This window comes from Podarcis muralis, chromosome 5, assembly GCF_964188315.1.
Source record: "Podarcis muralis chromosome 5, rPodMur119.hap1.1, whole genome shotgun sequence".
Lineage (NCBI taxonomy): Eukaryota > Metazoa > Chordata > Lepidosauria > Squamata > Lacertidae > Podarcis > Podarcis muralis.
Window position 1 is genome coordinate 28,249 of NC_135659.1, and position 119,150 is coordinate 147,398.

The window sequence follows — 119,150 nt, forward strand, 5'->3', positions numbered from 1 at the left end:
CCTTCCTGTGCATTTGAACTTGGCGCGCGCGCCCAACCTTCCACTTTCCGCTTGACCGTTTCTTCGCTCCCCGATGGGGGTGTGGTCACTCCTGACTCATGCCCTCCTCCCTGCTGCGAGCTGCCAGTGCTCGATCCCTGACGTCCTTCCTCTCCACTGCGCTCTGGTGGGGACGCTGGCCCCGATTTCCAACTGCTGCCCTCTGAACCCCCGCTGGTCCCTTCCTCCTGGGGTGTCCCCCTAGGCTCCCCCTTTGCTCTGGCCACTGGCGCTCCTTTCTGTGAATCTTCCGATTCACTGGAAAGACTCGGAGATCTCGGGTCGTCGTCATCACTCATCCTTTCTTCGGACTCCTCCCCCTCGCTCTCTGTTTCCTCCCTTGCCCTCGCCTCTGCTCCTGAACCCCTGACATGTGCGCTTTGTAAAGAAGTACTTCCTTTCTTTGATGTGTCCTGAATCTTCCAGCGTCCAGCTCCATGAGTTCTACCATTATGAGAGGGAGAAAAACTTTCCTCCATCCACATTCTCCAGGCCATGTCTCATTGGCCTGGAGAAATCACATCTTTGCACAATTTAATGCACAAACAGTCAAAGAACAAATAGGAAATAGGAACAAATAGGAAAACTCCCCTGCGTTTGCTAAATAACCACATCCCTCATTTGTGTTGCTGGGATAAATTTATTTAACACTCTGACGAGCTCACCTGCCAAAACACAGGAGAATATCAACAATCCAGGACAGAAAATTTTACCCATAGTGTTTTGTTTTTCCAGAATCAGCTAAAACAGAAGGGAGAGGTCACCCGTTAACCTGTAAGGGAGCAAATATTCCTTTGAGAAGTTTCTCCCGAAATGGAAGGCACATGAGACTCTGTAATTCTCTTCTTTGGGAGGTGGGTGTCGTGCAAAGTGGCCTTGGTGAGCTGGATGCGAAGGAGGCACGTCCCAGGCCTTTGAACTGTAACAAGGACAACCTGGGAGGATCTCTCACCTACTGTGCCTGCACCTCCTCACTCTCTCAATCGCTCTGCTCCCAGCCGAGAACAAAGACCAACCTCTCTTGTGGGGTTAATGTTACATATGGTGTTCCCATTATTTAGGGACTGGTGATTCGCTTCATCATTAGGGTCCAGACTGAGGTTCCCAGGGTGGCACGTGGACTCCATGGCACCCTCTTAGCACTCACCAAGGCCCCCTCTTAAAAAAGTTTCCCCAAAATCTGTTAGTTTTTACAGTGCTACAAGACCATTTGTTTTGGCAGTTGAGGGATTATTTATTTATTTATTTATTTATATTGCCCTTTATTTTACATCACTGTAAATTATTAAATAATAAAAAATAGTGTTTGTTATTTAAATCAATCCATATAGCTCATTGGGCAGAGCACAAGACTCTTAATCTCAGGGCCATCCTTTGAGCCCCATGTTCCCAGAGTTCCCTGGCAAGAAGGGAACCCTACCCCTAACAAAATCCTAACCCTAACCCAGGGGTTGGCAAGGCCATGGGCCAGATCACTCCCACAGAAATCGCATCTGTGTGTGTCTGCGGCTCTGGAAATTGCTTCTGCGCATGCCCAGACGCCGAAAATCACTGCGAAAGCTCAGTCTGTAGAGCAGGAGACTTTCCATCTCAAAGACCTGGGTTTGAGGGGCAAAAAGATTCTTCCCTTGCAGAGGGTTGGACTACAAAAAGACCTTTGCTTTCCTGCTCTCTCCCAAACTGGGAAACTCCCAATGGAAAGTGCTCTGACCTTTCTCTTTTTCTTCATAGGGGTTTTCACACCGTACAGTATCTGCTCTCTGACCGGGCTTGGTTTAAAAGCCTCCAAATATTCCTTGGATCGAGCAGTGCTAATATTTGCTCTGCTAATCTTTCCACCAAACTGGCCAGCTTCTGGATTAAACACTGGATGAAATGCAGATTACGTTCTGTATTTAAAACAAATGTCAAATCAATAAAAATTTTTCAGGAGAAATGCTAAAAATATAATTGAGAAGAGACAATTTAAGGAAAATTCACCAGAAAGTATTCCTCTTTGTTGCGGTTAGTGGCTGTGGACATGGCATAACATTACAGTACATGACTCCACCCCCCAAGAATCATGGGAACTGTAGTTTGCCCCTAAACTATAAGTCTCAGCACAACACATGACTGGCTTATCATAGAGACCACTGCATGCAAAAACTTGTGGTGCTAGAAGATCTTGCGCCTTATATTTACCCTGGGATCCCAACCACCCCTGCCCAGGACACCAGAGTCAACTCTACGGCTGCAAATATAACATTTGAAGTGTTTAAGGTGCATTATACAAATGTGACACTAGATGGCAATTGTGAGGTTATGGCAAATTCAATATATTCTTCAAAACACCTTTTTTTTTTTTAAGTGTTTTCATTTTTTAGATTCCACCACTCACACAGGTTCAACGGAGTTGCTGTCCATCTGAAGATCATAAGGCCTTTTGTGCCTATATCAATCCCTCAGTTGGTAAAATCAAAGAAGTACAAAATACTTTACAACTCTCTCTCTCTCTCTCTCTCTCTCTCTCTCCCTCTCTCTCTCTCTATATATATATATACCGTATTTTTCGCACTATAGGACGCACTTTTTCCCCTCCAAAAATGAAGGGGAAATGTGTATGCGTCCTATGGTGCGAATGCAGGCTTTTGCTGAAGCCTGGAGAGCGAGAGGGGTCCGTGCGCACTGACCCCTCTCGCTCTCCAGGCTTCAGGAAGCTATCCCAAGTCTTGCAAGCCCGGCGGGATGTCCCGCGGGCTCGCAAGGCTTGCGGGCAGCAGCCTGCACCCAAAAGCTGGGGACAGCGGGGAGGCGCAGAGCCGCCACCCCGCTATTCCCCGACCTGATCTGGAGGCTGGCGGGGGGAGAAGCAAGCCTGCTTCTCCCCCCCCAGCCCCACAAGCTCGGGGGATAGGGGGATGGCGAAGCGCCGCCATCCCGCTATTCCCCGACCTGATCTGGAGGCTGGGGGTGGGAGGAGCAAGCCTGCTTCTCCCCCCCCCCCAGCCCCACAACCTCCAGATCAGGTCGGGAAATAGCGGGATGGCGGCGCTATTTTGGAGGCTGGCGGAAGGCTTCCTCCTCCCCCAGCCCCGCAAGCTCCCAGAGCGATGCCAAAGCTGCGCGCAGCTTCGGCATGGCTCTGGGTCCCGTTCTGGGGGAGGGGGAAGCTCGGGCTTCCCCGCCCCAGCCCCGCGCCTGGCGGGGGGGGGGGGGAATAAATTTTTTTGCCTTTATTTTCCCCCCCCAAATCTAGGTGCGTCCTATGGACCGGTGCGTCCAATAGTCCGAAAAATACGGTATATCTATATATATATATAAATGTTGGAAACAAGCCTCCTTCTTCGGGAGAAGCTGGCAACTCTCCCAGGCTCCCGGCTTGGTGTCCGGTGACCTCCCTGGCTGCAATCCCCGCAGGATCCAGGCTAGGTCTCAATAGGCGACACTTCCCAGCGTGGGAAATGCACACCCCCTCCCTCCTGCTTCCCTGGCAGGGAAAAGAGATAGTCAGAAACGTCTGTTTACATCCTTTATTTCTGACTTTGCAGCACTACAGAAAACATGTCCGTTCACTTCAAAATCCAGCAAACGAGAGAGAGACTTCCTGTACATACGCAAGAGGAAGGTCTCATATTACACTCTTCACAAAGACTTTTCCAGCCTGTGAACTTCCGGGAAGCTTCTTTCCCACAGCTAGCCATATCACATGATGTCAACAAACTGGCTGTCTGCAACTGCGATAAGCTCATATTGTAACAATAAATTCCAACACACTGAGGAGCCTTTGCTGGAAGGCTGCGGGGCTATGCACTTACCTGGGAATCAAACTCACTGAACTTCAAAGAACTTCTGAGAGAATATGTATAGGATTGCACTATAAAGGCCTAAAATTTTGACCAAGACTCATGGGTTTGAGTCCCATGTTGCGTGAAAGATTCCTGCATGACCCTTGGGGTCCCTTCCAACTCTACAATTAGCGAAGTATACATCAATATAAAATAAAAATGTGCTTTTAATGAAAGGGCTTCTGCTGTGCTGTTTTTATTGCCATTATTTGGTTTTACAAGATTTTTATATGTATACACACACAGTTTTAATTCTATCAGTGTTTAATTGCTTTTTAATTGTAGATCCCCCACCCAGGTTTTAGCTTGTCTTCTTTTCATCCGTAAACTGCCTTGGGTCCCCATCAGGGGAAAAGGCAGGGTACAAATAAATGTATAATAATTATAATAATAATTTCAAACTGGGCATTTTTTGTTTTCAATATACAATGCTGGCAAGAGAGAAAGGCCACCCATAACTTAGAGTGCAGAGGTGAAACAAGCATATGATCCCCCAATGAGGGGTGTCATAGAAATTTAATAAAATTAGTTTAATCAATGTAATAATAACATTGCCTTGACCTGCTTGGCTGAAAAATCTTGCATGGCTTCTGGAAAACCCAGTGGAGGCTGTAGCTGAACTGGGGGGGGGGGCACATGCAAACACCTGGCCCATTGTCCCAGGCCTCCTTGCCACTGACATCCTTTCACCCATAATGCTGTGACCTCCAGGTGCTTGGGTCCCTTAGAAACACTGGTGAGGTGAGCTTTCATTTTCTTTTCCCACTGAGGATTGGAAAGAGTTGAAAGATTAGAAATATTTGAAAAAGATGGAGAAGAAGATCCGATACGACCATTAAAGCTAGCTGCCTCTGGTTGCTAACTTTTATTTTGGCAGATTATTATCAAATGGCCCTGGCTTCTTTTTTTAAAGTTTACAAAATAATAATAATAATAATAATAATAATAATAATAATAATCAGATGATGGGCTTATTTCCAATTGTTGTTTTGGGGGATAGAATGCACATTCACCCAAAAACCGCAGAGTTAAATGTTTGTTATCAGCCCAAATCAAGCATAGGTGTTTTGGTTCCATCTCAATAGAAAGAGGACGAACAAGCTTTAATTGTGCTATAGGTGTTCATTCACCCACAAATAGCAAAGCAAAGTGTAATAAGTCTAAACTAGGCAAAAGAGGTTGCTTTGCGTTCCAACTACATAGAAAGAAGAATCTTGGATTTCGCTTATTTCAAGTTGTGTTCTTTGGTGTTTATGCAACATTAACCCAGAAATCGCAAAAGGTATGTAATGAGACCAAAATAACAAAACACCCTCTTTTCACTTTCATATGCGTAGAAAGAAGACGAATAAGGTTTGATTTCAATTCGCATGGTGTTTTTTCGGTGTGCACCAGAATCGCCCCAAACAAAGCAAAAAGGAGTTTTGGTTTCCATCTACACAAAAAGAAGATGATAAAACTCTGTGCTTATTTCAAATTGGTGTTTTTGGGGTGTTTTTGCACATTCACCAAGAATTCGCAGAGTGAAACGTTTGTTATCAGCCCAATTCATGCATCGGTGTTTTGGTTCCATCGCAATAGAAAGTGGACGAATCAGCTTTGATTTTTCTTTCTTTGTTCATTCACCCACAAATAGAAAAGCAAAGTGTAATAAGTCTAAACTATGCAAAAGAGGTTGTTTTGCGTTCGTAGAAAGAAGAATTTTGGATTTCGCTTATTTCAAGTTGTGTTCTTTGGTGTTAATGCAACATTAACCCAGAAATCGCAAAAAGTATGTGTCAGGGGTTCAGGAGCAGAGGGACAGGAAAGGGAGGGATTGGAGACCGAGGGAGAGGAATCCGAGGGAGAGGTCAGCGATGATAGCCGTCCGAGGTCTCTAAGTCTCTCCAGCGAATCAGAGGATTCACAGAAAGGGGCTCCCGTGGTCAGAGCTAGGGGGTTGCCAGAGGGAACACCCCAGGAAGGAGGGGCCAGAGGGGACTCAGAGAGCAGCAGCTGGAAATCGGGACCAGCTTCCCCACCGGAGAGCAGTAAGGGGGAGGAGTCCCAAACATCGGCAGCAGGCAGCTTTCCGTCAGCGGAAGGACATGAGTCAGGGTTAGCCACGCCTGCATCAGAGAGCGAGGAAACGGTCAAAAGGAAGGTCAGGGGCAGCGCGCGCGCGCCAAGTTCAAATGTACAAGAGGGGGGCGCAATGAGCAGCCCGGAGAGGGAGCCGGGTCCCAAAGCCCGGCGAAGAGAGGGGGAGGAGTCCGAAGGGTCCGCTTCCGAGGCGTCCAGGAAGGAAGGCACCCAGGGGGGTAGTAGGACCCAAAGGAGGAAGGAGAAACGTAGAAGGTGGAGTAAGGCTAGAGTCTTAAACTGGTGTACAGGGGGCGGAGACTCAGACGAGGCTTCGCTGGTCTAGGGTCTAGACGTAGAGACGCACACTAGGGTTTGAAAATGGGAACTAAACTTCAATAAAGACTTTGTACAGTTCTGCTGGCTAGCGTTGGTCTTCTGTGAGCTGGGACCTCCGGGCAGTCTCTGACAGTATGTATCAGGGGCTCAGGAGCAGAGGGACAGGAAAGGGAGGAATTAGAGACCGAGGGGGAGGAATCCGAGGGAGAAGTGAGCGATGAGAGCCGCCCGAGGTCTCTAAGTCTCTCCAGCGAATCGGAGGATTCACAGAAAGGCGCTCCCGTGGTCAGAGCTAGGGGGTTGCCAGAGGGAACACCTCAGGAAGGAGGGGCCAGAGGGGACTCAGAGAGCAGCAGCTGGAAATCGGGACCAGCTTCCCCACCGGAGAGCAGTAGGGGGGAGGAGTCCCAGGCATCGGCATCAGGCAGCCTTCCGTCAGCGGAAGGACATGAGTCAGGGTTAGCCACGCCTGCATCAGAGAGCGAGGAAACGGTCAAAAGGAAGGTCGGAGGCAGCGCGCGCGCGCCAAGTTCAAATGTACAAGAGGGTGGCGCAATGAGCAGCCCGGATAGGGAGCCAGGTCCTAAAGCCCGCCGAAGGGAGGGGGAAGAATCCGAGGGGTCCGCCTCCGAAGCGTCCAGGAAGGAAGGGACCCCGGGGGGTGGTAGGACCCAGAGGCGGAAGGAGAGACGGAAAAGGTGGAGTAAGGCTAGACTCTTAAGCTGGTGTACAGGGGGCGGAGACTCAGACGGAGCTTCGCTGGTCTAGTGTCTAGACGTAGAGACGCACGCTAGGGTTTGAAAATGGATAATGTACTTTAATAAAGACTTTTGTATATTACCGCTGGCTAGCGTGGGTCCTCTGTGAGCTGGGACCTGGAGGCAGTCTCTGACAGAAACGTTTGTTATCAGCCCAATTCCTGCATAGCTGTTTTGGTTCTATCGCAATAGAAAGTGGACAAATCAGCTTTGATTTTTCTTTCTCTGTTCATTCACCCACAAATAGCAAAACAAAGTGTAATAAGTCTAAAGAAGGCAAAACAGGTTATTTTGGATTCCAACTACATAGAAAGAAGAATCTTGGATTTCGCTTATTTCAAGTTGTGTTCTTTGGTGTGAATGCAACATCGCAAAAGGTATGTAATGAGACCAAAATAACAAAATACCGTCTTTTCACTTCCATATGCGTGGAAAGAAGACGAATAAGCTATGATTGCGCTTATTTCAATTGGCATGGTGTTGTTTGGGTGTGCACCAGAATCACCCCCAACCAAAGCAAAAAGGCGTTTTGGGTTCCATCTGCATAAAAGTAGATGTTAAAGCTCTGATTGGGGTTATTTCAAATTGGTGTTTTTGGGGTTAGAATGCACATTCACCCAGAAATCCCACACTGAAATCTTTGTTATCAGCCCAATTCATGCATAGGTGTTTTTTATTTCCATCGCAATAGAAAGTGGATGAATCAGCTTTGATTTTTCTTTCTTTGTTCATTCACCCACAAATAGCAAAGTGTAATAAGTCTAAACTATGCAAAAGAGGTTGTTTTGCGTTCCAAGTACGTAGAAAGAAAGAAAGTATTTTACCTCTTTTTTTAATATAAAAATAATCTTTCTACCATTTTTTTTGTACATTACAAGCATTTCTCAAATCCTGCTAAAGTTTTTAGTAGCTTATACAATATAATTTTTTCCTATTCTTTCTTAAATTTAGTCTCTTCCTGGTTTCTGATTTTCCCAGTCAATTTCCAATTTCGCCATATCAACCATTCATCTCTGCTCAGGACTTTATCTTCTTTGCAATAGTATCCACACTGCTGTCATCGCCTACATAAATAGTCATTTCTGCTCCTTTGGAATTTCTGCACCTAAAATACCTGGTGTTATGTATTGAAGTTCTCACCCTGGCCACCTGGAGTATCGTGTATAGTATATAGTATTCACACAGATCCACATCAGTTACTTTAGGCGGGAAACCCTGGGTTGTTGTTGCTACAATGTTGACAGCCGGCTGCCTATAAAAGCAGGCCGGCTGAGCTGTTTGCTATTCTGTTCTGTTCCAGCTTACAAATAAAGAGCTGCTTTGGAGAAATTGCTGTGTTGTCTGCTATGTCTACCCACTATTTAACACCTAATAAAAGACTCTGGATTTTTCGCAAACGTTACTTTAAACATTTTTTTCAATTTATTATAAATCATTTCTCAGAATGCTTTTGTCCACCACATTTCTTTCTCTTTGCATTTCCAACAAACATTTGAAGCAGTTCTAACCCTCCATAATTTTTCCCAAGATGAAAATTGGATATTATGCCCAATATCTTGTGCCAAATATATCATTACCGATTTAACTTTTTCATCTTTGGTATGCCACTTTAGCAACAATTTATACATTTTAGAAAGTAACCACATTATTTTCCATTAAAGATTTTTCAAACCTTGAAATTTCTTTACTGAATCCAATTTTCTTATCTATTTTAAACACATCATTTAATTGATATTGCAACCAGTCTGTTACTGTCTTATATCCTCAAAACTTTTTCAATTTCAATTGTTGCTCTACTTCCATAAGCAACTCTCTATAGGTTGCCCATTCATTTTTTGCATTAGTCTTTCTCAGGGATATCGCTTCCCTGGGGAAAGCCACCATGATGTCTTCTGCTCCAACAAGTTTTTATATTTTCCCCATAAATTGCTTTTTTTACCAAATGTTTCAAAAACCATTTATGCACTTTGGTCTTCTCATACCTTAGATGTGCATCTATCTGCTATCATGACCCTCATAGTCTAGAATATCTGTATTTTTAAAAAGTTATCCATTCCTATAGCCAGTAGGGACATGACACCTCATAATATAATTTCAAATTCGGCAGAGAGAAGCCACCTCTTTCTTTACTATCTGTTAATAGTTTGTATTTAATCTTTGGTTTCTTCCCCTGCCAGATGAATTTAGATACATCTTTTTGCCATTGTTTGAAGCTCCACTGACCACAGGTATTGTTTGAAATAAAAATAACATTCTTGGCAATACTGTTGTCAGGGCTGCCCCAGGTCCCAGCTCACAAGAGACCAACGCCAAGTCCAGTTTATATACAAAGATGTTTATTGCAGTGTATTGTACGCTCCACAGCCGAGGCGCGCAGCCCCACGTCTGTTATGCTTGGACCGCTGAAGTCCCCTCTGAGTCAGTCCCTCCTCTGCACCAGTTTAAGAGGCTTGTGCTGCTCCACCTCTTCCTTTCTTTCCTTTTCCGCAGGGTCTTCCTGCCCCCTGGGGTTTCGCCCCTCCTGGATTCCCCTGACGCGGAATCCCCAGACAGCTCTTCCCCCCTCCTGCGTGCTTTGGGACCTGGCTCCTCCTCCGGGCTCCCTGTTCTTCCGCGCGCCTCCACATTTGAACTTGGCGCGCGTTCGCAACCTCTAACCTTCCTCTTGACAGTTACACTACTCCCTGCACTACTCCCCTCCCTTTCCGGGACGATGTCTTGCTCCGATCTCCCCTCCCTCTCTGCTTTCGGACCTGCTTCCCCTGTCACTCTGGAATCTCCACCCCCTTCACTGCGCTCTGGCGGAGAAGCCGGTCCCGACTCCCAGCTCCCACTTTGGGTTCCCCCGCTGGTCCCCTGCTCCTGACGAGTCCCCCCTGTGACTCCCCTTGGCCTGACCACAGGCGCCCCCTTCTGGGAATCCTCCGATTCACTTGAAAGACTCATGGAATCCCTCAAGTCATTGTCATCCTCTTCCTCGCTGTCCTGGGATTCTTCCCCCTCGCTCTCCATCTCCTCCCTCACCTGTGCCTCTGTCCCTGAACCCCTGACAACTGTACATTCATTTTCATAACTGAAATTCTTCCCCAAAGTGATAAATTCATCCTTCCCCAGACATCCGTAATTTCTTTATCTCTTTCCACGTTGTTACATACCTATCCTTAAAAATATTTATATTCTTGACTGTTAGCCATGCCTTCCCCTTTCCCCTCAATTATCAATTGTGTTGCTACTTGTAGCTCATTTTTATTTTGTTCTGTCATATTTTTCACCAGTAGGTTTGTTTTATTTTTATTTAACTTGAATCCTGCCACCTGTCCGACCTCAGATATTGTGTATATTTGGTATACTCGCCAACAGGTTTCCTACAAGGTCATCTGCAAATGATCTCCTTTTATTTGCTGTGCACCCATCTGTTATACCTTTTATTTCTTCATCAGATCTTTTGTTCCTTGCCAGGGTCTCTAATACAAATATACAATAAACAATAAAATAAACAGTAACTAAAATAAACAATAACAGTGACAGGGGTCAACCCTATCTTGTCCCTTTTGTAATTTTACATTATCCTGTGCCTCATTACATCAATACATCAAGCCCAAATAGGCTCACCACCCAAGCGGGGTGGGGGCGGGAAGTCAATCCTGGCTTTCAGAATGTAGTGATCAGACCATGGCACTTCCACAAGTGAGGACATGATCCTCACCAAAAATCATACTATACCCGCACCAAAAATCAAATCCAGCATGTGGTGAGAGCCCTAATATTGCCATGGAAGACACCAGGTCCAGAGCCTGTGAGGAGGGGGTGGCATCAGCATGGACATTGAAGTCCCCCAAAACCTCCAAGACCCAGCCTGCCACCACATCCAACAGGCCTGACAGGGTGGCTACTGGTGGTTGGTACACCAGCCAGACAGCCAAGCTCTCCTTTGTGCCCCACACTAGGCCAGCACATTCAATGCTGGAGATTGATGGTGATGGCAGAGCCCTGAAAGAGCAATCCTTCTGGATTAACAACGCTAACCCTCCCCCCCGACCCACAGTCCCCGATTGGTGGAGGATGGAGAAACCTGGTGGTGACATCTCATAAAAGGTGAATACTTCGCCTTCGTGCACCCAGGTCTCTGTCACACAAGCCAGGTCAACCCCCAGCGAGATAAGTCTCGCAAGGTGGCAGTTTTATTGCCTATGGACCTGGCATTGCACAGCACCAATGACGGAGGTGGATAATCCCTGCTCATGTCCCTTGGGATGGGGCGTAGCTTGGAAGGGGTTCGAGCATCATCGCATCTCAAAATCCTTCATAGATAATATTTACCCCCACTGCCGTACCTCCCTTGCCCTTTGACGGTGGCAATCCCAGACCCCACGCTAGCCTCCCCTGTAGAGGAATGATAACATAACATCCCTGGGCCAAGTCTCCCAAATTGAAAAGGTATGATATTGAGATGAAAAATCAGCAGGACAAACATCCCCAATAGGTAAAACCCATCCAGCCACACCCCAGGTAGCGAGGGGAGCCCCACACTGGTCCACTAACTGTCAATCCCTCTCTCCCTCATAAGGTAGCCAGGCTATTAACTCTTTCTGTGCCTTTGGGAGTATTAAAGAGGCATGTGCTGTAAAATGGAGGTCACTAGCCAGCAGAGAGCCGCTTCATGTTCAGAGACTCCGTCCGTCCTATCTCACCCTTTGGGTGAGTCATTCTTGTAAGTTTTAGGAGTATTAGGCAAAGGCCCGAGTATAGCCTGGGTGCTTGGTTTCAGCAATCTATCTGCGACATGAAGTTCTTTAGAAGTTGTTGCCATGAGAGTGTCAGAGTTGCCAGGTTCATCTTCTCCATCGCTATCGCTTGGGGAAAGATCAGGGAATTGCATAGTCGTCTTTCCTCGAGATGAAGGGCTATTGGGCATATAGTGTTCCGAGCTATAATGTCCTTATGTTTTGAATTGAGATTTTATGCTCAATTGAGATTTTATGCTCTTTATGCTCAATAATCTCCTCTTCAGTTCTTCTAATTCTTCTAATTCCAAACTCACGGGTTTATCTTCCTCCTTCGTGCAGGTATTGTTTCTTATTGGCGTTTGCTTTGGTTCTCTGCCGGGGACTGGCTGCCTCACTGTCTCATCCTTGAAAACCCTTATCAGGTAAAGAAGGTGAGACCGCCATAAAATGTTTTTCATCTCCATAAGTCGAGATGGAAGAGCTGTCAATCTAAAAGTCATAAATAGGTGTGTGATGTTTCTTATGCTGGGCAGGAAATGGAAATTTTTTAGATCTACTTTTTGGTAATGGCAGGTCACAAGCTGAGATAAGGACGTCATAATTAACCTGCGATTCATCCACTTGTACTCATTTTGATGAATCTCAAGCATTATCTGGTTCACTTGGAGGACCTGGCAAGGCTTTATTTCATCCATGACTTGTACTGATAGTTCGCTGGCATAGTTGTGTCTAATCCTCCTTTTAGCCCTTTGGGCATTTATAGAGGGAGGGCAATTATCCAAGTATTCCTCTATATTAGTTATTTTGGTGAAAATTTCATTCAGTCTTTGAAGAACTAATTAGACCATAGTTTCCGCTGACATCATATAAATCTCTTGGTAAGGGTATATATCTGGAATCTGCTGGAAACAAGTTCCTCTATTTGTCTTGTTCTAAAGACATGGGTGGGTCAGCATTTGGGATGGGGGGGATCCCTCCTACTCCTGTTTTCTGGGTGAAATCATCTCCTTCCTTCTTAGAGTGGGGGAGGGTTCCCCCAGCAACATTACTCACAATTTGCTCTGTTTCCGAGCTAGGAATGAAGGTGTTGGCTTTCTGCCGCTTCTCTGCGTTGGAGGAATTGTGAGTCCCAATTACCGTATTTTTTGCTCTATAAGACTCACTTTTTCCCACCTAAAAAGTAAGGGGAAATGTGTGTGCGTCTTATGGAGCGAATGCAGGCTGCGCAGCTATCCCAGAAGCCAGAACAGCAAGAGGGATTGCTTCTTTCACGCACAGCGATCCCTCCTGCTGTTCTGGCTTCTGAGATTCAGAATATTTTTTTTCTTGTTTTCCTCCTCCAAAAACTTGTGGTCTGGTGCGTCTTACAGAGTGAAAAATATGATATGCTGTTTTGGCTCTTAATGCCTCGTTTTTTCCTTCTAGCAGGCATAATTAGCAGCGGGGTGAGCTCCCGTTGCTCGGTCCCTGCTCCTGCCAACCTAGCAGTTTGAAAGCATGTCAAAGTGCAAGTAAGATAAATAGGTACTGCTCCAGCGGGAAGGTAAATGGTGTTTCAGTGCGCTGCTCTAGTTTGCCAAATGTGGCTTAGTCATGCTGGCCACATGACCCGGAAGCTGTACGCCGGCTCCCTCGGCCAATAAAGCGAGAGGAGTGCGCAATCTCAGAGTCGGCCATGACTGGACCTTATGTTCAATGGATGAAAGCTGTGTGTTAGTTGCAAAGACTGCAGTCTACCTTCTTTAGTGTTCCTTCTTACGCTAAATCGAATTGAGCCATAAAACAGTAGATAATAAAACATTAAAACAGTAGATAATAAAACATTAAAACAATAAACCATTAGGCTAAAAGCAAAGAAAACAAAATGACAACTAAAAATATAAACATAGGGCCAGAAGATGGCTAAAACCTAATTAAAAGCTTAATTGAAGGCAGGAGGTTCTGGCTAGGCTGCTACCTCCGTCGCCATTTTGGCTCACAAATGTTTGTTTGCTGCTGCTGCTGTTTTTATTGTTGATGTTGCTGCTGTGCACGTGTCCTAGGGGTCCTAGGAGGCCATTTTGGATGAAGGCAGAGTGACCGGAAAGAGGCGCCACCAGAGGAGAGGCAAATGAAGACATGCCACCACCGCCATATTGGTTGAGGGCAGTTGGGCCTAGCCTGGCCATTTTGTGGCACTGGTCTCCCTTGTGAGGTGGGCGCCTCATCTCTTGAGGGGTCCCAGGAGACGTTAGGGGTCCCTGTGGAGAAGGAAGGGTGGAGCCCCCCCCATCCCCTCAGGGAGGAGTTCCAACAGTGCCTTAGGGGCCTTGGCCTTTCTCTGGTTTGTTGCTGCTGCTGCTGCTGCTGTTATCATTATCCTCAGTATTATCCTTATTCTCCTCCTCCTTCTCTTCCTTGCAGCATTTCCCTGAGCGCTAAGCTCCTTCAGGAGCTGCCCAGGTAGACTGCCACTGGCACGGGAGGCTCCACCCGAGAGAAGAAGCGCCTAGGAGGCCAGGGTAGCCCCACAAGGTGGGCTTCTGTCCCCCTGGGCGTCTTTTGGGGTACAGGGGCCTCCGCCCTGCCAACCTTTGGCCCCCCTCACCCTGCCGGCTTGCAGATAAGGTGGGGGCGAAGGCCTGCTGGGTGCTGCTGTGAGGACGGCGCGCCTGAGGGGTGCCCTGCTGGGCTGGGGTGAGGGGGGGGCTGTGAATCCCATCCCTCTCTCTGTGCTTTTTATTTCTCTCTCTTCCCTCTTTCATTTCCCAAAGAAGTCCTGGGAATTATAGCTCTGAGCTTCCTTTCAGTGGGTTGGACTAGATGCCTCTTGATGCCCCTTCCATGTCTCCCATGCTCCCTATCTCTCTCACTGTTACTCTCCTTTTAATGGCACTTCCCCCTTTTTTTTCCTAGCTGGGCCTCCGTTTCTTAGCTGGGGAGCCTCCAGGAAGCCAAGTGCTGGCGCCTGCAACTTTGCCTGCGACTGCTGGGATTGCTCTGACAAGATCCATTGACACTAGTTTTGGCGTCACCAAAGGAATCAGGGAGATGTGCTTCAATTCCCCTCGCAGATAGTATTTAACCCATCACGGCATCTCTCAAAGCACCCTGGGAACTGTAGTTTCCTATGGGGGGAGAGAATATTCTGCACAACCTTTCCCAAGGGAACTCTGGGAGTTATAACTCTGAGAGGGTCTCTTTGGGAAACAGAACAAACTACAGTTCCCACGATGTTCCCCAAAGCACCATGGGAACTATTGCTTGCTCTGGGTGTTGAGGGTTGCGAATCCCTTGACAGATCTAGTTCCCAAGCCCATTTCTTTTTCTAGGGAACTCTGGGAACTGTAGCTCATGGGAGGAACATCACTTGGTGTCCTGAATTCTGGGAACTGTAGCTTGCTCAGGGCGCCTGATTCCTTCTCCTTCTAGGCTACCGGAATGGGCTGGAACCGCCAAGTGTCACCTTGGCCTGCGACTTTGAAGGCACCGCCTGCAGCTGGGAGGATGTCAGCATGTCTGGGTACTGGTGGTGCCCAGGGTGGGGCAGAGGCTGGGTGTGCGGCCCCGACTCCCCCTTCAACCACATTCTGGGCACCGACCAGGGTAAACTTGCTTCATTTGAAAGGCAGAGAAGCATTGCTTAGCAGTTAGAGCACCCCTTTGACCTGGCACCCCCCAACCAGGCTGGTACATGAGCACCTCGGAGCAGCGAACCAAGCCGCCTGACTCCGCTCCCTGACCATGAGTGACGCAGCCACAGCCTGTGAACTCCGCACCTGGTACAGTATGGCTGAGAAAGGTAAGCTTGGGGCACTGGTCGGAAAACCAACAGGAGCAGAGCCATGTACTTGGCCTTTTTCCCTGTGTGGAGGAAATGCCACCAGGCACAGTTGTCGTAATTCCGTACATTTCTAAGCTGCAGGACATATCGTGGTGCTATCATATAATTATTATTTATTGATTTCCAGACCACTGACCCGCCTGGTAGGGCCAGCATAATGAAATACCATTCTTATCATGAAATTTACTGATGCCCTGCTTCCCGTCCCCCTTTGGGATTCCTGGCAGCTGACTGATAAAAATGAGAGCAGTTGAGATGAGATGTCATTCTGCAATTCTCGCAGGGGTCAGGCTAGATGACCCCCGGGTCCCATCTCCTCTGTTTATATAACTATGGTTCCCACCTGCAGGGGCCAGGCTAGATGACGCCTGGTTCCTCACCCCTCCGCCCTTCCTGTGCAGGACTCAACGGAAGCTTCCCTGTGGAGCTGAGCCACGGCAACCACATTGTCCCCTGTGGCGAAGCCCTGCCTCATCCTCAGGCACCTGGCGCCCCCTGCTGGCCTACACCGGAAGAGTCCACAGTGCTTTCCAGTTAGGTCTTGGGCTCCTCGCCCTCCCCGGCCGGCTCCTTATCTGGAGCATGTCAAGAGCGCAGGTGACCTTCTCCTCGGTGGCGAGTGTGGCACTGGACAACGTGTAGTTCATGAACTGTGGCCCCCAAAGTAAAGCTTTATTTTCCGCCTCCCCAAAACCTGACCAACCAGATAGATTGCTTGGAGGCAACTCATTAACCGTCCCAACATTTCCAAGTCCCTGGAGCTGCACCCCAGGCAAGCCGTGCCTGCCAAGCAGCTGCGTGGCCCCTGCCCGCACCGAGGACTGTGGCGACAGTGGAGATGAACGGGGTTGCGGTGACCGGTCAAGGGGGCATTCGAGGCCAGGGGAACATTGGCACCACCGGAAGGGAGGGGGTTACCAGGAAACCTCCCAACCAGGCCAAAGCATTTGAGGAGGGTGCAAAGTATGCTGGCTGAAATGGGGCTTACCCTGGGGAAAATCCTGAGCGGAAGTTGCAAGTTGGTGGCCACCACTGCCTCTTGTGGCAGGGAGTTCCATAATGTGCGCTTTGTAAAGAAGTACTTCCTTTCTTTGATGTGTCCTGAATCTTCCAGCGTCCAGCTCCATGAGTTCTACCATTATGAGAGGGAGAAAAACTTTCCTCCATCCACATTCTCCAGGCCATGTCTCATTGGCCTGGAGAAATCACATCTTTGCACAATTTAATGCACAAACAGTCAAAGAACAAATAGGAAATAGGAACAAATAGGAAAACTCCCCTGTGTTTGCTAAATAACCACATCCCTCATTTGTGTTGCTGGGATAAATTTATTTAACACTCTGACGAGCTCACCTGCCAAAACACAGGAGAATATCAACAATCCAGGACAGAAAATTTTACCCATAGTGTTTTGTTTTTCCAGAATCAGCTAAAACAGAAGGGAGAGGTCACCCGTTAACCTGTAAGGGAGCAAATATTCCTTTGAGAAGTTTCTCCCGAAATGGAAGGCACATGAGACTCTGTAATTCTCTTCTTTGGGAGGTGGGTGTCGTGCAAAGTGGCCTTGGTGAGCTGGATGCGAAGGAGGCACGTCCCAGGCCTTTGAACTGTAACAAGGACAACCTGGGAGGATCTCTCACCTACTGTGCCTGCACCTCCTCACTCTCTCAATCGCTCTGCTCCCAGCCGAGAACAAAGACCAACCTCTCTTGTGGGGTTAATGTTACATATGGTGTTCCCATTATTTAGGGACTGGTGATTCGCTTCATCATTAGGGTCCAGACTGAGGTTCCCAGGGTGGCACGTGGACTCCATGGCACCCTCTTAGCACTCACCAAGGCCCCCTCTTAAAAAAGTTTCCCCAAAATCTGTTAGTTTTTACAGTGCTACAAGACCATTTGTTTTGGCAGTTGAGGGATTATTTATTTATTTATTTATTTATATTGCCCTTTATTTTACATCACTGTAAATTATTAAATAATAAAAAATAGTGTTTGTTATTTAAATCAATCCATATAGCTCATTGGGCAGAGCACAAGACTCTTAATCTCAGGGCCATCCTTTGAGCCCCATGTTCCCAGAGTTCCCTGGCAAGAAGGGAACCCTACCCCTAACAAAATCCTAACCCTAACCCAGGGGTTGGCAAGGCCATGGGCCAGATCACTCCCACAGAAATCGCATCTGTGTGTGTCTGCGGCTCTGGAAATTGCTTCTGCGCATGCCCAGACGCCGAAAATCACTGTGACAGCTCAGTCTGTAGAGCAGGAGACTTTCCATCTCAAAGACCTGGGTTTGAGGGGCAAAAAGATTCTTCCCTTGCAGAGGGTTGGACTACAAAAAGACCTTTGCTTTCCTGCTCTCTCCCAAACTGGGAAACTCCCAATGGAAAGTGCTCTGACCTTTCTCTTTTTCTTCATAGGGGTTTTCACACCGTACAGTATCTGCTCTCTGACCGGGCTTGGTTTAAAAGCCTCCAAATATTCCTTGGATCGAGCAGTGCTAATATTTGCTCTGCTAATCTTTCCACCAAACTGGCCAGCTTCTGGATTAAACACTGGATGAAATGCAGATTACGTTCTGTATTTAAAACAAATGTCAAATCAATAAAAAATTTTCAGGAGAAATGCTAAAAATATAATTGAGAAGAGACAATTTAAGGAAAATTCACCAGAAAGTATTCCTCTTTGTTGCGGTTAGTGGCTGTGGACATGGCATAACATTACAGTACATGACTCCACCCCCCAAGAATCATGGGAACTGTAGTTTGCCCCTAAACTATAAGTCTCAGCACAACACATGACTGGCTTATCATAGAGACCACTGCATGCAAAAACTTGTGGTGCTAGAAGATCTTGCGCCTTATATTTACCCTGGGATCCCAACCACCCCTGCCCAGGACACCAGAGTCAACTCTACGGCTGCAAATATAACATTTGAAGTGTTTAAGGTGCATTATACAAATGTGACACTAGATGGCAATTGTGAGGTTATGGCAAATTCAATATATTCTTCAAAACACCTTTTTTTTTTAAAGTGTTTTCATTTTTTAGATTCCACCACTCACACAGGTTCAACGGAGTTCCTGTCCATCTGAAGATCATAAGGCCTTTTGTGCCTATATCAATCCCTCAGTTGGTAAAATCAAAGAAGTACAAAATACTTTACAACTCTCTCTCTCTCACACACACTCTCTCTCTCTCTCTCTCTCTCTCTCTATATATATATATATATATATTGTCAGAGACTGCCCGCAGGTCCCAGCTCACAGAAGACCAACGCTAGCCAGCAGAACTGTACAAAGTCTTTATTGAAGTTTAGTTCCCATTTTCAAACCCTAGCGTGCGTCTCTACGTCTAGACCCTAGACCAGCGAAGCCTCGTCTGAGTCTCCGCCCCCTGTACACCAGTTTAAGACTCTAGCCTTACTCCACCTTCTACGTTTCTCCTTCCTCCTCTGGGTCCTACTACCCCCCTGGGTGCCTTCCTTCCTGGACGCCTCGGAAGCGGACCCTTCGGACTCCTCCCCCTCTCTTCGCCGGGCTTTGGGACCCGGCTCCCTCTCCGGGCTGCTCATTGCGCCCCCCTCTTGTACATTTGAACTTGGCGCGCGCGCGCTGCCCCTGACCTTCCTTTTGACCGTTTCCTCGCTCTCTGATGCAGGCGTGGCTAACCCTGACTCATGTCCTTCCGCTGACGGAAAGCTGCCTGCTGCCGATGTTTGGGACTCCTCCCCCTTACTGCTCTCCGGTGGGGAAACTGGTCCCGATTTCCAGCTGCTGCTCTCTGAGTCCCCTCTGGCCCCTCCTTCCTGGGGTGTTCCCTCTGGCAACCCCCTAGCTCTGACCACGGGAGCCCCTTTCTGTGAATCCTCTGATTCGCTGGAGAGACTTAGAGACCTCGGACGGCTATCATCGCTGACCTCTCCCTCGGATTCCTCTCCCTCGGTCTCCAATCCCTCCCTTTCCTGTCCCTCTGCTCCTGAACCCCTGACATCCATCCCCCCCTCGAAGCCCCCCCTTCCCCCCTCCCCTCCTTCCGGTGTGGGTACTGGGTGCTCCGTCGTAGCGGGGGTGCGTGCAGGATACAGTTCGTCCCCCATGTACTCGTCGACCTCGCTCTCCTCTGCCTCCATCTCTCTGTCTCCGTGCTCGAACCCCACGTTGTCCCCCAACACGTCCATGTCCGTCTCGCCCCCCTCCCCCTCTTCGGGTGGTCCCAGCCAAGGACCCCGCAGCCACTTCCTGCACCACTGCTCCTCTGGTTGATCGTCCCACCAATACGAGTGGTCTGAGGCAGACCCTGGTGGCGAACCCACCTGGGAGCTCGGGACTGGTGCCTGTTCCTCGTCCGAGGCGAACCCCTGGAATGTGCTGGCTGAAAGAGTGGGTGTGAAGAGCCAGTCGTCGAAATACTCTGCTGGCATGGGCCTGTGCGGGAAGATGGCATGAAACTCCTCTTTGAGCAGAGGCTCCTCCAAGGCATAGTCCGGTACCCAGCTGTTGGCACTGGCCGGGGTACCCTCTCTGGCTAGGAGATATTCTACTCCCTCTTCCCCCCATCTCGAGTCTAAAATCTCTGTGACCTCGTTGATGTGCCCCCTCCTAGGCGACCCCCCCTTTCTGGGCCCTTCTCTGAGCGGGTCTGGTGCTGTGTCTGGCTCCTGAAATCTATGAGGTGCTTTGTAGGGCGTGAGCACCGATCTATGGAACACCGGATGCATTCTGGAACCTTCCGGAAGAGCCAACCGGAAGGCCACTGGATTGACCTGTGCCTGGACTTGGTAAGGTCCTAGCTGCTTATGCCCTAGCTTCTTCTTCGCTAACGATCTGGTCGGCACTGCTTGCGCTGCTAACCAGACCCAGTCTCCCACCTGTATGTCTTCCCCAACTCTTCTGTGTCTGTCAGCCTGCACCTTGTATGCGTGCTTTGCTAGTTCTAACTGCCTCCTGAGTTGTTCTTGGACTTCCTGCAACTCCGACGCTAAGGCTTCCGCTGCCTGTGGCTCCCCCTCCCCCACTCTCTCTAAACCCGGGAAGGTTCTGGGATGCCTCCCGTTGTTGGCGAAGAACGGCGTCACCCCCGTCGACACGTGCTTCGTATTGTTGTAAGCGAACTCGGCGAGTGGCAGGTAGTCCACCCATGTCGTGGGCTGCTGATTGGCGTAGCATCTCAGGTACTGCTGCATGATGGCGTTGACCCTCTCCGCTTGCCCGTTGGTCTGAGGGTGTCTCGCCGACGCCAAATTGACTTTGACGTTCAGAATGCCCATCAGCTTCTGCCAGAAGTTCGAGATGAACTGTCGCCCCCGGTCGGAGAGAATAGACCGTGGCAGACCGTGGACTTTGAACACGTGGTCTATGAACAGTTTGGCGGTCTGCTCTGCCGTGGCTACCTTCGCACACGGAATGAAGTGTGCCATTTTAGTAAACATGTCCACCACCACTAGCACTGCTGTCTTTCCCCTCGAGCTGGGCAGATCCGTGACGAAGTCCAGGGCCACCCTCTCCCACGGTTCAGACAGTGTCTGCAGCGGTTCCAGCAGTCCCGCCGGCGGTTTGTGAACTGACTTGGCCCTTTGGCAGGTGTCACATCTCGAGACGTAATCCGCTACTTCCCCCCGCATCTTGGGCCACCAAAAGTCTCTGGCTACTAGTTCGACAGTCTTTTCTTTGCCAAAGTGCCCGGCGGTGGGAGCGTCGTGTAGCTGCTGCAGGACCCTTGCGCGGAGGTCGTCTCCCGGCACGTAGAGTGCTCCCTTGTGGAGGAGCAACCCATCGCGTATCTGGAACTCGTCGGCCCTCGCTGTGCCCCTGTGCACCTCCTCCATCTTGGCCTGTGCGAATGGGTCTTCCCGCAGCGCGCGACGTACGGCGTCCAGGTCCACGGTTGCCGACGCGCATGCCCACGCTTCCGGTGCGAAAATGTGCTTGGCCGCCGACGGTGCCGCCTCCTCAAGGTATTGCGGCTTTCTGGACAATGCATCCGCCATCACGTTGTTGTCGCCTGGGATGTACTCTATCTTGAAGTCGAAGTCCGCGAAGAACTCTGCCCATCTAATGTGTCTCTGGTTGAGGAACCTAGCCGTGCGCCAGTACTCCAGATTCTTGTGGTCCGTGTGGACCTGCACTGTATGTCTGGCTCCGATGAGGAAGTGCCTCCATGCCTTGAATGCTGCATGTATGGCTAGCAACTCCCTGTCCCAGATAGTGTAATTCTGCTCCAACTTGCTGAGCTTCCTCGAGTAGAAGGCGCACGGCCTCCAGTCCCCCTGCTGGTCTTGTTGCAACAGGACAGCTCCCACGGCTCTGTCTGAGGCGTCTGTCTCCACCCTCATGGGTCTGCTGGGATTCACATGCAGCAGCTGCTCTTCGGACGCGAAGAGACGCTTGAGTTTCTGAAAGGACTGCTCCGCTTGCTCCGTCCAGATGAATTTCTTCTTCTTGGAGCTGAGCGTGTCGGTGATGGCCGCTGTCTGCATGGCAAATCCCTTGATGAATTTGCGGTAAAAGTTGGCAAAGCCGACAAACCGCTGGACTTCCTTCCGATTGCGTGGGCTTTTCCAATCCAAAACTGCGCGAACCTTGGCGCTGTCCATGGCGAGCCCCTTGTCCGACAACTTGTAGCCTAGGAAATCCACCTCCGTCACGTCGAACTGGCACTTCTCCAGCTTGGCGTACAGCCTGTGCTCCTTCAGTCTCTGCAGAACCTCCCTGACATCCCTCTCGTGCGCTTCTCTCGATTCTGAAAAAATCAGGATGTCGTCCAGGAAGCATACGCACTTCTTGTAAAGGAGCCCCGCCAGCACATGATGCATAAAGGCTTGGAAAGTGTGAGAGCCATTTTGTAATCCGAAGGGCATAACTCTGTATTCGTAGGTGCCCAGTGGCGTGAACATGGCCGTCTTCCACTCGTCGCCGTCGCGCATGCGAATCAGGTTGTACGCCCCACGTAGATCCAACTTGGTGAAAACGCGTCTGTCAGGGGTTCAGGAACACCCCTCATTGGGGGATCATATGCTTGTTTCACCTCTGCACTCTAAGTTATGGGTGGCCTTTCTCTCTTGCCAGCATTGTATATTGAAAACAAAAAATGCCCAGTTTGAAATTATTATTATAATTATTATACATTTATTTGTACCCTGCCTTTTCCCCTGATGGGGACCCAAGGCAGTTTACGGATGAAAAGAAGACAAGCTAAAACCTGGGTGGGGGATCTACAATTAAAAAGCAATTAAACACTGATAGAATTAAAACTGTGTGTGTATACATATAAAAATCTTGTAAAACCAAATAATGGCAATAAAAACAGCACAGCAGAAGCCCTTTCATTAAAAGCACATTTTTATTTTATATTGATGTATACTTCGCTAATTGTAGAGTTGGAAGGGACCCCAAGGGTCATGCAGGAATCTTTCACGCAACATGGGACTCAAACCCATGAGTCTTGGTCAAAATTTTAGGCCTTTATAGTGCAATCCTATACATATTCTCTCAGAAGTTCTTTGAAGTTCAGTGAGTTTGATTCCCAGGTAAGTGCATAGCCCCGCAGCCTTCCAGCAAAGGCTCCTCAGTGTGTTGGAATTTATTGTTACAATATGAGCTTATCGCAGTTGCAGACAGCCAGTTTGTTGACATCATGTGATATGGCTAGCTGTGGGAAAGAAGCTTCCCGGAAGTTCACAGGCTGGAAAAGTCTTTGTGAAGAGTGTAATATGAGACCTTCCTCTTGCGTATGTACAGGAAGTCTCTCTCTCGTTTGCTGGATTTTGAAGTGAACGGACATGTTTTCTGTAGTGCTGCAAAGTCAGAAATAAAGGATGTAAACAGACGTTTCTGACTATCTCTTTTCCCTGCCAGGGAAGCAGGAGGGAGGGGGTGTGCATTTCCCACGCTGGGAAGTGTCGCCTATTGAGACCTAGCCTGGATCCTGCGGGGATTGCAGCCAGGGAGGTCACCGGACACCAAGCCGGGAGCCTGGGAGAGTTGCCAGCTTCTCCCGAAGAAGGAGGCTTGTTTCCAACATTTATATATATATATATATGTCAGGGGTTCAGGAGCAGAGGGACAGGAAAGGGAGGGATTGGAGACCGAGGGAGAGGAATCCGAGGGAGAGGTCAGCGATGATAGCCGTCCGAGGTCTCTAAGTCTCTCCAGCGAATCAGAGGATTCACAGAAAGGGGCTCCCGTGGTCAGAGCTAGGGGGTTGCCAGAGGGAACACCCCAGGAAGGAGGGGCCAGAGGGGACTCAGAGAGCAGCAGCTGGAAATCGGGACCAGCTTCCCCACCGGAGAGCAGTAAGGGGGAGGAGTCCCAAACATCGGCAGCAGGCAGCTTTCCGTCAGCGGAAGGACATGAGTCAGGGTTAGCCACGCCTGCATCAGAGAGCGAGGAAACGGTCAAAAGGAAGGTCAGGGGCAGCGCGCACGCCAAGTTCAAATGTACAAGAGGGGGGCGCAATGAGCAGCCCGGAGAGGGAGCCGGGTCCCAAAGCCCGGCGAAGAGAGGGGGAGGAGTCCGAAGGGTCCACTTCCGAGGCGTCCAGGAAGGAAGGCACCCAGGGGGGTAGTAGGACCCAGAGGAGGAAGGAGAAACGTAGAAGGTGGAGTAAGGCTAGAGTCTTAAACTGGTGTACAGGGGGCGGAGACTCAGACGAGGCTTCGCTGGTCTAGGGTCTAGACGTAGAGACGCACGCTAGGGTTTGAAAATGGGAACTAAACTTCAATAAAGACTTTGTACAGTTCTGCTGGCTAGCGTTGGTCTTCTGTGAGCTGGGACCTCCGGGCAGTCTCTGACAGTAAGCCTCGTCTCAAGTTTCATCGGTTTTCTTCGCCTCAAGCATCGCTGCGGGAGCGAGGCAGGGAGGGCAGGAGACTGGTGCCTTGCGAGCTCACAAAAGTCAGGGGAGATGACTACAGAACAGAAAATAGCTTCCCTGCAAGAAGCGGTGACACAACTCAGCGCTGAAATAATCGCATCCAGGAAGAGAGAGGAAGAAGCGGCAGCTGCCTGCAGAGATCTTCAAGCCAGGTTGGAAGGGCTTGTGAAGCAGGGGCTACCGGGACCCAGATCCGAGGGGATTGGGCTGGGGAAGAGAGGAGGCAGCATTGTATCTCATTTTGATGGGAATTTGCAGCAGTACCCCAATTTCCGAGCAGATGTGCTGTTTGCGCTGAAGCTGCTGGATAGAGACTTTAGAGATGAGCGGGAGAAAGTGGGGTTTATTTTGTCTCATCTGCATGGGGACGCGAAAGCATGGCTGCGCAATCTGTGGAGGGATAATGATCCAGCGCTCCAAAGCGCAGATGCATTCATTAAAGCAATGGACTCCTGTTTCTTATCCACCATAGACATTGACATTGCCCGGAAAGATATATTTGGGCTAAGACAAGGGAAAGCCAGCGTAAGGCAGTATCATTCCCGGTTTTTTGCATTGGTCAACGCGCTGAATTGGGATAAGGATTCTCCGCCAGTTAGAGACCTTTTTTTGGAGGGATTGAACCCACAAATCAAGGATGAGATGGCACGGGGAGAGAGACCCACAACCACTCAGCAAGTGGTGGAAAGAGCGTTGTCGATTGGGGTGAGGCAGGAGGAACGCCCATGGAGCAAAGAAGAAGGGCGTTGGGGACGCACACCAGCGAGAGTGCCCTCCCTCTTGCCTAGAGAGGCAGCGCGTGCGCAGTCCACGCCTCCACAGGGAGGGGGCGACGAGCAGATGGAGATTGGCGGTGCTAGGGCTCACTCAGCTACCAGAGCCTTAACACCGGGAGCAGTAAAACCGAAGCTGCCTAGAAGGAACAGGAAGTGCTATATATGTGAGAGTGAAGAGCACATGGCGAAAGAGTGTCCCCAGAGGATCCACAAGCACACTGCAGCGTCAGTGACAGTATTGGAAACAACTCAGCAGAGAGAAACACAGCAGGGAAACGACCAAGTCTGGCTGGAGACGGAGGCACTGGGGCCCAGCCAGACGAGTCAGTGAAGCAGTCCCCAGAGATTTTACAGCCCACAGATCCCCTCCCGCCCAAACCAGTGGTGCAGCTCACCGCATCGCTCCAGCTGCCCAATGGACTCACCTTAGAAGTGCCTATTACAATTGACTCTGGCAGTAATGCAGACTTTATAGGACTGGAGTTCATTCAACAACACAACGTAGCGTTACTGCCAGCCACGCTGCCCCTGAGGGTTGTCACGGTGGATGGCAGGGAACTGCTAGGGGGGCAGGTGGTGCAGCAGACGCCCCCGATGGTGATGCAAATTGGGAATCACCGGGAGGTCATCAGCTTCAATGTCACCCAACTGTCGGACACGCCTGTAGTATTAGGCATGAGTTGGCTGCACAGGCACAGCCCAGCATTGGCTTGGTACCAGCGCCAACTGACTTTTGGCTCCTCCTACTGTGCAGAACACTGCATTATACCCAGCCCAGAAGGGGAAGAGGAGGACCCGCAGTTACAGTTGGGCACGCTGCAAGCAGTACCCCACAAGTATGCGGAGTTTTTGGAGGTATTCTGCGAGAAGGAGGCGGACAAGCTACCCCCTCACAGACCCTATGATTGCAAGATTGACCTCCTGCCGGGGGCGACGCTGCCAACTGGGAAACTGTACTCCATGTCTGAGGATGAACTGCAAGAACTCAGGGAGTTCATAGATCACAATTTGAAGCGTGGGTTCATCCGGGAGTCGAAAGCGGTGGGAGGCAGTCCAGTATTCTTTGTGAAGAAGCGGGACACGCCCCAACGGAGGCTGGTGGTGGACTTCAGAATTTTAAATTCGAAAACCAAGCCCTCAGCTTTCCCCATGCCCAAGATAGACGACCTGCTCGCGACGGTGCGGAAAGGACGCGTTTTCACCAAGCTGGATCTACGTGGGGCGTACAACCTGATTCGCATGCGCGACGGCGACGAGTGGAAGACGGCCATGTTCACGCCACTGGGCACCTACGAATACAGAGTTATGCCCTTCGGATTACAAAATGGCTCTCACACTTTCCAAGCCTTTATGCATCACGTGCTGGCGGGGCTCCTTTACAAGAAGTGCGTATGCTTCCTGGACGACATCCTGATTTTTTCAGAATCGCGAGAGGTGCACGAGAGGGATGTCAGGGAAGTTCTGCAGAGACTGAAGGAGCACAGGCTGTACGCCAAGCTGGAGAAGTGCCAGTTCGACGTGACGGAGGTGGATTTCCTAGGCTACAAGTTGTCGGACAAGGGGCTCGCCATGGACAGCGCCAAGGTTCGCGCAGTTTTGGACTGGAAAAGCCCACGCAATCGGAAGGAAGTCCAGCGGTTTGTCGGCTTTGCCAACTTTTACCGCAAGTTCATCAAGGGATTTGCCATGCAGACAGCGGCCATCACCGACACGCTCAGCTCCAAGAAGAAGAAATTCATCTGGACGGAGCAAGCGGAGCAGTCCTTTCAGAAACTCAAGCGTGTCTTCGCGTCCGAAGAGCAGCTGCTGCATGTGAATCCCAGCAGACCGATGAGGGTGGAGACAGACGCCTCAGACAGAGCCGTGGGAGCTGTCCTGTTGCAACAAGACCAGCAGGGGGACTGGAGGCCGTGCGCCTTCTACTCGAGGAAGCTCAGCAAGTCGGAGCAGAATTACACTATCTGGGACAGGGAGTTGCTAGCCATACATGCAGCATTCAAGGCATGGAGGCACTTCCTCATCGGAGCCAGACATACAATGCAGGTCCACACGGACCACAAGAATCTGGAGTACTGGCGCACGGCTAGGTTCCTCAACCAGAGACACATTAGATGGGCAGAGTTCTTCGCGGACTTCGACTTCAAGATAGAGTACATCCCAGGCGACAACAACGTGATGGCGGATGCATTGTCCAGAAAGCCGCAATACCTTGAGGAGGCGGCACCGTCGGCGGCCAAGCACATTTTCGCACCGGAAGCGTGGGCATGCGCGTCGGCAACCGTGGACCTGGACGCCGTACGTCGCGCGCTGCGGGAAGACCCCTTCGCACGGGCCAAGATGGAGGAGGTGCACAGGGGCACAGCGAGGGCCGACGAGTTCCAGATACGCGATGGGTTGCTCCTCCACAAGGGAGCACTCTACGTGCCGGGAGACGACCTCCGCGCAAGGGTCCTGCAGCAGCTACACGACGCTCCCACCGCCGGGCACTTTGGCAAAGAAAAGACTGTCGAACTCGTAGCCAGAGACTTTTGGTGGCCCAAGATGCGGGGGGAAGTAGCGGATTACGTCTCGAGATGTGACACCTGCCAAAGGGCCAAGTCAGTTCACAAACCGCCGGCGGGACTGCTGGAACCGCTGCAGACACCGTCTGAACCGTGGGAGAGGGTGGCCCTGGACTTCGTCACGGATCTGCCCAGCTCGAGGGGAAAGACAGCAGTGCTAGTGGTGGTGGACATGTTTACTAAGATGGCACACTTCATTCCGTGTGCGAAGGTAGCCACGGCAGAGCAGACCGCCAAACTGTTCATAGACCACGTGTTCAAAGTCCACGGTCTGCCACGGTCTATTCTCTCCGACCGGGGGCGACAGTTCATCTCGAACTTCTGGCAGAAGCTGATGGGCATTCTGAACGTCAAAGTCAATTTGGCGTCGGCGAGACACCCACAGACCAACGGGCAAGCGGAGAGGGTCAACGCCATCATGCAGCAGTACCTGAGATGCTACGCCAATCAGCAGCCCACGACATGGGTGGACTACCTGCCACTCGCCGAGTTCGCTTACAACAATACGAAGCACGTGTCGACGGGGGTGACGCCGTTCTTCGCCAACAACGGGAGGCATCCCAGAACCTTCCCGGGTTTAGAGAGAGTGGGGGAGGGGGAGCCACAGGCAGCGGAAGCCTTAGCGTCGGAGTTGCAGGAAGTCCACGAACAACTCAGGAGGCAGTTAGAACTAGCAAAGCACGCATACAAGATGCAGGCTGACAGACACAGAAGAGTTGGGGAAGACATACAGGTGGGAGACTGGGTCTGGTTAGCAGCGCAAGCAGTGCCGACCAGATCGTTAGCGAAGAAGAAGCTAGGGCATAAGCAGCTAGGACCTTACCAAGTCCAGGCACAGGTCAATCCAGTGGCCTTCCGGTTGGCTCTTCCGGAAGGTTCCAGAATGCATCCGGTGTTCCATAGATCGGTGCTCACGCCCTACAAAGCACCTCATAGATTTCAGGAGCCAGACACAGCACCAGACCCGCTCAGAGAAGGGCCCAGAAAGGGGGGGTCGCCTAGGAGGGGGCACATCAACGAGGTCACAGAGATTTTAGACTCGAGATGGGGGGAAGAGGGAGTAGAATATCTCCTAGCCAGAGAGGGTACCCCGGCCAGTGCCAACAGCTGGGTACCGGACTATGCCTTGGAGGAGCCTCTGCTCAAAGAGGAGTTTCATGCCATCTTCCCGCACAGGCCCATGCCAGCAGAGTATTTCGACGACTGGCTCTTCACACCCACTCTTTCAGCCAGCACATTCCAGGGGTTCGCCTCGGACGAGGAACAGGCACCAGTCCCGAGCTCCCAGGTGGGTTCGCCACCAGGGTCTGCCTCAGACCACTCGTATTGGTGGGACGATCAACCAGAGGAGCAGTGGCGCAGGAAGTGGCTGCGGGGTCCTTGGCTGGGACCACCCGAAGAGGGGGAGGGGGGCGAGACGGACATGGATGTGTTGGGGGACAATGTGGGGTTCGAGCACGGAGACAGAGAGATGGAGGCAGAGGAGAGCGAGGTCGACGAGTACATGGGGGACGAACTGTATCCTGCACGCACCCCCGCTACGACGGAGCACCCAGTACCCACACCGGAAGGAGGGGAGGGGGGAAGGGGGGGCTTCGAGGGGGGGATGGATGTCAGGGGTTCAGGAGCAGAGGGACAGGAAAGGGAGGGATTGGAGACCGAGGGAGAGGAATCCGAGGGAGAGGTCAGCGATGATAGCCGTCCGAGGTCTCTAAGTCTCTCCAGCGAATCAGAGGATTCACAGAAAGGGGCTCCCGTGGTCAGAGCTAGGGGGTTGCCAGAGGGAACACCCCAGGAAGGAGGGGCCAGAGGGGACTCAGAGAGCAGCAGCTGGAAATCGGGACCAGCTTCCCCACCGGAGAGCAGTAAGGGGGAGGAGTCCCAAACATCGGCAGCAGGCAGCTTTCCGTCAGCGGAAGGACATGAGTCAGGGTTAGCCACGCCTGCATCAGAGAGCGAGGAAACGGTCAAAAGGAAGGTCAGGGGCAGCGCGCGCGCGCGCGCCAAGTTCAAATGTACAAGAGGGGGGCGCAATGAGCAGCCCGGAGAGGGAGCTGGGTCCCAAAGCCCGGCGAAGAGAGGGGGAGGAGTCCGAAGGGTCCGCTTCCGAGGCGTCCAGGAAGGAAGGCACCCAGGGGGGTAGTAGGACCCAGAGGAGGAAGGAGAAACGTAGAAGGTGGAGTAAGGCTAGAGTCTTAAACTGGTGTACAGGGGGCGGAGACTCAGACGAGGCTTCGCTGGTCTAGGGTCTAGACGTAGAGACGCACGCTAGGGTTTGAAAATGGAAACTAAACTTCAATAAAGACTTTGTACAGTTCTGCTGGCTAGCGTTGGTCTTCTGTGAGCTGGGACCTCCGGGCAGTCTCTGACAGCGTCCTTTCCGCACCGTCGCGAGCAGGTCGTCTATCTTGGGCATGGGGAAAGCTGAGGGCTTTGTTTTCGAATTCAAAATTCTGAAGTCCACCACCAGCCTCCGCTGGGGCGTGTCCCGCTTCTTCACAAAGAATACTGGGCTGCCTCCCACCGCTTTTGACTCCCGGATGAACCCACGCTTCAAATTGTGATCTATGAACTCCCTGAGTTCCTGCAGTTCATCCTCAGACATGGAGTACAGTTTCCCAGTTGGCAGACCTCGCCACGTGGTCTATGAACAGTTTGGCGGTCTGCTCTGCCGTGGCTACCTTCGCACACGGAATGAAGTGTGCCATTTTAGTAAACATGTCCACCACCACTAGCACTGCTGTCTTTCCCCTCGAGCTGGGCAGATCCGTGACGAAGTCCAGGGCCACCCTCTCCCACGGTTCAGACAGTGTCTGCAGCGGTTCCAGCAGTCCCGCCGGCGGTTTGTGAACTGACTTGGCCCTTTGGCAGGTGTCACATCTCGAGACGTAATCCGCTACTTCCCCCCGCATCTTGGGCCACCAAAAGTCTCTGGCTACTAGTTCGACAGTCTTTTCTTTGCCAAAGTGCCCGGCGGTGGGAGCGTCGTGTAGCTGCTGCAGGACCCTTGCGCGGAGGTCGTCTCCCGGCACGTAGAGTGCTCCCTTGTGGAGGAGCAACCCATCGCGTATCTGGAACTCGTCGGCCCTCGCTGTGCCCCTGTGCACCTCCTCCATCTTGGCCTGTGCGAATGGGTCTTCCCGCAGCGCGCGACGTACGGCGTCCAGGTCCACGGTTGCCGACGCGCATGCCCACGCTTCCGGTGCGAAAATGTGCTTGGCCGCCGACGGTGCCGCCTCCTCAAGGTATTGCGACCTCCGGGCAGTCTCTGACAGTAAGCCTCGTCTCAAGTTTCATCGGTTTTCTTCGCCTCAAGCATCGCTGCGGGAGCGAGGCAGGGAGGGCAGGAGACTGGTGCCTTGCGAGCTCACAAAAGTCAGGGGAGATGACTACAGAACAGAAAATAGCTTCCCTGCAAGAAGCGGTGACACAACTCAGCGCTGAAATAATCGCATCCAGGAAGAGAGAGGAAGAAGCGGCAGCTGCCTGCAGAGATCTTCAAGCCAGGTTGGAAGGGCTTGTGAAGCAGGGGCTACCGGGACCCAGATCCGAGGGGATTGGGCTGGGGAAGAGAGGAGGCAGCATTGTATCTCATTTTGATGGGAATTTGCAGCAGTACCCCAATTTCCGAGCAGATGTGCTGTTTGCGCTGAAGCTGCTGGATAGAGACTTTAGAGATGAGCGGGAGAAAGTGGGGTTTATTTTGTCTCATCTGCATGGGGACGCGAAAGCATGGCTGCGCAATCTGTGGAGGGATAATGATCCAGCGCTCCAAAGCGCAGATGCATTCATTAAAGCAATGGACTCCTGTTTCTTATCCACCATAGACATTGACATTGCCCGGAAAGATATATTTGGGCTAAGACAAGGGAAAGCCAGCGTAAGGCAGTATCATTCCCGGTTTTTTGCATTGGTCAACGCGCTGAATTGGGATAAGGATTCTCCGCCAGTTAGAGACCTTTTTTTGGAGGGATTGAACCCACAAATCAAGGATGAGATGGCACGGGGAGAGAGACCCACAACCACTCAGCAAGTGGTGGAAAGAGCGTTGTCGATTGGGGTGAGGCAGGAGGAACGCCCATGGAGCAAAGAAGAAGGGCGTTGGGGACGCACACCAGCGAGAGTGCCCTCCCTCTTGCCTAGAGAGGCAGCGCGTGCGCAGTCCACGCCTCCACAGGGAGGGGGCGACGAGCAGATGGAGATTGGCGGTGCTAGGGCTCACTCAGCTACCAGAGCCTTAACACCGGGAGCAGTAAAACCGAAGCTGCCTAGAAGGAACAGGAAGTGCTATATATGTGAGAGTGAAGAGCACATGGCGAAAGAGTGTCCCCAGAGGATCCACAAGCACACTGCAGCGTCAGTGACAGTATTGGAAACAACTCAGCAGAGAGAAACACAGCAGGGAAACGACCAAGTCTGGCTGGAGACGGAGGCACTGGGGCCCAGCCAGACGAGTCAGTGAAGCAGTCCCCAGAGATTTTACAGCCCACAGATCCCCTCCCGCCCAAACCAGTGGTGCAGCTCACCGCATCGCTCCAGCTGCCCAATGGACTCACCTTAGAAGTGCCTATTACAATTGACTCTGGCAGTAATGCAGACTTTATAGGACTGGAGTTCATTCAACAACACAACGTAGCGTTACTGCCAGCCACGCTGCCCCTGAGGGTTGTCACGGTGGATGGCAGGGAACTGCTAGGGGGGCAGGTGGTGCAGCAGACGCCCCCGATGGTGATGCAAATTGGGAATCACCGGGAGGTCATCAGCTTCAATGTCACCCAACTGTCGGACACGCCTGTAGTATTAGGCATGAGTTGGCTGCACAGGCACAGCCCAGCATTGGCTTGGTACCAGCGCCAACTGACTTTTGGCTCCTCCTACTGTGCAGAACACTGCATTATACCCAGCCCAGAAGGGGAAGAGGAGGACCCGCAGTTACAGTTGGGCACGCTGCAAGCAGTACCCCACAAGTATGCGGAGTTTTTGGAGGTATTCTGCGAGAAGGAGGCGGACAAGCTACCCCCTCACAGACCCTATGATTGCAAGATTGACCTCCTGCCGGGGGCGACGCTGCCAACTGGGAAACTGTACTCCATGTCTGAGGATGAACTGCAAGAACTCAGGGAGTTCATAGATCACAATTTGAAGCGTGGGTTCATCCGGGAGTCGAAAGCGGTGGGAGGCAGTCCAGTATTCTTTGTGAAGAAGCGGGACACGCCCCAACGGAGGCTGGTGGTGGACTTCAGAATTTTAAATTCGAAAACCAAGCCCTCAGCTTTCCCCATGCCCAAGATAGACGACCTGCTCGCGACGGTGCGGAAAGGACGCGTTTTCACCAAGCTGGATCTACGTGGGGCGTACAACCTGATTCGCATGCGCGACGGCGACGAGTGGAAGACGGCCATGTTCACGCCACTGGGCACCTACGAATACAGAGTTATGCCCTTCGGATTACAAAATGGCTCTCACACTTTCCAAGCCTTTATGCATCACGTGCTGGCGGGGCTCCTTTACAAGAAGTGCGTATGCTTCCTGGACGACATCCTGATTTTTTCAGAATCGCGAGAGGTGCACGAGAGGGATGTCAGGGAAGTTCTGCAGAGACTGAAGGAGCACAGGCTGTACGCCAAGCTGGAGAAGTGCCAGTTCGACGTGACGGAGGTGGATTTCCTAGGCTACAAGTTGTCGGACAAGGGGCTCGCCATGGACAGCGCCAAGGTTCGCGCAGTTTTGGACTGGAAAAGCCCACGCAATCGGAAGGAAGTCCAGCGGTTTGTCGGCTTTGCCAACTTTTACCGCAAGTTCATCAAGGGATTTGCCATGCAGACAGCGGCCATCACCGACACGCTCAGCTCCAAGAAGAAGAAATTCATCTGGACGGAGCAAGCGGAGCAGTCCTTTCAGAAACTCAAGCGTGTCTTCGCGTCCGAAGAGCAGCTGCTGCATGTGAATCCCAGCAGACCGATGAGGGTGGAGACAGACGCCTCAGACAGAGCCGTGGGAGCTGTCCTGTTGCAACAAGACCAGCAGGGGGACTGGAGGCCGTGCGCCTTCTACTCGAGGAAGCTCAGCAAGTCGGAGCAGAATTACACTATCTGGGACAGGGAGTTGCTAGCCATACATGCAGCATTCAAGGCATGGAGGCACTTCCTCATCGGAGCCAGACATACAATGCAGGTCCACACGGACCACAAGAATCTGGAGTACTGGCGCACGGCTAGGTTCCTCAACCAGAGACACATTAGATGGGCAGAGTTCTTCGCGGACTTCGACTTCAAGATAGAGTACATCCCAGGCGACAACAACGTGATGGCGGATGCATTGTCCAGAAAGCCGCAATACCTTGAGGAGGCGGCACCGTCGGCGGCCAAGCACATTTTCGCACCGGAAGCGTGGGCATGCGCGTCGGCAACCGTGGACCTGGACGCCGTACGTCGCGCGCTGCGGGAAGACCCCTTCGCACGGGCCAAGATGGAGGAGGTGCACAGGGGCACAGCGAGGGCCGACGAGTTCCAGATACGCGATGGGTTGCTCCTCCACAAGGGAGCACTCTACGTGCCGGGAGACGACCTCCGCGCAAGGGTCCTGCAGCAGCTACACGACGCTCCCACCGCCGGGCACTTTGGCAAAGAAAAGACTGTCGAACTCGTAGCCAGAGACTTTTGGTGGCCCAAGATGCGGGGGGAAGTAGCGGATTACGTCTCGAGATGTGACACCTGCCAAAGGGCCAAGTCAGTTCACAAACCGCCGGCGGGACTGCTGGAACCGCTGCAGACACCGTCTGAACCGTGGGAGAGGGTGGCCCTGGACTTCGTCACGGATCTGCCCAGCTCGAGGGGAAAGACAGCAGTGCTAGTGGTGGTGGACATGTTTACTAAGATGGCACACTTCATTCCGTGTGCGAAGGTAGCCACGGCAGAGCAGACCGCCAAACTGTTCATAGACCACGTGTTCAAAGTCCACGGTCTGCCACGGTCTATTCTCTCCGACCGGGGGCGACAGTTCATCTCGAACTTCTGGCAGAAGCTGATGGGCATTCTGAACGTCAAAGTCAATTTGGCGTCGGCGAGACACCCACAGACCAACGGGCAAGCGGAGAGGGTCAACGCCATCATGCAGCAGTACCTGAGATGCTACGCCAATCAGCAGCCCACGACATGGGTGGACTACCTGCCACTCGCCGAGTTCGCTTACAACAATACGAAGCACGTGTCGACGGGGGTGACGCCGTTCTTCGCCAACAACGGGAGGCATCCCAGAACCTTCCCGGGTTTAGAGAGAGTGGGGGAGGGGGAGCCACAGGCAGCGGAAGCCTTAGCGTCGGAGTTGCAGGAAGTCCACGAACAACTCAGGAGGCAGTTAGAACTAGCAAAGCACGCATACAAGATGCAGGCTGACAGACACAGAAGAGTTGGGGAAGACATACAGGTGGGAGACTGGGTCTGGTTAGCAGCGCAAGCAGTGCCGACCAGATCGTTAGCGAAGAAGAAGCTAGGGCATAAGCAGCTAGGACCTTACCAAGTCCAGGCACAGGTCAATCCAGTGGCCTTCCGGTTGGCTCTTCCGGAAGGTTCCAGAATGCATCCGGTGTTCCATAGATCGGTGCTCACGCCCTACAAAGCACCTCATAGATTTCAGGAGCCAGACACAGCACCAGACCCGCTCAGAGAAGGGCCCAGAAAGGGGGGGTCGCCTAGGAGGGGGCACATCAACGAGGTCACAGAGATTTTAGACTCGAGATGGGGGGAAGAGGGAGTAGAATATCTCCTAGCCAGAGAGGGTACCCCGGCCAGTGCCAACAGCTGGGTACCGGACTATGCCTTGGAGGAGCCTCTGCTCAAAGAGGAGTTTCATGCCATCTTCCCGCACAGGCCCATGCCAGCAGAGTATTTCGACGACTGGCTCTTCACACCCACTCTTTCAGCCAGCACATTCCAGGGGTTCGCCTCGGACGAGGAACAGGCACCAGTCCCGAGCTCCCAGGTGGGTTCGCCACCAGGGTCTGCCTCAGACCACTCGTATTGGTGGGACGATCAACCAGAGGAGCAGTGGCGCAGGAAGTGGCTGCGGGGTCCTTGGCTGGGACCACCCGAAGAGGGGGAGGGGGGCGAGACGGACATGGATGTGTTGGGGGACAATGTGGGGTTCGAGCACGGAGACAGAGAGATGGAGGCAGAGGAGAGCGAGGTCGACGAGTACATGGGGGACGAACTGTATCCTGCACGCACCCCCGCTACGACGGAGCACCCAGTACCCACACCGGAAGGAGGGGAGGGGGGAAGGGGGGGCTTCGAGGGGGGGATGGATGTCAGGGGTTCAGGAGCAGAGGGACAGGAAAGGGAGGGATTGGAGACCGAGGGAGAGGAATCCGAGGGAGAGGTCAGCGATGATAGCCGTCCGAGGTCTCTAAGTCTCTCCAGCGAATCAGAGGATTCACAGAAAGGGGCTCCCGTGGTCAGAGCTAGGGGGTTGCCAGAGGGAACACCCCAGGAAGGAGGGGCCAGAGGGGACTCAGAGAGCAGCAGCTGGAAATCGGGACCAGCTTCCCCACCGGAGAGCAGTAAGGGGGAGGAGTCCCAAACATCGGCAGCAGGCAGCTTTCCGTCAGCGGAAGGACATGAGTCAGGGTTAGCCACGCCTGCATCAGAGAGCGAGGAAACGGTCAAAAGGAAGGTCAGGGGCAGCGCGCGCGCGCGCGCCAAGTTCAAATGTACAAGAGGGGGGCGCAATGAGCAGCCCGGAGAGGGAGCTGGGTCCCAAAGCCCGGCGAAGAGAGGGGGAGGAGTCCGAAGGGTCCGCTTCCGAGGCGTCCAGGAAGGAAGGCACCCAGGGGGGTAGTAGGACCCAGAGGAGGAAGGAGAAACGTAGAAGGTGGAGTAAGGCTAGAGTCTTAAACTGGTGTACAGGGGGCGGAGACTCAGACGAGGCTTCGCTGGTCTAGGGTCTAGACGTAGAGACGCACGCTAGGGTTTGAAAATGGAAACTAAACTTCAATAAAGACTTTGTACAGTTCTGCTGGCTAGCGTTGGTCTTCTGTGAGCTGGGACCTCCGGGCAGTCTCTGACAGCGTCCTTTCCGCACCGTCGCGAGCAGGTCGTCTATCTTGGGCATGGGGAAAGCTGAGGGCTTTGTTTTCGAATTCAAAATTCTGAAGTCCACCACCAGCCTCCGCTGGGGCGTGTCCCGCTTCTTCACAAAGAATACTGGGCTGCCTCCCACCGCTTTTGACTCCCGGATGAACCCACGCTTCAAATTGTGATCTATGAACTCCCTGAGTTCCTGCAGTTCATCCTCAGACATGGAGTACAGTTTCCCAGTTGGCAGCGTCGCCCCCGGCAGGAGGTCAATCTTGCAATCATAGGGTCTGTGAGGGGGTAGCTTGTCCGCCTCCTTCTCGCAGAATACCTCCAAAAACTCCGCATACTTGAGGGGTACTGCTTGCAGCGTGCCCAACTGTAACTGCGTGTCCTCCTCTTCCCCTTCTGGGCTGGGTATAATGCAGTGTTCTGCACAGTAGGAGGATCCAAAAGTCAGTTGGCGCTGGTACCAAGCCAATGCTGGGCTGTGCCTGTGCAGCCAACTCATGCCTAATACCACAAGCGTGTCCGACAGTTGGGTGACATTGAAGCTGATGACCTCCCGGTGATTCCCAATTTGCATCACCATCGGCGGCGTCTGCTGCACCACCTGCCCCCCTAGCAGTTCCCTGCCATCCACCGTGACAACCTTCAGGGGCAGCGTGGCTGGCAGTAACGCTACGTTGTGTTGTTGAATGAACTCCAGTCCTATAAAGTCTGCATTACTGCCAGAGTCAATTGTAATAGGCACTTCTAAGGTGAGTCCATTGGGCAGCTGGAGCGATGCGGTGAGCTGCACCACTGGTTTGGGCGGGAGGGGGTCTGTGGGCTGTAAAATCTCTGGGGACTTCTTCACTGACTCGTCTGGCTGGGCCCCAGTGCCTCCTATTCCAGCCAGACTTGGTCGTTTCCCTGCTGTGGTTCTCTCTGCTGAGTTGTTTCCAATACTGTCACTGAAGCTGCAGTGTGCTTGTGGATCCTCTGGGGACACTCTTTCGCCATGTGCTCTTCACTCTCACATATATAGCACTTCCTGTTCCTTCTAGGCAGCTTCGGTTTTACTGCTCCCGGTGTTAAGGCTCTGGTAGCTGAGTGAGCCCTAGCACCGCCAATCTCCATCTGCTCGTCGCCCCCTCCCTGTGGAGGCGTGGACTGCGCACGCGCTGCCTCTCTAGGCAAGAGGGAGGGCACTCTCGCTGGTGTGCGTCCCCAACGCCCTTCTTCTTTGCTCCATGGGCGTTCCTCCTGCCTCACCCCAATCGACAGCGCTCTTTCAACCACTTGCTGAGTGGTTGTGGGTCTCTCTCCCCGTGCCATCTCATCCTTGATCTGTGGGCTTAATCCCTCCAAAAAAAGGTCTCTAACTGGCGGAGAATCCTTATCCCAATTCAGCGCGTTGACCAATGCAAAAAACCGGGAATGATACTGCCTTACGCTGGCTTTCCCTTGTCTTAGCCCAAATAAGTCTTTCCGGGCAATGTCAATGTCTATGTTAGATAAGAAACAGGAGTCCATTGCTTTAATGAATGCATCTGCGCTTTGGAGCGCTGGATCATTATCCCTCCACAGATTGCGCAGCCATGCTTTCGCGTCCCCATGCAGATGAGACAAAATAAATCCCACTTTCTCCCGCTCATCTCTAAAGTCTCTATCCAGCAGCTTCAGCGCAAACAGCACATCTGCTCGGAAATTGGGGTACTGCTGCAAATTCCCATCAAAATGAGATACAATGCTGCCTCCTCTCTTCCCCAGCCCAATCCCCTCGGATCTGGGTCCCGGTAGCCCCTGCTTCACAAGCCCTTCCAACCTGGCTTGAAGATCTCTGCAGGCAGCTGCCGCTTCTTCCTCTCTCTTCCTGGATGCGATTATTTCAGCGCTGAGTTGTGTCACCGCTTCTTGCAGGGAAGCTATTTTCTGTTCTGTAGTCATCTCCCCTGACTTTTGTGAGCTCGCAAGGCACCAGTCTCCTGCCCTCCCTGCCTCGCTCCCGCAGCGATGCTTGAGGCGAAGAAAACCGATGAAACTTGAGACGAGGCTTACTGTCAGAGACTGCCCGCAGGTCCCAGCTCACAGAAGACCAACGCTAGCCAGCAGAACTGTACAAAGTCTTTATTGAAGTTTAGTTCCCATTTTCAAACCCTAGCGTGCGTCTCTACGTCTAGACCCTAGACCAGCGAAGCCTCGTCTGAGTCTCGGCCCCTGTACACCAGTTTAAGACTCTAGCCTTACTCCACCTTCTACGTTTCTCCTTCCTCCTCTGGGTCCTACTACCCCCCTGGGTGCCTTCCTTCCTGGACGCCTCGGAAGCGGACCCTTCGGACTCCTCCCCCTCTCTTCGCCGGGCTTTGGGACCCGGCTCCCTCTCCGGGCTGCTCATTGCGCCCCCCTCTTGTACATTTGAACTTGGCGCGCGCGCGCTGCCCCTGACCTTCCTTTTGACCGTTTCCTCGCTCTCTGATGCAGGCGTGGCTAACCCTGACTCATGTCCTTCCGCTGACGGAAAGCTGCCTGCTGCCGATGTTTGGGACTCCTCCCCCTTACTGCTCTCTGGTGGGGAAACTGGTCCCGATTTCCAGCTGCTGCTCTCTGAGTCCCCTCTGGCCCCTCCTTCCTGGGGTGTTCCCTCTGGCAACCCCCTAGCTCTGACCACGGGAGCCCCTTTCTGTGAATCCTCTGATTCGCTGGAGAGACTTAGAGACCTCGGACGGCTATCATCGCTGACCTCTCCCTCGGATTCCTCTCCCTCGGTCTCCAATCCCTCCCTTTCCTGTCCCTCTGCTCCTGAACCCCTGACATATATATATATATATAAATGTTGGAAACAAGCCTCCTTCTTCGGGAGAAGCTGGCAACTCTCCCAGGCTCCCGGCTTGGTGTCCGGTGACCTCCCTGGCTGCAATCCCCGCAGGATCCAGGCTAGGTCTCAATAGGCGACACTTCCCAGCGTGGGAAATGCACACCCCCTCCCTCCTGCTTCCCTGGCAGGGAAAAGAGATAGTCAGAAACGTCTGTTTACATCCTTTATTTCTGACTTTGCAGCACTACAGAAAACATGTCCGTTCACTTCAAAATCCAGCAAACGAGAGAGAGACTTCCTGTACATACGCAAGAGGAAGGTCTCATATTACACTCTTCACAAAGACTTTTCCAGCCTGTGAACTTCCGGGAAGCTTCTTTCCCACAGCTAGCCATATCACATGATGTCAACAAACTGGCTGTCTGCAACTGCGATAAGCTCATATTGTAACAATAAATTCCAACACACTGAGGAGCCTTTGCTGGAAGGCTGCGGGGCTATGCACTTACCTGGGAATCAAACTCACTGAACTTCAAAGAACTTCTGAGAGAATATGTATAGGATTGCACTATAAAGGCCTAAAATTTTGACCAAGACTCATGGGTTTGAGTCCCATGTTGCGTGAAAGATTCCTGCATGACCCTTGGGGTCCCTTCCAACTCTACAATTAGCGAAGTATACATCAATATAAAATAAAAATGTGCTTTTAATGAAAGGGCTTCTGCTGTGCTGTTTTTATTGCCATTATTTGGTTTTACAAGATTTTTATATGTATACACACACAGTTTTAATTCTATCAGTGTTTAATTGCTTTTTAATTGTAGATCCCCCACCCAGGTTTTAGCTTGTCTTCTTTTCATCCGTAAACTGCCTTGGGTCCCCATCAGGGGAAAAGGCAGGTGTCAGGGTTGCTTCAAGATCCTAGCTCACAGAGGATCACGCTAGCCAACGGTCATTAAGTAAAAGTCTTTATTGAGTTACAGTTTCCATTCTCAAGCTGCTGCGTGCAACCCTACGTCTAGTAGCTAGATCGGCGAAGCTCCGTCTGAATCTCCGCCCCTCGTACACCAACTTAATATCCTAGCCCTGCTCCACCTTTTCCGCCTGACTGTTCTTCTCTGGGTCCCTCTGCCCCCCTGGGTCTCTTCCTTCCGGGATTCTTCGGACGCTGACCCCCCGGACTCTCCTGTCTCCTTGCGCCGGGCTTTAGGACCCGGCTCTCTTTCCGGGCTGCCTACTGCGCCTCCTTCCTGTGCATTTGAACTTGGCGCGCGCGCCCAACCTTCCACCTTCCGTCTAACCGTTTCTTCGCTCCCAGATGGAGGTGTGGCCACCCCTGACTCGTGCCCTCCCTCCTGCTGTGAGCTGCCAGCGCTTGCCCCCTGGCTCCTTTCCTCTTCCCTGCTCTCTGGCGGTGACGCTGGACCCGATCTCCAACTGCTCTCCTCTGATTCCCCTCTGGCTCTATCTCCCTGGGGTGCCCCCCTAAACTCCCCCCTTGCCTTGGCCACTGGTGCTCCTTTCTGTGAATCCTCCGACTCACTGGAGAGACTCGGAGATCTCGGGTCGTCGTCATCGCTCATCCTTTCTTCTGCCTCCTCCCCTTCGCTCTCTGTTTCCTCCCTTGCCCTTGCCTCTGCTCCTGAACCCCTGACATCCATCCCCCCCTCGAAGCCCCCCACTCCCCCTTCCCCTCCTTCCGGTGCTGGAGCTGGGTGCTGCTGCGTCAAGGAGACGAATGTCGGGTACCGTTCGGTTCCCGTAGCGGGCCTCCCTCCGAAGTCTTCCGGTTCTTCCTCCCTTCTCTCGTCGACGACGGTCACCTCTGCTTCCATCTCTGTGCCGCCGTGCTCGAAACCTGGATCGTCCCCGAAAATGTCCATGTCCGTCTCTCCCTCGCTTCCTCCAGGCGGCGTTGCTCGGCCTGGACCTTCTTGCCACTTCCTGCGCCACTGTTCCTCTGGTTTGTCGTCCCACCAATACGAGGGTTCTGAGGCAGATCCCGAGGGCGACCCCTCCGGGGAACGGACGTCTCGTATCGGGTCCTCGTCAGAGTCGAACCCCCGGAACGTGCTGCCCGAAAGCGTGGGTGTGAAAAGCCAGTCGTCGAAAAAGTCTGCTGGCATCGGTCTATGTGGGAAGAGGGCATGAAACTCGTCTTTGAGCAGAGGTTCGTCCAAGGCGTAGTCCGGCACCCAACTGTTCGCACTGGCCGGGGTGCCCTCCCTGGCGAGAAAGTATTCTACCCCTTCTTCCCCCCATCTGGAATCCAAAATCTCTGTGACTTCGTTGATGCGCTCCTTCTGTGCCACTCCTGCGTGCCCTGTTCTGTCTCTGGCCGGACTCTGCGCCGTTCCGGGTTCCTGAAACCTGTGCGGTGCCTTGTAGGGAGTGAGCACCGATCTGTGGAATACCGGATGCATTCTGGAACCCTCCGGAAGCGCCAGCCTGAAGGCCACCGGGTTGACCTGCTCTTCGACTTGATAGGGCCCCAGTTGCTTATGCCCTAGTTTCTTCTTGGCCAACGACCTGGCCGGCACTGCGTGGGCTGCTAACCAGACCCAGTCCCCCACGCGTAGCTCTTCGCCAACCCTTCTGCGTTTGTCCGCTTGTACCTTGTATGCGTGCTTGGCCAGCTCCAGGTGGCGCCTCAGCTGATCGTGGACTTCCTGCAGTTCCGACGCGAACGCATCTGCCGTCTGCGGCTCCCCTTCCCCCAGCCTTTCCAGTCCCGGGAAGGTTCTGGGGTGCCTCCCGTTGTTGGCGAAGAACGGTGTGACCCCCGTGGACACGTGCTTCGTGTTGTTGTAAGCGAACTCGGCGAGCGGCAGGTAATCCACCCACGTCGCAGGCTGTTGATTTGCATAGCACCTCAAGTACTGCTGCATGATGGCATTGACCCGCTCTGCTTGCCCGTTGGTTTGCGGGTGTCTCGCCGACGCCAGGTTGATCTTGACGTTCAGGAAGCCCATCAGTCGCTGCCAGAAATTTGAGATGAACTGCCGCCCCCGGTCGGACAGAATAGACCGTGGCAGACCGTGAACCTTGAACACGTGGTCTATGAACAGTTTGGCGGTTTGTTCCGCCGTGGCCACCTTCGCACACGGAATGAAATGTGCCATCTTGGAGAACAAGTCCACCACCACCAGCACTGCCGTCTTGCCCCTCGAGCTGGGCAGATCCGTGACAAAGTCCAGGGCCACCCTCTCCCAAGGTTCGGCCGGAGTTTGCAGCGGTTCCAACAGTCCGGCCGGCGGTCTAAGCACTGGCTTCGCCCTCTGGCAGGTGTCACACCTCGCCACGTAGTCCGCGACCTCCCTTCTCATTCCAGGCCACCAGAAATCCCTGGCTACTAGTTCCACCGTCTTCTCCTTGCCGAAGTGCCCTGCAGTGGGCGCGTCGTGCAGCTGCTGCAGCACCTTGGCGCGAAGTTCGTCTCCCGGCACGTAGATGGCCCCTTTACGGATGAGCAATCCATCTCTTAGCTGGAAACCGTCGGCCGCTGCTTTGCCCCTTTGCACCTCTGAGATCTTTGCTTGCGCGAAGGAGTCCCCTTGCAACGCTCGTCGCACCGCCTCCAGATCCACGGTTGCCGCGGCGCACGCCCACACTGTTGGTGCGAAGATGTGCATGGCGGCCGCTGGCGTTGCTTCCTCCAGATACTGTGGCTTGCGGGAGAGAGCGTCCGCCATGATGTTGGTGTCCCCCGGGACATACTCTATTCGGAAGTCGAAGTTCGCAAAGAACTCAGCCCAACGTATCTGCCTTTGGTTCAGGAACTGTGCCGTGCGCCAGTGCTCTAGGTTCTTGTGGTCCGTGCAAACTTGCACCGTGTGCTTGGCGCCGATCAGAAAGTGCCTCCACGCCTTGAACGCTGCATGAATGGCCAGCAACTCCCTGTCCCATATGGTGTAGTTCTGCTCGGACTTGCTGAGCTTCCTGGAGTAAAACGCTCCCGGTCGCCACACCCCCTGCGGGTCTTTCTGCAGCAGGACCGCCCCCACGGCTCTGTCCGAGGCGTCAGTCTCCACCCTCATCGGCTTGCTGGGGTTGACATGAAGCAGCTGCTCTTCCGACGCGAAGAGACGCTTGAGTGCCTGAAAGGACTGTTCCGCCTGCTCTGTCCAAATGAACTTCTTTTTCTTGGAGCTAAGCGTGTCAGTGATGGCCGCCGTCTGCATAGCGAAGCCCTTGATAAACTTGCGATAGAAGTTCGCAAAGCCGACAAACCGTTGGACCTCCTTCCGGTTGCGCGGGCTCTTCCAATCCAACACCGCTCGAACCTTGGCGCTGTCCATGGCGAGCCCCTTGTCAGACAGCTTGTAGCCCAGAAAATCCACCTCCGTCACGTCAAATTGGCACTTCTCCAGCTTGGCGTAGAGCCTATGGTGCTTCAGCCTGTTCAGTACTTCCTTGACGTGTTTGTCATGCTCCTGTTGCGACTCCGAAAAGATCAGGATGTCATCTAAGAAACAGACGCACGTCTTGTAGAGAAGTCCCGCCAACACGTGATGCATGAATGCTTGAAAAACGTGGGAGCCATTTTGCAATCCAAAAGGCATAACTCTATATTCGTAGGTCCCCAGTGGCGTGAACATGGCTGTTTTCCACTCGTCTCCCTCCCGCATGCGAATGAGGTTGTACGCACCTCGCAGATCCAATTTGGTGAACACTCTGCCCTTCCGCACCTTTGCGAGGAGGTCGTCAATTCGGGGCATGGGGAAGTCCGACGGCTTAGTCACACTGTTCAAGATCCTGTAATCCACTACGAGCCTCTTTTGGGGCGTATCCCGCTTCTTAACGAAGAACACCGGGCTGCCTCCCACCGCCTTGGACTCTCGGATGAAACCGCGCTCCAAATTATGATCTATGAACTCCTTGAGTTCTTGCAGCTCGTCCTCTGACATGGAATACAGTCTCCCCTTAGGCAGCGCCGCCCCTGGCAGCAGGTCAATCTTGCAGTCATATGGCCTGTGAGGGGGTAGCCTGTCTGCCTCCTTCTCGCAGAAAACTTCCAAAAATTCTGCGTACTTGTGGGGAATCGCTTGCAGCGTGCCTAGCAGTAGCTGTGACTCCTCTTCCTCTCCTTCCTGCCTGGGCACGATGCAGTGTTCAGCACAAAAGGAAGAGCCGAAGGTCAGCTGCCTCTGGTACCAAGCCAGCGTTGGGCTGTGTTTGTCCAGCCAACTCATGCCCAACACAATGGGCGTGTCCGACAATTGAGTGACGTTGAAGCTGATGACTTCTTGGTGATTCCCAAGTCGCATCACCATCGGTGGCGTCTGCTGCACCACTTGCCCTCCTAGCAGCTCCCTGCCATCCACCGTGACCACCTGCAGGGGCAGTGTGGCCGGCAGCAACTGTATAGCATGCTGGTTGACGAAGTCCTGCCCCATAAAGTCCGCATTGCTGCCTGAGTCAATGGTGATTGGCACGTCCATGGTGATGCCATTGGGCAGCTGGAGCGACGCGGTGAGCCTCACCACTGGTTTAGGCGGGAGGGGGTTCACGGGCTGTAAAATCTCTGGGGACTGCATCATTAATACGTCTGGCTGGGCCCCAGTGCCTCTTCCTCCAGCCAGACAGCGTCGTTTCCCTGCTGTGGTTCTCCTTGCTGCGTTGCTGCAGTCGCCATTGCTGAGGCTGCAGTGAGCTTGTGGAGCCTCTGGGGACACTCTTTCGCCATATGCCCTGGCTCCTCACAGACGTAACACTTCCTGTTCCCTCTAGGAGGCTTCGCTTTCACTGCTGCTGGTGCTAGGGCTCTGGTTGCTGACTGAGCCCTGGCACCTCCAACCTCCATCGGTTCAGCTCCTCCCCCTGGCGGAGGCGTGGATTGCGTACGTGCTGCTTCTCTGGGAAAGAAGGAGGAGCCCCTGGCTGGTTCGCGCCCTCCACGCCCTTCGTCCCTGCTCCACGGACGTCCTTCCAGCCGTACCCCCACTGCCAGCGCCCTCTGCACGACCTCCTGGGTGGTCCGGGGTCTCTCCCCCCTCGCAATCTCATCTTTTACAGAGCTGTTTAGTCCCTCCCAGAAAAGGTCTCTTACAGGGGTCGCATCTCTGTCCCATTCTAGGGCACTGGCCAAGGCGAAAAAGCGGGCATGGTACTGCCGTACGCTGGCCCTTCCCTGCTTCAGTCCATGAATCTGTTGCCGAGCAAGATCCACGTCAATGCTTGATAAAAAACACGCATCCATCGCTTTAATAAAGGCATTCGCATTTTGGAGCGCCGGATCGTTATCCCTCCATAAATTGCGCAGCCATGCTCTGGCATCCCCATGCAAATAAGACATGATGAACCCCACTTTCTCTTGCTCATCTCTAAAATCTTTACTCAGCAGTTGCAGTGCACACAGTACGTCTGCTTTAAAATTGGGATACTGTTGCAGGTTCCCATCGAAGTGAGAGACCAGACCGCCTGTGCGTCTCCCCAACCCAATCCCCTCTGGTTTGGGTGTCTGTTGCCCTTGCTTCGTAAGCACTTCCAACCTGACCTGGAGATCCCTGTAGGCGGCAGCTGCGTCCTCCTCTCTCTTCCTGGATGCGAGAGCCTCGGCATTCAGCTGTGACACTGCTTCTCTGAGTTCCGCTATCTGCTGTTCAGCCGTCATGTCGGCTGCCGTTCGTGAGCTCACTAGTAGGCACCTGCTTCTCTCCTCTCCTCGAGGCTGTAGATGCCCACAATACGAGAGACGGAGCTTACTGTCAGGGTTGCTTCAAGATCCTAGCTCACAGAGGATCACGCTAGCCAACGGTCATTAAGTAAAAGTCTTTATTGAGTTACAGTTTCCATTCTCAAGCTGCTGCGTGCAACCCTACGTCTAGTAGCTAGATCGGCGAAGCTCCGTCTGAATCTCCGCCCCTCGTACACCAACTTAATATCCTAGCCCTGCTCCACCTTTTCCGCCTGACTGTTCTTCTCTGGGTCCCTCTGCCCCCCTGGGTCTCTTCCTTCCGGGATTCTTCGGACGCTGACCCCCCGGACTCTCCTGTCTCCTTGCGCCGGGCTTTAGGACCCGGCTCTCTTTCCGGGCTGCCTACTGCGCCTCCTTCCTGTGCATTTGAACTTGGCGCGCGCGCCCAACCTTCCACCTTCCGTCTAACCGTTTCTTCGCTCCCAGATGGAGGTGTGGCCACCCCTGACTCGTGCCCTCCCTCCTGCTGTGAGCTGCCAGCGCTTGCCCCCTGGCTCCTTTCCTCTTCCCTGCTCTCTGGCGGTGACGCTGGACCCGATCTCCAACTGCTCTCCTCTGATTCCCCTCTGGCTCTATCTCCCTGGGGTGCCCCCCTAAACTCCCCCCTTGCCTTGGCCACTGGTGCTCCTTTCTGTGAATCCTCCGACTCACTGGAGAGACTCGGAGATCTCGGGTCGTCGTCATCGCTCATCCTTTCTTCTGCCTCCTCCCCTTCGCTCTCTGTTTCCTCCCTTGCCCTTGCCTCTGCTCCTGAACCCCTGACAGCAGGGTACAAATAAATGTATAATAATTATAATAATAATTTCAAACTGGGCATTTTTTGTTTTCAATATACAATGCTGGCAAGAGAGAAAGGCCACCCATAACTTAGAGTGCAGAGGTGAAACAAGCATATGATCCCCCAATGAGGGGTGTCATAGAAATTTAATAAAATTAGTTTAATCAATGTAATAATAACATTGCCTTGACCTGCTTGGCTGAAAAATCTTGCATGGCTTCTGGAAAACCCAGTGGAGGCTGTGGCTGAACTGGGGGGGGGGGGCACATGCAAACACCTGGCCCATTGTCCCAGGCCTCCTTGCCACTGACATCCTTTCACCCATAATGCTGTGACCTCCAGGTGCTTGGGTCCCTTAGAAACACTGGTGAGGTGAGCTTTCATTTTCTTTTCCCACTGAGGATTGGAAAGAGTTGAAAGATTAGAAATATTTGAAAAAGATGGAGAAGAAGATCCGATACGACCATTAAAGCTAGCTGCCTCTGGTTGCTAACTTTTATTTTGGCAGATTATTATCAAATGGCCCTGGCTTCTTTTTTTAAAGTTTACAAAATAATAATAATAATAATAATAATAATAATAATAATAATCAGATGATGGGCTTATTTCCAATTGTTGTTTTGGGGGATAGAATGCACATTCACCCAAAAACCGCAGAGTTAAATGTTTGTTATCAGCCCAAATCAAGCATAGGTGTTTTGGTTCCATCTCAATAGAAAGAGGACGAACAAGCTTTAATTGTGCTATCAGTGTTCATTTACCCACAAATAGCAAAGCAAAGTGTAATAAGTCTAAACTAGGCAAAAGAGGTTGTTTTGTGTTCCAACTACATAGAAAGAAGAATCTTGGATATCGCTTGTGTTCTTTGGTGTTTATGCAACATTAACCCAGAAATCGCAAAAGGTATGTAATGAGACCAAAATAACAAAACACCCTCTTTTCACTTTCATATGCGTAGAAAGAAGACGAATAAGGTTTGATTTCAATTCGCATGGTGTTTTTTCGGTGTGCACCAGAATCGCCCCAAACAAAGCAAAAAGGAGTTTTGGGTTCCATCTACACAAAAAGATCATAAAACTATGTGCTTATTTCAAATTGGTGTTTTTGCAGTGTTTTTGCACATTCACCAAGAAATCGCAGAGTGAAACGTTTGTTATCAGCCCAATTCCTGCATAGCTGTTTTGGTTCTATCGCAATAGAAAGTGGACAAATCAGCTTTGATTTTTCTTTCTTTGTTCATTCACCCACAAATAGCAAAGCAAAGTGTAATAAGTCTAAACACGGCAAAACAGGTTATTTTGGATTCCAACTACATAGAAAGAAGAATCTTGGATTTCGCTTATTTCAAGTTGTGTTCTTTGTTGTTAATGCAACATTAACCCAGAAATCGCAAAAGGTATGTAATGAGACCAAAATAACAAAACACCGTCTTTTCGCTTCCATATCCGTTGAAAGAAGACGAATAAGCTTTGATTGGGCTTATTTCAATTGGAATGGTGTTGTTTGGGTGTGCACCAGAATCACCCCCAACCAAAGCAAAAAGGCGTTTTGGGTTCCATCTGCATAAAAGTAGATGTTAAAGCTCTGATTGGGGTTATTTCAAATTGGTGGTTTTGGGGTTAGAATGCACATTCACGCAGAAATCGCAGACTGAAATGTTTGTTATCAGCCCAATTCATGCATCGGTGTTTTGGTTCCATCGCAATAGAAGGTGGATGAATCAGCTTTGATTTTTCTTTCTTTGTTCATTCACCAACAAATAGCAAAGCAAAGTGTAATAAGTCTAAACTACGCAAAAGAGGTTGTTTTGTGTTCCAAGTACGTAGAAAGAAGAACTTTGGATTTCGGTTATTTCAAGTTGTGTTCTTTGGTGTTAATGCAACATTAGCCCAGAAATCGCAAAAAGTATGTAATGAGACCAAAATAACAAAACACCGTCTTTTCGCTTCCATATGCGTTGAAAGAAGACGAATAAGCTTTGATTGGGCTTATTTCAATTGGCATGGTGTTGTTTGGGTGTGCACCAGAATCACCCCCAACCAAAGCAAAAAGGCGTTTTGGGTTCCATCTGCATAATAGTAGATATTAAAGCTCTGATTGGGGTTATTTCAAATTGGTGTTTTAGGGGTTAGAATGCACATTCACCCAGAAATCGCAGACTGAAATGTTTGTTATCAGTCCAAATCATGCATAGGTGTTTTGTTTCCATCGCAATAGAAAGTGGACGAATCAGCTTTGATTTTTCTTTCTTTGCTCATTCACCCACAAATAGCAAAGTGTAATAAGTCTAAAGTATGCAAAAGAGGTTGTTTTGCGTTCCAAGTACGTAGAAAGAAGAATTTTGGATTTCGCTTATTCCAAGTTGTGTTCTTTGGTGTTAATGCAACATTAACCCAGAAATCGCAAAAAGTATGTAATGAGACCAAAATAACAAAACACGGTCTTTTCGCTTCCATATGCGTATAAAGACGAATAAGCTTTGATTGGGCTTATTTCAATTCGCATGGTGGTTTTTGGGTGTGCACCAGAGTAGCCCCCAACCAAAGCAAAAAGGAGTTTTGGGTTCCATCTACACAAAAAGAAGATCATAAAACTATGTGCTTCTTTCAAATTGGTGTTTTTGCGGTGTTTTTGCACATTCACCCAGAAATCGCAGACTGAAATGTTTGTTATCAGCCCAATTCCTGCATAGCTGTTTTGGTTCTATCGCAATAGAAAGTGGACAAATCAGCTTTGACTTTTCTTTCTATGTTCATTCACCCACAAATAGCAAAACAAAGTGTAATAAGTCTAAACACGGCAAAACAGGTTATTTTGGATTCCAACTACATAGAAAGAAGAATCTTGGATTTCGCTTATTTCAAGTTGTGTTCTTTGGTGTTAATGCAACATTAACCCAGAAATCGCAAAAGGTATGTAATGAGACCAAAATAACAAAACACCGTCTTTTCGCTTCCATATGCGTTGAAAGAAGACGAATAAGCTTTGATTGGGCTTATTTCAATTGGAATGGTGTTGTTTGGGTGTGCACCAGAATCACCCCCAACCAAAGCAAAAAGGCGTTTTGGGTTCCATCTGCATAAAAGTAGATGTTAAAGCTCTGATTGGGGTGATTTCAAATTGGTGTTTTTGGGGTTAGAATGCACATTCACCCAGAAATCGCAGACTGAAATGTTTGTTATCAGCCCAATTCATGCATCGGTGTTCTGGTTCCATCGCAATAGAAGGTGGATGAATCAGCTTTGATTTTTCTTTCTTTGTTCATTCACCAACAAATAGCAAAGCAAAGTATAATAAGTCTAAACTACGCAAAAGAGGTTGTTTTGTGTTCCAAGTACGTAGAAAGAAGAACTTTGGATTTCGGTTATTTCAAGTTGTGTTCTTTGGTGTTAATGCAACATTAGCCCAGAAATCGCAAAAAGTATGTAATGAGACCAAAATAGCAAAACACCGTCTTTTCGCTTCCATATGCGTTGAAAGAAGACAAATAAGCTTTGATTGGGCTTATTTCAATTGGCATGGTGTTGTTTGGGTGTGCACCAGAATCACCCCCAACCAAAGCAAAAAGGCGTTTTGGGTTCCATCTGCATAATAGTAGATATTGAAGCTCTGATTGGGGTTATTTCAAATTGGTGTTTTAGGGGTTAGAATGCACATTCACCCAGAAATCGCAGACTGAAATGTTTGTCATCAGCCCAATTCATGCATAGGTGTTTTGTTTCCATCGCAATAGAAAGTGGACGAAACAGCTTTGATTTTTCTTTCTTTGTTCATTCACCAACAAATAGCAAAGCAAAGTATAATAAGTCTAAACTACGCAAAAGAGGTTGTTTTGTGTTCCAAGTACGTAGAAAGAAGAACTTTGGATTTCGGTTATTTCAAGTTGTGTTCTTTGGTGTTAATGCAACATTAACCCAGAAATCGCAAAAAGTATGTAACGAGACCAAAATAACAAAACACGGTCTTTTCGCTTCCATATGCGTAGAAAGACGAATAAGCTTTGATTGGGCTTATTTCAATTCGCATGGTGGTTTTTGGGTGTGCACCAGAGTAGCCCCCAACCAAAGCAAAAAGGAGTTTTGGGTTCCATCTACACAAAAAGAAGATCATAAAACTATGTGCTTCTTTCAAATTGGTGTTTTTGCGGTGTTTTTGCACATTCACCCAGAAATCGCAGACTGAAATGTTTGGTTCTATCGCAATAGAAAGTGGACGAATCAGCTTTGATTTTTCTTTCTTTCTTCATTCACCCACAAATAGCAAAGTGTAATAAGTCTAAACTATGCAAAAGAGGTTGTTTTGCGTTCCAAGTACGTAGAAAGAAGAATTTTGGATTTCGCTTATTCCAAGTTGTGTTCTTTGGTGTTAATGCAACATTAACCCAGAAATCGCAAAAAGTATGTAATGAGACCAAAATAACAAAACACGGTCTTTTCGCTTCCATATGCGTAGAAAGACGAATAAGCCTTGATTGGGCTTATTTCAATTCGCATGGTTGTTTTTGGGTGTGCACCAGAGTAGCCCCCAACCAAAGCAAAAAGGAGTTTTGGGTTCCATCTACACAAAAAGAAGATCATAAAACTATGTGCTTCTTTCAAATTGGTGTTTTTGCGGTGTTTTTGCACATTCACCAAGAAATCGCACAGTGAAACGTTTGTTATCAGCCCAATTCATGCATAGCTGTTTTGCACTTTCGCAATAGAAAGTGGACAAATCAGCTTTGATTTTTCTTAATTTATTCATTCACCCACAAATAGCAAAGCAAAGTGTAATGTCTAAACAAGGCAAAACAAGGTTATTTTGGATTCCAACTACATAGAAAGAATCTTGGATTTCGCTTATTTCAAGTTGTGTTCTTTGGTGTTAATGCAACATTAACCCAGAAATTCCAAAAAGTATGTAATGAGACCAAAATAATAAAGCACGGTCTTTTCGCTTCCATATGCGTAGAAAGACGAATAAGCTTTGATTGGGCTTATTTCAATTCGCATGGTGGTTTTTGGGTGTGCACCAGAGTAGCCCCCAACCAAAGTAAAAAGGAGTTTTGGGTTCCATCTACACAAAAAGAAGATGATAAAACTATGTGCTTATTTCAAATTGGTGTTTTTGCGGTGTTTTTGCACATTCATCAAGAATTCGCAGTGAAACGTTTGTTATCAGCCCAATTCATGCATCGGTGTTTTGTTTCCATCGCAATAGAAAGTGGACAAATCAGCTTTGATTTTCTTCTTTGTTCATTCACCCACAAATAGCAAAGCAAAGTGTAATAAGTCTAAACACGGCAAAACAGGTTGTTTTGCGTTCCAACTACATAGAAAGAAGAATCTTGGATTTCGCTTATTTCAAGTTGTGTTCTTTGGTGTGAATGCAACATTAACCCAGAAATGGCAAAAAGTATGTAATGAGACCAAAGTAGCAAAACACCGTCTTTTCGCTTCCATATGCGTTGAAAGAAGACAAATAAGCTTTGATTGGGCTTATTTCAATTGGCATGGTGTTGTTTGGGTGTGCACCAGAGTAGCCCCCAACCAAAGCAAAAAGGAGTTTTGGGTTCCATCTACACAAAAAGAAGATCATAAAACTATGTGCTTCTTTCAAATTGGTGTTTTTGCGGTGTTTTTGCACATTCACCCAGAAATCGCAGACTGAAATGTTTGTTATCAGCCCAATTCCTGCATAGCTGTTTTGGTTCTATCGCAATGGACAAATCAGCTTTGATTGGGCTTATTTCAATTGGCATGGTGTTGTTTGGGTGTGCACCAGAATCACCCCCAACCTAAGCAAAAAGGCGTTTTGGGTTCCATCTGCATAATAGTAGATGTTAAAGCTCTGATTGGGGTTATTTCAAATTGGTGTTTTAGGGGTTAGAATGCACATTCACCCAGAAATCGCAGACTGAAATGCTTGTTATCAGCCCAATTCATGCATAGGTGTTTTGTTTCCATCGCAATAGAAAGTGGACGAATCAGCTTTGATTTTTCTTTCTTTGCTCATTCACCCACAAATAGCAAAGTGTAATAAGTCTAAACTATGCAAAAGAGGTTGTTTTGCGTTCCAAGTACGTAGAAAGAAGAATTTTGGATTTCGCTTATTCCAAGTTGTGTTCTTTGGTGTTAATGCAACATTAACCCAGAAATCGCAAAAAGTATGTAATGAGACCAAAATAACAAAACACGGTCTTTTCGCTTCCATATGCGTAGAAAGACGAATAAGCCTTGATTGGGCTTATTTCAATTCGCATGGTTGTTTTTGGGTGTGCACCAGATTAGCCCCCAACCAAAGCAAAAAGGAGCTTTGGGTTTCATCTACACAAAAAGAAGATCATAAAACTATGTGCTTCTTTCAAATTGGTGTTTTTGCGGTGTTTTTGCACATTCACCAAGAAATTGCACAGTGAAACGTTTGTTATCAGCCCAATTCATGCATAGCTGTTTTGCACTTTCGCAATAGAAAGTGGACAAATCAGCTTTCATTTTCCTTAATTTATTCATTCACCCACAAATAGCAAAGCAAAGTGTAATGTCTAAACAAGGCAAAACAACGTTATTTTGGATTCCAACTACATAGAAAGAATCTTGGATTTCGCTTATTTCAAGTTGTGTTCTTTGGTGTTAATGCAACATTAACCCAGAAATTCCAAAAAGTATGTAATGAGACCAAAATAACAAAGCACGGTCTTTGCGCTTCCATATGCGTAGAAAGACGAATAAGCTTTGATTGGGCTAATTTCAATTCGCATGGTGGTTTTTGGGTGTGCACCAGAGTAGCCCCCAACCAAAGCAAAAAGGAGTTTTGGGTTCCATCTACACAAAAAGAAGATCATAAAACTATGTGCTTATTTCAAATTGGTGTTTTTGCAGTGTTTTTGCACATTAACCAAGAAATCGCAGTGAAACGTTTGTTATCAGCCGAATTCCTGCATAGCTGTTTTGGTTCTATTGCAATAGAAAGTTGACAAATCAGCTTTGATTTTTCTTTCTTTGTTCATTCACCCACAAATAGCAAAGCAAAGTGTAATGTCTAAACTATGCAAAAGAGGTTGTTTTGCGTTCCAAGTACGTAGAAAGAAGAATTTTGGATTTCGCTTATTTCAAGTTGTGTTCTTTGGTGTTAATGCAACATTAACCCAGAAATCGCAAAAAGTATGTAATGAGACCAAAATAACAAAACATGGTCTTTTCGCTTCCATATGCGTAGAAAGACAAATAAGCTTTGATTGGGCTTATTTCAATTCGCATGGTGGTTTTTGGGTGTGCACCAGAGTAGCCCCCAACCAAAGCAAAAAGGCGTTTTGGGTTCCATCTGCATAAAAGTGATGTTAAAGCTCTGATTGGGGTTATTTCAAATTGGTGTTTTTGGGGTTAGAATGCACATTCACCCAGAAATCGCAGACTGAAATGTTTGTTATCAGCCCAATTCATGCATAGGTGTTTTGGTTCCATCGCAATAGAAAGTGGACGAATCAGCTTTGATTTTTCTTTCTTTGTTCATTCACCCACAAATAGCAAAGTGTAATAAGTCTAAACTATGCAAAAGAGGTTGTTTTGCGTTCCAAGTACGTAGAAAGAAGAATTTTGGATTTCGCTTATTCCAAGTTGTGTTCTTTGGTGTTAATGCTACATTAACCCAGAAATCGCAAAAAGTATGTAATGAGACCAAAATAACAAAACACGGTCTTTTCGCTTCCATATGCGTAGAAAGTCGAATAAGCCTTGATTGGGCTTATTTCAATTCGCATGGTTGTTTTTGGGTGTGCACCAGAGTAGCCCCCAACCAAAGCAAAACGGAGTTTTGGGTTCCATCTACACAAAAAGAAGATCATAAAACTATGTGCTTCTTTCAAATTGGTGTTTTTGCGGTGTTTTTGCACATTCACCAAGAAATCGCAGTGAAACGTTTGTTATCAGCCCAATTCATGCATAGCTGTTTTGGTTGTATCGCAATAGAAAGTGGACAAATCAGCTTTGATTTTTCTTAATTTATTTATTCACCCACAAATAGCAAAGCAAAGTGTAATAAGTCTAAACAAGGCAAAACAGGTTATTTTGGATTCCAACTACATAGAAAGAAGAATCTTGGATTTCGCTTATTTCAAGTTGTGTTCTTTGGTGTTAATGCAACATTAACCCAGAAATCGCAAAAGGTATGTAATGAGACCAAAATAACAAAATACCGTCTTTTCACTTCCATATGCGTGGAAAGAAGACGAATAAGCTATGATTGCGCTTATTTCAATTGGCATGGTGTTGTTTGGGTGTGCACCAGAATCACCCCCAGCCAAAGCAAAAAGGCGTTTTGGGTTCCATCTGCATAAAAGTGATGTTTAAGCTCTGATTGGGGTTATTTCAAATTGGTGTTTTTGGGGTTAGAATGCACATTCACCCAGAAATCGCAGACTGAAATGTTTGTTATCAGCCCAATTCATGCATCGGTGTTTTGGTTCCATCGCAATAGAAAGTGGACGAATCAGCTTTGATTTTTCTTTCTTTGCTCATTCACCCACAAATAGCAAATAAGTCTAAGCTATGCAAAAGAGGTTATTTTGGATTCCAACTACATAGAAAGAATCTTGGATTTCGCTTATTCCAAGTTGTGTTCTTTGGTGTTAATGCAACATTAACCCAAAAATTCCAAAAAGTATGTAATGAGACCAAAATAACAAAGCACGGTCTTTTCGCTTCCATATGCGTAGAAAGACGAATAAGCTTTGATTGGGCTTATTTCAATTCGCATGGTGCTTTTTGGGTGTGCACCAGAGTAGCCCCCAACCAAAGCAAAAAGGAGTTTTGGGTTCCATCTACACAAAAAGAAGATGATAAAACTATGTGCTTATTTCAAATTGGTGTTTTTGCGGTGTTTTTCCACATTCACCAAGAATTCGCAGTGAAACGTTTGTTATCAGCCCAATTCATGCATCGGTGTTTTGGTTCCATCGCAATAGAAAGTGGACAAATCAGCTTTGATTTTCTTCTTTTTTCATTCACCCACAAATAGCAAAGCAAAGTGTAATTAAACACGGCAAAACAGGTTGTTTTGCGTTCCAACTACATAGAAAGAAGAATTGGATTTCGCTTATTTCAAGTTGTGTTCTTTGGTGTGAATGCAACATTAACCCAGAAATCGCAAAAAGTATGTAATGAGACCAAAATAACAAAATACCGTCTTTTCACTTCCATATGCGTGGAAAGAAGACGAATAAGCTATGATTGCGCTTATTTCAATTGGCATGGTGTTGTTTGGGTGTGCACCAGAATCACCCCCAACCAAAGCAAAAAGGCGTTTTGGGTTCCATCTGCATAAAAGTGATGTTTAAGCTCTGATTGGGGTTATTTCAAATTGGTGTTTTTGGGGTTAGAATGCACATTCACCCAGAAATCGCAGACTGAAATGTTTGTTATCAGCCCAATTCATGCATCGGTGTTTTGGTTCCATCGCAATAGAAAGTGGACGAATCAGCTTTGATTTTTCTTTCTTTGCTCATTCACCCACAAATAGCAAAGTTTAATAAGTCTAAGCTATGCAAAAGAGGTTATGTTGGATTCCAACTACATAGAAAGAATCTTGGATTTCGCTTATTCCAAGTTGTGTTCTTTGGTGTGAATGCAACATTAACCCAGAAATCGCAAAAAGTATGTAATGAGACCAAAATAGCAAAACACCGTCTTTTCGCTTCCATATGCGTAGAAAGAAGACGAATAAGGTTTGATTTGGCTTATTTCGATTCGCATGGCGTTCTTTGGGTGTTCACCAGAATCGCCCCAAACAAAGCAAAAAGGAGTTTTGCGTTGCATCTACACAAAAAGATCATAAAACTATGTGCTTATTTCAAATTGGTGTTTTTGCGGTGTTTTTGCACATTCACCAAGAAATCGCAGTGAAACGTTTGTTATCAGCCGAATTCCTGCATAGCTGTTTTGGTTCTATTGCAATAGAAAGTTGACAAATCAGCTTTGATTTTTCTTTCTTTGTTCATTCACCCACAAATAGCAAAGCAAAGTGTAATAAGTCTAAACACGGCAAAACAGGTTATTTTGGATTCCAACTACATAGAAAGAAGAATCTTGGATTTCGCTTATTTCAAGTTGTGTTCTTTGGTGTGAATGCAACATTAACCCAGAAATCGCAAGGTATGTAATGAGACCAAAATAACAAAATACCATCTTTTCACATCCATATGCGTGGAAAGAAGACGAATAAGCTATGATTGGGCTTATTTCAATTGGAATGGTGTTGTTTGGGTGTGCACCAGAATCACCCCCAACCAAAGCAGAAAGGCGTTCTGGGTGCCATCTGCATAATAGTAGATATTAAAGCTCTGATTGGGGTTATTTCAAATTGGTGGTTTTGGGGTTAGAATGCACATTCACCCAGAAATCCCACACTGAAATCTTTGTTATCAGCCCAATTCATGCATAGGTGTTTTGTTTCCATCGCAATAGAAAGTGGATGAATCAGCTTTGATTTTTCTTTCTTTGTTCATTCACCCACAAATAGCAAAGTGTAATAAGTCTAAACTATGCAAAAGAGGTTGTTTTGCGTTCCAAGTACGTAAAAAGAAGAATCTTGGATTTCGCTTATTTCAAGTTGTGTTCTTTGGTGTTAATGCAACATTAACCCAGAAATCGCAAAAGGTATGTAATGAGACCAAAATAACAAAATACCGTCTTTTCACTTCCATATGCGTGGAAAGAAGACGAATAAGCTATGATTGCGCTTATTTCAATTGGCATGGTGTTGTTTGGGTGTGCACCAGAATCACCCCCAACCAAAGCAAAAAGGCGTTTTGGGTTCCATCTGCATAAAAGTGATGTTTAAGCTCTGATTGGGGTTATTTCAAATTGGTGTTTTTGGGGTTAGAATGCACATTCACCCAGAAATCGCAGACTGAAATGTTTGTTATCAGCCCAATTCATGCATCGGTGTTTTGGTTCCATCGCAATAGAAAGTGGACGAATCAGCTTTGATTTTTCTTTCTTTGCTCATTCACCCACAAATAGCAAAGTGTAATAAGTCTAAGCTATGCAAAAGAGGTTATTTTGGATTCCAACTACATAGAAAGAATCTTGGATTTCGCTTATTCCAAGTTGTGTTCTTTGGTGTTAATGCAACATTAACCCAAAAATTCCAAAAAGTATGTAATGAGACCAAAATAACAAAGCACGGTCTTTTCGCTTCCATATGCGTAGAAAGACGAATAAGCTTTGATTGGGCTTATTTCAATTCGCATGGTGCTTTTTGGGTGTGCACCAGAGTAGCCCCCAACCAAAGCAAAAAGGAGTTTTGGGTTCCATCTACACAAAAAGAAGATGATAAAACTATGTGCTTATTTCAAATTGGTGTTTTTGCGGTGTTTTTGCACATTCACCAAGAATTCGCAGTGAAACGTTTGTTATCAGCCCAATTCATGCATCGGTGTTTTGGTTCCATCGCAATAGAAAGTGGACAAATCAGCTTTGATTTTCTTCTTTTTTCATTCACCCACAAATAGCAAAGCAAAGTGTAATTAAACACGGCAAAACAGGTTGTTTTGCGTTCCAACTACATAGAAAGAAGAATTGGATTTCGCTTATTTCAAGTTGTGTTCTTTGGTGTGAATGCAACATTAACCCAGAAATCGCAAAAAGTATGTAATGAGACCAAAATAGCAAAACACCGTCTTTTCGCTTCCATATGCGTAGAAAGAAGACGAATAAGGTTTGATTTGGCTTATTTCAATTCGCATGGCGTTCTTTGGGTGTTCACCAGAATCTCCCCAAACAAAGCAAAAAGGAGTTTTGGGTTCCATCTACACAAAAAGATCATAAAACTATGTGCTTATTTCAAATTGGTGTTTTTGCGGTGTTTTTGCACATTCACCAAGAAATCGCAGTGAAACGTTTGTTATCAGCCGAATTCCTGCATAGCTGTTTTGGTTCTATTGCAATAGAAAGTTGACAAATCAGCTTTGATTTTTCTTTCTTTGTTCATTCACCCACAAATAGCAAAGCAAAGTGTAATAAGTCTAAACACGGCAAAACAGGTTATTTTGGATTCCAACTACATAGAAAGAAGAATCTTGGATTTCGCTTATTTCAAGTTGTGTTCTTTGGTGTGAATGCAACATTAACCCAGAAATCGCAAGGTATGTAATGAGACCAAAATAACAAAATACCATCTTTTCACATCCATATGCGTGGAAAGAAGACGAATAAGCTATGATTGGGCTTATTTCAATTGGAATGGTGTTGTTTGGGTGTGCACCAGAATCACCCCCAACCAAAGCAGAAAGGCGTTCTGGGTGCCATCTGCATAATAGTAGATATTAAAGCTCTGATTGGGGTTATTTCAAATTGGTGTTTTTGGGGTTAGAATGCACATTCACCCAGAAATCCCACACTGAAATCTTTGTTATCAGCCCAATTCATGCATAGGTGTTTTGTTTCCATCGCAATAGAAAGTGGATGAATCAGCTTTGATTTTTCTTTCTTTGTTCATTCACCCACAAATAGCAAAGTGTAATAAGTCTAAACTATGCAAAAGAGGTTGTTTTGCGTTCCAAGTACGTAGAAAGAAGAATTTTGGATTTCGCTTATTTCAAGTTGTGTTCTTTGGTGTTAATGCAATATAAACCCAGAAATCGCAAAAAGTATGTAATGAGACCAAAATAACAAAACATGGTCTTTTCGCTTCCATATGCGTAGAAAGACAAATAAGCTTTGATTGGGCTTATTTCAATTCGCATGGTGGTTTTTGGGTGTGCACCAGAGTAGCCCCCAACCAAAGCAAAAAGGCGTTTTGGGTTCCATCTGCATAAAAGTAGATGTTAAAGCTCTGATTGGGGTTATTTCAAATTGGTGTTTTTGGGGTTAGAATGCACATTCACCCAGAAATCGCAGACTGAAATGTTTGTTATCAGCCCAATTCATGCATAGGTGTTTTGGTTCCATCGCAATAGAAAGTGGACGAATCAGCTTTGAATTTTCTTTCTTTGTTCATTCACCCACAAATAGCAAAGTGTAATAAGTCTAAACTATGCAAAAGAGGTTGTTTTGCGTTCCAAGTACGTAGAAAGAAGAATTTTGGATTTCGCTTATTCCAAGTTGTGTTCTTTGGTGTTAATGCTACATTAACCCAGAAATCGCAAAAAGTATGTAATGAGACCAAAATAACAACACGGTCTTTTCGCTTCCATATGCGTAGAAAGACGAATAAGCCTTGATTGGGCTTATTTCAATTCGCATGGTTGTTTTTGGGTGTGCACCAGAGTAGCCCCCAACCAAAGCAAAAAGGAGTTTTGGGTTCCATCTACACAAAAAGAAGATGATAAAACTATGTGCTTATTTCAAATTGGTGTTTTTGCGGTGTTTCTGCACATTCACCAAGAATTCGCAGTGAAACCTTTGTTATCAGCCCAATTCATGCATCGGTGTTTTGGTTGTATCGCAATAGAAAGTGGACAAATCAGCTTTGATTTTTCTTAATTTATTTATTCACCCACAAATAGCAAAGCAAAGTGTAATAAGTCTAAACAAGGCAAAACAGGTTATTTTGGATTCCAACTACATAGAAAGAAGAATCTTGGATTTCGCTTATTTCAAGTTGTGTTCTTTGGTGTTAATGCAACATTAACCCAGAAATCGCAAAAGGTATGTAATGAGACCAAAATAACAAAATACCGTCTTTTCACTTCCATATGCGTGGAAAGAAGACGAATAAGCTGTGATTGCGCTTATTTCAATTGGCATGGTGTTGTTTGGGTGTGCACCAGAATCGCCCCAAACAAAGCAAAAAGGAGTTTTGGGTTCCATCTACACAAAAAGATCATAAAACTATGTGCTTATTTCAAATTGGTGTTTTTGCAGTGTTTTTGCACATTCACCACGAAATCGCAGTGAAACCTTTGTTATCAGCCGAATTCCTGCATAGCTGTTTTGGTTCTATCGCAATAGAAAGTGGACAAATCAGCTTTGATTTTTCTTTCTTTGTTCATTCACCCACAAATAGCAAAACAAAGTGTAATAAGTCTAAAGAAGGCAAAACAGGTTATTTTGGATTCCAACTACATAGAAAGAAGAATCTTGGATTTCGCTTATTTCAAGTTGTGTTCTTTGGTGTGAATGCAACATTAACCCAGAAATCGCAAAAGGTATGTAATGAGACCAAAATAGCAAAACACCGTCTTTTCGCTTCCATATGCGTAGAAAGACGAATAAGCTTTGATTTGGCTTATTTCAATTCGCATCGTGGTTTTTGGGTGTGCACCAGAATCGCCCCATAGCGAAAAGGAGTTTTGGGTTCCATGTACACAAAAAGATCATAAAACTATGTGCTTATTTCAAATTGGTGTTTTTGCAGTGTTTTTGCACATTCACCACGAAATCGCAGTGAAACCTTTGTTATCAGCCGAATTCCTGCATAGCTGTTTTGGTTCTATCGCAATAGAAAGTGGACAAATCAGCTTTGATTTTTCTTTCTTTGTTCATTCACCCACAAATAGCAAAACAAAGTGTAATAAGTCTAAACTAGGCAAAAGAGGTTGTTTTGCGTTCCAACTACATAGAAAGAAGAATCTTGGATTTCGCTTATTTCAAGTTGTGTTCTTTGGTGTGAATGCAACATTAACCCAGAAATCGCAAAAAAGTATGTAATGAGACCAAAATAGCAAAACACCGTCTTTTCGCTTCCATATGCGTAGAAAGAAGACGAATAAGCTTTGATTTGGCTTATTTCAATTCGCATCGTGGTTTTTGGGTGTGCACCAGAATCGCCCCAAACAAAGCAAAAAGGAGTTTTGGGTTCCATGTACACAAAAAGATCATAAAACTATGTGCTTATTTCAAATTGGTGTTTTTGCACATTCACCAAGAATTCGCAGAGTGAAATGTTTGTTATCAGCCCATTTCATGCATCGGTGTTTTGGTTCCATCGCAATAGAAAGTGGATGAATCAGCTTTGATTTTTCTTTTCTTTGTTCATTCACCCACAAATAGCAGGTAGCTTGATTCTGGACTGTGTCACTTCCATGGGTAGGCATGACATCATATTTTTTGAATGCTCTAACAAAATACCTCCCTTCCTGTGTAAGCATATATGAGATGCGCAGAACTCTATGCGCGCGCAGAGTCGCTCTCTCCTGCAAGGGAGAAGGCCGGCCCCCACCTTCGCGCGTGTTGCTGTTGTGGTCGCGCGTGAGGCAGGGGCCGCAAGCTGCAGTTCCTCCGCCCACGAGAGGCTCCGTTTGGCTTCCGCAGCCCACCCGCACCATCCCTCCGCAAAGGGGCACGAGAGGAAGGCCACTGGGGGAGAAAGGCAGGTGAGGGCGGGGCTGGGGGCAGGGCTGCACCCTGGGGAGAGCGGGGTCGAGAGAGAGCGGCTGGGAGAAAGAGGGCCAGCCTGGCTCGGCACGTCTCTGCTGGCCCAGCGTCGCAGCGCCTCTTCCCCCCTTTCCCCTCCCCTTCCTGTCCTCTTGCCTCTCCTCCGCTGGCACCTCCTTCCGGTACTCCTGCCCTCGCCCAACATGGCGGCAGCACAGCCTCTTCCGCCCAGTTCCCTCTCCTTCCTGTCCTCTTGCCTCTCCTGTGGCACCTCCTTCCGGTACACCTGCCCTCGCCCAGCATGGCGGCAGCACAGCCCAAAATGGCGGCACTAGAAGAAAGCCACTGGGGGAGAAAGGCAGGTGAGGGCGGGGCGGGGGGCAGGGCTGCACCCTGGGGAGAGCGGGGTCGAGAGAGAGCGGCTGGGAGAAAGAGAGAGGGCCAGCCTGGCTCGGCACGTCTCTGCTGGCCCAGCGTCGCAGCGCCTCTTCCGCCCTTTCCCCTCCCCTTCCTGTCCTCTTGCCTCTCCTCCGCTGGCACCTCCTTCCGGTACTCCTGCCCTCGCCCAACATGGCGGCAGCACAGCCTCTTCCGCCCAGTTCCCTCTCCTTCCTGTCCTCTTGCCTCTCCTGTGGCACCTCCTTCCGGTACACCTGCCCTCGCCCAGCATGGCGGCAGCACAGCCCAAAATGGCGGCACTAGAAGAAAGCCACTGGGGGAGAAAGGCAGGTGAGGGCGGGGCGGGGGGCAGGGCTGCACCCTGGGGAGAGCGGGGTCGAGAGAGAGCGGCTGGGAGAAAGAGAGAGGGCCAGCCTGGCTCGGCACGTCTCTGCTGGCCCAGCGTCGCAGCGCCTCTTCCGCCCTTTCCCCTCCCTTTCCGCTCGTCTCTCCTCCGGTTGGAACCTCCTTCCGGTATCCCTGCCCTCGCCCATTTCCCTCCCCTTCCTGTCCTCTTGCCTCTCCTCCGGCGGCCCCTCCTTCCGATACCCCTGCCCGCGCCCAACATGGTGACAGCGCAGCCTCTTCAGCCCTTCCGAGCTAGGAGTGCAGAAAAAGGTGAAACTGCCATGAAAAGGAGGAGTGAGTGTGTGAGTGAGCGAGAGAGAGAGAGAGAGACAGGGAGCATCCTAGAATGGTGGAGAGGGAATGGTAGAGATGGAAGGGAACCCAAGGGTCATCTAGTCCAACCCTCTGTAAAGAAGCTCAGAGCTACAATTCCCAGGTCTTCTTTGGGAATTCTATGGGAATTGAGAGTTTCTAAATTCATGAGCATTCATGAGCATCCACTCATGTTTTTACCTTTTATTGAAAGTGGCCACAAGTGACTTGGGAAACGCAGCCAGATGGGTGGAGTATAAATAATATAATTATATTGCTCCTGCTGCTGTTCTTCTCTTACTCAAACCCAACCCTATCCCAAACCTTAACCTTAATGCTCACCCTAACTCAAACCTAACCCTCACCCTAGCGCTCACTAATATTAACTTAAACCCAACCCTATCCCGAACCTTAACCCTAACCCAAACTTAAGCCTAAACCTAAACCTAAGCCTAATTTAACCCTAAACCTAACCTTAACCCTAATTCTAATTTAAACCTAACTCTTAACTTAACCCTAACCCTGATTGTAATCATTACCCTAACCCTGGCCCTAACCCTAACTCAAACCCAACCCTAACCCTAATGGTGCAAGAAGTATCTGTGGTTTAGGGGGTAAGGGGTGTCCTACGGTTTAGGAGTTAGGGTCAGGTTGGGGGTAGGGTTTAGGGTTACGGTATAAGGTTAGGGTGGACTGGGACAAGGATGGTGCTGTGGTCTAAACCACAGGGCCTAGGGCTTGCCAATCAGAAGGTCCGTGGTTCATATCCCCACGACAGGGTGAGCTCCCATTGCTCGGTCCCTGCTCCTGCCAACCTAGCAGATTGAAAGCACGTCAAGTGCAAGTAGATAAATAGGTACCACTCCGGCAGGAAGGTAAATGGCATTTCCATGTGCTGCTCTGGTTCGCCAGAAGCGGCTTTGTCATGCTGTCCACATGACTCGGAAGCTGTCTGCAGACAAACGCTGGCTCCCTCAGCCAGTAAAGCGAGATGAGTGCCGCAACCCCAGAGTCAGGGGCCAGGGCCACAGCAAGGTCCTCCTATATGCTCAATTTGCAAACTAAATCAGGAACTCTGCATCTGCAGTTTGTGAAGGGATGAAGAAAAGAAACCTGCACAGAACTATGCAGTTAAGGTCAACTGTTATCTGGCCCTCAGTTGACTATTGGTATGGGATAGAGCATCCCATTCCGGTCACTGAATGGGCAAAGTGCTTTGATGGGCATATGATGGGCTGCTTTGTGTGGAGGGAATTGGAGCTTAGATTTGTCATGGAACCCTTATCAGGGAAGGTGGATCTGTGCCTTGAACTGGTTTGATTGAGTTTGGGATTTGACCAAATTTGGTATGTAGCTCTACTGCATACTGCTAGCTATATCTATATATTTGCACTTTATTATTATAATAAATGGGACGCAGGTGGCGCTGTGGGTAAAAGCCTCAGAGCCTAGGGCTTGCCGATCGAAAGGTCGGCAGTTCGAATCCCTGCGGCGGGGTGCGCTCCCGTCGTTCGGTCCCAGCGCCTGCCAACCTAGCAGTTCGAAAGCACCCCCGGGTGCAAGTAGATAAATAGGGACCGCTTACCAGCGGGAAGGTAAACGGCGTTTCCGTGTGCGGCTCTGGCTCACCAGAGCAGCGATGTCACGCTGGCCACGTGACCCGGAAGTGTCTCCGGACAGCGCTGGCCCCCGGCCTCTTGAGTGAGATGGGCGCACAACCCTAGAGTCTGGCAAGACTGGCCCGTACGGGCAGGGGTACCTTTACCTTTTTTACTATTATAATAAAGTATTATTATACTTGGAACATTATCCTTTTTTAAAATGAAAACATATTTTTATTAAGTTTTACATAACAAATTTAAATTCAGACATTAATCATCATTTAGGATTCCCTGAATCCTTCGACTCCCCTCCACCCTTCCATGGTTCCCATTATCAATCTCCCTCCCCAGCTGCTTCCCTTATTTTACCTCTTTTTTTAATATAAAAATAATCTTTCTACCATTTTTTTTGTACATTACAAGCATTTCTCAAATCCTGCTAAAGTTTTTAGTAGCTTATACAATATAATTTTTTCCTATTCTTTCTTAAATTTAGTCTCTTCCTGGTTTCTGATTTTCCCAGTCAATTTCCAATTTCGCCATATCAACCATTCATCTCTGCTCAGGACTTTATCTTCTTTGCAATAGTATCCACACTGCTGTCATCGCCTACATAAATAGTCATTTCTGCTCCTTTGGAATTTCTGCACCTAAAATACCTGGTGTTATGTATTGAAGTTCTCACCCTGGCCACCTGGAGTATCGTGTATAGTATATAGTATTCACACAGATCCACATCAGTTACTTTAGGCGGGAAACCCTGGGTTGTTGTTGCTACAATGTTGACAGCCGGCTGCCTATAAAAGCAGGCCGGCTGAGCTGTTTGCTATTCTGTTCTGTTCCAGCTTACAAATAAAGAGCTGCTTTGGAGAAATTGCTGTGTTGTCTGCTATGTCTACCCACTATTTAACACCTAATAAAAGACTCTGGATTTTTCGCAAACGTTACTTTAAACATTTTTTTCAATTTATTATAAATCATTTCTCAGAATGCTTTTGTCCACCACATTTCTTTCTCTTTGCATTTCCAACAAACATTTGAAGCAGTTCTAACCCTCCATAATTTTTCCCAAGATGAAAATTGGATATTATGCCCAATATCTTGTGCCAAATATATCATTACCGATTTAACTTTTTCATCTTTGGTATGCCACTTTAGCAACAATTTATACATTTTAGAAAGTAACCACATTATTTTCCATTAAAGATTTTTCAAACCTTGAAATTTCTTTACTGAATCCAATTTTCTTATCTATTTTAAACACATCATTTAATTGATATTGCAACCAGTCTGTTACTGTCTTATATCCTCAAAACTTTTTCAATTTCAATTGTTGCTCTACTTCCATAAGCAACTCTCTATAGGTTGCCCATTCATTTTTTGCATTAGTCTTTCTCAGGGATATCGCTTCCCTGGGGAAAGCCACCATGATGTCTTCTGCTCCAACAAGTTTTTATATTTTCCCCATAAATTGCTTTTTTTACCAAATGTTTCAAAAACCATTTATGCACTTTGGTCTTCTCATACCTTAGATGTGCATCTATCTGCTATCATGACCCTCATAGTCTAGAATATCTGTATTTTTAAAAAGTTATCCATTCCTATAGCCAGTAGGGACATGACACCTCATAATATAATTTCAAATTCGGCAGAGAGAAGCCACCTCTTTCTTTACTATCTGTTAATAGTTTGTATTTAATCTTTGGTTTCTTCCCCTGCCAGATGAATTTAGATACATCTTTTTGCCATTGTTTGAAGCTCCACTGACCACAGGTATTGTTTGAAATAAAAATAACATTCTTGGCAATACTGTTGTCAGGGCTGCCCCAGGTCCCAGCTCACAAGAGACCAACGCCAAGTCCAGTTTATATACAAAGATGTTTATTGCAGTGTATTGTACGCTCCACAGCCGAGGCGCGCAGCCCCACGTCTGTTATGCTTGGACCGCTGAAGTCCCCTCTGAGTCAGTCCCTCCTCTGCACCAGTTTAAGAGGCTTGTGCTGCTCCACCTCTTCCTTTCTTTCCTTTTCCGCAGGGTCTTCCTGCCCCCTGGGGTTTCGCCCCTCCTGGATTCCCCTGACGCGGAATCCCCAGACAGCTCTTCCCCCCTCCTGCGTGCTTTGGGACCTGGCTCCTCCTCCGGGCTCCCTGTTCTTCCGCGCGCCTCCACATTTGAACTTGGCGCGCGTTCGCAACCTCTAACCTTCCTCTTGACAGTTACACTACTCCCTGCACTACTCCCTTCCCTTTCCGGGACGATGTCTTGCTCCGATCTCCCCTCCCTCTCTGCTTTCGGACCTGCTTCCCCTGTCACTCTGGAATCTCCACCCCCTTCACTGCGCTCTGGCGGAGAAGCCGGTCCCGACTCCCAGCTCCCACTTTGGGTTCCCCCGCTGGTCCCCTGCTCCTGACGAGTCCCCCCTGTGACTCCCCTTGGCCTGACCACAGGCGCCCCCTTCTGGGAATCCTCCGATTCACTTGAAAGACTCATGGAATCCCTCAAGTCATTGTCATCCTCTTCCTCGCTGTCCTGGGATTCTTCCCCCTCGCTCTCCATCTCCTCCCTCACCTGTGCCTCTGTCCCTGAACCCCTGACAACTGTACATTCATTTTCATAACTGAAATTCTTCCCCAAAGTGATAAATTCATCCTTCCCCAGACATCCGTAATTTCTTTATCTCTTTCCACGTTGTTACATACCTATCCTTAAAAATATTTATATTCTTGACTGTTAGCCATGCCTTCCCCTTTCCCCTCAATTATCAATTGTGTTGCTACTTGTAGCTCATTTTTATTTTGTTCTGTCATATTTTTCACCAGTAGGTTTGTTTTATTTTTATTTAACTTGAATCCTGCCACCTGTCCGACCTCAGATATTGTGTATATTTGGTATACTCGCCAACAGGTTTCCTACAAGGTCATCTGCAAATGATCTCCTTTTATTTGCTGTGCACCCATCTGTTATACCTTTTATTTCTTCATCAGATCTTTTGTTCCTTGCCAGGGTCTCTAATACAAATATACAATAAACAATAAAATAAACAGTAACTAAAATAAACAATAACAGTGACAGGGGTCAACCCTATCTTGTCCCTTTTGTAATTTTACATTATCCTGTGCCTCATTACATCAATACATCAAGCCCAAATAGGCTCACCACCCAAGCGGGGTGGGGGCGGGAAGTCAATCCTGGCTTTCAGAATGTAGTGATCAGACCATGGCACTTCCACAAGTGAGGACATGATCCTCACCAAAAATCATACTATACCCGCACCAAAAATCAAATCCAGCATGTGGTGAGAGCCCTAATATTGCCATGGAAGACACCAGGTCCAGAGCCTGTGAGGAGGGGGTGGCATCAGCATGGACATTGAAGTCCCCCAAAACCTCCAAGACCCAGCCTGCCACCACATCCAACAGGCCTGATAGGGTGGCTACTGGTGGTTGGTACACCAGCCAGACAGCCAAGCTCTCCTTTGTGCCCCACACTAGGCCAGCACATTCAATGCTGGAGATTGATGGTGATGGCAGAGCCCTGAAAGAGCAATCCTTCTGGATTAACAACGCTAACCCTCCCCCCCGACCCACAGTCCCCGATTGGTGGAGGATGGAGAAACCTGGTGGTGACATCTCATAAAAGGTGAATACTTCGCCTTCGTGCACCCAGGTCTCTGTCACACAAGCCAGGTCAACCCCCAGCGAGATAAGTCTCGCAAGGTGGCAGTTTTATTGCCTATGGACCTGGCATTGCACAGCACCAATGACGGAGGTGGATAATCCCTGCTCATGTCCCTTGGGATGGGGCGTAGCTTGGAAGGGGTTCGAGCATCATCGCATCTCAAAATCCTTCATAGATAATATTTACCCCCACTGCCGTACCTCCCTTGCCCTTTGACGGTGGCAATCCCAGACCCCACGCTAGCCTCCCCTGTAGAGGAATGATAACATAACATCCCTGGGCCAAGTCTCCCAAATTGAAAAGGTATGATATTGAGATGAAAAATCAGCAGGACAAACATCCCCAATAGGTAAAACCCATCCAGCCACACCCCAGGTAGCGAGGGGAGCCCCACACTGGTCCACTAACTGTCAATCCCTCTCTCCCTCATAAGGTAGCCAGGCTATTAACTCTTTCTGTGCCTTTGGGAGTATTAAAGAGGCATGTGCTGTAAAATGGAGGTCACTAGCCAGCAGAGAGCCGCTTCATGTTCAGAGACTCCGTCCGTCCTATCTCACCCTTTGGGTGAGTCATTCTTGTAAGTTTTAGGAGTATTAGGCAAAGGCCCGAGTATAGCCTGGGTGCTTGGTTTCAGCAATCTATCTGCGACATGAAGTTCTTTAGAAGTTGTTGCCATGAGAGTGTCAGAGTTGCCAGGTTCATCTTCTCCATCGCTATCGCTTGGGGAAAGATCAGGGAATTGCATAGTCGTCTTTCCTCGAGATGAAGGGCTATTGGGCATATAGTGTTCCGAGCTATAATGTCCTTATGTTTTGAATTGAGATTTTATGCTCAATTGAGATTTTATGCTCTTTATGCTCAATAATCTCCTCTTCAGTTCTTCTAATTCTTCTAATTCCAAACTCACGGGTTTATCTTCCTCCTTTGTGCAGGTATTGTTTCTTATTGGCGTTTGCTTTGGTTCTCTGCCGGGGACTGGCTGCCTCACTGTCTCATCCTTGAAAACCCTTATCAGGTAAAGAAGGTGAGACCGCCATAAAATGTTTTTCATCTCCGTAAGTCGAGATGGAAGAGCTGTCAATCTAAAAGTCATAAATAGGTGTGTGATGTTTCTTATGCTGGGCAGGAAATGGAAATTTTTTAGATCTACTTTTTGGTAATGGCAGGTCACAAGCTGAGATAAGGACGTCATAATTAACCTGCGATTCATCCACTTGTACTCATTTTGATGAATCTCAAGCATTATCTGGTTCACTTGGAGGACCTGGCAAGGCTTTATTTCATCCATGACTTGTACTGATAGTTCGCTGGCATAGTTGTGTCTAATCCTCCTTTTAGCCCTTTGGGCATTTATAGAGGGAGGGCAATTATCCAAGTATTCCTCTATATTAGTGTCAGAGACGGCCCCCAGGTCTCAGCTCACAGAAGACCAACGCTAGCCAGCAGAACTGTACAAAGTCTTTATTGAAGTTTAGTTCCCATTTTCGAACCCTAGCGTGCGTCTCTACGTCTAGACCCTAGACCAGCGAAGCCTCGTCTGAGTCTCCGCCCCCTGTACACCAGTTTAAGACTCTAGCCTTACTCCACCTTCTACGTTTCTCCTTCCTCCTCTGGGTCCTACTACCCCCCTGGGTGCCTTCCTTCCTGGACGCCTCGGAAGCGGACCCTTCGGACTCCTCCCCTTCTCTCCGGCGGGCTTTGGGACCCGGCTCTCTCTCCGGACTGCCCATTGCGCCCCCCTCTTGTACATTTGAACTTGGCGCGCGCGCGCTGCCCCTGACCTTCCTTTTGACCGTTTCCTCGCTCTCTGATGCAGGCGTGGCTAACCCTGACTCATGTCCTTCCGCTGACGGAAAGCTGCCTGCTGCCGATGCTTGGGACTCCTCCCCCTTACTGCTCTCCGGTGGGGAAGCTGGTCCCGATTTCCAGCTGCTGCTCTCTGAGTCCCCTCTGGCCCCTCCTTCCTGGGGTGTTCCCTCTGGCAACCCCCTAGCTCTGACCACGGGAGCCCCTTTCTGTGAATCCTCTGATTCGCTGGAGAGACTTAGAGACCTCGGATGGCTATCATCGCTGACCTCTCCCTCGGATTCCTCTCCCTCGGTCTCCAATCCCTCCCTTTCCTGTCTCTCTGCTAATGAACCCCTGACATCCATCCCCCCCTCGAAGCCCCCCCTTCCCCCCTCCCCTCCTTCCGGTGTGGGTGCTGGGTGCTCCGTCGTAGCGGGGGTGCGTGCAGGATACAGTTCGTCCCCCATGTACTCGTCGACCTCGCTCTCCTCTGCCTCCATCTCTCTGTCTCCGTGCTCGAACCCTACGTTGTCCCCCAACACGTCCATGTCCGTCTCGCCCCCCTCCCCCTCTTCGGGTGGTCCCAGCCAAGGACCCCGCAGCCACTTCCTGCGCCACTGCTCCTCTGGTTGATCGTCCCACCAATACGAGTGGTCTGAGGCAGACCCTGGTGGCGAACCCACCTGGGAGCTCGGGACTGGTGCCTGTTCCTCGTCCGAGGCGAACCCCTGGAATGTGCTGGCTGAAAGAGTGGGTGTGAAGAGCCAGTCGTCGAAATACTCTGCTGGCATGGGCCTGTGCGGGAAGATGGCATGAAACTCCTCTTTGAGCAGAGGCTCCTCCAAGGCATAGTCCGGTACCCAGCTGTTGGCACTGGCCGGGGTACCCTCTCTGGCTAGGAGATATTCTACTCCCTCTTCCCCCCATCTCGAGTCTAAAATCTCTGTGACCTCGTTGATGTGCCCCCTCCTAGGCGACCCCCCCTTTCTGGGCCCTTCTCTGAGCGGGTCTGGTGCTGTGTCTGGCTCCTGAAATCTATGAGGTGCTTTGTAGGGCGTGAGCACCGATCTATGGAACACCGGATGCATTCTGGAACCTTCCGGAAGAGCCAACCGGAAGGCCACTGGATTGACCTGTGCCTGGACTTGGTAAGGTCCTAGCTGCTTATGCCCTAGCTTCTTCTTCGCTAACGATCTGGTCGGTACTGCTTGCGCTGCTAACCAGACCCAGTCTCCCACCTGTATGTCTTCCCCAACTCTTCTGTGTCTGTCAGCCTGCACCTTGTATGCGTGCTTTGCTAGTTCTAACTGCCTCCTGAGTTGTTCGTGGACTTCCTGCAACTCCGACGCTAAGGCTTCCGCTGCCTGTGGCTCCCCCTCCCCCACTCTCTCTAAACCCGGGAAGGTTCTGGGATGCCTCCCGTTGTTGGCGAAGAACGGCGTCACCCCCGTCGACACGTGCTTCGTATTGTTGTAAGCGAACTCGGCGAGTGGCAGGTAGTCCACCCATGTCGTGGGCTGCTGATTGGCGTAGCATCTCAGGTACTGCTGCATGATGGCGTTGACCCTCTCCGCTTGCCCGTTGGTCTGTGGGTGTCTCGCCGACGCCAAATTGACTTTGACGTTCAGAATGCCCATCAGCTTCTGCCAGAAGTTCGAGATGAACTGTCGCCCCCTGTCGGAGAGAATAGACCGTGGCAGACCGTGGACTTTGAACACGTGGTCTATGAACAGTTTGGCGGTCTGCTCTGCCGTGGCTACCTTCGCACACGGAATGAAGTGTGCCATCTTAGTAAACATGTCCACCACCACTAGCACTGCTGTCTTTCCCCTCGAGCTGGGCAGATCCGTGACGAAGTCCAGGGCCACCCTCTCCCACGGTTCAGACGGTGTCTGCAGCGGTTCCAGCAGTCCCGCCGGCGGTTTGTGAACTGACTTGGCCCTTTGGCAGGTGTCACATCTCGAGACGTAATTCGCTACTTCCCCCCGCATCTTGGGCCACCAAAAGTCTCTGGCTACGAGTTCGACAGTCTTTTCTTTGCCAAAGTGCCCGGCGGTGGGAGCGTCGTGTAGCTGCTGCAGGACCCTTGCGCGGAGGTCGTCTCCCGGCACGTAGAGTGCTCCCTTGTGGAGGAGCAACCCATCGCGTATCTGGAACTTGTCGGCCCTCGCTGTGGCCCTGTGCACCTCCTCCATCTTGGCCTGTGCGAAGGGGTCTTCCCGCAGCGCGCGACGTACGGCGTCCAGGTCCACGGTTGCCGACGCGCATGCCCACGCTTCCGGTGCGAAAATGTGCTTGGCCGCCGACGGTGCCGCCTCCTCAAGGTATTGCGGCTTTCTGGACAATGCATCCGCCATCACGTTGTTGTCGCCTGGGATGTACTCTATCTTGAAGTCGAAGTCCGCGAAGAACTCTGCCCATCTAATGTGTCTCTGGTTGAGGAACCTAGCCGTGCGCCAGTACTCCAGATTCTTGTGGTCCGTGTGGACCTGCACTGTATGTCTGGCTCCGATGAGGAAGTGCCTCCATGCCTTGAATGCTGCATGTATGGCTAGCAACTCCCTGTCCCAGATAGTGTAATTCTGCTCCGACTTGCTGAGCTTCCTCGAGTAGAAGGCGCACGGCCTCCAGTCCCCCTGCTGGTCTTGTTGCAACAGGACAGCTCCCACGGCTCTGTCTGAGGCGTCTGTCTCCACCCTCATGGGTCTGCTGGGATTCACATGCAGCAGCTGCTCTTCGGACGCGAAGAGACGCTTGAGTTTCTGAAAGGACTGCTCCGCTTGCTCCGTCCAGATGAATTTCTTCTTCTTGGAGCTGAGCGTGTCGGTGATGGCCGCTGTCTGCATGGCAAATCCCTTGATGAACTTGCGGTAAAAGTTGGCAAAGCCGACAAACCGCTGGACTTCCTTCCGATTGCGTGGGCTTTTCCAGTCCAAAACTGCGCGAACCTTGGCGCTGTCCATGGCGAGCCCCTTGTCCGACAACTTGTAGCCCAGGAAATCCACCTCCGTCACGTCGAACTGGCACTTCTCCAGCTTGGCGTACAGCCTGTGCTCCTTCAGTCTCTGCAGAACTTCCCTGACATCCCTCTCGTGCGCCTCTCGCGATTCTGAAAAAATCAGGATGTCGTCCAGGAAGCATACGCACTTCTTGTACAGGAGCCCCGCCAGCACGTGATGCATAAAGGCTTGGAAAGTGTGAGAGCCATTTTGTAATCCGAAGGGCATAACTCTGTATTCGTAGGTGCCCAGTGGCGTGAACATGGCCGTCTTCCACTCGTCGCCGTCGCGCATGCGAATCAGGTTGTACGCCCCACGTAGATCCAACTTGGTGAAAACGCGTCCTTTCCGCACTGTCGCGAGCAGGTCGTCTATCTTGGGCATGGGGAAAGCTGAGGGCTTGGTTTTTGAATTTAAAATTCTGAAGTCCACCACCAGCCTCCGTTGGGGCGTGTCCCGCTTCTTCACAAAGAATACGGGACTGCCTCCCACCGCTTTCGACTCCCGGATGAACCCACGCTTCAAATTGTGATCTATGAACTCCCTGAGTTCTTGCAGTTCATCCTCAGACATGGAGTACAGTTTCCCAGTTGGCAGCGTCGCCCCCGGCAGGAGGTCAATCTTGCAATCATAGGGTCTGTGAGGGGGTAGCTTGTCCGCCTCCTTCTCGCAGAATACCTCCAAAAACTCCGCATACTTGTGGGGTACTGCTTGCAGCGTGCCCAACTGTAACTGCGGGTCCTCCTCTTCCCCTTCTGGGCTGGGTATAATGCAGTGTTCTGCACAGTAGGAGGAGCCAAAAGTCAGTTGGCGCTGGTACCAAGCCAATGCTGGGCTGTGCCTGTGCAGCCAACTCATGCCTAATACTACAGGCGTGTCGGACAGTTGGGTGACATTGAAGCTAATGACCTCCCGGTGATTCCCAATTTGCATCACCATCGGGGGCGTCTGCTGCACCACCTGCCCCCCTAGCAGTTCCCTGCCATCCACCGTGACAACCCTCAGGGGCAGCGTGGCTGGCAGTAACGCTACGTTGTGTTGTTGAATGAACTCCAGTCCTATAAAGTCTGCATTACTGCCAGAGTCAATTGTAATAGGCACTTCTAAGGTGAGTCCATTGGGCAGCTGGAGCGATGCGGTGAGCTGCACCACTGGTTTGGGCGGGAGGGGGTCTGTGGGCTGCAAAATCTCTCGGGACTTCTTCACTGACTCGTCTGACTGGGCCCCAGTGCCTCCGTTTCCAGCCAGACTTGGTCGTTTCCCTGCTGTGTTTCTCTCTGCTGAGTTGTTTCCAATACTGTCACTGACGCTGCAGTGTGCTTGTGGATCCTCTGGGGACACTCTTTCGCCATGTGCTCTTCACTCTCACATATATAGCACTTCCTGTTCCTTCTAGGCAGCTTCGGTTTGACTGCTCCCGGTGTTAAGGCTCTGGTAGCTGAGTGAGCCCTAGCACCGCCAATCTCCATCTGCTCGTCGCCCCCTCCCTGTGGAGGCGTGGACTGCGCACGTGCTGCCTCTCTAGGCAAGAGGGAGGGCACTCTCGCTGGTGTGCGTCCCCAACGCCCTTCTTCTTTGCTCCATGGGCGTTCCTCCTGCCTCACCCCAATCGACAACGCTCTTTCAACCACTTGCTGAGTGGTTGTGGGTCTCTCTCCCCGTGCCATCTCATCCTTGATTTGTGGGTTCAATCCCTCCAAAAAAAGGTCTCTAACTGGCGGAGAATCCTTATCCCAATTCAGCGCGTTGACCAATGCAAAAAACCGGGAATGATACTGCCTTACGCTGGCTTTCCCTTGTCTTAGCCCAAATATATCTTTCCGGGCAATGTCAATGTCTATGTTGGATAAGAAACAGGAGTCCATTGCTTTAATGAATGCATCTGCGCTTTGGAGCGCTGGATCATTATCCCTCCACAGATTGCGCAGCCATGCTTTCGCGTCCCCATGCAGATGAGACAAAATAAACCCCACTTTCTCCCGCTCATCTCTAAAGTCTCTATCCAGCAGCTGCAGCGCAAACAGCACATCTGCTCGGAAATTGGGGTACTGCTGCAAATTCCCATCAAAATGAGATACAATGCTGCCTCCTCTCTTCCCCAGCCCAATTCCCTCGGATCTGGGTCCCGGTAGCCCCTGCTTCACAAGCCCTTCCAACCTGGCTTGAAGATCTCTGCAGGCAGCTGCCGCTTCTTCCTCTCTCTTCCTGGATGCGATTATTTCAGCGCTGAGTTGTGTCACCGCTTCTTCCAGGGAAGCTATTTTCTGTTCTGTAGTCATCTCGCCTGACTCTTGTGAGCTCGCAAGGCACCAGTCTTCTGCCCTCCCTGCCTCGCTTCCGCAGCGATGCTTGAGGCGAAGAAAACCGATGAAACAGGGAGACGAGGCTTACTGTCAGAGACGGCCCCCAGGTCTCAGCTCACAGAAGACCAACGCTAGCCAGCAGAACTGTACAAAGTCTTTATTGAAGTTTAGTTCCCATTTTCGAACCCTAGCGTGCGTCTCTACGTCTAGACCCTAGACCAGCGAAGCCTCGTCTGAGTCTCCGCCCCCTGTACACCAGTTTAAGACTCTAGCCTTACTCCACCTTCTACGTTTCTCCTTCCTCCTCTGGGTCCTACTACCCCCCTGGGTGCCTTCCTTCCTGGACGCCTCGGAAGCGGACCCTTCGGACTCCTCCCCCTCTCTTCGCCGGGCTTTAGGACCCGGCTCCCTCTCCGGGCTGCTCATTGCGCCCCCCTCTTGTACATTTGAACTTGGCGCGCGCGCGCTGCCCCTGACCTTCCTTTTGACCGTTACCTCGCTCTCTGATGCAGGCGTGGCTAACCCTGACTCATGTCCTTCCGCTGACGGAAGGCTGCCTGCTGCCGATGTTTGGGACTCCTCCCCCTTACTGCTCTCCGGTGGGGAAGCTGGTCCCGATTTCCAGCTGCTGCTCTCTGAGTCCCCTCTGGCCCCTCCTTCCTGGGGTGTTCCCTCTGGCAACCCCCTAGCTCTGACCACGGGAGCCCCTTTCTGTGAATCCTCTGATTCGCTGGAGAGACTTAGAGACCTCGGATGGCTATCATCGCTGACCTCTCCCTCGGATTCCTCTCCCTCGGTCTCCAATCCCTCCCTTTCCTGTCTCTCTGCTAATGAACCCCTGACAATTAGTTATTTTGGTGAAAATTTCATTCAGTCTTTGAAGAACTAATTAGACCATAGTTTCTGCTGACATCATATAAATCTCTTGGTAAGGGTATATATCTGGAATCTGCTGGAAACAAGTTCCTCTATTTGTCTTGTTCTAAAGACATGGGTGGGTCAGCATTTGGGATGGGGGGGATCCCTCCTACTCCTGTTTTCTGGGTGAAATCATCTCCTTCCCTCCTTGAAAGGGGGGAGGGGTCGGATCATCTCCTTCCTTCTTAGAGTGGGGGAGGGTTCCCCCAGCAACATTACTCACAATTTGCTCTGTTTCCGAGCTAGGAATGAAGGTGTTGGCTTTCTGCCGCTTCTCTGCGTTGGAGGAATTGTGAGTCCCAATTACCGTATTTTTTGCTCTATAAGACTCACTTTTTCCGACCTAAAAAGTAAGGGGAAATGTGTGTGCGTCTTATGGAGCGAATGCAGGCTGCGCAGCTATCCCAGAAGCCAGAACAGCAAGAGGGATTGCTTCTTTCACGCACAGCGATCCCTCCTGCTGTTCTGGCTTCTGAGATTCAGAATATTTTTTTTCTTGTTTTCCTCCTCCAAAAACTTGTGGTCTGGTGCGTCTTACAGAGTGAAAAATATGATATGCTGTTTTGGCTCTTAATGCCTCGTTTTTTCCTTCTAGCAGGCATAATTAGCAGCGGGGTGAGCTCCCGTTGCTCGGTCCCTGCTCCTGCCAACCTAGCAGTTTGAAAGCATGTCAAAGTGCAAGTAAGATAAATAGGTACTGCTCCAGCGGGAAGGTAAATGGTGTTTCAGTGCGCTGCTCTAGTTTGCCAAATGTGGCTTAGTCATGCTGGCCACATGACCCGGAAGCTGTACGCCGGCTCCCTCGGCCAATAAAGCGAGAGGAGTGCGCAATCTCAGAGTCGGCCATGACTGGACCTTATGTTCAATGGATGAAAGCTGTGTGTTAGTTGCAAAGACTGCAGTCTACCTTCTTTAGTGTTCCTTCTTACGCTAAATCGAATTGAGCCATAAAACAGTAGATAATAAAACATTAAAACAGTAGATAATAAAACATTAAAACAATAAACCATTAGGCTAAAAGCAAAGAAAACAAAATGACAACTAAAAATATAAACATAGGGCCAGAAGATGGCTAAAACCTAATTAAAAGCTTAATTGAAGGCAGGAGGTTCTGGCTAGGCTGCTACCTCCGTCGCCATTTTGGCTCACAAATGTTTGTTTGCTGCTGCTGCTGTTTTTATTGTTGATGTTGCTGCTGTGCACGTGTCCTAGGGGTCCTAGGAGGCCATTTTGGATGAAGGCAGAGTGACCGGAAAGAGGCGCCACCAGAGGAGAGGCAAATGAAGACATGCCACCACCGCCATATTGGTTGAGGGCAGTTGGGCCTAGCCTGGCCATTTTGTGGCACTGGTCTCCCTTGTGAGGTGGGCGCCTCATCTCTTGAGGGGTCCCAGGAGACGTTAGGGGTCCCTGTGGAGAAGGAAGGGTGGAGCCCCCCCATCCCCTCAGGGAGGAGTTCCAACAGTGCCTTAGGGGCCTTGGCCTTTCTCTGGTTTGTTGTTGCTGCTGCTGCTGCTGTTATCATTATCCTCAGTATTATCCTTATTCTCCTCCTCCTTTTCTTCCTTGCAGCATTTCCCTGAGCGCTAAGCTCCTTCAGGAGCTGCCCAGGTAGACTGCCACTGGCACGGGAGGCTCCACCCGAGAGAAGAAGCGCCTAGGAGGCCAGGGTAGCCCCACAAGGTAGGCTTCTGTCCCCCTGGGCGCCTTTTGGGGTACAGGGGCCTCCGCCCTGCCAACCTTTGGCCCCCCTCACCCTGCCGGCTTGCAGATAAGGTGGGGGCGAAGGCCTGCTGGGTGCTGCTGTGAGGACGGCGCGCCTGAGGGGTGCCCTGCTGGGCTGGGGTGAGGGAGGGGGGGGCTGTGAATCCCATCCCTCTCTCTATGCTTTTTATTTCTCTCTCTTCCCTCTTTCATTTCCCAAAGAAGTCCTGGGAATTATAGCTCTGAGCTTCCTTTCAGTGGGTTGGACTAGATGCCTCTTGATGCCCCTTCCATGTCTCCCATGCTCCCTATCTCTCTCACTGTTACTCTCCTTTTAATGGCACTTCCCCCTTTTTTTTCCTAGCTGGGCCTCCATTTCTTAGCTGGGCCGCCTCCAGGAAGCCAAGTGCTGGCGCCTGCAACTTTGCCTGCGACTGCTGGGATTGCTCTGACAAGATCCATTGACACTAGTTTTGGCGTCACCAAAGGAATCAGGGAGATGTGCTTCAATTCCCCTCGCAGATAGTATTTAACCCATCACGGCATCTCTCAAAGCACCCTGGGAACTGTAGTTTCCTATGGGGGGAGAGAATATTCTGCACAACCTTTCCCAAGGGAACTCTGGGAGTTATAACTCTGAGAGGGTCTCTTTGGGAAACAGAACAAACTACAGTTCCCACGATGTTCCCCAAAGCACCATGGGAACTATTGCTTGCTCTGGGTGTTGAGGGTTGCGAATCCCTTGACAGATCTAGTTCCCAAGCCCATTTCTTTTTCTAGGGAACTCTGGGAACTGTAGCTCATGGGAGGAACATCACTTGGTGTCCTGAATTCTGGGAACTGTAGCTTGCTCAGGGCGCCTGATTCCTTCTCCTTCTAGGCTACCGGAATGGGCTGGAACCGCCAAGTGTCACCTTGGCCTGCGACTTTGAAGGCACCGCCTGCAGCTGGGAGGACGTAAGCATGTCTGGGTACTGGTGGTGCCCAGGGTGGGGCAGAGGCTGGGTGTGCGGCCCCGACTCCCCCTTCAACCACATTCTGGGCACCGACCAGGGTAAACTTGCTTCATTTGAAAGGCAGAGAAGCATTGCTTAGCAGTTAGAGCACCCCTTTGACCTGGCACCCCCCAACCAGGCTGGTACATGAGCACCTCGGAGCAGCGAACCAAGCCGCCTGACTCCGCTCTCTGACCATGAGTGACGCAGCCACAGCCTGTGAACTCCGCACCTGGTACAGTATGGCTGAGAAAGGTAAGCTTGGGGCACTGGTCGGAAAACCAACAGGAGCAGAGCCATGTACTTGGCCTTTTTCCCTGTGTGGAGGAAATGCCACCAGGCACAGTTGTCGTAATTCCGTACATTTCTAAGCTGCAGGACATATCGTGGTGCTATCATATAATTATTATTTATTGATTTCCAGACCACTGACCCGCCTGGTAGGGCCAGCATAATGAAATACCATTCTTATCATGAAATTTACTGATGCCCTGCTTCCCGTCCCCCTTTGGGATTCCTGGCAGCTGACTGATAAAAATGAGAGCAGTTGAGATGAGATGTCATTCTGCAATTCTCGCAGGGGTCAGGCTAGATGACCCCCGGGTCCCATCTCCTCTGTTTATATAACTATGGTTCCCACCTGCAGGGGCCAGGCTAGATGACGCCTGGTTCCTCACCCCTCCACCCTTCCTGTGCAGGACTCAACGGAAGCTTCCCTGTGGAGCTGAGCCACGGCAACCACATTGTCCCCTGTGGCGAAGCCCTGCCTCATCCTCAGGCACCTGGCGCCCCCTGCTGGCCTACACCGGAAGAGTCCACAGTGCTTTCCAGTTAGGTCTTGGGCTCCTCGCCCTCCCCGGCCGGCTCCTTATCTGGAGCATGTCAAGAGCGCAGGTGACCTTCTCCTCGGTGGCGAGTGTGGCACTGGACAACGTGTAGTTCATGAACTGTGGCCCCCAAAGTAAAGCTTTATTTTCCGCCTCCCCAAAACCTGACCAACCAGATAGATTGCTTGGAGGCAACTCATTAACCGTCCCAACATTTCCAAGTCCCTGGAGCTGCACCCCAGGCAAGCCGTGCCTGCCAAGCAGCTGCGTCGCCCCTGCCCGCACCGAGGACTGTGGCGACAGTGGAGATGAACGGGGTTGCGGTGACCGGTCAAGGGGGCATTCGAGGCCAGGGGAACATTGGCACCACCGGAAGGGAGGCGGTTACCAGGAAACCTCCCAACCAGGCCAAAGCATTTGAGGAGGGTGCAAAGTATGCTGGCTGAAATGGGGCTTACCCTGGGGAAAATCCTGAGCGGAAGTTGCAAGTTGGTGGCCACCACTGCCTCTTGTGGCAGGGAGTTCCATAATGTGCGCTTTGTAAAGAAGTACTTCCTTTCTTTGATGTGTCCTGAATCTTCCAGCGTCCAGCTCCATGAGTTCTACCATTATGAGAGGGAGAAAAACTTTCCTCCATCCACATTCTCCAGGCCATGTCTCATTGGCCTGGAGAAATCACATCTTTGCACAATTTAATGCACAAACAGTCAAAGAACAAATAGGAAATAGGAACAAATAGGAAAACTCCCCTGCGTTTGCTAAATAACCACATCCCTCATTTGTGTTGCTGGGATAAATTTATTTAACACTCTGACGAGCTCACCTGCCAAAACACAGGAGAATATCAACAATCCAGGACAGAAAATTTTACCCATAGTGTTTTGTTTTTCCAGAATCAGCTAAAACAGAAGGGAGAGGTCACCCGTTAACCTGTAAGGGAGCAAATATTCCTTTGAGAAGTTTCTCCCGAAATGGAAGGCACATGAGACTCTGTAATTCTCTTCTTTGGGAGGTGGGTGTCGTGCAAAGTGGCCTTGGTGAGCTGGATGCGAAGGAGGCACGTCCCAGGCCTTTGAACTGTAACAAGGACAACCTGGGAGGATCTCTCACCTACTGTGCCTGCACCTCCTCACTCTCTCAATCGCTCTGCTCCCAGCCGAGAACAAAGACCAACCTCTCTTGTGGGGTTAATGTTACATATGGTGTTCCCATTATTTAGGGACTGGTGATTCGCTTCATCATTAGGGTCCAGACTGAGGTTCCCAGGGTGGCACGTGGACTCCATGGCACCCTCTTAGCACTCACCAAGGCCCCCTCTTAAAAAAGTTTCCCCAAAATCTGTTAGTTTTTACAGTGCTACAAGACCATTTGTTTTGGCAGTTGAGGGATTATTTATTTATTTATTTATTTATATTGCCCTTTATTTTACATCACTGTAAATTATTAAATAATAAAAAATAGTGTTTGTTATTTAAATCAATCCATATAGCTCATTGGGCAGAGCACAAGACTCTTAATCTCAGGGCCATCCTTTGAGCCCCATGTTCCCAGAGTTCCCTGGCAAGAAGGGAACCCTACCCCTAACAAAATCCTAACCCTAACCCAGGGGTTGGCAAGGCCATGGGCCAGATCACTCCCACAGAAATCGCATCTGTGTGTGTCTGCGGCTCTGGAAATTGCTTCTGCGCATGCCCAGACGCCGAAAATCACTGCGAAAGCTCAGTCTGTAGAGCAGGAGACTTTCCATCTCAAAGACCTGGGTTTGAGGGGCAAAAAGATTCTTCCCTTGCAGAGGGTTGGACTACAAAAAGACCTTTGCTTTCCTGCTCTCTCCCAAACTGGGAAACTCCCAATGGAAAGTGCTCTGACCTTTCTCTTTTTCTTCATAGGGGTTTTCACACCGTACAGTATCTGCTCTCTGACCGGGCTTGGTTTAAAAGCCTCCAAATATTCCTTGGATCGAGCAGTGCTAATATTTGCTCTGCTAATCTTTCCACCAAACTGGCCAGCTTCTGGATTAAACACTGGATGAAATGCAGATTACGTTCTGTATTTAAAACAAATGTCAAATCAATAAAAAATTTTCAGGAGAAATGCTAAAAATATAATTGAGAAGAGACAATTTAAGGAAAATTCACCAGAAAGTATTCCTCTTTGTTGCGGTTAGTGGCTGTGGACATGGCATAACATTACAGTACATGACTCCACCCCCCAAGAATCATGGGAACTGTAGTTTGCCCCTAAACTATAAGTCTCAGCACAACACATGACTGGCTTATCATAGAGACCACTGCATGCAAAAACTTGTGGTGCTAGAAGATCTTGCGCCTTATATTTACCCTGGGATCCCAACCACCCCTGCCCAGGACACCAGAGTCAACTCTACGGCTGCAAATATAACATTTGAAGTGTTTAAGGTGCATTATACAAATGTGACACTAGATGGCAATTGTGAGGTTATGGCAAATTCAATATATTCTTCAAAACACCTTTTTTTTTTTAAAGTGTTTTCATTTTTTAGATTCCACCACTCACACAGGTTCAACGGAGTTGCTGTCCATCTGAAGATCATAAGGCCTTTTGTGCTTATATCAATCCCTCAGTTGGTAAAATCAAAGAAGTACAAAATACTTTACAACTCTCTCTCTCTCTCTCTCTCTCTCTCTCTCTCTCTCTCTCTCTCTGTCTCTCTCTCTCTCTCTCTCTCTCTCTATATATATATATATATAAATGTTGGAAACAAGCCTCCTTCTTCGGGAGAAGCTGGCAACTCTCCCAGGCTCCCGGCTTGGTGTCCGGTGACCTCCCTGGCTGCAATCCCCGCAGGATCCAGGCTAGGTCTCAATAGGCGACACTTCCCAGCGTGGGAAATGCACACCCCCTCCCTCCTGCTTCCCTGGCAGGGAAAAGAGATAGTCAGAAACGTCTGTTTACATCCTTTATTTCTGACTTTGCAGCACTACAGAAAACATGTCCGTTCACTTCAAAATCCAGCAAACGAGAGAGAGACTTCCTGTACATACGCAAGAGGAAGGTCTCATATTACACTCTTCACAAAGACTTTTCCAGCCTGTGAACTTCCGGGAAGCTTCTTTCCCACAGCTAGCCATATCACATGATGTCAACAAACTGGCTGTCTGCAACTGCGATAAGCTCATATTGTAACAATAAATTCCAACACACTGAGGAGCCTTTGCTGGAAGGCTGCGGGGCTATGCACTTACCTGGGAATCAAACTCACTGAACTTCAAAGAACTTCTGAGAGAATATGTATAGGATTGCACTATAAAGGCCTAAAATTTTGACCAAGACTCATGGGTTTGAGTCCCATGTTGCGTGAAAGATTCCTGCATGACCCTTGGGGTCCCTTCCAACTCTACAATTAGCGAAGTATACATCAATATAAAATAAAAATGTGCTTTTAATGAAAGGGCTTCTGCTGTGCTGTTTTTATTGCCATTATTTGGTTTTACAAGATTTTTATATGTATACACACACAGTTTTAATTCTATCAGTGTTTAATTGCTTTTTAATTGTAGATCCCCCACCCAGGTTTTAGCTTGTCTTCTTTTCATCCGTAAACTGCCTTGGGTCCCCATCAGGGGAAAAGGCAGGGTACAAATAAATGTATAATAATTATAATAATAATTTCAAACTGGGCATTTTTTGTTTTCAATGCTGGCAAGAGAGAAAGGCCACCCATAACTTAGAGTGCAGAGGTGAAACAAGCATATGATCCCCCAATGAGGGGTGTCATAGAAATTTAATAAAATTAGTTTAATCAATGTAATAATAACATTGCCTTGACCTGCTTGGCTGAAAAATCTTGCATGGCTTCTGGAAAACCCAGTGGAGGCTGTAGCTGAACTGGGGGGGGGGGGGCACATGCAAACACCTGGCCCATTGTCCCAGGCCTCCTTGCCACTGACATCCTTTCACCCATAATGCTGTGACCTCCAGGTGCTTGGGTCCCTTAGAAACACTGGTGAGGTGAGCTTTCATTTTCTTTTCCCACTGAGGATTGGAAAGAGTTGAAAGATTAGAAATATTTGAAAAAGATGGAGAAGAAGATCCGATACGACCATTAAAGCTAGCTGCCTCTGGTTGCTAACTTTTATTTTGGCAGATTATTATCAAATGGCCCTGGCTTCTTTTTTTAAAGTTTACAAAATAATAATAATAATAATAATAATAATAATAATCAGATGATGGGCTTATTTCCAATTGTTGTTTTGGGGGATAGAATGCACATTCACCCAAAAACCGCAGAGTTAAATGTTTGTTATCAGCCCAAATCAAGCATAGGTGTTTTGGTTCCATCTCAATAGAAAGAGGACGAACAAGCTTTAATTGTGCTATCGGTGTTCATTCACCCACAAATAGCAAAGCAAAGTGTAATAAGTCTAAACTAGGCAAAAGAGGTTGCTTTGCGTTCCAACTACATAGAAAGAAGAATCTTGGATTTCGCTTATTTCAAGTTGTGTTCTTTGGTGTTTATGCAACATTAACCCAGAAATCGCAAAAGGTATGTAATGAGACCAAAATAACAAAACACCCTCTTTTCACTTTCATATGCGTAGAAAGAAGACGAATAAGGTTTGATTTCAATTCGCATGGTGTTTTTTCGGTGTGCACCAGAATCGCCCCAACCAAAGCAAAAAGGCGTTTTGGGTTCCATCTGCATAAAAGTAGATGTTAAAGCTCTGATTGGGGTTATTTCAAATTGGTGTTTTTGGGGTTAGAATGCACATTCACCCAGAAATCGCAGACTGAAATGTTTGTTATCAGCCCAATTCATGCATCGGTGTTTTGGTTCCATCGCAATAGAAGGTGGATGAATCAGCTTTGATTTCTCTTTCTTTGTTCATTCACCAACAAATAGCAAAGCAAAGTGTAATAAGTCTAAACTACGCTGTCAGGGGTTCAGGAGCAGAGGCAAGGGCAAGGGAGGAAACAGAGAGCGAAGGGGAGGAGGCAGAAGAAAGGATGAGCGATGACGACGACCCGAGATCTCCGAGTCTCTCCAGTGAGTCGGAGGATTCACAGAAAGGAGCACCAGTGGCCAAGGCAAGGGGGGAGTTTAGGGGGGCACCCCAGGGAGATAGAGCCAGAGGGGAATCAGAGGAGAGCAGTTGGAGATCGGGTCCAGCGTCACCGCCAGAGAGCAGGGAAGAGGAAAGGAGCCAGGGGGCAAGCGCTGGCAGCTCACAGCAGGAGGGAGGGCACGAGTCAGGGGTGGCCACACCTCCATCTGGGAGCGAAGAAACGGTTAGACGGAAGGTGGAAGGTTGGGCGCGCGCGCCAAGTTCAAATGCACAGGAAGGAGGCGCAGTAGGCAGCCCGGAAAGAGAGCCGGGTCCTAAAGCCCGGCGCAAGGAGACAGGAGAGTCCGGGGGGTCAGCGTCCGAAGAATCCCGGAAGGAAGAGACCCAGGGGGGCAGAGGGACCCAGAGAAGAACAGTCAGGCGGAAAAGGTGGAGCAGGGCTAGGATATTAAGTTGGTGTACGAGGGGCGGAGATTCAGACGGAGCTTCGCCGATCTAGCTACTAGACGTAGGGTTGCACGCAGCAGCTTGAGAATGGAAACTGTAACTCAATAAAGACTTTTACTTAATGACCGTTGGCTAGCGTGATCCTCTGTGAGCTAGGATCTTGAAGCAACCCTGACAGTAAGCTCCGTCTCTCGTATTGTGGGCATCTACACCCTCGAGGAGAGGAGAGAAGCAGGTGCCTACTAGTGAGCTCACGAACGGCAGCCGACATGACGGCTGAACAGCAGATAGCGGAACTCAGAGAAGCAGTGTCACAGCTGAATGCCGAGGCTCTCGCATCCAGGAAGAGAGAGGAGGACGCAGCTGCCGCCTACAGGGATCTCCAGGTCAGGTTGGAAGTGCTTACGAAGCAAGGGCAACAGACACCCAAACCAGAGGGGATTGGGTTGGGGAGACGCACAGGCGGTCTGGTCTCTCACTTCGATGGGAACCTGCAACAGTATCCCAATTTTAAAGCAGACGTACTGTGTGCACTGCAACTGCTGAGTAAAGATTTTAGAGATGAGCAAGAGAAAGTGGGGTTCATCATGTCTTATTTGCATGGGGATGCCAGAGCATGGCTGCGCAATTTATGGAGGGATAACGATCCGGCGCTCCAAAATGCGAATGCCTTTATTAAAGCGATGGATGCGTGTTTTTTATCAAGCATTGACGTGGATCTTGCTCGGCAACAGATTCATGGACTGAAGCAGGGAAGGGCCAGCGTACGGCAGTACCATGCCCGCTTTTTCGCCTTGGCCAGTGCCCTAGAATGGGACAGAGATGCGACCCCTGTAAGAGACCTTTTCTGGGAGGGACTAAACAGCTCTGTAAAAGATGAGATTGCGAGGGGGGAGAGACCCCGGACCACCCAGGAGGTCGTGCAGAGGGCGCTGGCAGTGGGGGTACGGCTGGAAGGACGTCCGTGGAGCAGGGACGAAGGGCGTGGAGGGCGCGAACCAGCCAGGGGCTCCTCCTTCTTTCCCAGAGAAGCAGCACGTACGCAATCCACGCCTCCGCCAGGGGGAGGAGCTGAACCGATGGAGGTTGGAGGTGCCAGGGCTCAGTCAGCAGCCAGAGCCCTAGCACCAGCAGCAGTGAAAGCGAAGCCTCCTAGAGGGAACAGGAAGTGTTACGTCTGTGAGGAGCCAGGGCATATGGCGAAAGAGTGTCCCCAGAGGCTCCACAAGCTCACTGCAGCCTCAGCAATGGCGACTGCAGCAACGCAGCAAGGAGAACCACAGCAGGGAAACGACGCTGTCTGGCTGGAGGAAGAGGCACTGGGGCCCAGCCAGACGTATTAATGATGCAGTCCCCAGAGATTTTACAGCCCGTGAACCCCCTCCCGCCCAAACCAGTGGTGAGGCTCACCGCGTCGCTCCAGCTGCCCAATGGCATCACCATGGACGTGCCAATCACCATTGACTCAGGCAGCAATGCGGACTTTATGGGGCAGGACTTCGTCAACCAGCATGCTATACAGTTGCTGCCGGCCACACTGCCCCTGCAGGTGGTCACGGTGGATGGCAGGGAGCTGCTAGGAGGGCAAGTGGTGCAGCAGACGCCACCGATGGTGATGCGACTTGGGAATCACCAAGAAGTCATCAGCTTCAACGTCACTCAATTGTCGGACACGCCCATTGTGTTGGGCATGAGTTGGCTGGACAAACACAGCCCAACGCTGGCTTGGTACCAGAGGCAGCTGACCTTCGGCTCTTCCTTTTGTGCTGAACACTGCATCGTGCCCAGGCAGGAAGGAGAGGAAGAGGAGTCACAGCTACTGCTAGGCACGCTGCAAGCGATTCCCCACAAGTACGCAGAATTTTTGGAAGTTTTCTGCGAGAAGGAGGCAGACAGGCTACCCCCTCACAGGCCATATGACTGCAAGATTGACCTGCTGCCAGGGGCGGCGCTGCCTAAGGGGAGACTGTATTCCATGTCAGAGGACGAGCTGCAAGAACTCAAGGAGTTCATAGATCATAATTTGGAGCGCGGTTTCATCCGAGAGTCCAAGGCGGTGGGAGGCAGCCCGGTGTTCTTCGTTAAGAAGCGGGATACGCCCCAAAAGAGGCTCGTAGTGGATTACAGGATCTTGAACAGTGTGACTAAGCCGTCGGACTTCCCCATGCCCCGAATTGACGACCTCCTCGCAAAGGTGCGGAAGGGCAGAGTGTTCACCAAATTGGATCTGCGAGGTGCGTACAACCTCATTCGCATGCGGGAGGGAGACGAGTGGAAAACAGCCATGTTCACGCCACTGGGGACCTACGAATATAGAGTTATGCCTTTTGGATTGCAAAATGGCTCCCACGTTTTTCAAGCATTCATGCATCACGTGTTGGCGGGACTTCTCTACAAGACGTGCGTCTGTTTCTTAGATGACATCCTGATCTTTTCGGAGTCGCAACAGGAGCATGACAAACACGTCAAGGAAGTACTGAACAGGCTGAAGCACCATAGGCTCTACGCCAAGCTGGAGAAGTGCCAATTTGACGTGACGGAGGTGGATTTTCTGGGCTACAAGCTGTCTGACAAGGGGCTCGCCATGGACAGCGCCAAGGTTCGAGCGGTGTTGGATTGGAAGAGCCCGCGCAACCGGAAGGAGGTCCAACGGTTTGTCGGCTTTGCGAACTTCTATCGCAAGTTTATCAAGGGCTTCGCTATGCAGACGGCGGCCATCACTGACACGCTTAGCTCCAAGAAAAAGAAGTTCATTTGGACAGAGCAGGCGGAACAGTCCTTTCAGGCACTCAAGCGTCTCTTCGCGTCGGAAGAGCAGCTGCTTCATGTCAACCCCAGCAAGCCGATGAGGGTGGAGACTGACGCCTCGGACAGAGCCGTGGGGGCGGTCCTGCTGCAGAAAGACCCGCAGGGGGTGTGGCGACCGGGAGCGTTTTACTCCAGGAAGCTCAGCAAGTCCGAGCAGAACTACACCATATGGGACAGGGAGTTGCTGGCCATTCATGCAGCGTTCAAGGCGTGGAGGCACTTTCTGATCGGCGCCAAGCACACGGTGCAAGTTTGCACGGACCACAAGAACCTAGAGCACTGGCGCACGGCACAGTTCCTGAACCAAAGGCAGATACGTTGGGCTGAGTTCTTTGCGAACTTCGACTTCCGAATAGAGTATGTCCCGGGGGACACCAACATCATGGCGGACGCTCTCTCCCGCAAGCCACAGTATCTGGAGGAAGCAACGCCAGCGGCCGCCATGCACATCTTCGCACCAACAGTGTGGGCGTGCGCCGCGGCAACCGTGGATCTGGAGGCGGTGCGACGAGCGTTGCAAGGGGACTCCTTCGCGCAAGCAAAGATCTCAGAGGTGCAAAGGGGCAAAGCAGCGGCCGACGGTTTCCAGCTAAGAGATGGATTGCTCATCCGTAAAGGGGCCATCTACGTGCCGGGAGACGAACTTCGCGCCAAGGTGCTGCAGCAGCTGCACGACGCGCCCACTGCAGGGCACTTCGGCAAGGAGAAGACGGTGGAACTAGTAGCCAGGGATTTCTGGTGGCCTGGAATGAGAAGGGAGGTCGCGGACTACGTGGCGAGATGTGACACCTGCCAGAGGGCGAAGCCAGTGCTTAGACCGCCGGCCGGACTGTTGGAACCGCTGCAAACTCCGGCCGAACCTTGGGAGAGGGTGGCCCTGGACTTTGTCACGGATCTGCCCAGCTCGAGGGGCAAGACGGCAGTGCTGGTGGTGGTGGACTTGTTCTCCAAGATGGCACATTTCATTCCGTGTGCGAAGGTGGCCACGGCGGAACAAACCGCCAAACTGTTCATAGACCACGTGTTCAAGGTTCACGGTCTGCCACGGTCTATTCTGTCTGACCGGGGGCGGCAGTTCATCTCAAATTTCTGGCAGCGGCTGATGGGCTTCCTGAACGTCAAGATCAACCTGGCGTCGGCGAGACACCCGCAAACCAACGGGCAAGCAGAGCGGGTCAATGCCATCATGCAGCAGTACTTGAGGTGCTATGCAAATCAACAGCCTGCGACGTGGGTGGATTACCTGCCGCTCGCCGAGTTCGCTTACAACAACACGAAGCACGTGTCCACGGGGGTCACACCGTTCTTCGCCAACAACGGGAGGCACCCCAGAACCTTCCCGGGACTGGAAAGGCTGGGGGAAGGGGAGCCGCAGACGGCAGATGCGTTCGCGTCGGAACTGCAGAAAGTCCACGATCAGCTGAGGCGCCACCTGGAGCTGGCCAAGCACGCATACAAGGTACAAGCGGACAAACGCAGAAGGGTTGGCGAAGAGCTACGCGTGGGGGACTGGGTCTGGTTAGCAGCCCACGCAGTGCCGGCCAGGTCGTTGGCCAAGAAGAAACTAGGGCATAAGCAACTGGGGCCCTATCAAGTCGAAGAGCAGGTCAACCCGGTGGCCTTCAGGCTGGCGCTTCCGGAGGGTTCCAGAATGCATCCGGTATTCCACAGATCGGTGCTCACTCCCTACAAGGCACCGCACAGGTTTCAGGAACCCGGAACGGCGCAGAGTCCGGCCAGAGACAGAACAGGGCACGCAGGAGTGGCACAGAAGGAGCGCATCAACGAAGTCACAGAGATTTTGGATTCCAGATGGGGGGAAGAAGGGGTAGAATACTTTCTCGCCAGGGAGGGCACCCCGGCCAGTGCGAACAGTTGGGTGCCGGACTACGCCTTGGATGAACCTCTGCTCAAAGACGAGTTTCATGCCCTCTTCCCACATAGACCGATGCCAGCAGACTTTTTCGACGACTGGCTTTTCACACCCACGCTTTCGGGCAGCACGTTCCGGGGGTTCGACTCTGACGAGGACCCGATACGAGACGTCCGTTCCCCGGAGGGGTCGCCCTCGGGATCTGCCTCAGAACCCTCGTATTGGTGGGACGACAAACCAGAGGAACAGTGGCGCAGGAAGTGGCAAGAAGGTCCAGGCCGAGCAACGCCGCCTGGAGGAAGCGAGGGAGAGACGGACATGGACATTTTCGGGGACGATCCAGGTTTCGAGCACGGCGGCACAGAGATGGAAGCAGAGGTGACCGTCGTCGACGAGAGAAGGGAGGAAGAACCGGAAGACTTCGGAGGGAGGCCCGCTACGGGAACCGAACGGTACCCGACATTCGTCTCCTTGACGCAGCAGCACCCAGCTCCAGCACCGGAAGGAGGGGAAGGGGGAGTGGGGGGCTTCGAGGGGGGGATGGATGTCAGGGGTTCAGGAGCAGAGGCAAGGGCAAGGGAGGAAACAGAGAGCGAAGGGGAGGAGGCAGAAGAAAGGATGAGCGATGACGACGACCCGAGATCTCCGAGTCTCTCCAGTGAGTCGGAGGATTCACAGAAAGGAGCACCAGTGGCCAAGGCAAGGGGGGAGTTTAGGGGGGCACCCCAGGGAGATAGAGCCAGAGGGGAATCAGAGGAGAGCAGTTGGAGATCGGGTCCAGCGTCACCGCCAGAGAGCAGGGAAGAGGAAAGGAGCCAGGGGGCAAGCGCTGGCAGCTCACAGCAGGAGGGAGGGCACGAGTCAGGGGTGGCCACACCTCCATCTGGGAGCGAAGAAACGGTTAGACGGAAGGTGGAAGGTTGGGCGCGCGCGCCAAGTTCAAATGCACAGGAAGGAGGCGCAGTAGGCAGCCCGGAAAGAGAGCCGGGTCCTAAAGCCCAGCACAAGGAGACAGGAGAGTCCGGGGGCTCAGCGTCCGAAGAATCCCGGAAGGAAGAGACCCAGGGGGGCAGAGGGACCCAGAGAAGAACAGTCAGGCGGAAAAGGTGGAGCAGGGCTAGGATATTAAGTTGGTGTACGAGGGGCGGAGATTCAGACGGAGCTTCGCCGATCTAGCTACTAGACGTAGGGTTGCACGCAGCAGCTTGAGAATGGAAACTGTAACTCAATAAAGACTTTTACTTAATGACCGTTGGCTAGCGTGATCCTCTGTGAGCTAGGATCTTGAAGCAACCCTGACATACGCAAAAGAGGTTGTTTTGTGTTCCAAGTACGTAGAAAGAAGAACTTTGGATTTCGGTTATTTCAAGTTGTGTTCTTTGGTGTTAATGCAACATTAGCCCAGAAATCGCAAAAAGTATGTTGTCAGAGACTGCCTCCAGGTCTTTGTCCGGCGGGACTGCTGGAACCACTGCAGACACCGTCTGAACCGTGGGAGAGGGTGGCCCTGGACTTCGTCACGGATCTGCCCAGTTCGAGGGGAAAGACAGCAGTGCTAGTGGTGGTGGACATGTTTACTAAAATGGCACACTTCATTCCGTGTGCGAAGGTAGCAGACCGCCAAACTGTTCATAGACCACGTGTTCAAAGTCCACGGTCTGCCACGGTCTATTCTCTCCGACCGGGGGCGACAGTTCATCTCGAACTTCTGGCAGAAGCTGATGGGCATTCTGAACGTCAAAGTCAATTTGGCGTCGGCGAGACACCCACAGACCAACGGGCAAGCGGAGAGGGTCAACGCCATCATGCAGCAGTACCTGAGATGTTACGCCAATCAGCAGCCCACGACATGGGTGGACTACCTGCCACTCGCCGAGTTCGCTTACAACAATACGAAGCACGTGTCGACGGGGGTGACGCCGTTCTTCGCCAACAACGGGAGGCATCCCAGAACCTTCCCAAGTTTAGAGAGAGTGGGGGAGGGGGAGCCACAGGCAGCGGAAGCCTTAGCGTCGGAGTTGCAGGAGGTCCACGAACAGCTCAGGAGGCAGTTAGAACTAGCAAAGCACGCATACAAAGTGCAGGCCGACAGACACAGAAGAGTTGGGGAAGACATACAGGTGGGAGACTGGGTCTGGTTAGCAGCGCAAGCAGTGCCGACCAGATCGTTAGCGAAGAAGAAGCTAGGACATAAGCAGCTAGGACCTTACCAAGTCCAGGCACAGGTCAATCCAGTGGCCTTCCGGTTGGCTCTTCCGGAGGGTTCCAGAATGCATCCGGTGTTCCATAGATCGGTGCTCACGCCCTACAAAGCACCTCATAGATTTCAGGAGCCAGGCACAGCACCAGACCCGCTCAGAGAAGGGCCCAGGAAGGGGGGGTCACCAAGGAGGGGGCACATCAACGAGGTCACAGAGATTTTAGACTCGAGATGGGGGGAAGAAGGAGTAGAATATCTCCTAGCCAGAGAGGGTACCCCGGCCAGTGCCAACAGCTGGGTACCGGACTATGCTTTGGAGGAGCCTCTGCTCAAAGAGGAGTTTCATGCCCTCTTCCCACACAGGCCCATGCCAGCCGAGTATTTCGACGACTGGCTCTTCACACCCACTCTTTCGGCCAGCACATTCCAGGGGTTCGCCTCGGACGAAGAACAGGCCCCAGTCACAAGCTCCCCGGAGGGTTCGCCACCGGGTCTGCCTCAGACAGCTCTTATTGGTGGGACGATCGACCAGAGGAGCAGTGGCGCAGGAAGTGGCTGAGGGGTCCTTGGCTGGGACCACCCGAAGAGGGGGAGGGGGGCGAGACGGACATGGACGTTGTCAGAGTTGCTTCAAGATCCTAGCTCACAGAGGATCACGCTAGCCAACGGTCATTAAGTAAAAGTCTTTATTGAGTTACAGTTTCCATTCTCAAGCTGCTGCGTGCAACTCTACGTCTAGTAGCTAGATCGGCGAAGCTCCGTCTGAATCTCCGCCCCTTGTACACCAACTTAATATCCTAGCCCTGCTCCACCTTTTCCGCCTGACTGTTCTTCTCTGGGTCCCTCTGCCCCCCTGGGTCTCTTCCTTCCGGGATTCTTCTGACGCTGACCCCCCGGACCCTCCTGTCTCCTTGCGCCGGGCTTTAGGACCTGGCTCTCTTTCCGGGCTGCCTACTGCGCCGCCTTCCTGTGCATTTGAACTTGGCGCGCGCGCCCAACCTTCCACCTTCCGTCTAACCGTCTCTTCGCTCCCAGATGGAGGTGTGGCCACCCCTGACTCGTGCCCTCCCTCCTGTTGTGAGCTGCCAGCGCTTGCCCCCTGGCTCCCTTCCTCTTCCCTGTTCTCTGGCGGTGACGCTGGTCCCGATCTCCAACTGCTCTCCTCTGAGTCCCCTCTGGCTCTATCTTCCTGGGGTGCCCCCCTAAACTCCCCCCTTGCCTTGGCCACTGGTGCTCCTTTCTGTGAATCCTCCGATTCACTGGAAAGACTCGGAGATCTCGGGTCGTCGTCATCGCTCATCTTTTCTTCTGCCTCCTCCCCTTCGCTCTCTGTTTCCTCCCTTGCCCTTGCCTCTGCTCCTGAACCCCTGACATCCATCCCCCCCTCGAAGCCCCCCACTCCCCCTTCCCCTCCTTCCGGTGCTGGAGCTGGGTGCTGCTGTGTCAAGGGGACGAATGTCGGGTACCGTTCGCTTCCCGTAGCGGGCCTCCATCCGAAGTCTTCCGGTTCTTCCTCCCTGCTCTCGTCGACGACGGTCACCTCTGCTTCCATCTCTGTGCCGCCGTGCTCGAAACCTGGATCGTCCCCGAAAACGTCCATGTCCGTCTCTCCCTCACTTCCTCCTGGCGGCGTTGCTCGGCCTGGACCTTCTTGCCACTTCCTGCGCCACTGCTCCTCTGGTCTGTCGTCCCACCAATACGAGGGTTCTGAGGCAGATCCCGAGGGTGACCCCTCCGGGAAACGGACGTCTCGTATCGGGTCCTCGTCCGAGTCGAACCCCCGGAACGTGCTGGCCGAAAGCGTGGGCGTGAAAAGCCAGTCGTCGAAAAAGTCTGCTGGCATCGGTCTATGTGGGAAGAGGGCATGAAACTCGTCTTTGAGCAGAGGTTCGTCCAAGGCGTAGCCCGGCACCCAGCTGTTCGCACTGGCCGGGGTGCCCTCCTTGGCGAGAAAGTATTCTACCCCTTCTTCCCCCCATCTGGAATCCAAAATTTCCGTGACTTCGTTGATGCGCTCCTTCTGTGCCACTCCTGCGTGCCCTGTTCTGTCTCTGACCGGACTCGGCGCCGTTCCGGGTTCCTGAAACCTGTGCGGTGCCTTGTAGGGAGTGAGCACCGATCTGTGGAACACCGGATGCATTCTGGAACCCTCCGGAAGCGCCAGCCTGAAGGCCACCGGGTTGACCTGCTCTTCGACTTGATAGGGCCCCAGTTGCTTATGCCCTAGTTTCTTCTTGGCCAACGACCTGGCCGGCACTGCGTGGGCTGCTAACCAGACCCAGTCTCCCACGTGGAGCTCTTCGCCAACCCTTCTGCGTTTGTCCGCCTGTACCTTGTATGCGTGCTTGGCCAGCTCCAGGTGGCGCCTCAGCTGATCGTGGACTTCCTGCAGCTCCGACGCGAACGCATCTGCCGTCTGCGGCTCCCCCTCCCCCAGCCTTTCCAGTCCCGGGAAGGTTCTGGGGTGCCTCCCGTTGTTGGCGAAGAACGGCGTGACCCCCGTGGACACGTGCTTCGTGTTGTTGTAGGCGAACTCGGCGAGCGGCAGGTAATCCACCCACGTCGCAGGCTGTTGATTTGCATAACACCTCAAGTACTGCTGCATGATGGCATTGACCCGCTCCGCTTGCCCGTTGGTCTGCGGGTGTCTCGCCGACGCCAGGTTGATCTTGACGTTCAGGAAGCCCATCAGCCTCTGCCAGAAATTCGAGATGAACTGCCGCCCCCGGTCGGACAGAATAGACCGTGGCAGACCGTGAACCTTGAACACGTGGTCTATGAACAGTTGGCGGTTTGTTCCGCCGTGGCCACCTTCGCACACGGAATGAAATGTGCCATCTTGGAGAACAAGTCCACCACCACCAGCACTGCCGTCTTGCCCCTCGAGCTGGGCAGATCCGTGACAAAGTCCAGGGCCACTCTCTCCCAAGGTTCGGCCGGAGTTTGCAGTGGTTCCAACAGTCCGGCCGGCGGTCTAAGCACTGGCTTCGCCCTCTGGCAGGTGTCACACCTCGCCACGTAGTCCGCGACCTCCCCTCTCATTCCAGGCCACCAGAAATCCCTGGCGACTAATTCCACCGTCTTCTCCTTGCCGAAGTGCCCTGCAGTGGGCGCGTCGTGCAGCTGCTGCAGCACCTTGGCGCGAAGTTCGTCTCCCGGCACGTAGATGGCCCCTTTACGGATGAGCAATCCATCTCTTAGCTGGAAACCGTCGGCCGCTGCCTTGCCCCTTTGCACCTCTGCCATCTTTGCTTGCGCGAAGGAGTCCCCCTGCAACGCTCGTCGCACCGCCTCCAGATCCACGGTTGCCGCGGCGCACGCCCACACTGTTGGTGCGAAGATGTGCATGGCGGCCGCTGGCGTTGCGTCCTCCAGATACTGTGGCTTGCGAGAGAGAGCGTCCACCATGATGTTGGTGTCCCCCGGGACATACTCTATTCGGAAGTCGAAGTTCGCAAAGAACTCAGCCCAACGTATCTGCCTTTGGTTCAGGAACTGTGCCGTGCGCCAGTGCTCTAGGTTCTTGTGGTCCGTGCAAACCTGCACCGTGTGCTTGGCGCCGATCAGAAAGTGCCTCCACGCCTTGAACGCTGCATGAATGGCCAGCAACTCCCTGTCCCATATGGTGTAGTTCTGCTCGGACTTGCTGAGCTTCCTGGAGTAAAACGCTCCCGGTCGCCACACCCCCTGCGGGTCTTTCTGCAGCAGGACCGCCCCCACGGCTCTGTCCGAGGCGTCAGTCTCCACCCTCATCGGCTTGCTGGGGTTGACATGAAGCAGCTGCTCTTCCGACGTGAAGAGACGCTTGAGTGCCTGAAAGGACTGTTCCGCCTGCTCTGTCCAGATGAACTTCTTTTTCTTGGAGCTAAGCGTGTCAGTGATGGCCGCCGTCTGCATAGCGAAGCCCTTGATAAACTTGCGATAGAAGTTCGCAAAGCCGACAAACCGTTGGACCTCCTTCCGGTTGCGCGGGCTCTTCCAATCCAACACCGCTCGAACCTTGGCGCTGTCCATGGCGAGCCCCTTGTCAGACAGCTTGTAGCCCAGAAAATCCACCTCCGTCACGTCAAATTGGCACTTCTCCAGCTTGGCGTAGAGCCTATGTTGCTTTAGCCTGTTCAGCACTTCCTTGACGTGTTTGTCATGCTCCTGTTGCGACTCCGAAAAGATCAGGATGTCATCTAAGAAACAGACGCACGTCTTGTAGAGAAGTCCCGCCAACACGTGATGCATGAATGCTTGAAAAACGTGGGAGCCATTTTGCAATCCAAAAGGCATAACTCTATATTCGTAGGTCCCCAGTGGCGTGAACATGGCTGTTTTCCACTCATCTCCCTCCCGCATGCGAATGAGGTTGTACGCCCCTCGCAGGTCCAACTTGGTGAACACTCTGCCCTTCCGCACCTTTGCGAGGAGGTCGTCAATTCGGGGCATGGGGAAGTCCGACGGCTTAGTCACACTGTTCAAGATCCTGTAATCCACTACAAGTCTCTTTTGGGGCGTATCCCGCTTCTTAACGAAGAACACCGGGCTGCCTCCCGCCGCCTCGGACTCTCGGATGCAACCGCGCTCCAAATTATGATCTATGAACTCTTTGAGTTCTTGCAGCTCGTCCTCTGACATGGAATACAGTCTCCCCTTAGGCAGCGCCGCCCCTGGCAGCAGGTCAATCTTGCAGTCATATGGCCTGTGAGGGGGTAGCCTGTCTGCCTCCTTCTCGCAGAAAACTTCCAAAAATTCTGCGTACTTGTGGGGAATCGCTTGCAGCGTGCCTAGCAGCAGCTGTGACTCTTCTTCCTCTCCTTCCTGCCTGGGCACGATGCAGTGTTCAGCACAAAAGGAAGAGCCGAAGGTCAGCTGCCTCTGGTACCAAGCCAGCGTTGGGCTGTGCTTGTCCAGCCAACTCATGCCCAACACAATGGGCGTGTCCGACAATTGAGTGACGTTGAAGCTGATGACTTCTTTGTGATTCCCAAGTCGCATCACCATTGGTGGCGTCTGCTGCACCACTTGTCCCCCTAGCAGCTCCCTGCCATCCACCGTGACAACCTGCAGGGGCAGTGTGGCCGGCAGCAACTGTATAGCATGCTTGTTGACAAAGTCCTGCCCTATAAAGTCCGCATTGCTGCCTGAGTCAATGGTGATTGGCACGTCCATGGTGATGCCATTGGGCAGCTGGAGCGATGCGGTGAGCCTCACCACTGGTTTGGGCGGGAGGGGGTTCACGGGCTGTAAAATCTCTGGGGACTGCATCATTAATACGTCTGGCTGGGCCCCAGTGCCTCTTCCTCCAGCCAGACTGCGTCGTTTCCCTGCTGTGGTTCTCTTTGCTGCGTTGCTGCAGTCGCCATTGCTGAGGCTGCAGTGAGCTTGCGGAGCCTCTGGGGACACTCTTTCGCCATATGCCCTGGCTCCTCACAGACGTAACACTTCCTGTTCCCTCTAGGAGGCTTCGCTTTCACTGCTGCTGGTGCTAGGGCTCTGGTTGCTGACTGAGCCCTGGCACCTCCAACCTCCATCGGTTCAGCTCCTCCCCCTGGCGGAGGCGTGGATTGCGTACGTGCTGCTTCTCTGGGAAAGAAGGAGGAGCCCCTGGCTGGTTCGCGCCCTCCACGCCCTTCGTCCCTGCTCCACGGACGTCCTTCCAGCCGTACCCCCACTGCCAGCGCCCTCTGCACGACCTCCTGGGTGGTCCGGGGTCTCTCCCCCCTCGCAATTTCATCTTTCACAGAGCTGTTTAATCCCTCCCAGAAAAGGTCTCTTACAGGAGTCGCATCTCTGTCCCATTCTAGGGCACTGGCCAAGGCGAAAAAGCGGGCATGGTACTGCCGTACGCTGGCCCTTCCCTGCTTCAGTCCATGAATCTGTTGCCGAGCAAGATCCACGTCAATGCTTGATAAAAAACACCCATCCATCGCTTTAATAAAGGCATTCGCATTTTGGAGCGCCGGATCGTTATCCCTCCACAAATTGCGCAGCCATGCCCTGGCATCCCCATGCAAATAGGACATGATGAATCCCACTTTCTCCTGCTCATCTCTAAAATCTTTATTCAGCAGTTGCAGTGCACACAGCACGTCTGCTCTAAAATTGGGATACTGTTGCAGGTTCCCATCGAAGTGAGAGACCAGACCGCCTGTGCGTCTCCCCAAACCAATCCCCTCTGGTTTGGGTGTCTGTTGCCCTTGCTTCGTAAGCACTTCCAACCTGACCTGGAGATCCCTGTAGGCGGCAGCTGCGTCCTCCTCTCTCTTCCTGGATGCGAGAGCCTCGGCATTCAGCTGTGACACTGCTTCTCTGAGTTCCGCTATTTGCTGTTCAGCCGTCATGTCGGCTGCCGTTCGTGAGCTCGCTAGTAGGCACCTGCTTCTCTCCTCTCCTCGAGGCTGTATATGCCCACAATTCTTGTGAGACGGAGCTTACTGTCAGAGTTGCTTCAAGATCCTAGCTCACAGAGGATCACGCTAGCCAACGGTCATTAAGTAAAAGTCTTTATTGAGTTACAGTTTCCATTCTCAAGCTGCTGCGTGCAACTCTACGTCTAGTAGCTAGATCGGCGAAGCTCCGTCTGAATCTCCGCCCCTTGTACACCAACTTAATATCCTAGCCCTGCTCCACCTTTTCCGCCTGACTGTTCTTCTCTGGGTCCCTCTGCCCCCCTGGGTCTCTTCCTTCCGGGATTCTTCTGACGCTGACCCCCCGGACCCTCCTGTCTCCTTGCGCCGGGCTTTAGGACCTGGCTCTCTTTCCGGGCTGCCTACTGCGCCGCCTTCCTGTGCATTTGAACTTGGCGCGCGCGCCCAACCTTCCACCTTCCGTCTAACCGTCTCTTCGCTCCCAGATGGAGGTGTGGCCACCCCTGACTCGTGCCCTCCCTCCTGTTGTGAGCTGCCAGCGCTTGCCCCCTGGCTCCCTTCCTCTTCCCTGTTCTCTGGCGGTGACGCTGGTCCCGATCTCCAACTGCTCTCCTCTGAGTCCCCTCTGGCTCTATCTTCCTGGGGTGCCCCCCTAAACTCCCCCCTTGCCTTGGCCACTGGTGCTCCTTTCTGTGAATCCTCCGATTCACTGGAAAGACTCGGAGATCTCGGGTCGTCGTCATCGCTCATCTTTTCTTCTGCCTCCCCTTCGCTCTCTGTTTCCTCCCTTGCCCTTGCCTCTGCTCCTGAACCCCTGACAGACGTGTTGGGGGAAGACGTGGGGTTCGAGCACGGAGACAGAGAGATGGAAGCAGAGGAGAGCGACGTCGACGAGTACATGGGGGACGAACTGTATCCTGCACGCACCCCCGCTACGACGGAGCACCCAGTACCCACACCGGAAGGAGGGGAGGGGGGAAGGGGGGGCTTCGAGGGGGGGATGGATGTCAGGGGTTCAGGAGCAGAGGGACAGGAAAGGGAGGAATTAGAGACCGAGGGAGAGGAATCCGAGGGAGAGGTCAGCGATGATAGCCGTCCGAGGTCTCTAAGTCTCTCCAGCGAATCAGAGGATTCACAGAAAGGGGCTCCCGTGATCAGAGCTAGGGGGTTGCCAGAGGGAACACCTCAGGAAGGAGGGGCCAGAGGGGACTCAGAGAGCAGCAGCTGGAAATCGGGACCAGCTTCCCCACCGGAGAGCAGTAAGGGGGAGGAGTCCCAAACATCGGCAGCAGGCAGCATTCCGTCAGCGGAAGGACAGGAGTCAGGGTTAGCCACGCCTGCATCAGAGAGCGAGGTAACGGTCAAAAGGAAGGTCAGGGGCAGCACGCGCACGCCAAGTTCAAATGTACAAGAGGGGGGCGCAATGTGCAGTCTGGAGAGAGAGCCGGGTCCCAAAGCCCGCCGGAGAGAAGGGGAGGAGTCCGAAGGGTCCGCTTCCGAGGCATCCAGGAAGGAAGGCACCCAGGGGGGTAGTAGGACCCAGAGGAGGAAGGAGAAACGTAGAAGGTGGAGTAAGGCTAGAGTCTTAAGCTGGTGTACAGGGGGCGGAGACTCAGACGAGGCTTCGCTGGTCTAGGGTCTAGACGTAGAGACGCACGCTAGGGTTTGAAAATGGAAACTAAATGTCAATAAAGACTTCTGTACAGTTCTACTGGCTAGCGTTGGTCTTCTGTGAGCTGAGACCTGGAGGCAGTCTCTGACAGTAAGCCTCGTCTGCCGTATCATCGGTTTTCTTCGCCTCAAGCATCGCTAAGGAAGCGAGGCAGGGAGGGTAGAAGACTGGTGCCTTGCGAGCTCACAAGAGTCAGGCAAGATGACTACAGAACAGAAAATAGCTTCCCTGCAAGAAGCGGTGACACTACTCAACGCTGAAATAATCGCATCCAGGAAGAGAGAGGAAGAAGCGGCAGCTGCCTGCAGAGATCTTCAAGTCAGGTTGGAAGGGCTTGTAAAGCAGGGGATCCCAGTACCCAGATCCGAGGGGATCGGTTTGGGGAAGAGAGGAGGCAGCATTGTATCTCATTTTGATGGGAATTTGCAGCAGTACCCCAATTTCCGAGCAGATGTGCTGTTTGCGCTGCAGCTGCTGGAAAGAGACTTTAGAGATGAGCGGGAGAAAGTGGGGTTTATTTTGTCTCATCTGCATGGGGACGCGAAAGCATGGCTGCGCAACCTGTGGAGGGATAAGGATCCAGCGCTCCAAAGCGCAGATGCGTTCATTAAGGCGATGGACTCCTGTTTCTTATCCAAAATAGACCTTGACATTGCCCGGAGGGACGTATTTGGGCTAAGACAAGGGAAAGCCAGCGTAAGGCAGTATCATTCCCGGTTTTTTGCATTGGTCAACGCGCTGAATTGGGATAAGGATTCTCCGCCGGTTAGAGACCTTTTTTGGGAGGGTCTGAATGCACAGATCAAGGATGAGATGGCAAGGGGAGAGAGACCCACAACCACTCAACAAGTGGTTGAAAGAGCGTTGTCTATTGGGGTGAGGCAGGAAGAACGCCCGTGGAGCAAAGAAGAAGGGCGTTGGGGACGCTCACCAGCGAGAGTGCCCTCCCTCTTGCCCAGAGAGGCAGCGCGTGCGCAGTCCACGCCTCCACAGGGAGGGGGCGAGGAGCAGATGGAGATTGGCGGTGCTAGGGCTCACTCAGCTACCAGAGCCTTAACACCGGGAGCAGTAAAATCGAAGCTGCCTAGAAGGAACAGGAAGTGTTATATATGTGAGAGTGCAGAGCACATGGCGAAAGAGTGTCCCCAGAGGATCCTCAAGCACACTGCAGCTTCAGTGACAGTATTGGAAACAACTCAGCAGAGAGCACCACAGCAGGGAAACGACCAAGTCTGGCTGGAAGAGGAGGCACTGGGGCCCAGCCAGACGAGTCAGTGAGGAAGTCCCCAGAGATTTTGCAGCCCACAGACCCCCTCCCGCCCAAGCCAGTGGTGCAGCTAACCGCATCGCTTCAGCTGCCCAATGGACTCACCTTAGAAGTGCCTATTACAATTGACTCTGGCAGTAACGCAGACTTTATAGGATTGGAGTTCATTCAACAACACAACGTAGCATTACTGCCAGCCACACTGCCCCTGAAGGTTGTCACGGTGGATGGCAGGGAACTGCTAGGGGGGCAGGTGGTGCAGCAGACGCCGCCTATGGTGATGCAAATTGGGAATCACCGGGAAGTCATCAGTTTCAATGTCACCCAACTGTCCGACACGCCTATAGTATTAGGCATGAGTTGGCTGCACAGACACAGCCCAGCATTGGCTTGGTACCAGCGCCAACTGACTTTTGGCTCCTCCTACTGTGCAGAACACTGCATTATACCCAGCCCGGAAGGGGAAGAGGAGGACCCGCAGTTACAGTTGGGCACGCTGCAAGCAGTACCCCACAAGTATGCGGAGTTTTTGGAGGTATTCTGCGAGAAGGAGGCGGACAAGCTACCCCCTCACAGACCCTATGATTGCAAGATTGACCTCCTGCCGGGGGCGACGCTGCCAACTGGGAAACTGTACTCCATGTCTGAGGATGAACTGCAAGAACTCAGGGAGTTCATAGATCACAATTTGAAGCGTGGGTTCATCCGGGAGTCGAAAGCGGTGGGAGGCAGTCCCGTATTCTTTGTGAAGAAGCGGGACACGCCCCAACGGAGGCTGGTGGTGGACTTCAGAATCTTAAATTCGAAAACCAAGCCCTCAGCTTTCCCCATGCCCAAGATAGACGACCTGCTCGCGACGGTGCGGAAAGGACGCGTTTTCACCAAGCTGGATCTACGTGGGGCGTACAACCTGATTCGCATGCGCGACGGCGACGAGTGGAAGACGGCCATGTTCACGCCACTGGGCACCTACGAATACAGAGTTATGCCCTTCGGATTACAAAATGGCTCTCACACTTTCCAAGCCTTTATGCATCACGTGCTGGCGGGGCTCCTTTACAAGAAGTGCGTATGCTTCCTGGACGACATCCTGATTTTTTCAGAATCGCGAGAGGCGCACGAGAGGGATGTCAGGGAGGTTCTGCAGAGACTGAAGGAGCACAGGCTGTACGCCAAGCTGGAGAAGTGCCAGTTCGACGTGACGGAGGTGGATTTCCTGGGCTACAAGTTGTCGGACAAGGGGCTCGCCATGGACAGCGCCAAGGTTCACGCAGTTTTGGACTGGAAAAGCCCACGCAATCGGAAGCAAGTCCAGCGGTTTGTCGGCTTTGCCAACTTTTACCGCAAGTTCATCAAGGGATTTGCCATGCAGACAGCGGCCATCACCGACACGCTCAGCTCCAAGAAGAAGAAATTCATCTGGACGGAGCAAGCGGAGCAGTCCTTTCAGAAACTCAAGCGTCTCTTCGCGTCCGAAGAGCAGCTGCTGCATGTGAATCCCAGCAGACCCATGAGGGTGGAGACAGACGCCTCAGACAGAGCCGTGGGAGCTGTCCTGTTGCAACAAGACCAGCAGGGGGACTGGAGGCCGTGCGCCTTCTACTCGAGGAAGCTCAGCAAGTCGGAGCAGAATTACACTATCTGGGACAGGGAGTTGCTAGCCATACATGCAGCATTCAAGGCATGGAGGCACTTCCTCATCGGAGCCAGACATACAGTGCAGGTCCACACGGACCACAAGAATCTGGAGTACTGGCGCACGGCTAGGTTCCTCAACCAGAGACACATTAGATGGGCAGAGTTCTTCGCGGACTTCGACTTCAAGATAGAGTACATCCCAGGCGACAACAACGTGATGGCGGATGCATTGTCCAGAAAGCCGCAATACCTGGAGGAGGCGGCACCGTCGGCGGCCAAGCACATTTTCGCACCGGAAGCGTGGGCATGCGCGTCGGCAACCGTGGACCTGGACGCCGTACGTCGCGCGCTGTGGGAAGACCCCTTCGCACGGGCCAAGATGGAGGAGGTGCACAGGGGAACAGCGAGGGCCGACGAGTTCCAGATACGCGATGGGTTGCTCCTCCACAAGGGAGCACTCTACGTGCCGGGAGACGACCTCCGCGCAAGGGTCCTGCAGCAGCTACACGACGCTCCCACCGCCGGGCACTTTGGCAAAGAAAAGACTGTCGAACTCGTAGCCAGAGACTTTTGGTGGCCCAAGATGCGGGGGGAAGTAGCGGATTACGTCTCGAGATGTGACACCTGCCAAAGGGCCAAGTCAGTTCACAGACCGCCGGCGGGACTGCTGGAACCGCTGCAGACACCGTCTGAACCGTGGGAGAGGGTGGCCCTGGACTTCGTCACGGATCTGCCCAGCTCGAGGGGAAAGACAGCAGTGCTAGTGGTGGTGGACATGTTTACTAAGATGGCACACTTCATTCCGTGTGCGAAGGTAGCCACGGCAGAGCTGACCGCCAAACTGTTCATAGACCACGTGTTCAAAGTCCACGGTCTGCCACGGTCTATTCTCTCCGACCGGGGGCGACAGTTCATCTCGAACTTCTGGCAGAAGCTGATGGGCATTCTGAACGTCAAAGTCAATTTGGCGTCGGCGAGACACCCACAGACCAACGGGCAAGCGGAGAGGGTCAACGCCATCATGCAGCAGTACCTGAGATGCTACGCCAATCAGAAGCCCACGACATGGGTGGACTACCTGCCGCTCGCCGAGTTCGCTTACAACAATACGAAGCACGTGTCGACGGGGGTGACGCCGTTCTTCGCCAACAACGGGAGGCATCCCAGAACCTTCCCGGGTTTAGAGAGAGTGGGGGAGGGGGAGCCACAGGCAGCGGAAGCCTTAGCGTCGGAGTTGCAGGAAGTCCACGAACAACTCAGGAGGCAGTTAGAACTAGCAAAGCACGCATACAAGGTGCAGGCTGACAGACACAGAAGAGTTGGGGAAGACATACAGGTGGGAGACTGGGTCTGGTTAGCAGCGCAAGCAGTGCCGACCAGATCGTTAGCGAAGAAGAAGCTAGGGCACAAGCAGCTAGGACCTTACCAAGTCCAGGCACAGGTCAATCCAGTGGCCTTCCGGTTGGCTCTTCCGGAGGGTTCCAGAATGCATCCGGTGTTCCATAGATCGGTGCTCACGCCCTACAAAGCACCTCATAGGTTTCAGGAGCCAGACACAGCACCAGACCCGCTCAGAGAAGGGCCCAGAAAGGGGGGGTCGCCTAGGAGGGGGCACATCAACGAGGTCACAGAGATTTTAGACTCGAGATGGGGGGAAGAGGGAGTAGAATATTTCCTAGCCAGAGAGGGTACCCCGGCCAGTGCCAACAGCTGGGTACCGGACTATGCCTTGGAGGAGCCTCTGCTCAAAGAGGAGTTTCATGCCATCTTCCCGCACAGGCCCATGCCAGCAGAGTATTTCGACGACTGGCTCTTCACACCCACTCTTTCAGCCAGCACACTCCTGGGGTTCGACTCGGACGAGGAACAGGCACCAGTCCCCAGCTCCCAGGTGGGTTCGCCACCGGGGTCTGCCTCAGACCACTCGTATTGGTGGGACGATCAACCAGAGGAGCAGTGGCGCAGGAAGTGGCTGAGGGGTCCTTGGATGGGACCACCCGAAGAGGGGGAGAGGGGCGAGACGCATATGGACGTGTTGGGGGACAACGTGGGGTTCGAGCACGAAGACAGAGAGATGGAAGCAGAGGAGAGCGACGTTGACGAGTACATGGGGGACGAATTGTATCCTGCAAGCACCCCCGCTACGACGGAGCACCCAGTACCCGCACCGGAAGGAGGGGAGGGGGGAAGGGGGGGCTTCGAGGGGGGGATGGATGTCAGGGGTTCAGGAGCAGAGGGACAGGAAAGGGAGGAATTAGAGACCGAGGGAGAGGGTTCTGAGGGAGAAGTCAGCGATGATAGCCATCCGAGGTCTCTAAGTCTCTCCAGTGAATCAGAGGATTCACAGAAAGGGGCTCCAGTGGTCAGAGCCGGGGGGTTGCCAGAGGGAACACCCCAGGAAGGAGGGGCCAGAGGGGACTCAGAGAGCAGCAGCTGTCTCTTGAGACCAAAATAACAAAACACGGTTGTCAGGGGTTCAGGAGCAGAGGCAAGGGCAAGGAAGGAAACAGAGAGCGAAGGGGAGGAGGCAGAAGAAAGGATGAGCGATGACGACGACCCGAGATCTCCGAGTCTCTCCAGTGAGTCGGAGGATTCACAGAAAGGAGCACCAGGGGCCAAGGCAAGGGGGGAGTTTAGGGGGGCACCCCAGGGAGATAGAGCCAGAGGGGAATCAGAGGAGAGCAGTTGGAGATCGGGTCCAGCGTCACCGCCAGAGAACAGGGAAGAGGAAAGGAGCCAGGGGGCAAGCGCTGGCAGCTCACAGCAGGAGGGAGGGCACGAGTCAGGGGTGGCCACACCTCCATCTGGGAGCGAAGAGACGGTTAGACGGAAGGTGGAAGGTTGGGCGCGCGCGCCAAGTTCAAATGCACAGGAAGGAGGCGCAGTAGGCAGCCCGGAAAGAGAGCCGGGTCCTAAAGCCCGGCGCAAAGAGACAGGAGAGTCCGGGGGGTCAGCGTCCGAAGAATCCCGGAGGGAAGAGACCCAGGGGGGCAGAGGGACCCAGAGAAGAACAGTCAGGCGGAAAAGGTGGAGCAGGGCTAGGATATTAAGTTGGTGTACGAGGGGCGGAGATTCAGACGGAGCTTCGCCGATCTAGCTACTAGACGTAGGGTTGCACGCAGCAGCTTGAGAATGGAAACTGTAACTCAATAAAGACTTTTACTTAATGACCGTTGGCTAGCGTGATCCTCTGTGAGCTAGGATCTTGAAGCAACCCTGACAGTAAGCTCCGTCTCCTGTATTGTGGGCATCTACAGCCTCGAGGAGAGGAGAGAAGCAGGTGCCTACTAGTGAGCTCACGAACGGCAGCCGACATGACGGCTGAACAGCAGATAGCGGAACTCAGAGAAGCAGTGTCACAGCTGAATGCCGAGGCTCTCGCATCCAGGAAGAGAGAGGAGGACGCAGCTGCCGCCTACAGGGATCTCCAGGTCAGGTTGGAAGTGCTTACGAAGCAAGGGCAACAGACACCCAAACCAGAGGGGATTGGGTTGGGGAGACGCACAGGCGGTCTGGTCTCTCACTTCGATGGGAACCTGCAACAGTATCCCAATTTTAAAGCAGACGTACTGTGTGCACTGCAACTGCTGAGTAAAGATTTTAGAGATGAGCAAGAGAAAGTGGGGTTCATCATGTCTTATTTGCATGGGGATGCCAGAGCATGGCTGCGCAATTTATGGAGGGATAACGATCCGGCGCTCCAAAATGCGAATGCCTTTATTAAAGCGATGGATGCGTGTTTTTTATCAAGCATTGACGTGGATCTTGCTCGGCAACAGATTCATGGACTGAAGCAGGGAAGGGCCAGCGTACGGCAGTACCATGCCCGCTTTTTCGCCTTGGCCAGTGCCCTAGAATGGGACAGAGATGCGACCCCTGTAAGAGACCTTTTCTGGGAGGGACTAAACAGCTCTGTAAAAGATGAGATTGCGAGGGGGGAGAGACCCCGGACCACCCAGGAGGTCGTGCAGAGGGCGCTGGCAGTGGGGGTACGGCTGGAAGGACGTCCGTGGAGCAGGGACGAAGGGCGTGGAGGGCGCGAACCAGCCAGGGGCTCCTCCTTCTTTCCCAGAGAAGCAGCACGTACGCAATCCACGCCTCCGCCAGGGGGAGGAGCTGAACCGATGGAGGTTGGAGGTGCCAGGGCTCAGTCAGCAACCAGAGCCCTAGCACCAGCAGCAGTGAAAGCGAAGCCTCCTAGAGGGAACAGGAAGTGTTACGTCTGTGAGGAGCCAGGGCATATGGCGAAAGAGTGTCCCCAGAGGCTCCACAAGCTCACTGCAGCCTCAGCAATGGCGACTGCAGCAACGCAGCAAGGAGAACCACAGCAGGGAAACGACGCTGTCTGGCTGGAGGAAGAGGCACTGGGGCCCAGCCAGACGTATTAATGATGCAGTCCCCAGAGATTTTACAGCCCGTGAACCCCCTCCCGCCCAAACCAGTGGTGAGGCTCACCGCGTCGCTCCAGCTGCCCAATGGCATCACCATGGACGTGCCAATCACCATTGACTCAGGCAGCAATGCGGACTTTATGGGGCAGGACTTTGTCAACCAGCATGCTATACAGTTGCTGCCGGCCACACTGCCCCTGCAGGTGGTCACGGTGGATGGCAGGGAGCTGCTAGGAGGGCAAGTGGTGCAGCAGACGCCACCGATGGTGATGCGACTTGGGAATCACCAAGAAGTCATCAGCTTCAACGTCACTCAATTGTCGGACACGCCCATTGTGTTGGGCATGAGTTGGCTGGACAAACACAGCCCAACGCTGGCTTGGTACCAGAGGCAGCTGACCTTCGGCTCTTCCTTTTGTGCTGAACACTGCATCGTGCCCAGGCAGGAAGGAGAGGAAGAGGAGTCACAGCTACTGCTAGGCACGCTGCAAGCGATTCCCCACAAGTACGCAGAATTTTTGGAAGTTTTCTGCGAGAAGGAGGCAGACAGGCTACCCCCTCACAGGCCATATGACTGCAAGATTGACCTGCTGCCAGGGGCGGCGCTGCCTAAGGGGAAACTGTATTCCATGTCAGAGGACGAGCTGCAAGAACTCAAGGAGTTCATAGATCATAATTTGGAGCGCGGTTTCATCCGAGAGTCCAAGGCGGTGGGAGGCAGCCCGGTGTTCTTCGTTAAGAAGCGGGATACGCCCCAAAAGAGGCTCGTAGTGGATTACAGGATCTTGAACAGTGTGACTAAGCCGTCGGACTTCCCCATGCCCCGAATTGACGACCTCCTCGCAAAGGTGCGGAAGGGCAGAGTGTTCACCAAATTGGATCTGCGAGGTGCGTACAACCTCATTCGCATGCGGGAGGGAGACGAGTGGAAAACAGCCATGTTCACGCCACTGGGGACCTACGAATATAGAGTTATGCCTTTTGGATTGCAAAATGGCTCCCACGTTTTTCAAGCATTCATGCATCACGTGTTGGCGGGACTTCTCTACAAGACGTGCGTCTGTTTCCTAGATGACATCCTGATCTTTTCGGAGTCGCAACAGGAGCATGACAAACACGTCAAGGAAGTACTGAACAGGCTGAAGCACCATAGGCTCTACGCCAAGCTGGAGAAGTGCCAATTTGACGTGACGGAGGTGGATTTTCTGGGCTACAAGCTGTCTGACAAGGGGCTCGCCATGGACAGCGCCAAGGTTCGAGCGGTGTTGGATTGGAAGAGCCCGCGCAACCGGAAGGAGGTCCAACGGTTTGTCGGCTTTGCGAACTTCTATCGCAAGTTTATCAAGGGCTTCGCTATGCAGACGGCGGCCATCACTGACACGCTTAGCTCCAAGAAAAAGAAGTTCATTTGGACAGAGCAGGCGGAACAGTCCTTTCAGGCACTCAAGCGTCTCTTCGCGTCGGAAGAGCAGCTGCTTCATGTCAACCCCAGCAAGCCGATGAGGGTGGAGACTGACGCCTCGGACAGAGCCGTGGGGGCGGTCCTGCTGCAGAAAGACCCGCAGGGGGTGTGGCGACCGGGAGCGTTTTACTCCAGGAAGCTCAGCAAGTCCGAGCAGAACTACACCATATGGGACAGGGAGTTGCTGGCCATTCATGCAGCGTTCAAGGCGTGGAGGCACTTTCTGATCGGAGCCAAGCACACGGTGCAGGTTTGCACGGACCACAAGAACCTAGAGCACTGGCGCACGGCACAGTTCCTGAACCAAAGGCAGATACGTTGGGCTGAGTTCTTTGCGAACTTCGACTTCCGAATAGAGTATGTCCCGGGGGACACCAACATCATGGCGGACGCTCTCTCCCGCAAGCCACAGTATCTGGAGGAAGCAACGCCAGCGGCCGCCATGCACATCTTCGCACCAACAGTGTGGGCGTGCGCCGCGGCAACCGTGGATCTGGAGGCGGTGCGACGAGCGTTGCAGGGGGACTCCTTCGCGCAAGCAAAGATCTCAGAGGTGCAAAGGGGCAAAGCAGCGGCCGACGGTTTCCAGCTAAGAGATGGATTGCTCATCCGTAAAGGGGCCATCTACGTGCCGGGAGACGAACTTCGCGCCAAGGTGCTGCAGCAGATGCACGACGCGCCCACTGCAGGGCACTTCGGCAAGGAGAAGACGGTGGAACTAGTAGCCAGGGATTTCTGGTGGCCTGGAATGAGAAGGGAGGTCGCGGACTACGTGGCGAGGTGTGACACCTGCCAGAGGGCGAAGCCAGTGCTTAGACCGCCGGCCGGACTGTTGGAACCGCTGCAAACTCCGGTCGAACCTTGGGAGAGGGTGGCCCTGGACTTTGTCACGGATCTGCCCAGCTCGAGGGGCAAGACGGCAGTGCTGGTGGTGGTGGACTTGTTCTCCAAGATGGCACATTTCATTCCGTGTGCGAAGGTGGCCACGGCGGAACAAACCGCCAAACTGTTCATAGACCACGTGTTCAAGGTTCACGGTCTGCCACGGTCTATTCTGTCCGACCGGGGGCGGCAGTTCATCTCAAATTTCTGGCAGCGGCTGATGGGCTTCCTGAACGTCAAGATCAACCTGGCGTCGGCGAGACACCCGCAAACCAACGGGCAAGCAGAGCGGGTCAATGCCATCATGCAGCAGTACTTGAGGTGTTATGCAAATCAACAGCCTGCGACATGGGTGGATTACCTGCCGCTCGCCGAGTTCGCTTACAACAACACGAAGCACGTGTCCACGGGGGTCACACCGTTCTTCGCCAACAACGGGAGGCACCCCAGAACCTTCCCGGGACTGGAAAAGCTGGGGGAAGGGGAGCCGCAGACGGCAGATGCGTTCGCGTCGGAACTGCAGGAAGTCCACGATCAGCTGAGGCGCCACCTGGAACTGGCCAAGCACGCATACAAGGTACAAGCGGACAAACGCAGAAGGGTTGGCGAAGAGCTACACGTGGGGGACTGGGTCTGGTTAGCAGCCCACGCAGTGCCGGCCAGGTCGTTGGCCAAGAAGAAACTAGGGCATAAGCAACTGGGGCCCTATCAAGTCGAAGAGCAGGTCAACCCGGTGGCTTTCAGGCTGGCGCTTCCGGAGGGTTCCAGAATGCATCCGGTATTCCACAGATCGGTGCTCACTCCCTACAAGGCACCGCACAGGTTTCAGGAACCCGGAACGGCGCAGAGTCCGGCCAGAGACAGAACAGGGCACGCAGGAGTGGCACAGAAGGAGCGCATCAACGAAGTCACAGAGATTTTGGATTCCAGATGGGGGGAAGAAGGGGTAGAATACTTTCTCGCCAGGGAGGGCACCCCGGCCAGTGCGAACAGTTGGGTGCCGGACTACGCCTTGGACGAACCTCTGCTCAAAGACGAGTTTCATGCCCTCTTCCCACATAGACCGATGCCAGCAGACTTTTTCGACGACTGGCTTTTCACACCCACGCTTTCGGGCAGCACGTTCCGGGGGTTCGACTCGGACGAGGACCCGATACGAGACGTCCGTTCCCCGGAGGGGTCGCCCTCGGGATCTGCCTCAGAACCCTCGTATTGGTGGGACGACAAACCAGAGGAACAGTGGCGCAGGAAGTGGCAAGAAGGTCCAGGCCGAGCAACGCCGCCTGGAGGAAGCGAGGGAGAGACGGACATGGACATTTTCGGGGACGATCCAGGTTTCGAGCACGGCGGCACAGAGATGGAAGCAGAGGTGACCGTCGTCGACGAGAGAAGGGAGGAAGAACCGGAAGACTTCGGAGGGAGGCCCGCTACGGGAACCGAACGGTACCCGACATTCGTCTCCTTGACGCAGCAGCACCCAGCTCCAGCACCGGAAGGAGGGGAAGGGGGAGTGGGGGGCTTCGAGGGGGGGATGGATGTCAGGGGTTCAGGAGCAGAGGCAAGGGCAAGGAAGGAAACAGAGAGCGAAGGGGAGGAGGCAGAAGAAAGGATGAGCGATGACGACGACCCGAGATCTCCGAGTCTCTCCAGTGAGTCGGAGGATTCACAGAAAGGAGCACCAGGGGCCAAGGCAAGGGGGGAGTTTAGGGGGGCACCCCAGGGAGATAGAGCCAGAGGGGAATCAGAGGAGAGCAGTTGGAGATCGGGTCCAGCGTCACCGCCAGAGAACAGGGAAGAGGAAAGGAGCCAGGGGGCAAGCGCTGGCAGCTCACAGCAGGAGGGAGGGCACGAGTCAGGGGTGGCCACACCTCCATCTGGGAGCGAAGAGACGGTTAGACGGAAGGTGGAAGGTTGGGCGCGCGCGCCAAGTTCAAATGCACAGGAAGGAGGCGCAGTAGGCAGCCCGGAAAGAGAGCCGGGTCCTAAAGCCCGGCGCAAAGAGACAGGAGAGTCCGGGGGGTCAGCGTCCGAAGAATCCCGGAGGGAAGAGACCCAGGGGGGCAGAGGGACCCAGAGAAGAACAGTCAGGCGGAAAAGGTGGAGCAGGGCTAGGATATTAAGTTGGTGTACGAGGGGCGGAGATTCAGACGGAGCTTCGCCGATCTAGCTACTAGACGTAGGGTTGCACGCAGCAGCTTGAGAATGGAAACTGTAACTCAATAAAGACTTTTACTTAATGACCGTTGGCTAGCGTGATCCTCTGTGAGCTAGGATCTTGAAGCAACCCTGACAACGGTCTTTTCGCTTCCATATGCGTAGAAAGACGAATAAGCTTTGATTGGGCTTATTTCAATTCGCATGGTGGTTTTTGGGTGTGCACCAGAGTAGCCCCCAACCAAAGCAAAAAGGAGTTTTGGGTTCCATCTACACAAAAAGAAGATCATAAAACTATGTGCTTCTTTCAAATTGGTGTTTTTGCGGTGGTTTTGCACATTCACCCAGAAATCGCAGACTGAAATGTTTGTTATCAGCCCAATTCCTGCATAGCTGTTTTGGTTCTATCGCAATAGAAAGTGGACAAATCAGCTTTGATTTTTCTTTCTTTGTTCATTCACCCACAAATAGCAAAACAAAGTGTAATAAGTCTAAACACGGCAAAAGAGGTTGTTTTGTGTTCCAAGTTCGTAGAAAGAAGAACTTTGGATTTCGGTTATTTCAAGTTGTGTTCTTTGGTGTTAATGCAACATTAGCCCAGAAATCGCAAAAAGTATGTAATGAGACCAAAATAGCAAAACACCGTCTTTTCGCTTCCATATGCGTTGAAAGAAGACGAATAAGCTTTGATTGGGCTTATTTCAATTGGCATGGTGTTGTTTGGGTGTGCACCAGAATCACCCCCAACCAAAGCAAAAAGGCGTTTTGGGTTCCATCTGCATAATAGTAGATATTAAAGCTCTGATTGGGGTTATTTCAAATTGGTGTTTTAGGGGTTAGAATGCACATTCACCCAGAAATCGCAGACTGAAATGTTTGTTATCAGCCCAATTCATGCATAGGTGTTTTGTTTCCATCGCAATAGAAAGTGGACGAATCAGCTTTGATTTTTCTTTCTTTGCTCATTCACCCACAAATAGCAAAGTGTAATAAGTCTAAAGTATGCAAAAGAGGTTGTTTTGCGTTCCAAGTACGTAGAAAGAAGAATTTTGGATTTCGCTTATTCCAAGTTGTGTTCTTTGGTGTTAATGCAACATTAACCCAGAAATCGCAAAAAGTATGTAATGAGACCAAAATAACAAAACACGGTCTTTTCGCTTCCATATGCGTAGAAAGACGAATAAGCTTTGATTGGGCTTATTTCAATTCGCATGGTGGTTTTTGGGTGTGCACCAGAGTAGCCCCCAACCAAAGCAAAAAGGAGTTTTGGGTTCCATCTACACAAAAAGAAGATCATAAAACTATGTGCTTCTTTCAAATTGGTGTTTTTGCGGTGTTTTTGCACATTCACCCAGAAATCGCAGACTGAAATGTTTGTTATCAGCCCAATTCCTGCATAGCTGTTTTGGTTCTATCGCAATAGAAAGTGGACAAATCAGCTTTGATTTTTCTTTCTTTGTTCATTCACCCACAAATAGCAAAACAAAGTGTAATAAGGCTAAACACGGCAAAACAGGTTATTTTGGATTCCAACTACATAGAAAGAAGAATCTTGGATTTCGCTTATTTCAAGTTGTGTTCTTTGGTGTTAATGCAACATTAACCCAGGAATCGCAAAAGGTATGTAATGAGACCAAAATAACAAAACACCGTCTTTTCGCTTCCATATGCGTTGAAAGAAGACGAATAAGCTTTGATTGGGCTTATTTCAATTGGAATGGTGTTGTTTGGGTGTGCACCAGAATCACCCCCAACCAAAGCAAAAAGGCGTTTTGGGTTCCATCTGCATAAAAGTAGATGTTAAAGCTCTTATTGGGGTTATTTCAAATTGGTGTTTTTGGGGTTAGAATGCACATTCACCCAGAAATCGCAGACTGAAATGTTTGTTATCAGCCCAATTCATGCATCGGTGTTTTGGTTCCATCGCAATAGAAGGTGGTTGAATCAGCTTTGATTTTTCTTTCTTTGTTCATTCACCAACAAATAGCAAAGTGTAATAAGTCTAAACTACGCAAAAGAGGTTGTTTTGTGTTCCAAGTACGTAGAAAGAAGAACTTTGGATTTCGGTTATTTCAAGTTGTGTTCTTTGGTGTTAATGCAACATTAACCCAGAAATCGCAAAAAGTATGTAATGAGACCAAAATAGCAAAACACCGTCTTTTCGCTTCCATATGCGTTGAAAGAAGACGAATAAGCTTTGATTGGGCTTATTTCAATTGGCATGGTGTTGTTTGGGTGTGCACCAGAATCACCCCCAACCAAAGCAAAAAGGCGTTTTGGGTTCCATCTGCATAATAGTAGATATTAAAGCTCTGATTGGGGTTATTTCAAATTGGTGTTTTAGGGGTTAGAATGCACATTCACCCAGAAATCGCAGACTGAAATGTTTGTTATCAGCCCAATTCATGCATAGGTGTTTTGTTTCCATCGCAATAGAAAGTGGACGAATCAGCTTTGATTTTTCTTTCTTTGCTCATTCACCCACAAATAGCAAAGTGTAATAAGTCTAAAGTATGCAAAAGAGGTTGTTTTGCGTTCCAAGTACGTAGAAAGAAGAATTTTGGATTTCGCTTATTCCAAGTTGTGTTCTTTGGTGTTAATGCAACATTAACCCAGAAATCGCAAAAAGTATGTAATGAGACCAAAATAACAAAACACGGTCTTTTCGCTTCCATATGCGTAGAAAGACGAATAAGCTTTGATTGGGCTTATTTCAATTCGCATGGTGGTTTTTGGGTGTGCACCAGAGTAGCCCCCAACCAAAGCAAAAAGGAGTTTTGGGTTCATTTACACAAAAAGAAGATCATAAAACTATGTGCTTCTTTCAAATTGGTGTTTTTGCGGTGTTTTTGCACATTCACCCAGAAATCGCAGACTGAAATGTTTGTTATCAGCCCAATTCCTGCATAGCTGTTTTGGTTCTATCGCAATAGAAAGTGGACAAATCAGCTTTGATTTTTCTTTCTTTGTTCATTCACCCACAAATAGCAAAACAAAGTGTAATAAGTCTAAACACGGCAAAACAGGTTATTTTGGATTCCAACTACATAGAAAGAAGAATCTTGGATTTCGCTTATTTCAAGTTGTGTTCTTTGGTGTTAATGCAACATTAACCCAGGAATCGCAAAAGGTATGTAATGAGACCAAAATAACAAAACACCGTCTTTTCGCTTCCATATGCGTTGAAAGAAGACGAATAAGCTTTGATTGGGCTTATTTCAATTGGAATGGTGTTGTTTGGGTGTGCACCAGAATCACCCCCAACCAAAGCAAAAAGGCGTTTTGGGTTCCATCTGCATAAAAGTAGATGTTAAAGCTCTTATTGGGGTTATTTCAAATTGGTGTTTTGGGGTTAGAATGCACATTCACCCAGAAATCGCAGACTGAAATGTTTGTTATCAGCCCAATTCATGCATCGGTGTTTTGGTTCCATCGCAATAGGTGGATGAATCAGCTTTGATTTTTCTTTCTTTGTTCATTCACCAACAAATAGCAAAGTGTAATAAGTCTAAACTACGCAAAAGAGGTTGTTTTGTGTTCCAAGTACGTAGAAAGAAGAACTTTGGATTTCGGTTATTTCAAGTTGTGTTCTTTGGTGTTAATGCAACATTAGCCCAGAAATCGCAAAAAGTATGTAATGAGACCAAAATAGCAAAACACCGTCTTTTCGCTTCCATATGCGTTGAAAGAAGACGAATAAGCTTTGATTGGGCTTATTTCAATTGGCATGGTGTTGTTTGGGTGTGCACCAGAATCACCCCCAACCAAAGCAAAAAGGCGTTTTGGGTTCCATCTGCATAATAGTAGATATTAAAGCTCTGATTGGGGTTATTTCAAATTGGTGTTTTAGGGGTTAGAATGCACATTCACCCAGAAATCGCAGACTGAAATGTTTGTTATCAGCCCAATTCATGCATAGGTGTTTTGTTTCCATCGCAATAGAAAGTGGACGAATCAGCTTTGATTTTTCTTTCTTTGCTCATTCACCCACAAATAGCAAAGTGTAATAAGTCTAAAGTATGCAAAAGAGGTTGTTTTGCGTTCCAAGTACGTAGAAAGAAGAATTTTGGATTTCGCTTATTCCAAGTTGTGTTCTTTGGTGTTAATGCAACATTAACCCAGAAATCGCAAAAAGTATGTAATGAGACCAAAATAACAAAACACGGTCTTTTCGCTTCCATATGCGTAGAAAGACGAATAAGCTTTGATTGGGCTTATTTCAATTCGCATGGTGGTTTTTGGGTGTGCACCAGAGTAGCCCCCAACCAAAGCAAAAAGGAGTTTTGGGTTCCATCTACACAAAAAGAAGATCATAAAACTATGTGCTTCTTTCAAATTGGTGTTTTTGCGGTGGTTTTGCACATTCACCCAGAAATCGCAGACTGAAATGTTTGTTATCAGCCCAATTCCTGCATAGCTGTTTTGGTTCTATCGCAATAGAAAGTGGACAAATCAGCTTTGATTTTTCTTTCTTTGTTCATTCACCCACAAATAGCAAAACAAAGTGTAATAAGTCTAAACACGGCAAAACAGGTTATTTTGGATTCCAACTACATAGAAAGAAGAATCTTGGATTTCGCTTATTTCAAGTTGTGTTCTTTGGTGTTAATGCAACATTAACCCAGAAATCGCAAAAAGTATGTAATGAGACCAAAATAGCAAAACACCGTCTTTTCGCTTCCATATGCGTTGAAAGAAGACGAATAAGCTTTGATTGGGCTTATTTCAATTGGCATGGTGTTGTTTGGGTGTGCACCAGAATCACCCCCAACCAAAGCAAAAAGGCGTTTTGGGTTCCATCTGCATAATAGTAGATATTAAAGCTCTGATTGGGGTTATTTCAAATTGGTGTTTTAGGGGTTAGAATGCACATTCACCCAGAAATCGCAGACTGAAATGTTTGTTATCAGCCCAATTCATGCATAGGTGTTTTGTTTCCATCGCAATAGAAAGTGGACGAATCAGCTTTGATTTTTCTTTCTTTGCTCATTCACCCACAAATAGCAAAGTGTAATAAGTCTAAAGTATGCAAAAGAGGTTGTTTTGCGTTCCAAGTACGTAGAAAGAAGAATTTTGGATTTCGCTTATTCCAAGTTGTGTTCTTTGGTGTTAATGCAACATTAACCCAGAAATCGCAAAAAGTATGTAATGAGACCAAAATAACAAAACACGGTCTTTTCGCTTCCATATGCGTAGAAAGACGAATAAGCTTTGATTGGGCTTATTTCAATTCGCATGGTGGTTTTTGGGTGTGCACCAGAGTAGCCCCCAACCAAAGCAAAAAGGAGTTTTGGGTTCCATCTACACAAAAAGAAGATCATAAAACTATGTGCTTCTTTCAAATTGGTGTTTTTGCGGTGTTTTTGCACATTCACCCAGAAATCGCAGACTGAAATGTTTGTTATCAGCCCAATTCCTGCATAGCTGTTTTGGTTCTATCGCAATAGAAAGTGGACAAATCAGCTTTGATTTTTCTTTCTTTGTTCATTCACCCACAAATAGCAAAACAAAGTGTAATAAGGCTAAACACGGCAAAACAGGTTATTTTGGATTCCAACTACATAGAAAGAAGAATCTTGGATTTCGCTTATTTCAAGTTGTGTTCTTTGGTGTTAATGCAACATTAACCCAGGAATCGCAAAAGGTATGTAATGAGACCAAAATAACAAAACACCGTCTTTTCGCTTCCATATGCGTTGAAAGAAGACGAATAAGCTTTGATTGGGCTTATTTCAATTCGCATGGTGGTTTTTGGGTGTGCACCAGAGTAGCCCCCAACCAAAGCAAAAAGGAGTTTTGGGTTCCATCTACACAAAAAGAAGATCATAAAACTATGTGCTTCTTTCAAATTGGTGTTTTTGCGGTGTTTTTGCACATTCACCCAGAAATCGCAGACTGAAATGTTTGTTATCAGCCCAATTCCTGCATAGCTGTTTTGGTTCTATCGCAATAGAAAGTGGACAAATCAGCTTTGATTTTTCTTTCTTTGTTCATTCACCCACAAATAGCAAAACAAAGTGTAATAAGGCTAAACACGGCAAAACAGGTTATTTTGGATTCCAACTACATAGAAAGAAGAATCTTGGATTTCGCTTATTTCAAGTTGTGTTCTTTGGTGTTAATGCAACATTAACCCAGAAATCGCAAAAGGTATGTAATGAGACCAAAATAGCAAAACACCGTCTTTTCGCTTCCATATGCGTTGAAAGAAGACGAATAAGCTTTGATTGGGCTTATTTCAATTGGCATGGTGTTGTTTGGGTGTGCACCAGAATCACCCCCAACCAAAGCAAAAAGGCGTTTTGGGTTCCATCTGCATAATAGTAGATATTAAAGCTCTGATTGGGGTTATTTCAAATTGGTGTTTTAGGGGTTAGAATGCACATTCACCCAGAAATCGCAGACTGAAATTTTTGTTATCAGCCCAATTCATGCATAGGTGTTTTGTTTCCATCGCAATAGAAAGTGGACGAATCAGCTTTGATTTTTCTTTCTTTGCTCATTCACCCACATAGCAAAGTGTAATGTCTAAACTATGCAAAAGAGGTTGTTTTGCGTTCCAAGTACGTAGAAAGAAGAATTTTGGATTTCGCTTATTCCAAGTTGTGTTCTTTGGTGTTAAT

The 119,150-nt window shown here is 50.6% G+C and overlaps 1 long non-coding RNA gene across 5 annotated transcripts; it reads left to right on the forward strand.

The window, feature by feature from the left end:
* Positions 1-7,844: 7,844 nt before the first annotated feature.
* Positions 7,845-83,762, forward strand: LOC144327721 (uncharacterized). Of its 5 annotated transcripts, none has more exons than XR_013392786.1 (4): positions 62,924-63,149; positions 69,731-69,822; positions 78,379-78,489; positions 78,875-83,762. It is a non-coding gene; the product is annotated as an uncharacterized LOC144327721 (long non-coding RNA). The 5 variants fall into 5 exon arrangements; XR_013392784.1 differs by lacking the exon at positions 62,924-63,149 and adding an exon at positions 63,169-63,476; XR_013392785.1 differs by lacking the exon at positions 62,924-63,149 and adding an exon at positions 63,169-63,476 and having other exon boundaries at positions 69,731-69,813.
* Positions 83,763-119,150: the final 35,388 nt, after the last annotated feature.